Below are 144,179 nucleotides of genomic sequence, written 5' to 3'. Positions count from 1 at the left end.
TCACCTTTGTTTAAGTTTGTCGGCCTGTCAAAACCAGCAAGTCCGAACATTCAGAACTCCGCAAGTTGACGCTCAGTGTAAGGATGGAGGTATATTGTTTAAGTTCGATTCCTGAGGCCTTATCAGTGGAACCACTCTGCAACATGGGAGACAAATCTGGTGTTAAAAAACAAGCCAGCCACCCCCCAAACAACCACAAACCTCAACTAGATATGACTGATTAGTGTTTTCAGGGCATATGAACCTCCCTGGAGGTCCGGGAGGACCACAGTCTTTCCCTTTTGGCTGCAAGGGTGCACCCTGGATGCTTGCTCTCCCTTCGGTTGCTTGCATGGGCTCTAACAGGAACCTGCCGCTCTGCTAAATTTCACTCCAGAAATGTACTGAAGGAAAATTTCAGGGACCGTTTAATACAGTTGCTTACGGAGAAACAGCTTAAAATCTGTGTGCCTCAAGGTTGTTCTCACCACAGAACAATTAATCCTTCAAAAAGAATTTTAAAAAATTCTTTATCTAGGACTCGGTGTGCTAGTGTTAATCAGTTAACTGAGAACTAAGGAGATGCAATACATTATAAAAACACTTATATTGTTCCTTAGAGTATTTTATATTGCTTACTTCCCTAGAAGGGAGAGATGATCCCGGGATGGGAGAATTGAAAGGGACCTTAGTCAGGTATCTGTAGTATTGGTTTTCTGGGGCTACCATAGCAAACTGCCGGATATTAGGTGGCCTCAACGACAGAAATGTATTTCCTCGTAGTTCTGGAAGCTAGAAGTTTAAGATCAGGTATTGGCAGAGTTGGCTTTTCCTGAGGCCTTTCTCTTTGGCTCGTAGATGGCACCTTCTTGTGTCTCATCTAGTCTTTTCTCTGCCTGTCTGGGTGCTAATCTCTTCTTATAAGGACACCCGTCAGCTTGGATTAAGTCCTACCTTAATGACCTCATTTTAACCTAATCATCTCTATAAAGTCCCTGTTTCCAAATATGGTCACATTCCAAGATATTGGGGGTTAGGGTTTCAACATATGAATGTTGGAGGGACACAACCCAGCCCTTAGTAACATGATGTTCTCTTCATCTTGAAGAAGAGGAAACCGAGACCCAGAGAAATAACTTGTCCAAGGTCACACAGCTAATTATTGGCATACCTGATATCAGGATTGGAGCTCAGATTTTTGTATTGCCTGCCTGGCCAATATTTAAACAAAAACAAATACAAGTTAGTAGAGAAGACTGTGAAATCCCAGCATTTGGCAAATAGTGGACAATCAATAAATACCTGTTGCATGACTGACAGCCTCTCTTTAATTAGAAATAGGGACTTGTTACAGATTTGGTGACTTTTAAAATATGTCTGAAGATGATAAATGGATAGAGAAGTAGATAGACATTGGATAGAGAGACAAAGGATTGGTCAAGAACTTTGTATTTAGGAATCATACTTGAAGTAGAGTCCCACCTCCGCTACTAACTAAAGGGTTCTGTTGTCTCCATTTTAAACCTCTCGACACACACAGTGATAGAGGAAGGTTGCACTGGGGGTTACAGGGAGCTGCACGGAAAGCAGAGTCCAGAATTCATATTCCCATTAGTGAGTGATTAGGTAAAAATGCTCCTGCAGATGAGCTCTTCCTTCAATCACTAGGCTCTCCCAGGAACACAGATGCAGCTTATTTCAGGTCTCCCTCTAGCAGGGGTAGGGGCTCAAGGAAGGCAGATGCTAAGATCTTGGCACTTGACGCAGACATTAGAACTTGGTAGTCACTCACTCAAGAATGAAAGGAACCAATGAATAAAAGAATATAGGCATTAGGCACTGAATCATGGCATCCATCTAAGACTAAAGACTAAAACAATTCCTCATAGAAACCCCTGGCTTATATTCAGGGATTTGCCCACAGACACAGAAAATACTCAGAAGACAAGATACATATGCTGTTCACTGCTGACCTGGGAAAAGGACCTCATGAATTATTTCATGAACCGGTTTGTGCCTCACAATTGTCTCCCACCCTTAAAATGCCTTTTCTATGAGTTATTCATTAGTTATTTCATACAGTAATGTACACGTTTATGGGATAGCCTACGTATGTGTGGATCCATTCATTTCATTTCTCTTAAATTTATTCTCTTCTACGTAGGGATAGGATGATTCCCTGCCTGAATTGTAGCACATTATAGGGAGGCACATCACAAACTTATTTGGAAAATTCTATAAGCCCCTCTAGAGGGCGTGGGCTGAGCACCAATCACCTTCCCCTTTTGGCTCAGCCGGTCTTTCTGACCTTTGGCAATTGCTCTCCCTCTCTCTGAATCTCTTATTTGGATTCTGCTCACTAGAGGAATAGTGAGAAATAATAGAAATAATAACCTGTCTCTTTGCCAGTGTTCAGAAAGGATTAAACATTGGAGATTCCTGGGCAGGAGTCTGAAATAAAAAGATAAATTATGGAAATAAATCAGAGTGGTAATTTTGGTCATTATTATGACATTCTCCACTAAAAATTAAGGCATCTTCACTTCTCTTGGTATCTTCTGATTCATCTCCCTCCCCATTTTTCGGGACAATCTTTCCCTTCCTTTCCTTGCCATTGAATAATCCTTGTAGTTAGTGACTTAGATTTTATAGATAAAATGGCAATTCAAGCAATTAAAAAGAGGTGTAATTGGACAACTGAAGAACAAGAAATTTCTACTAAGAAATACATCAACACGTTATGAACAAGCCCAGACTGAGGTCTTTGTCCTGTTCCGACCATGTGCAGAACAATGCCAGTCACTCCCTTTCCCTCCTAGAGGCACCTTTTGCAGAAAGCGTAAGCCCAGGAGACTCCAAGAGGAGCAGTCAAGTTTGCCTAGGCTTCCGAATGGTGCTCCAACAAAGGGAGGGGGGTGAGTACTGCAGGTAACCATCATGCGGCACACACAGCCATTTTGAAAACAACCTGAGAGAAAATTAAAATCCTATGATTTATATTTTTTAATGGCAGAAAACAGTGTTCTGACTCAAGTCACTCAAATCCTTACGGGCTATTTTCAAGCTCAGCTAACACTGTACAACTCTTTGTATGTGACATGGCATCTCCCCTTCCTGCTCCCTTGAGTCTGGGTGAGTGGAAGTTGGCAGGGAAAGGGAATGTTGAATATTGTACACAGGGAGTTGGGTAAGAATGTTGAGAGCTAAGGAGTAGCCTCGTTCACCCTCCCTCTTCTCTTAAAATTGTCTGGAGCACGTTTGCTCATACTCCCTAAATTTAAAAAATCCCAGGACCCAAGTGAAACAAATCACTCTCCCTCCTAGTGGATTTGCTGACTCTCACAAAGGTAGAGACAGCCAGGGTGGAGGGCAGGTGTTATAAATAATTTGTATTTTTCACCTATAGTTGTTTCTCCCTATGAACTCCTTAGTACCCTTTGGTGTTACGCTGAATAATCTACTGTCTTGAACTGTATTCCCATTGTTTTTTTGGCATGGTTCTTGCCTCTCCTACAGATTCCAAGCTCTTTAATATCAGGACCAAGGCATATAATTCTCTTCTACTCCTACAGCATCAAACCTAGCACTCAGGAAATATGATTTCATTGGTTGATGGAAGAGAGGAACAAATGATTTGATAGACAAGTGAAGACAGAGAAATAACTTAGGAAGATTTCTAACATTTGAAAACATTGGTGTCTTCTTATGTTTTCACATGATGTGGGTGTGGAACTGTTCACAAAATCTCAGGATATTCACAGGAACTGCCCAAATAGTGTTTCTGCAGGAGAGGTCTGATCAATCATGGTACTCTCATGTAGACAATGACATGAACATGCTTGTATGACTGTGTCTCCCCAAACTGCCAAGTCTTCAGATGAGTGGGCTTTACTCATCAGAAATTAAGAGCAACTGATGTCCAACGTTAACTGACTGACAGGGCGGTATGACGGGCATGTTTCATATGCCTCATGTTATCTTCATGATGATTCAGTATGCAAGGTACTGGAATCGTTAGGTCAAGGATAAGAATGTTGGGCTCTAGAGAGCTTATATAACTTGTGGAGAAGCAATGAACTTTACCCGTTTAACTCAGGCCTTAACCAGCCACAAGTGCTCTTCCTTGAGCCAAGTTTTGTTGTTTTTGTTATAGTTGTTGCTTTTTTCCTGAAGCAAGATGTAGAAATGCATTTAAAACAAGAAAAAGAAGAAATACATGTGGCATCCCTGGGAAAAATATTTAGAAGGATTTAATAGGAAGTAGACATTTTTAAAATGTCTTTTATTGATAAAGATGTATTTGTTTTTGTGGTACAAGTGTAAAAATAATTTGAGGGACAGATTGAATAAGAAAAGAAATTATTGTATTGTGGGGCACCTGGGTGGCTCAGATGGTTAAGCATCTGCCTTCGGCTCGGGTCATGATCCCAGGGTCCTGGGATTGAGCCCCACATCTGGCTCCTGGCTTGGTGGGGATTCTGCTTCTCCCTCTCCCTCTGCCTCTCCCCTGCTCATGCTCTCTCTCTCTATCTCTGTGTTTCAAATAAGTAAATAAAATCTTAAAAAAAAAGAAATTATTGTATTGAATAATTGAATAATAAAGCCCTCTATTTCTTTTAAAAAAAATAGATTTCTTAAAAACAAATAAGATCCAGAAAGGAATTTCTGAAGGGATGGTTTTGTTTTGCTTCTTCAGACTTGAATTATGTTAGGAGATTCCATGCTGTTCATGTTTTATATTCAACAATGTGTGCACATACTAAAGTTAAAACTATGACAAGGGCAGTTATTTCTGAGAATATGAATAATAAAATCCTACTTACACTGGAAAAGCCATCTTTGTAGGGAAATTTACTTTGTGATAATTTTCCTTATTTTTAGACACTTAGCGTACTATTAAATATGCTTTTTCTATTCCCAAACTTCTGTTTTCAGTTTGTCTAAGTCTGGAAAGTTATTAGAATTTATTTGTGTATTCTTTTTACCTGTGTTTTAGGGAAAGACAGATTTCTCTACTGTTACTGTCTTGGTAGACCAAATTAATACATAGCCTGTGTTTTAATGGGGATATGTATGAATTTGTTGGTGATTATATATATAATCATATCCCCAGTAGAAACTGTTTAGAATAGGATTTTGGAGTTGGCTTACTCTACTTTTAACAATTATTAGTAGGGGTCAACAGAATGGAGTGGTGGAAAAACCATGAGCTTACGAAGCCAAACTACCTGGGATCTAATCCTTGCCTGTGTCCTTAGGTAAATTATGAAACCCTGAGCTGTGATTTTTTTCACAGCATGATAAATAATTCCTTGAATTTAAATGAGATAATATATGCAAAGTATAGTTCTTTGATGAGCACTTAATACTTTTAGTTTCCTTTCTCTTTCCTATTCAAAGACAGAATTCTGGTGAGCTACAAGGGCATTTGGGAACAAGGTTCAAGACAGATTGCTATTATTGAATAAATTCATTGGTTATTCTGACTAATCTGAACCCACAGATAGCCCTGTGAAATCCTGCCAGGGGTCCTTTGGAGGATGGCCTTAGTGTAGCATTGACAGCTCAGGGAGCTGGAAATAAGCCAATGGTCATAAATTGCAAAGCCTTGTACAATCCAAACATGATGGAAACTATATGCCATTTTGGGGGTGATTTGAAAAGCACATGGTTTGGAATTATTTTGATGGATTAAGTATTTTTCCTGAATCATCTAGTTTAGAAGATTAAAACTTGATTATAAAAAACCAAAATGTTTTTAGATGCAGAAAGAGTTGAGTATAAATCAAATACTCCAGGTTCATGAGAAAATAATCAAGCGAGCAAGTGATGTGGTGTTCTTTTAGGTTGATATTAGAACTAAGAAACATTACAATAGTTTATTGTTCATAGAATAATATATTCTTGCAGAATTGTTTTGGAATGCAGGCACTACCCAGAGTTGATTGGTGCTTGGCAACACACCAAAATAATACCCATGATGAAGGAAAGTTATGAGAGTGTAAACTTTTTCCCCTAGTACCTTATGTCTTTTAATTCAAATCCAGATAGAGGTGGTTTCATTGCTCTTCTATGGTTGAAAGACATTCCAGGATAGAAGCTCTCTGTCAGAAAAAGTTACATGATCATCTAGAGCAAAGGAGTTTAACTTTTTGGGTCACGAACCCCTTTAAAGAAATTTGGTGGACACACTTAAAGTCTACGTGATAATATTGAGCCTAAAGAATGGCTAGAAAGTGACATTCTAGGTTCTTAGCAGTTATAGCCAATCTCAGTGGGCCTTCCAATGTGAGGGGCGAAATCCTAACCCTTGCCCAGATGCAATTCTTTATCTTATTCTAACAGCTATTTCTTTTTTTTTTTTTTTTTAATATTTTATTTATTTATTTGACAGAGAGACACAGCGAGAGAGGGAACACAACCAAGGGCAGAGGGAGAGGGAGAAGCAGGCTTCCCGTTGAACAGGGAGCCCGATGTGGCACTCCATCCCAGGACCCTGGGATCATGACCTGAGCCAAAGGCAGACACTTAATGACTGAGCCACCCAGGCACCCTCTAACAGCTATTTCTTAATTTACTCTTATTTTCCATAATTCTTGCTCAGATGCAGTCTCAGCAGGGATGCTTTTCCCTCTTGTTAAAAATAAAAAAATTCTTTGAGAATGAACCATCTTGATATCCTCCCCACTGTACCCCCACACTTCTTTCTTTCCCTCCTCCTCTCCTCCTCAAATTCAACCACCTGCACTCCAAACTCCAAGTCCCTTCTTGTTTCTTCCAAGACTTTGCTGAAAGATCTTTCCTTCTAATCTCTCCTTTTATAGTGGCTACTTCTACTCCTTAAATAAGCACTGTCAACTCTGCCTGAGGTTATGTTAAGAAAACTGGAAACAGGGCGCCTGGGTGGCTCAGTTAGTTAAGCGACTGCCTTCGGCTCAGGTCATGATCCTGAAGTCCCGGGATCGAGTCCCGCATCGGGCTCCCTGCTCGGCGGGGAGTCTGCTTCTCCCTCTGACCTTCCCCCCTTCTCATGTGCTCTCTCTCTCTCTCACTCTCTCAAATAAATGAATAAATAAAATCTTTAAAAAAAAAAAAGAAAACTGGAAACAGGGGAGGCCCTGTATGTATACATTCTGGAAGGTGCCAGAGGAGAAGGGCAAGACCTCTGCCTGAGCAGCTAAAATGACAACAGCCAAGAGGAAAGATGGTGCTGTGGTTGGGTGTCTCTGAGAGAAATTTTCTGGCCACCTCTTAGAACAAGAGCTTGCTTCGAGGGTGCAGGCTAGCCCTGGAGATGGAGTGTGCTAATGACCTACGGAAGGTGTTGATACAGTAAGACTCAGAACAAAGCCCTGGAAATGGGGGAGAATGAAAACAGAAGAATATGAATAATACCAAAGCCCTGTATGCCAGCCCAGGAATAAAATTAAATATTTCTGGTTGTGGATAAGGTGAGTAGTGGTCATCAGAAATTCTCCGTGTTTCGAGGTAGTCCATCCATGGCCTATTTAAGATCTACTATATGACATTTTTGGCCCACCAGACTTATTAATGTGTCTTTGTGGCAAGAATGTTAATTCAGTATTTCAGACGCTCCCAGGAGTGCTGGGAGAGAGGTTAGATGTGGAGGAGGAAGGCTTGGAAGATGGAAAAGTAGAGTACCTAGCTTAAGTCTACAAATAAGATCTTTTGCAGTTAATAACCAGGGGAAGTGACTAACAAATGCATGGACTGAGGGACGTCTGTCAAGTAATAGGCTAAAACTGGCTAAAATGTCTGTCAAGTAACTGGCTAAAATCTAAAGCTCTGATTTACTTGTCTAAGGATTCTACAAAAAATTATATACTCCGAGGGCCTCAAAGAAAGTCTCTTTATGTTTTTATGATCATGTTTTGATTAATTATCACAATCTGCCACTTGGGTGGGTAAGAATGAAAGTTTACTGTTCATCATTTGTGTGTGAGATTATAGTTGATTGGAGCAGTAAAGTGGTTTAATCAAGGCGGGGAAGAGTAGAAGTGAATGTCACTTACCTATCTAGAGTTCTGCTCACCAGAGGCCAACCTCCCTGCACCAGCCAAATCATGTCAAGTCATGATTGGACAGGGACTCTGGAGAACAGAGACTCTAGGGGACCTACTGCTTTCCCCTCCCGGGGGGCCAGGGAGAAACCAGCGGCACCACATAGCCTCGCTGGCTATGGAAGACCAACCTCTTTCCCTTTGCCTTGTAAGGGGTACTTGGTGTTCTCTCTCTTTATAAGCCTCAATTAGGTTTTGGTTAGGGAGGGCTTATTAGTACAGTTTTATTGATGCTTTAACACATTTTTCTTAGCTGGAAGCTAGTTTAGGAGCCAGTTTGAGAAGTTTGTAAATGAGAACTGCAGGGAGTGGTCTTTCTCGAACAAATTCCAACCAATTGGCTTCCTAGTATTACAAGAGTTTTTGTCATTTTCCTGGTAGACTTTTCTTCCTTGATTAATCTGATCCTTGTTATCTTGCAGATGAATAAATTGGAAAAGAGCACATACGGGAAATAATTATTTGCACAGCCTCTTGAAAGTTTTCAAGGCCTGAGTCATGTTCTAAGTGCATGAGGACTGCCCAGATCCACTGTCAGAGGGCCAGCACCTCGAGGACTGGGAGTGTGCCTGATGTGAGGGGGGCCCCATCCCCAGGATGGCAGAGTCTGTAGGAGTGGGGCACTTCACCCACCCTCCCGAGCCTGGACATCCAGGACTTCACATTTCCTAAAGAAACTATTTATTTTAGAGCAGTTTTAGATTTACAGAAAAATTGTCAAGATAGTACAGAGAGTTCCCATGTAGTCCATGCCCAATTATCCCTTGGATTCACATCTTCCATGGATGTGGTATGTTTGTTACAATGAACGAACCAATACTGATACATCATTACTAGTATTAACCAAAGCCCACAGCTAATTTATATTTTCTTAGTTTTTCCCTAATTGCCCTTTTCTGTTCCAAGATCCTCTCCAGGAAACCACATTGCCCTGAATCATTTAGCCACCATGCTTCCTTAGGCTCCTCTTGGCTTTGGCAAATTCTTGGACTTGGTTGTGATGACCTTGACAGTTTGAGGAACACTGGTGAGATGTCTTGTAGAATATTCTTTGGTTAGGATATCTGATGTGTTTCTCATGATTCCACTGTGTTTATAGGGTTGGGAGAGGAAGAGCACAGAGGTAAAGTACCATCTTTATCACATCACATCAAAAGTACCCACAGTCAGTATCACAATTAATGTTGATCTTGACCACCTGGGTGAGGTCATGTTTGTCAGGTTTCTTTATTGTAAAATTATCTTCTCCCCACCTTTCTGTGCTGCACGCATTGGAAGGAAGTCCCTTTGTGCAGCCCGCACTTGAGTGAGGAATGATGCTCCATCTCCTTGAGGGCAGAGTATCTACATAAATTACATGGAATTGTATATTTGATTTATTGAATCATGAAATGAAGCATGAAATATTTTATTTGTCTCTTCTTTCCCAATTATTTATTCAATCATTTATTTATGTTAATATAAATTCATGGATACTGACTTTATACTTCAAATAATCAAACGCTACTTTATTTTCTGGCTCAAATTTTTCTGGCTTTGACCATTAAGGAATCTTTCAGTTGGTTCCTAGGTCCCTTTGATACAGTCCCAAGTTATGGGTTTAAAAAAATTTTTTTGAGCATTTCCTTGCTTTCTGCCACTACAACATCCTCCGGGCTCTTATTGCATATTTCCAGCCCTAGAATCAACCATTTCTCTAAGGAGCCCTGGTTCCTTTTATTGAAGAATAGAATAGAAACCATGATTTGGGTGCTAGGTATGCTGGTTGCTTTTGGCATGTCATTGACATTCTAGGCTTTGTCAGCTAGAGGAGCAAGGACGTATGTGAGTGTATACTGACCCATGTATGCAGACATATCTATAGATAGTTCTATAGGTATTAGGTAACCCTCTGTTCCTATATGTAAACATACATTTATGCCATTGTCTCTGACTCTAGAGACCCATAAGACAGTGAGTCATCTGGTTTGTTCTGGAATGTTTTCACTTTGTCCTACCTTTAACCAGAGACTGGGGGGCAGCAGACAGGTAGTGGAAGGAGTGTTTGTTTGACAAATACACCTGGCGCCCTCACCAGCTTGGTGCTGGCCCTGAGCCCCAACAGTGGCCAAAAGAGGCACAGTCTTGATGTTTTAGTGCCTTCCTTCTGTTTGGGAAAACAGACATGAAACACCGTACTCAGTCTTTCAATTATTCAATCGCAGTTATGTTAGGTGCCAGCACAAATGGGATTACAAGTGATCCAATGAGTGAATACACTACTTACTCTGGGGTGGTGGGGGTGGGATGAGACTTTGCAGTTGGTTGAGACCTAAAGGGGTCTGGTGTTCACTTCAAATCACTCTAGCTGCCCTTCCTAGAGCACTTCTCTGTGTCAGGCCCTGTGCCGGGCACTTGGCTTGTGCTGTGCTAATTCTTCCACCAACACACAGTGGTATCTACTAGGCTGTTCTTACCCTCGTTTTCCAGATGAGGCTTCTGAGATGGAAAAAGGCTACGTTAACTTGCCCTTGGGTAGAGTGGTTGAATGCATCAGGACTTGCACCTGAGGTCAGTCTGGATGCACAGCCTGTGCTTGTTGCCCCCTGGGACCCTGCCTATCTCCCTGTTTGACTAGCCTCATGAAGTGAAAAGCAGGCAGGGACAAGTGATCCGATGAGTGAATGTGTCCCCGTGATCACCAAGTCACCCGTTCCAAGCACTTCACCAGCCGCCACTGAACAATATTTAGTTACAATTATTAAAAAAAAAGGCCAATCAAAGATTTTCTTTTTTGAGCCCAACAGGTACATGATGGTCCTTGCCTGAGCCTTTCAGGGAGGGATTTGAACAGAGCGGTCTCGCCTGTCTCAGCCACTGGCAGATATTATGCCACACTGAGTGTTCATCAAATATATATGATAAAGCTTCCATGTTGGTTCATTTAGTCTCCTTAAGACCTCTGAGTCCTTCTCTCCAACCATCTGCGCCACTCTTTTTTCTTCTGAGTCATTATCTGTTGTTTGTTTTTTTATTTTTTAAAGATTTTTATTATTTAGTGGTCAGAGAGAGAGAGCGCACAAGCGGGGGGCGGGGGGGGGGCGTGGCAGGCAGAGGGAGAACCAGGCTCCCCGCTGAGCAGGGAGCCCCATGCGGGGCTGGATCCCAGGACCCTGGGATCATGACCTGAGCTGAGGGCAGATGCTTAACGACTGAGCCAACAGGCATCCCAGTCATTATCTTTTGCTTACACTGTTGCAATGCAATCTTCATTGGCTGTTCCGCTCACCTCTTTTCAGTCTATTTTCTGTTGCTTCTTCTGCGAAAACCCTTCAGTGAATCTCCCTTGCTGACCAGATAGAATCCACTCATGGCCTACTCATGGCCTGCTGAGACCTGCTCTTCCTCCTTCCTCAGCTTCATCTCCCATCACCCTCTCTCCCCCATTCATTACTAGCCATTCTCAGAAGGTCCCCCTTGATTTTTCACCTCCAACCTTTTGCCTGTTGTCCCTCTGTGCTTGCTATTATTCCTGGCTGATCCTCCACCCACTCTTCAGCGTGAGATGTGGGTGTTTCCTGCTCTGTGCAGGTACTCCCTGGTGGCCCATCCCCTCCTCTGTGGACTGTTGAATGGGAAACATACCTCTGTTGTCGTACACATCACACCCCATTGCAGCAGGCAGCAAACTTTTTTGCAAAAAGTCAGATAATAATGAATATTTTTGGATTTGTAGGCCCCAGGGTATTAGATGTAACAACTCAGATCTGCTGTTGTCATTTGAAAGCAAGATAGAAGCAAATGGATGTGTCTCTGCTCCTATACAATGTTACATACAAAAGGAAGCAGCAGGTCAGATGTAGCCCACAGACTGTGGTTTGCTGACCCCAGCTGACCTATCAGCTGTTCATTTGTCTCTCTTCCTCAATAGCCTGTCAGTTCCCCAAAATGAGAGAACTGGTCTTGTTTGCGTTTCTATTCTCAGCATCTAATCTAGGCTTGACACATAGGAAGTGCTTAATAAATGCTGCCCAGAGTGAATATGTGGATGAATAAATGAGTTAAAATCAAGTTAGGAACTAAGCCTTCAATGGAGTCAATAGGAACCTTGACTGAATGACTCATGGTGAAAGTAGAAACATATCAAATCTGTACAGAGGAGAATAAACCTTTTTGTACATGTCAGGGAACTCAGAGACAGCATCTCTGGTATGATCTGGATCAGTGTGGTTAGAAAGCTTTGCCCCTGCCATTGACAAGCAGCCAAGGATTAAAAGGAGCCTGGTGGGTGGGACCAGTTCTCCATAATATAAGTCTCTGTAAATAGTGTTCAAGTTCAGTAGGAAGGCTATTAGATGTGGATTTTGTTTCATACCTACCACTTTCCATGGAGGAATTCTTAGTCACTGATGGGTTTTGCTCCAGCGAGCCCACAGAGTCTGGGTGTACAACCATCAGCTTTTATGCAATTTAGGTTTGGAAACTTCTAAAGCCCAGCATTTACTGACTGGACAAGGGTTGTTCAGGCTTTATCCCTTCAGCCCAATGCAGGGGTGCTCAGTTCCTTGTGGTGAGAGAATGATAAGCTCTCTCAGTAAGGTCTGAGTTGGGGGAGGCTATCTGGAAACTTTACTTACTCTGGGCATCTCCTTCCCTGACAAAGCCAGAGAGCAGAGAGATGAGTGCACTACCAGGGGAAAAACGTCACCACTTGTTGGGTCTTTAAGATAACATTTTTTAGAAGAAATTTCAATGTTATAATATCTTATTAAACCAAGACAATTAGAGGGACACCTGAGTGGCTCAACTGATTAAACATCTGCCTTTGGCTCATGTCATGATCCCAGGGTCCTGGGATTGAGTCCCGCATCGGGCTCACTGCTCAGCGGGGAGCCTGCTTCTCCCTCTGCCTGGTGCTCCCCCTGCTTGTACTCTCTCTCTGACAAATAAATACATAAAATCTTTAAAAATAATAATAATAAATAAACCAAGGCAATTAGAGGGTATGTTGAGTAGCATTTTGGTATTGAATTTTGATTTGGAAGGAGAGAGGAGAACCATGGGCACACAGTACATTTAGAAATATTTTCCCTTATGTTAAATGGAACAGAGGAACACAGGATGAACACTTAGATTGGAAAAGGGAACAAATGACCTGTACTTAACTGAATTGGATTGATTTTCCTTTGTACTGAATACTTTCCTGCATTTTATTCCATTTTAGTTTGGTTTGAAATAGTAGGTCCAAATTCTCCCATAGGATCTCATACAATGAAGAAAGGAAAAATAAAGAGACTTTTTTTTGTAAGAATCCTAAAAACATAATATGATAAACCTAGCCCATAGATATATTTCTATTATTTTTGGTCCAAACATATAGATCTACAAAATTCCATAAAGCTGAGCATTAAAAAAATTTAAAAAGACATCCAACATTCAGTTGTACTCAATAGATATCTGGTGAGTGTCTCTTCCATGACTCTAGGTGTCATGCTATAGACCAGAGACACAATGCTAACTGAACTTTTCCCCACCTCCCAGGAGCCCAGGATCTGGTTGAGAAGTGCTCCAGTTATCCATTGTTGAGACTGAGTGGCATAAAACAACAACCATTTTATTTTCCTCACAGATTCTGTGGCTCAGAAATTCAGATAGGGCACAGTGGACTTGACTGATCTCTGTTCCACAGTGTCTGGGAACACAGCTGGAAAGGCTCCAGTGGCTGGAAGAGGCAACAGTGGCTGAAGCTGGGATCACCTGGAGGGTGCCTCACTCCCAGGTCGGCTACCTGGGGATAACTCAAAGTCTGGGCTCTGCTGGGGCTGTGGGTTTGAACATCTGCATATGGCTTCTCCATGTGGCTTCAGTTTCTTCTAGCATGGCAGCTACACCTGAGAGTGGGCATCCAAAGAACTTTCCAAGAGAGCAGGGTAGAAGCTGAATGAGCTCTTTTGAACTATCCTCAAAAGTCATGCAGCATCACTTCTTCTGCATTCTGTGTCTACAAGTGAGTCACTATGGCCACTCCAATTTCAGGGGGAGAGGAATTGGACTCCACCTCTTGAAGGTAGAAGAACAAGGACATAGCAGAAGAGCATGGGAGATGTTGTTGCAATTATCTTTGGAAAATCTAGTCTGCCATTGGGAACTATATTAAATGTTTTGGTCATCTATTACTGGGAAATAACTTACCCCATAACTTACTGCACTGAAATAAGAGTTGTCAATCATCAGCTGGGTGGTTCTGTGTCACATGGTATGGAATGGGTTCACTCATATGGTGCATTTAACTAGGAACTTGGAATGCCAAAGATGGCTTCACTCCTGTCTGGTGCCTCAGTTGGGGTGGCTGGAATGGCTTGGGACCCCTTGGTTCTCATCCACATAGCCTCATCAAATAGTAGTCTGTCTGGTCCATACTTCTTTAATACGGTGTCTGGTTTCTTTTAAGGCCTAGGGCCAGAACTAGCACAGGGTTACTTCCAGGTTGGATTTTGTTTAAGTCACAAGGCCAGCCAGGATTCAAGGGGTGGGAAATATGCCAGAAGCATGGCACGTGCATGCGGAGAGTGGGGATATTATTGGTGACCATTTCGGAGACAACCTACCATATCAGAAGTATCATGAAAGTGCTCTGAGATCACAGATGAAGGATCAGACATTTTTGCTGGGTTGCCTCTGAGGGTTTCAGCATCAGGCTGTGGGGAGGAGGTGGGTTCACAGCGGGAGCATGGTTGGTGGTGGGGTATCCAATGAAGAGGTGACATTTGAATTCTGAGTGCTCTTAGTGGGCAAGATGTGGAAGCGTTGTAGGCTGGGGAAATGACACGAGCAAAGGACAGGGAGACTGGAAGGTGCACGGGGAATGGAGGGAGGTGCTGTGTAGCTACAGCATCATTATATATATTTGGGGTGAAGATGTGATGGAGTTGGGGTAAAAAGGAATGCCAGGGGATCAGCTTACACTCAAGCATGTTGTGAAGGGGTTTCTGGGTGCCACTGTGTTTGGACCTCATTATATTGGGAATATGAACTGAGAGTTTTTAAAAGATGGAATCATAAGAGATGAGCTGGAGGGAGGGGAGACTGGGTATAGGGAAAGCGGTCAGGATGATATTGTGACAGCTCAGATGAGATCCAAGAAGAATTGCACCATGATGGAATGGAGAGGAACCTCTCTGGGGCAAGATAAAGAGAAAAGACAAAACTATTTGTACAGAGAAACAGGATCACAGGACCAGTATTATATATACTCTGAGGGCCACTGGGAGACTGACCTGCCAAAACCCTTTTCTATCTGTTACCATTCTGGAATTTTGCTGTAAACTGACATATTTGTTTTAAGGCTTGCCTGTTCCTTTAGTCCCAAAGCAGACCCTAGTGTGCATGACTTTATCACAACTATTTCCTTGGAACAAAAAAAACCCCAAAGTAGTGTACAATCAGCATGGAGTTTTTGGAACTGTTGCCTTGGAAGCATTAAGATAAGGTATGTTGGAGCTAATTGGGTACTAGAGAAATTTCATTTCTATATTGGCTCGAACTTCTTACCACTGTGGAGGGGTTTACAGTAGAATAGACTATCCATTCATTTATTCAGTTAATATTTATCAAGTGCCTACTACATGCAGAGCAGTATTCTCAGGGGTTGGATATAGCAGTGAATGCAATAAAGTCCTTACTTTCAGGGATGTTCTTTATATTCTAGTAATTGGGATTTGTCAAACTTGGAGAAACCTTTAAGATTGGCTATGGAGTTTTATCATGCTGACCTGGCATCAGGGTTATCTGTTCATAAGAAGGATAGGTGTGCATTTTATAGCATCTCAGACCATGGACTTGACTGTACTTGCCACTCATCACCACTTATCATTAACTTGGGTAATCACTTATCATTAACAAGGAAGTCGTTCCAAGGGATTGAGCACAGAAGTGACAATAGGTGGCCTCCCAGAGAAGGAGGATGGCATGCTCAATAGTTGGGACCCAGAGTTTTGTTTTCTTGTGCCTATTCAAGCTCTGACATTTGAAGAATATGTTCACTCCTGTTGTACACTTGTTTCCATCCCGTTTGGTTTCTTTTTAACACCATTAGCTGTCATGCCCTTTGCCGCTGAAATGGATCTCCAATAGCTACTGGACAGGAGGCATTTTGGCTGCAAGGGAATGTGTTTCCAATTGCTGCCTTTTCTAATAGCATCAGCAGGTGTAAAGAAGAAGCCTAGGAGCTAAGTGCCACAGAGAATTAGATAAGTGCTCATTCTGGGGTTGTGTTTAGATAGGCATTTTGAGGATTCCAGGTCCTGACATTAATGTAACTTGGGAGGGTTGTGTTATAAGGTAAATGTCTCTCTGGATAAGCCATCAGCCATGAATTCTCTGTTATTTATCAGAATTCTATTAGGGGGGCACTTGCATACAGTTTTGGCACAGTGATATTTTCTGCAAAATATGGTCAGAAGGCCCAGGATTATCTTGAAGAACTTTTAACTCACTCATCAAAGAAAGTCCACCTTCTTTTTAGAGTATTCAGCATTAAGTGTATTTTATTATAGTCTAAATTACTAATGCACATATGGCAAGTGATAACTCTCTTTTAACCAAAGCACCTCCCTGTGCAACCAGACAAGATAACTAATAATTTATGATAAATTCTTTTAAACCCCAATTCTTCAACATCCTTTCTTAGCTTACTTACATTTTTTTTCTTGGACCATGTTTTCATTCAATTATATACGCAACACTTCCAATGACTTAAACAGTAAAAAATTGTCCACAGTTTATCTAAAACTTGAAACAGCTGTGTCTCTACATTTTTATTAATATATATTAACGCTTTCAAAGCAACTTGGCTGCGAGAATGAGTGTGTGCTTGTGTGTGTGTGTGTGTGTATCTCATGCACATACGCGCCCACATGATTCTTCTTGGAGGCATTTGTTGGCAGATAGGAAAATAATCTGAGTAGCAGATATATGATCTCATTTTTTTTCCTGGGTAGTTTGCAATTTGGATTTAGGCTCAAAGGATTAAGTATTTTAGCCTGTGATGATTTCACAGATGCCAATTGCCTAGAACTTCTAATCTGCACCCTTAAACTATTTAGTAATTTCTAACTATAGAATTTATAGAAGATATTGTGAACCCATTTTACTAGGTTGGAAAGGAGTATGCTGCCTGTATTTTTGGAACATTACCAGAACCTTTGAAGCGGTTAACACTTGCTTTAAATAGTTTGTTCCTCAACAGGAATGTTTTGGAAACAGTAGTAGCTAGAGTTTACTTTTTTTTTGGCATTTACTCTAAGTTCATTTTGTCAGCAGTATTTGATGAAAAGACACCAAGGATAGCACTAAATGGTAACTATTTAAAAAATGAGAAAGTGAGGATTATTATCTTTTAGCTGGGACTATCAAGGCTTTATCTAACCACTGAGAACTTGATCATCCAAATAAAAATGGGGCAGTAATAGCAGAGATCAGAGGTTGGTAAACCCTCATATCTGCTGTGTCATGTTGCCTTTTCCCGTTCATCCATCCTAAAAATATTGGTTTAACATCTATAATGTGCCAGGCACTATTTTTAGGGAAATATTAGCTAAAAGAGATAAAGATCCCCGTTTTCATGAATTTTACTTTCTAGTTGAGAGAGATGGGCAATAGAAAATAAACAGAATGATTAATTAAATTGAATAGCACTCACCGCTTTCTAATTTTCCATACAGAGACAGAAAAAGGAAGGCAGGAGAAGGGGGATTTGAATCTGGTGGGCACATCTGCAATTTTAGGTAACCATATTAGGTCTTCCTGAGAAGTTAGCATTTAATTGAACTAGTGAGACAAGTAGTCATGCATAAATCTAGGGAAGGAATGTTCTAGGCAAGGGAGTCACCAGTGCAAATGCCCTAGAGCAGGAATGTTCCTGAGTTGGAGGAATAGGCAGGAGGCCAGTGTGGCTGGAGACTGTAGGCAATGAGGTCACAGCAGTAACTGGGGAGTCAATCCTGTGGGACATTGAAGACTTTCATAAGTTTTTCAGCTCTTTCTCTGGGAGAAGAGGGGAGTCATTGGGGATTTTTGAGTGAATGAGTGGTATCATCTGCCTTATATTTTAAAGGAACTCCTCCGGTTGAGAATAGACTATAGTGGAATGTATTAATTTCCTAGGTTTTCTTTAACAAAGCACCACAAAGCGGGTAGCTTAAAACAACAAAAATTTGCCCTTTCATAGTTCTGGAAGCCAGAAGTCCAAAATCAAGGTGTTGGCAGGGTCACACTCCCTCTGAAGTCCCTCGGGAAAATCCTTGCCTGCCATTCTTCAGCTTCCAGTGGCTGCTGACAATCCTTGGTGTCCCTTGGCTTGTAGTGCATCACTATAATCTCTGTCTCGTTGTCACATGGCCTTCTCTCCTGTGCCCTTCTTTGTTCTGTGCTTTTTCCCGATAAGGACACCAGGAGTTGGATTTAAGGCCCACCCTAATCCAGTAGGCCCTCATCTCCATTTACAAATTAATTGCATCTGCAAAGACCATAATTCCAACTAAGGTCACATTCACGGGTACTGGCTATTAGAACTTGAACATCTAGTCTCGGGAGACACAATTCAAAGCATTAAATGGGGTAAGAGTAGAAGCAGGAAGACCAGATGGGAGACAGGAGCACAGATAATGGTGGCTAGGACCAGAGTGGGAACAGTGGAGTGGCGAAAAGTGATCCGATTGCAAATGTGTTTTGAAGGCAGAGCTAATGATTCCCTAACAAACTGGCTATGGGGTATGAAAGAAAAAAGAATCAAGAATGATGTTGTGGGGGCACGTGGCTGGCTCAGTTGGTGGAACATGCAACTCTTGATCTTGGGGTTGTGAGTTCAAGCCCTGCATTGGGTGGGGAGCCTACTTAATAAAAAAATTTAAAAAGAATTATGCTGTGATCTAAATGTTTGTGTCTCCCCAAAATTCATATGTTAAATCCTAACCCCAATGTAATGGTATAGAAGGCGGGGGTTCTTTGGGAGGTGATTAGGTCATGAGGGTGGAGCCCTTGGGAATGGGATTAGTGCCCTTATAAAAGAGGGTCCAAGGAGATCCCTAGCTCTTTCCACCGGGTGAGGATGCAACAAGAAGTTGCTGGCTGTGAACCAGAAGGAGGGCCCTCACCCATCTATGCTGGTACCATGATCTTGGACATCCAGTCTCCAGAACTGTGAGCAATGCATTCTTGTTGTTTATGAGATACGCAGTCTGTAGTATTCTATTAGAGCAGCCCAACTGGGCTAAGACACATGACTCCAAGACTTTTGGCCTGAGCAACCGGGAGGAAGAAATTGCAACCAGTTGAAGTGGAAAGGCTGGGGGAGGACTTGGTTTTGGTGAAAAGATCAGGAGTTGTTTTGAATATAAATCTGAGATGTCTTTTAGATGTCCAAGCAGAGCTGTTCTTGTGCAGTGGGGACCATAATGAGTCCATGTTACCTCTTGTAATCCATTGACCACTGAAAATTCAGTTTGAGGACCAACTCCATAAGCAAGCCAAAGTGTGCATTGTAGATAGGCCAGAGCCAAGCCTTTGTTTTATCTACTGTTTCCCTTTTTCTCCAGCAGAACCTTTACACCTGCTCTCAAAAGGCCCAAATGATTGGGTCTCCTCTCCCTGACCAGTGTCTCATGGAGCAGAATTGGAACAATACTAAGTTCCTAAATCAGTTTCAGATAATTACAGAGGGATTCTTGGGCTGGAGTCATCAAGGACTGACAGTAAATGCAAAATGTATTTCTGCTCTCATCTGATCACCGCGGAGATTCCAATTCACCACTTCTCTCCTAAACTTTGTGCTCAGATATTCTCTTTCTTCTCAGTTTTCCTCATATAAACAAAAGCCTCAGGCCAGTGAGTGCTGGGTTAGCCAGCGAGGCATGGTGGTTGTAGGGCTACCCTAGGGCGATGGAGTAGCTGAATTCTGATGGGAAACTGTACTTCTTCTGGCCAGTACAGTCCCCTTTAGTAACTTAAATTCACTAAACTAATTGTAAAAAATAAAAATAAAAAATAGAAAGAGAGAGAGAAAAGGGGGTGCTTAAACATGTAGGGTAACATTTGGGTTGAAAAATCATACTTAAACTTTTCATTATTTTCTTTAAGAAATCTTTTTCTGGCACTACATAAATTTCTTTTGCCAACTTCCCTTACTTTTAGTCCGGGACAACACTGTACTTTAATTTGTAACTTTCTGGATCCAATAAGTCTTAGTCTGAGTTTTTGACACCAGTAATCTTTGGCTCAGTATATTCTCTTGTCATTATGAAGTGGCTACTATTACCAACGTCCACCCGTAATACTGTCAAACCAGATCTTAAGCACGAGGAAGACTCACAGGGTTGTAAATTTTCAGGTGTTCTTCATCTTTAGCCAAAGATTTTAATTTTAGAATTATTTTAGCATAAGACACTGATATAAAAATTATAGATATTAATTAATTTATTCAGGAAACATTTACTAAGCAAATGTTATACAAGGTGGTAGGGATACATGGACAATATAGACAAAAAAAAAAAAAAATCCCTGTTCTTGCAGAGCCTTCATTTTAGAGGGGGGAGCCAGAAAATTAACAAAATATGTAAGTGAAATATGTAGTCTATCAGATGGTGTTGGGAGCTATAGAAAAAAATAAGGTAGTAAAGAGGTATAGGGAATGTTGGGGGAAGAGGGAACATTGCAGTTTTAAATAGAGAGATCAGAAAAATATTAAAAAGAAGATTCTTGAAATAAAGACTTTAAGGAGGTGTGAGAACCATGTAAATAAGGGGAACATGCATTTCAAGCAGCAGAACAATAAGTGCAAAAGCCCTGAGGCAGAAGTCCTGGCATGTTCAAAGAAGAGAAGAGGCCTGGTGGCTTACAGTGAAGAATAAAGGAAAGAGTAGTAGGAGGTGAGCTCAGAGAGATAATGGGGACCTTCTAGGCTGTTATGATAACTTTGGTTTTTGCTCACGGCAGATGGAAAGCATAAAAGAGTTTTGACCCAAAAAGTGACGCAATCTAACATACATCAGGTAACATCACTGAATGCTGTGTTGTGAATAGCCTTACGGGAGCAAGAGATGAAGCAGGCAACCAATGAAGAGGCTTTTGCAAGAATCTAAATGAGAGGTAGCAGAGGGTGGGGACCAGTGGGCAGATTCTGGATATGTTTTGAAAGCAGAGTCAGCAAGATTTGTTGACAGGTTAGATGTAGGGTTTGAGAGAAGGGAGTTAAGGGGACCCTAAAGTTTGGGACTAAAAATCAGGATTTCAATTTCAGACAGAAAAAGTTTCAAATACCTATTAGTTACCCACATGGAGAAGCTGACTAGGGAGTTTGGAATTCAGAGGAGAGGCTGGGGCTGGTGGCATATTTGGGAGTTGTTTGGGAGTGCAGATGACATTCAAAGTGATGAAACTGGATGAAATGGTGGGAGGTCAGTATGATCAGAGAAGAGAACAGGATGATGAAGAGACACATTCTGGGGTTTCCAATATTAGGAGATGAACTGTTTTTACTCACAACACTCTGACACCAAATATGTGGGGATTTCTCACACCAACAACCAATTCTTCCACTCTCCAGACGCCAACTGGGTGTCCTACAATATAATTAAATTCTGCCACTACTTACTGAGAGTTGTTGTCTGACTCCACATGTTTAAGGGCTCAGCTCCACAACACTGCCCTCACTTCAGAGGCCTGTCACAAGGCGGGGATCCCACACTTATGTCTGACTTGGCTACAAATTGGGGGTCCCCACAACTCCTCGCACCTCAGGTTCAAGAAGTTGCTTGAAAGGCTCACAGAAATCAGGAAAACAGTTTACTTATGTTGACCAGTGTATTATCAAGAATACAACTCAGGAACAGCCAAATGAAAGAAATCCATGGGGCAAGATGTGGAGGAAGGGGTGTGGAACTTCCATGCTCTTTCCAGGAGAGCCACCTTCTCAGGACCTTGATAAGTTCACCAATGAAGCTCTCCAAACCCCATCATTTAGGGGTTTTTATGGAGGTTTCCTTACTTATGTAGGCATGATTGATGAAATCTTGGCAGTTCATGATTAACTCTGTCTCCAGCTCTTCTCCCCTCCTGGATGTTGAAGGATGGGATTAAAATTCTAACCCTGTAATCATGGGTTGGCCTTTCTGAAAACCAGCCATTACCCTGATGCTACCTAGGGGTTCCCAGATACCAGGCATCTGATCATACAGAAGATGCTCTTATCACTCTGGAGACCACAAGGATTATAGGAGCTGTGTGCCAGGAACCAGCGACAAAGACCAAATATCTATTTCCTATTGTCCCACCGGAGGTCATGGAAATAGAAAACAGGAAAAGGAGAGCAAAATGGAGCTGCCAGTACAGTAGGAGTATAATTTTGAGGTGAGACTCTTGATATAAAGTGTTCCTGTTCCACTGTGTCCATTCATTAGTGCTTATAGTTGATCCTTTAACAACATGGGCTTAGGGGCGCCAACTCCCCCCATGCAGAGGAAAACCTGTGTAATAACTTACTATTGACCAGAAGCCTCACTGATAACATAAACAATCGATTAACACATATTTTGTATATTATATGTATTATATACCGTAGTCTCACAATAAAGTAAGCCAGAGAGGAAAAGGTATTATTTTTAAAATCATGAAGGGGGCACCTGTCAGTTAAGCGTCCAACTCTTGCTTTTGGCTCAGGTTGTGATCGCAGGGTCATGAGATTGAGTCCCGTGTGGGGCTCTGCACTCAGCGTGGAGTCTGCTTGGGACTTTCTCTCCCTCTCCCTCTGCCCTTCCTCCCCCACCATGCTCTCTCTCTCTCTAAAATAAATAAATTTTTAAAAAATAATAAAAAAATCATGAGGAAAAGAAAATACATTTACAGTACTGTACTGTATTACTGACAAAATCTGCATATAAGTGGACCTGTGCAGTTCAAAGCCACGTTGTTCAAGGGCCAATTATATACTGATCTGATTTACTTTTTAGATGACTGGGGATATTATCTCAACTAGAGCCAAGAGAAAGAGACAATGGATATCATGAACCTGAGGTTATCGATCAGATGCACCCTTTCTCAAGTGGGAGTATGAGATAAAGGACCACACACTGGATTGGGAATTGGGATCCCTTGCATTCCAGCCTAGCTGGGTCCCAGCTGTGTGGCCCTGGATGGGTCAGTACAGTGAACCTCAATTTCTCCATCTGTCTGAAGAGGCAGGAGAACCAAGTGACCTCTGCAGTTCCTTCTGTTCTCATATTCTATGAAGCTCCCTCAGGTTTGTGAGAAGTTTTCACCTCACTGAAATGCTGAGACCACGTGATAAAGTCACTGACCACAACCTGACAGCCTAAAGCCTGGAGCCAAGGAAAAAACCCATTGATCTTGGACGAAAAGTCAGAGTGAGTGTGAACTGTGGGAGAGATGATCTGGTGGGCTGCAGAGAGGCAGGTAATGGAAGGGCATGGTTCTCTATCTTTGTATGGGAATATCATTTGCATTTTTAATGTAATTTCCAGATCATTGACCCCAAAGTGGAGATCTACACAGAGCATGGCAGGTTGCAGTGCTACACTTGAATTCTCCTTGTTTTCCCTGGAGCCAGATCAACACCTGGCTGCTCCCACCCACGCCTCCCCAAGTCAAGCAGCAGACACCGATGTCTGGACAGGCATGTTTCCAAGGGTCTGGCTAGTTCCCTGCTGGGTCCCCAGTGTTTAGTGCAATGCCAGGACCATCATAGCCACTCAGTACACACTTGAATGAATGAATGTTGAATGAATTCCTCAGTCTCACAGACTTGCAGGGAAAGGTTCATCAACTCAACGTGACAGGTGAAGGATCCTCTCATTATTTCTGCACCTGTTGGACTGGGAATCCATGCCCTTAGTAAATTTGCTTAGCAGCTTTTGGGAAAGTCCCATGGAGTGATGGAAGGAGTGTGGAGCTGGGAGTCTGGATCCCTGGATTCTAGTGCTGGCTCAGCCATCCCAGGATGTGTGACTTAGAGCTGAGATGAGGTCCATAGCCTCTGGAGACCTGGGTTTCCTCTGAGGAAAAATTAGAGAATAGTACTAATTAATATTTCATGGAATCCTTAGATTCTCTATTTCTTCCCTATCCTTTGTGGAGGAACTGAGCCTCATTGGAATTCAAATGTAAGTATCCTTCTGATAATAAATATTCTATTTGGTCCAGTTCTTATCATCTTAGCAAAATTAAAATAAGTCATTTTGGGTTTGAAAATTTTTAAATATGTATAGTGAGTCAAAAATTCTACGTATAATTTATCTTGATAAGTGCTGACTTTTTTCTATGTTACATATGAAATCTAACACTTCAGATGATTACTGCTCCATGAAGCATTCTCTCATCCTCCCATCCATCAGAGACCTCGCCCCAGAGTTCCAGTAGCCACTTGTGCCTTTCCAATGGCACAGGTGATTTACCTCACAGCTCTCTGCATCCTAGTCTTACTTACATTACAGATTCTTAGGTTATCAGGGAGCTGGATCATTGGGTAATCTCTGAAGGTGTCTCCAGGACAGTCCCAATATTCGTTGAATTTAATTTTGTGAGCTAATTACTCACAGTATGCATTTACATTGTAAATTTTCAAAACAAGATGGGAGAGGTACATAAGGCAAAAATTTAAAAGTCTTAACAGAAAAGCCAATTATAATTTAATTCTTACCTAGTTGGGGTTTTTTTTTTAATTGAGACTATTTATTTATTTATTTATTTAATTTTATTATGTTATGTTAGTCACCATACAATACATCATTTGTTTTTGATGTGGTGGTCCACGATACATTGTTTTCGTATAACACCCAGTGCTCCATGCAATACGTGCCCTCCTTAATACCCATCACCGGGCTAACCCATCCCCCCCCAAAACCCTGTTTGTTTCTCAGAGTCCATAAGTCTCTCATGGTTCATCCCTCCCTCCGATTTCCCCCCCTTCATTTTTCCCTTCCTTCTCCTAATGTCCTCCATACTATTCCTTATGTTCCACAAATAAGTGAAACCATATGATAATTGACTTTCTCTGCTTGACTTATTTCACTTAGCATAATCTCCTCCAGTCCCATCCATGTTGATGTAAAAGTTGGGTATTCATCCTTTCTGATGGCTGAGTAATATTCCATTGTATATATGGACCACATCTTCTTTATCCATTCGTCTATTGAAAGGCATCTCGGCTCTTTCCACAGTTTGGCTATTGTGGACATTGCTTCTATGAACATTGGGGTGCATATGGCCCTTCTTTTCACTACATCTGTGTCTTTGGGGTAAATACCCTGTAGTGCAATTGTTGGGTCATAGGTAAAATTGAGACTATTTAAATGGAGCAATCAATTAAATGTGACCAGCTTTTTAGTCATTTGCAATGAAGGAAATATTTCTAATGAAGAGAAACAAAGAAAATGAATAGATATTTAATTCCAAGGATAAGTGGATGAGCAGAATTACTTATAGTGAAGAAAACTGCAAGCAATTTAGCTATCTAATAGGTTAAATAAATTATGGTATTTCCATAAAATGTGATAGTGTGACCATTAATAATGTTGTGAAAGTATTTTTATTCCTATAGAAAGATGTTTGGTATTTTATCCAATAAAGGTGTAAACAAAGAATGTGTGTAGTGGCTTACAGATCTGTAAAAAGCATGTGTCCAAACAAATTAACACACACACATATTTCAAATGTCAACAATAGGAATTATAGTAATTTTCTTTTTCTTTTTTTTCTCATTTGTATTCTTCATTTTCTGTAATTAACAATGTGTTTTGCATGTAGATTATGTGCACCAAAGCTATGACAAAGAGATAATCCTGTCCTATTAAAAATGTATAAATGAGACTCATAAGTACTGTCTATATTATTCTTATTTTTTTCTCCCAATATTTAATTTTTCTCTTAGGTTCTACAACCTGACACTTGAGTGTACTGTTCTGTGTAGACACAGAAATGAAGTTCAGTGATGCAGACCTTAGATCTGAAGGCTGATCCTGGGTCAGACATTATCTGCCTCAATGACCATTGGCAAATTCTTTGGTTTCTTGTGTCTGTCACCACGTTTAAAAACATCACAAATACTGACTTATTCCGAGTAGGTGAACTTTGATAAACAGGCTTTGGAAAACCTGGGGTAAAGGATTTAAGAGTGCAGCTTCCCACCAGGGACCCAACCACAGCGTACTGTGCAGAGTAATACAAACTATCAGCCTTTCTTACTAACCAGCCACACTGAAGTGCTGCAGGTGACATAAATGTACCTGTTGCCCAAGTTGGATGTAAAAAGACCATCTGCCAGGTTGAAAATTAATGCACTCGCACCATCTCAGCTGGGTTGTGATACTAATGAACTTTCCTAGAATGAAAAGGAGGAAGATGGATTGTGACCATGGCACAGATGTGAGTGGAGATGGCCACATTCTCATTACCAGGGAGAGACTTTGGGCAAAGGACAGTTGAAGGGCAGGCCTTGTGCGGAGGGGCACATCTCCCACCACTTTTTGATAGAATGCTCTCTGCTCTCATCTCCTCGGCTGTGAGTTTTTTTTCCCACCACGTGAGAAGGTGGCAGAGAGCCACAATTCCAGACAGCTGTCATCCTAGAAAAGTCTCTCTTCCTCAATGTGACACACAACAAGCCACTCAGCCCTGTTGATGAGATTTCCATGAATTTGTTTTCTTCCATTTCCACTCTCTTCTTATTTGCCATTATAAATAACCTTTAAGTCCTCTTCTAGGCAGTTCCAGTTCTCCCTTCTGACACAGTTCTCTGCACCTCCCTGTAGCTCCCCAACAGCACAATGCTGTGTTCTTGTCCTCTTGCTAGGGCCATTCATGTACCCACCTCTATGTATGTGCCACTCTGCACTTACCTCGCACCATGCTCTGTGATTTGTGCCAACTTGCTTGTGTTCCCTGCTAGACTGCGAGCTCCTCGAGGCAAGAACAGATTCCTTCACCTCTTAGTCCTCATTCACACTGCGTAGCCCATGGGCACCCTTGCCCCACCATGAATGCCAACAGCCATTTTGCAGAGCAGATATGAGCTCCCAGGTAAGACACTATGAAAGGATGAGCATAAATTACATGGTCCCTATCTGGAAAATGAAAACAGATCATAACAATTTTTAGTTTCTCTTTTTATGGAAAGCCCCACTCTATAGAATTGAAGAGTTTTGTAAAATGCAAAGAAATTTGATCCTAGAGAACACACTAAGATGCAAAGAGAATCAATAGCTCAACAGCTATATAATATCCTAATCATCTGGGGATTTCAGGGGGAAAGAAGGGTTCCAGTGAGTTTATGTGTGCTTGTGTACTTAAAAGCCTATCCTGCACCTTCTTTTCTCTTTTCCTTAATCCAATAAAAATCTAGTAAACCCCTATGAAGTGACAGGTACACAGTCAATTGCTAAATCATAAGGAGGAACATAAGGTGAGGAGGGGGCGATGGGTGCTGGGAGATGGGGCTGGGAGTGGGCCAAGGACACGTTTACCCTTGTAGAGTGTATTCTCAATGGGGAAGCTGACTTGTGCTGGTAAAGTTGGTAAAATGGAAGTCACCATCATAATCTCTCAGTCAAAAACCTCCTCACTGAGGTACAAGCCAAGTCTATGACGTCCTGTGTGATCTGCCCCATTTCCTCTCTGACCTCTTTTCTCTCTCCTCATTTACCCACTTGAGGCCCGCTGGCTGCCTTGCTGGCTTTCCAACATGCTGAGGCATGCCCTGCCACTGGGCCTTCGGACTAGCTGCCCCCACTTCCTGGGATGCTTCTCTCAGATCTCCTTCTGGCTCACTGCCTCTCCTCCCTCCGGTCTTTGCTCAGATGCCACCTCCTCAGGAAGGGCTCCCCGGCCCTTCTCTTCCTCTGAACACTGCAGCTCCTCACCGGCCTTTTAATCTGCCCTCCCTGTTCTGTTTCTCTCCAGGACACCCATGATTAGCCAATAACTTAGTTTTTGCTTACTGTTTGCCTCCCACCAAAATAGATACTCCATTAGAACAGAGAGTTTGAACCTTTTGCTCACTGCCGCAGCCTCACCTCAACACCAGTGCTTGACACAAGGTAGACGTTCAATACATGTTTGTTGCCTGAATGGATATATATTTTATATGTGAAATCAAGGAGTATGGATGTTGTCCTGAAATCACTGGCAAGCCATCAAAGGGCTTTAGGCCAGGGGAGGAGCAAGAGGGATTTGCATGTTTGCAGATCACTCTGGAGGCTGTGTGGCTTCTCTTGATTAACGTGAGGGGCAAGCCAGGGGTTGGGAAAACAGGCTCTTGAAGGCATCTTGGATTTAAATAAGCGAAAGAGAGCCTGAAGAGTAGAAATGACTACTAGAGAAAGGGGTGGCTTTAAATGACATGCCAAAAATGGATTTGGCATTATTTGAAGGCTAATACATAGGATGAGGGAACAGAAGGAAAGGGTCAAAGATAATGAGGGAACAGAAGGAAAGGGTCAAAGATAACTCCCAGGGCCTCTAACCAAGAGGGGGGAAACTAGGAGCAGCAGGAGCAGAATGGAGGTGGTGTGAGACAGGGTGGTCATATATACTCTTTCAAGGGTCCTCTGGAAATACTGAGATGGTTGCCATCGCCCTCGGTGTTGTGTGGTGATGCTGCCAGGAGCAGTGTGATTGGCGTATACGAGGGCTGAAGTTTCCCAGTTGAAAGTTTCAATGAATCAAAGACCAAATTGAGTGTTTATTTATTCATGCTTTCAAAGAATCGTAATTTTTCATCGCTTCGGGTGCTGTGGTTTTGGAGGTAAATGAGATACGTTCTATGTCTAGTAGACCTTAGTCTAGAGACAGGTATGTAAACAACAAAAACAATAAACATGACCCACAAAATGTTAGTGCAGAGGCATCAATAAAGAGCCATTGGCGTAGGAAGGACCCTAATAGGTGTTCAGTGAATGCTGCCTGAGGGAGTAACTAACTGTGCAGGGATTGGGGAAGAAGTACGGGGCCTGAAAATAGGAAAATTGGGGATGAGGTGGGAGTGGGGAGGGAAATGAAGCAGAGAATGGGATTCCAGGCAGAGAAAAGGACGTGAGCAAAGACAAATAGTTTTATATGACCAACTATTAGACATATGGGTGGGGGCAAAGTGGCTGAAGATGTCAGGGCCAGTTTGGGAGAGACTTGACTGCCAATGCCAGGCACTTAAGATTTGTCCTGCAGCCATGTGTAATGGGCTGGTTTAGAGCAGAGGATTAATATGCTGCTATGACTGTTTGGAAGTCAATTTGGGTAATATTGCAGGGGAAGGTTGCAGGGAGAAGGAACCTGAGGGGAGCAGGTGCAGATGGGTGGTGATCATGGAGGTCTAGTTTGGAGACAATAGGTGCTTGGATAGGCATAATGCATATAGAAAGAGTATGGAAATGGGAAAGGGCCCATTGGTGGAATTGATCAGACTTACACATGAATTTTGGCTTCTTAGAAAGAAAGAGAAGCTCAGGATGAGTGTGAGTTTATTGCATAAGAGGCTGGGTGGACAGGAATATCTTCAACCAAGATGATGAACAGATTAAGAGAAGGGGAGCCAATGAGTCGGGTAAACTGATTTTTGGATCCCTGAAATTAGAACCAGAGTGTACCTATGAGTAATCTGGGTCTGGTTCCCCTTCCCTGGAAGGTCATTTAGGGAGTGAGGCTAGCATTTTGGGCTCCTGCAGGTCTAGGACTGGTGGCAAGAGGGCCTTTAATTCTTAGAAATGGATGTGAGACAAACGATGAGGGACATCAGTAATCAAGGATCATGGATCAAGATGAGGGTGGCCCCAAGTGGGTCGTCCAAACAACGGTGGCTCTGGGCTGTTAGCAGGAGGCAGAGATCAAAGCTGGGGATGAGAGAAGGAAGCAAGCCAGAGGGATAAAGTCCGGGTGGGGCCTCGCAGGACAGACACCATCCAGGGCTGATCTCCAGCTGCTCCTCCAGGCAAGATGGCTGGTCCTATGAAGTCCCAAATAAGCAGACAGTTTAAACAACTGCTTTCAGCAGAACCATGTCTTCTTTCACTGAAAGATTTATTTCTTTTACTAGGTCTACTTACCAATATTCCTTGAGGAATTCGTACTGTATTCTAGACAATCTCATGCCAAAGATAAACTTGTATCTCCTTTCTGAATATGGGGGGGTGTCAGAAACTGTCAGAAGATGAGGCTTATGTCAGATGCAGGGAATGACTTTCTTCATGTGGCAAATTTCTTTTACGTTTCATGATCAGGGTGATAGGAATAGGAGAGCCAGTGAATTTCCATTCTACTCCACTGACTCTTTCACCCATCTGCCCATTTATCTACTCATCAATGAGTATTTGAGAGCCAGGCATAAGCTTAACACTAGTGATGCAGCAGTGAGGAAGACCCAGGTAGTCCCTCCTTCAAGGAGCTTACAGAGAAGACGCGTGATGTCTGCGTGCCATGAAGGAGACGTGTAGGGGTCACAGGGTTTGAGATAGCTCAGACTCCAGGATGCCTTCCTAAAGGAAGCAACATTTGTAAGCCAAGGTGTGCAGGACAAGGAGAAGCTAGGCAGGCAAGGGGAGGTGGGGCAGGGAGAGACAGCAGAGGGGGGTTGCTTCAGTGGGTAAGGAAAAGGAAAGAAGAAAAGAGCAGGGACATGAGAGAAGAACTACAAAGAGTTTCCTCATGGAGGGAGTAGAGAGCGAGGAGGAGAGCAGTGTAAGGTAAGGCATGGACCATGTGGGCTCTTGTAAATTGTACAAAGGATTTTATTTTTATCCAAAGGGTCATTCATAGTGGCCACTGGCCCAAAAGAAAATAATAGGAACTGATGTCCTTTTCCATGTGGGTTGTGATTGTGGACTGTGTCCTCCCAGGCATGTGACATCTCATGGTGGGACGCCAGAGCAATGCTCTTTCTCTCTTACAGAGTCATCACAAACACAAGGGGAGGCATGTCAGCTGGGAGGATCGGAGACATCAATCTTTTTTGGTTAAACACTGACTCATTTTACAGTTCCTGTACATCTTGGTATAAATCTCATCAAGAACCACAGCTCTAAGTGTATCGTCAAAGACCACTTAAGCGAATAGGGAGCATCCTTCCCAAATAGTATGAACAAGAATCACACCAGACGTGTCTTATTCCAGCGTGCAGAGGTCTGGTGACAGCGGTGCTACAGTGTCTAGTGCAGTAGAGCACCCGTGCCATATGGGAAGTTTCCAGATGGTGAGGATTCCACGTATCTGGAAGCCTTTCCTCCCTTGGCCACCCTCAGTGGCCATGTATTCGTGGTTGGGCAGTTCAACAGCATGTCACTCACACATCAAGGGGCAAAGGTGAGGATGGGGGGGAGGATGGGTTTAAAAGGTGCTAATATTTAATGAAACCAAACTACAGAAATCTTTTGATACATCAAACATGTGGGCAAATGCAGGTTTTCTGGTAATATCATCACCCAGAACAACGTTATCATTGGGTTTTGTTTTGTTTTGTTTTTTTGTTTTCAGATTTTTGATGTTGAGGTGAGCCAAGAAGTATTATATATTCTTTTGGTTTTACACATCAGAGAAGCTTTATAATAGTCAAGGTAAAAATGAATTTGGAGTATCTTAAAATGAATTTGGTATATCTGTCCGGTGATATATAATTCTTTTGGGGCAGCTGTATCTTCATTTTGGTGCATTTTTTCCATTTAATTTTTTTGTTTTACTTCTATCACCAATACTTCTTGCTTTACTTTTTTAATTCCATAATTGAGTGTTTTCATATTCTCAGTGGATAGAAGCTAGCACTGCTAGCTCTACAAATTATAAAAAAGATGCTCCCTCTAGGTGGATAAAGTACAAAACAGTGTCCTTTCCAGGTGATAAATTACAAAAAGGACTCTTTCTCCAGGGCCAAGGCATAAGACTTGGCAGAACATGGGCTGGATTTCAGCCCTGCTTGCCCCACTTGCCCCAGTAGCAGGTGCCTTTGTACAGTGCACGAACTGCACAACCAGACATAGTGACCCTGCAGTTTATTCATTGTCTTTGTATTGAGTCTCCTCATAGTTCATTTAACTCAAAAAATAGTTATTAAACAAGGCACTATATTAACAACTTTGAGGGCTATAAAGATGGGTAGATTTCAGTCCCTGCCTTGAAGAAATTTACAGTCTAGTACTAACAGTAAGACACATATACAAACATCTGTACTAATTCTCTCTCTCTATATAGATAGATAGATAGATAGATAGATAGATAGATAGATAGATACCATGCCTCATCCTAAAGAATATATGTGAAACTACTCACAAGAAGAACCTCACAAGAACAATAAAATAATGTTAAATTGAAATTAGGAAATTTTAGATTTAAAAACAAATTATGATCACATATAAGAAGAGGGAGAAACCTGGATAGTGACCATAGTGGTCAACCTGGAGCTTCAAATTCTGAGTTTCCTGGCATCCAAAGTGAAAAGTGAAACATGGTCAAGTATGTAATTCACAATATCAATACTTAGGTCTACACTAAATTGATCAGGATAGGCTAGGCCAGATTGGTTCCAAATCGCAGAGGTTTACAGTACAACGAATTCTTATTTCTTATCCTATAAATAGGCTGCAGGTAGAGCAGATCTCCAGGACAGTGTACCATAGTGACTCAGGGGTCCAGGCCATCTCCACCTTGTGGATAACCATTTCTACCCAAGGCTTCTGTGTTGGTTGTGGGAGTGTGGAGAGAATGAGTAGAAAACGTTCATAAGTCATTGGCTCAGGGTAGTCACATAACCACAAATAACTACAAGGGGCCAAGAAATGTACTATTTGGTCAGGTTACCACCTCTAACACACACACTGGCTATGTAAACCTTTTTCTAAAACTGAATTTTCAAAGAACTTTTTTACATGGGACTTTATACAAGACAGAAAAACAGAGGAATAAGCACTGTGTTATGCAGATTCAAAGAGAGTTGCTTTGTTCAGTCATGTAGAGTGACCAGGGAAGATTTCATTGGAAGGTAGACATAAAGTGGGTTTAAAGGGTGGTGAAAACTCTGGAAGATATGGGGAAGTCCGGTAGGAAGGAGGTCTTGAGCTGCAGAGGGAATGGTAGCATATTCTCATTCTCTCCTGGGAACATCCAACGGTCTAGTTTACCTAGTACCTAGGTAGTTGTGGGGAAGTCAGATTGGAAGCACGGGCAGTGGCCATATTGCAGAGCGCCTTGGGATTTGTGTTTAGTTCAGCAAAGTGTTTGAAAGCAGAAAGTCCCTGCTGCTATCATTTTAAAGTCGTCTACTTACCGGAGCTGCTGAGAGGGCTTTCCAAAAATCTTTAATCATGTTTCTAGGGATTATAGAAACACAGAAATCATATAGTTCCTTTTTTCTCCAACCTTCAGACGCATACCTTAGCAGCAAGGGATGTATCCTTAAATATTTCCTCAGGAAAAATTAATGAAGTGAATTAAAACAGACCTTCTTTCAAGCCACTCCAAATGAACTCATTTCATAGCCTTTATCATGGCTTCCTTGCCATTTGGGAAATTTATTTAAGTTATTAAAAAAATTCCCTAAAATTCTCAGCTGAAAAATTGGCTTCTGTTTTTTCTACAAAACTAACTCACCTGATTTGTCAGAACAGCTTGAAAATGAAGTGCTAACTGGTGGGTTTTATTGAAAGGAAACCAAGTGGAACAACATATGTATTTTCTTAGGAAACTCAAAAAGCTCACAGTCATGTGGTGTTCCTTGGGGTGAATTCTTTGTTATGAATTACAACCTGCTTACTGATGAGTTGTTAATAAAAAGTAGGCCTGCCGGGCCATTATTTTTTTCCACACAGTACACACAGTTTAGTTTTCTTAGTTTCTTTCTTTCTTTTTTTTTTTTTTAAGTTTTCATTAATGCAGTGAGTGTGAATAAATCTGTTTCTAATTTGTAATTGTTTTCCCTTCATCTGAGCAATAATTTATTGCCAAATCTAACACTTGTCTATTATTAACATTCCCCCAACAGGAAAATGTTTTAATTTTTCTTTTTTTCCCTCCTCTTACTTTTCTTGCCTCCACTCCCCCCGCCCCCTACACACACACACACACACACACACACACACACACACCTCTTTTTTTTTTTTTTTTCCCTTAAACTGAGGGAATGTGAGACCAAACCATTGCAGTATGGCAGGGACCTTGTTTGTAGAGGTAACATCCAAATCTGAGCTCACAGCAGCCGGAGGTAACCAGGCTCTCGTGGGCCCGTCCACGTTGCATCTTAAGGCTTGCCAGCTGGAGTTGTTTGGAGCTGAGAAAATAGGCTCAGGGAAAACTGGGGAGGAAACTAGAAACAGATGGTAACCTGAGGTGGCAGGACAACTTTATTTAGCGTGGCAGTTTTAATTTATTTATTTATTTTACACACGCATCTGGTCGCACTGGGGAGCCTCTATGCATACTCATTACTATGCTGTTAATAGTGTATCTGATTTGCCAAGGAATATTAGCAATTAAGTTCACTATGTATTCAAGTAGATTCATATTTTAGTGGGCCTTTGTGAGGCATGTTCGTGGTTAGGGTTTTATGTGGAAAGGGCGTAGAAGCTGCTGTTTGAAGTTCTAGTGGTGTGGAAAATGTGTATCTACCAATTAAGGATGTTAAATGGCCCCACCACCAGAGAACATGCCAAGTTGTCAATAAATAGCCAGTGGGATGCTAATACATGGCTGTGGGTGCATTCTTGAGTTTAGAATATTCAGGGTTGCTCCTTCGGGGTTGTGTGGATGATGGGCCCATCGTTATTTTCATTGGAGGCATGAGCACGGATCTAGGGTTGGGTTTGGGGTGTTTAATGCATCAGTCCATGTCTCCTTTTTCCATCGGTATCTCCATCAATAGGAAAAAATTAGAAAAATCATTTTGTGATATTTGTGATATTAGATACCGTTTGAGATGGGAATTTTATTTTGCAAAAATAAACAAAAAACTCAGACTCTTTTTTCTTCTAATTTCTATCGGGTATGATTTTCATCCTTTTGAGTGTTGACTGGGCCTTACAGTTCTGGAAAATTGTGATTCCTGTGGTGGTTTCCATTGGGTTATCAGGGCTCTGTCTTTGGGACAGGTGGCTTCTTGCCAGATTTATAGCTACTTTTGCAGAATGGGGAAGCTTAGCTGATTTGAATGATCACCTGGAAATCAGACTAGTCTTATCATGACCCATCAGATTTCGTTTCCCCAGCCACTGGGGGCTCATTCCCAACGTGTGCAAAGAATACTCGCTCTTCTCCAAATGTGGTGGTTGTTCTGACACTTGAATTGAATCCACATGGAAGCTGGTACCAGGGGATATTGTATTAGTGAGGAAGCCTGCCAGTTAGGTAGTCCCTGCTCATCTAAAAGCCTCAGAACCTGTAAGAACCTGAAAATGTTAGGGAAGTAAACTTACTGAGGTGGGTCCTAGTAAGAAAAATGCATGTGCATGTGTATGTGTGGGTAAACTAGACTATGTTATGATGCTTCGAAAAGGATACCCACTCTCTACCCTGTGCCTCTCGGGAAATGAGGACACTACATTTTTACAGATGGCAGCAGGCCCTGCCGTTGCAAATCTGGATGTTGCCTGGAAGTAGTAAGTTTGACATGTGGGCATGTCACCCCTGTGGGAGTCTGTTTGCCTCTGCTGGTGCCCACAAGGTGGCTGTCATCACTAAGCCAGGCCTGCCCATGGCAGCATCCCAGATGAGTGCCAGCTGGCTACATCTTCGGCAGCGGAGTGTGGGAGGAGATAACACAGAGGAGAAACAGAGAGGAGCGGGGAACTTCAAACCAAAAAAGTTGATGCCAAAGTGTCATAGAATGTCCTGTTTTTCCATCCAGGACAGTAGACATCTACACAATCCCATACATTTTTTACTCAATCTGTAATTGTTTATTCGGGACCCACTATTTGGCCACTCTAGATACATTTTCTTTTCTCTAGACATTACAATTCTGAATAAACAAAAACTGTATCATGATGGGTTATGACCAGAATTCATTGCAGGGAGAATATATTGTATGGATGATGAGACTCTAACATGTCTAAAGACTGAAAAGCAAAGAAATTAGGCTCTGGAGTCACACCGACTGGCTGTGTGATGAGAAAGAGTTTTCTTACCCTCTCTGAGCTTCACAGTTTGCTCATTTAAATATATTCCTGACCTAGTTCTTGTGAGGATTATACAAGATAATGAATGGAAAGCACATAAAAATAGTAGGAATATAAGTGAACAGGTGAGAAAATCCGTTTCCTTCCTCCCTCGCTCTTCTGTGGAAAATGCTCATTAAGGATTCAAGATTAGCTCATATTTTCTTCTGCTAATGTGTAGCCACATGTTGATGGACTCTTCAAGACTCTTTGAGCCAGACTTAGTCAGAACTGGTCAAGGAAGGAAGTTTTCCTTAGCCACCAAAGCACGTGAAGTCTGTTGGGACACGAACCTGTGTCCTCCAAAGTCAACATGTCCTGATGTTGAGATTAAATGAATCCAGCCTTTCCAAAATCACAAGTCACATGAAGAAATTGAGCAGTAAATTATTGCAGGCACACGCAGATGACTTTTAAACCTCATATCCCTTTTAAGGACAGAGCAACATTATAGAATACAAAGGTCAAGCCAAGAAAGAGTGGAAGCAGCCAGGAAGCTTTTTGATTAGAGGTTCAAATCCAAATGGAGGAGGAGCTCTGCGATTTCCTTCCAGCGAAGGGGTGGACTGGTCTCATGTGTTATGCTTCCGTCTTGCTAAACATCTGTCTCCTTCAGTTCCTTCCCTGGAGGGTTGTTTAAATAGTCTCTGTTTTCTCACCATAGGCAACCTGGGCTGGAAAATCCTCTGCAGACACAATTTATATGTATAAAAAAAAAAAAAAATCAGTGCATATGTGCTTGTGCGTGCATGTTAAACCACACTTAATTCTTCCCCTTGGTCTTGATTTTTAGGACTCAAGCCCAGAAACAATAGGAGCCTAGCACCTTACCATATGATGTCTTTCGTCTTGTTGTTTAAAGCTTGTTCAAAAAAAATCCTAATCACTTGAGTTCAAAGCACTAATATGTCCCACACCTCCTGAGGGACCTTTTCCAGCCAGGCTTCTTGTTGATTCATCCACTCAAGTCTTCCTACATAGTCTACTAGTTTGGAAGCATGTATCAGTTGGCATCTGGCTTCCTTCTACCACCAGGGACTCCTCAAAGCCCACAGTTCTTATCACATCAGTGGTTTCCCTCCCTGCGCAGTATCATGTGTGGCTCTCTGTGTCTGTGTGTGCGCACGCATGCACGCAGGCTCATATGCGCATGTGTGTCAAAAATTCAAGTTTTTATTATCTCTCTCCTCATCTCCAGAGGGAGTTCAGTCTTCCTGTTCTGTGTTTTTCACAAGTCTGGATATTTTCAGCTTCCACCATCCAACTTTACACATTCCTTGGTCTGGATATCACTTATGGATCTGGGAATGTAATGATGCATCTGAGTACAGTTCTCAGATGAATAAAACTGATAAAACTCCCAGCATTTCCATCATGTCTTCACCAGAGAAAACTGCTGCTACTCTCGATGTGCCCGGCTTTCTTCCCCGCCTTGGTTCTGAGGGGCTTGAAGGATGGGATGTGGATGAGGTTTTGTAGAATCTCTCAATAGGGTTGGAAATATTTGTTCTTTTTTTTTAAGATTTTTTTTTATTTATTTATTTGAGAGAGAGAATGAGAGAGAGAGAGCACATGAGAGGGGGGAGGGTCAGAGGCAGAAGCAGGCTCCCTGCCGAGCAGGGAGCCCGACGTGGGACTCGATCCCGGGACTCCAGGATCATGACCTGAGCCGAAGGCAGTCGCTTAACCGACTGAGCCACCCAGGCGCCCCAAGGAAATATTTGTTCTTCATTGTGGGGCTACACAACTGGCTCAATCCCTGAAGCTGCTGTCTTACTTTGGGAAAGATTCTAAAAGCATCCAGGTTAAGAGTCCAGTTTCCCTATTTATCCTGGAGGCCCAACTTTACAGATCAATCACTGAAGCCCTCTTCTGCCTAGTAGAGACTTTTCTTCTTTATTTTGTATCTGGAATTTCTTTTTTTTTTTTTTTAAGATTTTATTTATTTATTCATGAGAGACAGAGAGAGAGAGAGAGGCAGAGGGAGAAGCAGGCTCCCAAGGAGCAGGGAGCCCGATGCGGGACTCGATCCCAGGACCCTGGGATCATGACCTGAGCCGAAGGCAGACACTTAACCGACTGAGCCACCCAGGCGCCCCTGTATCTGGAATTTCTAATGAAGGACCAACATTAGATGCCTAAGAAGAGAGTTTCCTGGCTCATTAGTGAGGAAATAGTTGAGGCAGAAGAGGGTAGGACAGTACAGGAGGCTGCATGATGGCTCTCCAAGGACTTCCATGTCCTCATCCTAGGAACCTGTGAACATGTTGCCTTAAAATGGCAAAAGGAACTTTCCAAATATGATTAAGTTAAGGATCTTGAATGGGAAGATTATCTTAGATTATCTGAGTGGACCCTAAATGTAAACACAAGGATGACAATGGAAACAGATTGGAACGATGTACCTAGAAGCCAAGGTTTGCCAACAACCTCTAGTAGCTGGAAGAGGTAAGGGAGATTCTCCCCTGGAATCTCCAGAAGGAATCAGCCCTGTTGACTCCCTGATTTTCCCGGAGGGCCATGATTCTCTAAGGGTAGGACATTTTTGTGTGTGTTGCTTCCCATAGGGGAACTCCAATTCATTCTGCAGGACTTTGTGAGATGTCCTTTTAGATGCCCCATAAAAATAATTAGCTTAATTGTCTTTCCTAGTGGACTTTAGCAGTGGCTGTGTCTTGTTTCCTTCTGGGTCTTTGGTACCTAGCTAATGACACAATTCTAGAAAACAAATTTCTCAGGAAAATTTGTCATATAAAGAAATAACCAACTAACTAAATGGGTGATCCCTCTTGTGGCAACAACTCTGCCTTATAAACTGTTCAGGTAGAGTGAGGCCTGTCTCTAGACTGGCCAGAGACTAAGCCCCATAGTGGGTAAACTGTCCCAGAAATTTCTGGGGTGGAGGTGTCCAGGGACTTTTAAATTTCCCCCTGGGCCAGCTTCCTTCTCAAGATCTGCCCTACCCATCACTATAAACTGGCTCAGTTGTGTGAGCCCTACCACAGGACAGTTGGCTTTTCCTCCTTTATCACAAAGGTGGCAGTGTGATGTACCTGAAACACCATCATGCCAACAGGGGACAGGACTGACCTGGCTGGTCCACATTGTGTTTAGTGAATCCAAAGGCTCAACACTGGTGAAGGTTGGAAGTCAGAAGAAAGCCCAAGTAAAGAACTGGATACATTATTTCCAGAGGTCTTTTCAGATCAGATTTTACTTTCCCCTTTTACCACCCTTCACTCCCAGAGATTATAAAGACATGACTTTCTACATGCCATGTTTTGTTTTTTTTTTTTTGGCTCTAAGTATAAGCCCCCCCCACCCCCTTCCCCTCACACACACACTGGACTTGTATTATCCTGTTATTTGAAAAAAAAAAAGATTGATACATAGCAGAACTTCATTTTCAGGGAATTGTCTTAGAGGAAAAGCTAGTTTGAATGAATAAAAACTGTTTTCAGCTGAATCGTGTCCCTCCAAAAGCTTATGTTGTAGTCCTAACTTCCAGTACCTCAGAATGTGACTGTACTTGGGTCTCTAAAGAGGTAAGGAAGGTTAAATAGGGTTGTTAGGGTGGGGCCTAATCCAATATGGCTGTTGTCCTTTTAAGAAGAGATTAACCCGGGTCACCTGGGTGGCTCAGTCGGTTAATCATCTGCCTTGGCTCAGGTCATGATCTCAGGGACCTGGGATCAAGGCCCTTGTTGAGCTCCCTGCTCAGTGGGGAGTCAGCTTCTCCCTCTTCCTCTGTCTCTCCCCTCCACTTGTGGTCTCTTTCACTCACTCTGCTCTCTCTCTCTCAAATAAATAAATTTTTTAAAAAATCTTTAAAAAAAAAGAATAAGAGATTAAGATACAGAGGTACAGAAGGAAGGCCATGTGAAGACACAGGGAAAAGACTTCCATGGGCAAGCCAAGGAGAGAGGCCTCAGAAGTAACCAGTCCTGCTGACACCTTGATCTTGGACTTCAGCCTCTGGAACTGTGAGGAAATTAGTATCTGTTTAAGCTCGTCTGTGGTACTTAGTCTGCAGCCCTCCCAAACTAATACAATATCCTTCAGGAGGGGGAGGGGTGGGACGAACTCTGAAAAGGATGCACATTTACTTATAACACATATATAGGCTTGGACAATTGTTAACAGTGTTTTTTCCTCTTGAAACTACATTTTGCAGATAAAATATAAACATGCTAAAATTTCTTGAACGCTCTTTTCTTATAAGTAGGTCAGCTATGTTCCCCACAAACTTTCTATCCCATTAATTCACTCAGCAGATTATTCATGTCTTTGCTGAGAATAGGAAAGTAAGTTTAGACACAGTGCAGGCAAATGATCATATATTATAAAGAAAAGAATGCAAATTAATTAATTTTTCCGACATCTCAGGGTTTAGTCTGAATAATAGTCTCCCACGTGAAGCATATCTAGAGGAATGGCGCTCTCTCTTTGCCTCAGACAATGTTCGTGTGAATTGCCCATGTGGGTCTCATGCTTGTTCGTCCCTGGCTGTGGGTGTCCAGCTGTGTCCAACAGTTAGGCATAGTCTATAGTCCAGTGGGATCACTTCCCAAGGCAATGAGTTTCCGTTCTGGAAACAGCCCAAGATTATCTGTGTCTTTGTTTTTCCTTCATGGGGAGAGATGGACCAAGTGTGGGTTTTGTAGAACCTCCATTCCCCTTTACTTTTACTTGTAAAAGGAATTGACATTGGTTCACAAGTTTCCTTTGCAAAATGCCCAGGGAAGCACTCCATCTGAACACAACTTCTGCCTGCCTCTCATGTGGCCTGAGCCCCTGACGCTTCTCCCGACACCCGAGTCACCACCAGGCAGCAGGGGAACCCCCATCCTGCAGACCCGCCGCTCCCACGGGGCACTTGGAGGATGCAGGCGCCCAGTGGGGACTCTCGGCCAAGGCGGTTAAATGCCAGCTGGTGGGTGTAAGGGCCTTCTCCCCTTTTGCTTGGTTTCATCACCTCAACCTCCTGCCCCCTGAGGTCCATATGCTGAGGAAGGGGTGTTGCAAAGATCTAGGTGGCAAAGGAAGGGAATGAGGATAGTTATTATGGAAAGAGGCAGAACCAAACTAAAAAGAGGATTCCTTTAAAGTAGAAAAGACTTGGGCTGGGAAAAAGGACCCTGAATTGGAATTGCTTTATGAGAAATTTTGATTGGTTCTGTGACTAGGATTCTTCTGAAAGGGATTTCTTAGGAGCTGCTCCCAGGGAAAACGTAGGGGGGGGGAGGATGGGAAAGCATGACTAGAGGTGAAGAGGCTAGCGAGGGCGCAGGTTTGAGCAAAGGCCCGTGGAGAGAAACTCTGTCCTTTCTTTATTTCTGTGTAACAAATTGCCCCAAACAATACACATTTATCTTCTTGCAAAGTTTAAGTGGGTCAGGATGTCAGGAGTGGCTTGGCTGGGCCTCACTGGTCAGGTTTATCTGGGGTGAAGAAATCACTTGCAAGGCAGCGCTCACTCACATGGCTGGTGTGTTGGTCGTGGCTATTGGTGGGAGGCCTCAGTTCCTCTCCAAGGGGGCTCTCCCAAGGCTGCCTAAGTGTCCTCGTGATGTGGGTGTCCCCCGGCTGCAGAGTCCAAGAGAGGGAGCCAGGCAGAAGCCAGTGATTTTGACTCAGCCTTGGATGTCACCTCGCCTAACTTCCCTCATCTTCTGTTCTTGGGAAGCAAGTCGCTGTCTGGCCTGCATTTAAGGGAAAGGGAATTAGGCTCCATCTTTTGAAGGGAGGAATGTCAGAGAATTTATGGACATATGTTAAAACCACTGCAGTAAAGCTGGCTCAGCCTTGCGGGGAAGCTCTCAAGATCACACAGTTTACCCCTCAGGGTAGTTTCTGCCCGCGGTGAGGAAGCAGGAGAACCGACACTCTCCCACTGGCCTATCCTTGATTAAGGGCTGCCTGAGATAGGAGGGGCATCACATCCTAGGCTCCTTGACTTGCTGGCAAAGTGGGCACCTGAGAGCAGACTTTTGATGAGTGGCACAGGCGCTGGCCACGGAGAGTGAACACAGACCCGAAGGTGAGTCATGGCCAACATGGCAGAGGGATCCGAGGGGGTGACCGGCAACGCACTGATAAGGACTGCTACCACCAGGAAGCACAGTTTCTGATTTAGCACAATAATCAGAATCTTACTGACAGGCTGCTTATTCTCTTGCTATGTTTGTTAGAGGAGTCATTCAGTAATGTGGCTCGTTGGCCTCGGTCCCGTGGTGTTTAGGGGGGATCCCATGTTTGCAGTTCTCCAAAATCCTTTAATGGGGTCATCGGGCTTCAGAGATTCTGCCTTACCTTCCCCTTCTTGTGTGGCTCCATCTCTAAGCAGAATTCCCCATTATCTCAGAGAGCCCGGGAGCAGATGTCAGAAAACTACATAATGAAATAAAGTGACAAACTAGAACGAGGCAGATGCTTGCCCAAAAGAGCAGGGGAAGGAAGGAGATGGCTGGACACCAAGGGTTATTAATAACACTCTGTACTTCGGTGGCGGCTTTCATCTGTGCCTTGAAGGGCTGCAGGGTCATTTAAGTAATCCAGGGTTATTTTCTTGGATAGAATCTTTAAATCCAATAGGTCTTTTGAAAGTTTGATGCTTTGAATATTTTCCTCTTTCTGGATTGTTCTCGAGGGAAAAATGATTTTGATTTATAAATCGTTCGGAGGTTTTTAAAAGTCAGTTATTTCTTAAAACAAAAGATAGTGCACTGCCTTTGGCAACAGTATACGGAGTTCACGTGGGTTTTTCTCCCCCTTCATCCCCCACCTCAAAGCTGTCTTCGTGAAATTGTTTAAGTGATGTAACATTTCTGTTCCGTGGGGAAAACCTATCGAAGGATCCTGCCTGGAAGTGTAACAAGCGCCGGTTGCAGGCGTCTTCTAGCCCCGGCCGTCAGTCCTCGAGCCCGCGATGCCCGGTGGGCCGTTGCAGAACCAGGGCCCTTCTGCCTTCCCTGCCCCGCACAGCCAGTGAGGGCGCGGGGCTGCCGCGGCGACCTGGCCCCGGCAACACGGAGAAGGGCCATCTCTTAAACTGAGATTTGGCCGAGTCAGCCAGCCAACTGGCCTTGGAGCTCCTTCGCCAGAGAAGCGAAGTCCAGAAGGAGACACGAAAGGCTGCGCCCGGACACGAACTGGGAGCAAGCCTCCCGGCCACGCGGCTGCCTGCCTCGATTAGAGTCTCCCGGCACCTCCTGTGAGCATTTGACGGTCAGTGCCGAAGCCTGGGATGCAATGGGGAAGAGACTCGGGCTGTATCTCATTAACTTGTCACATCTCTTCCCCCAAAGTGGACGAGGGTGTGTTTTGCCTACTGAGTGGTCACTGATTGTTTCATCACCGAGTCCTGAACTGAAAAGGGCTGCAGCGTAACAAAGCCCAGATCCAGGAGGAAAAAAAAAAAAAAAAAGATGGGGGAGGGGGGTGCCAGGGTTGAAACCGCAGCAAAGGACATGTTCCCGAGGGGTCAGGGATTCACCTGCTGTCCTCTGCGGAGCCTGCCGTGTTTCTGCAGCGCTCAGCCTGAGGAGTGTTGCTGGGCCTCGCAGGCCTACAGAGCGGACCAACAAGGGATGTGTTTGCAGCTGTCAGGAGGCTGGTTGCTGCTGCGCTCCACATACTCTGGACCGGACAGTCTTTTCTGGCTGATGTTTTCTTTTTCTTTTTTTAAATTGGGAAGCAGGAAGTTTTCCTTTCCGGGCCGTTCCCAAGCATTTGGAATTACCAACTCTTTCCACTAGGTGGCAGCACAGAGCGCGGCCACAGGCTCTCCCGCGAAGGGCTGGGGGTTAACAGCGCAGAATGGCCTCCCACCAACTTAGCAAGTGTCCCTTCTGTCTCTCCCTTTTCTTTGGGAAAAGGCCTTTTAGAGGCTTGTGCTTTTGCAGACTGTTTCAGCAGTGGGTCCAGCTTCCTCCCAAGTGGTCTATTTTACATAAGAAGTGAGATATTTTTTCTGCCCCAGATTTATTTTGGTGTAAAGCAAGAAATTATAATTCCCTTCGTGATCCTTCCACATTTCCGGAAATGAATGTGTTTCTCTTGAGGAAGAGATTCTGCTCACCCCTTAATAATTCCTTTCTTCTAGACGGTTTGTCCCCTACCCTTGGGTGAGTCCGGATCTGCTGGCCCCCACGAGAGGAGTTAAAGAGGAGAGCATGATAAGGTACTGGCCCTTGAGGGATTGCATGTCTCCTCAGAGAGCCCAGGGGACCAAAATAAATACAAAAGCCCACTTCGTTTACATTCTGTGAGGTTTGTTCTAGTTTTCTGTCTCACCGCCCTGGCATCCGGTTCTAACCTGCTTCTGGCGGGACAATCTGTACAACTTGACGTCACTAACGTCAGTTCTTCTGCGCACAAGGTAAAACAGCTGAGTGTGGTTGATTCACTAATTTAGTCCTCACAATTGTGCTTCTAAGCTCCCTTCATGCTTCTCAAAGTCATCCCCATTCCCAACCCCTTCCCCCCATCCCTATACTGCTAAGCAGACAGAACATTCTGGTCTCACCTGTGTTCATTGCCCCCATTTCAACTTCCAGTTCCTCTCTCGCTCTTGCAATCATTGCCAGGACCCCCTCCACCAAGGAGATGCATCGGTGCATTCTAGAGGGAGGGGACCAGCAGCCCTTGGTTCTCCTTTTACCCCATCTCTCTCCTTCCCCATCCTCACTCCAACCATCCAGAAACTCTCTTCCCATCAGGCTTCACTGACTCTTTCCTGAACCTTCCTGACCCTCCTCCTCCAGGTCCCTTTGTGCCATCCCTCCACTCACCTCTGAAAGGTCCTCCAGTCCTAGAACCTCACCCTTGGCCGTGTCCCCAGGACTCTCTCACTGGCCCTTCTAAGTTCTATCACGCTTTCCATTCAATCCATTGAGGTGTCCATATTCCCAGCCCTGTCCGAGTTGCCAAGCTCCAATTCTACTTTAATGGTTTTCTGGACATTCTACATCATTGTCCATGACCACCATTATCCAGATAGATCTCAGATCACACCTGTCCACTCTATGGATTGGAAAATAGTCAATATTTCCTTTCTTGTGCCAATTTTAATGCCATCTCTGTTAATGACCTGAAAAATGTGGTGGTGTCTGTGCCTTCTCCATCTCTCCTCCCCCTCAAACCCAAGTGCTTAGTGAGTCCATCAGCACCCCCCTCCTACAGTGTGACAGCCATGGTGTGTAAGAAAGAGCCTCTCACTTGGAATTGGAAGGGTGTGTTGGCACCTTTTGTCAGCAGTGAGACATTGAACGAGTAACTTCCGCAACGCTATCCCAGTGTCCTAGAACAATAAAATCACAACGTCGAGAGATGGTGGGCCTTAGGAGATCATCTCGTTCATCCTCCTTCAATTGTGAATTAAAAAAACCAAGTCCACAAGGTGAGTTATTTGAGGTCTCTGAGAGCTGAGACCCAACACTAGGTTGCTCTTTCTTCTGATCCACTGGGTCTTCAGGAAGTCCCCATTAAAATAGAAATATGGCTTTAGAAGGAACAACACATGAAGCCATCACTGTTACTAAACAAGACCATCTTCCACTAACCCTCCTGAAACAAAAGAAAGCCCACTTTTGAAGGGAGCAAAGGAAAAGAGCAGCGTCTAAAGGAAGGCAGTGTGACAGCCTGTGCCTGGGTTACTGGCATCCTTTCAGGCTTCTTTCTATAATCTGCCTCTAGCATTACCTGTCCAGAGCATTACCTCTCCCCCTCTCCCCCTAGGGTTGGGGAGATGTGACCCCACCCTCCCACCAGGGGCGAGCCCGACTGGCCTCATTGCATCTGCACAGCCAGTGTTCTGGGCCAGTTATTGTTGGCTGGATTGGGGGACAGTGTGGGGAACTCAAGCCTTTTGCTTGTTCTGTGGAGAACTTGTAGTGACCCATGGAGCACCAAGCATCCATCCTCCACTCCTGAGGGAAAATCTGCCAAAGACAAGTGTTGAGAAAGGAGGGCAGAGACATCACATCCTGATGACATCATTCGAGCCCCTGGATTAAGCTTTGCTTCAAACCAGCCCTACCCTTGAATGTTTTATGAGCCAATAAATATATTCTTTTTTAAAAAATGCAGTTTAAGTGAAGGTTTCTGGTACTGATAATCTAAAAATTCCTTGTTGATACACTCTGGGAAAGGTAAGATTACATATACATATATAATATATTTTAAAATCTATTATTTATTATATATTATATGTAATTTATTTTTAAATATATTATTAAATATATGTTATACATTATATATATTATATATAAAGTCTTACTACATATAAATGATTTTACTATACACACATATGCACACACAAAATGATGAAGAATAGGCCAAAAAGGGCGTAGTAAAACCCATCTTTTCCCACCTAATTCAGCAGCTAATCCATCTCCCTAGCTCTAGGCCTGGCCATCCTGCTCCTGGTCATATGTTCCCAGACTGCTGTCAGAGACAGAGTCCCCTGAGAAGGAACCTCACCTGTTCCTCCCATGACAAGGAGGAGAGAACCCAGTGTTCAGGTTGAGATGCCCAGAGGTTTTTAGGGGCTGTTGGAGAAAGCAGCTAAGGAAGAACGACAGTTAAATGTGGAAGGGAATGGGGAAAGAAGTGGGTGCTCCCCTGGGGAATCCAGGGTGCAGCTCGGGGGAATGAAGTCAGATAGGGGAAGAAGAGAAAAATGAGATGAGGAATGACATTGAGTGTCACAGTTCAGAATTTATGCTTGATCTGAGATCAGAATGTTAAGATGTCAAAAACTACCAAAGCACGCGGAAAGGTAGCAGGGAGTAGAGAGGTGTGAGGTATGTCCTATCAGGCAGGTTCATCGTTTGCTGCTTCTGGGGAGGTGTGCAGATTTTGCACAGGAGATATTATGTAATGATGAATCTGGAACACTTTGGGAATGCTAGAAAAGTCTCCATTATATTTACAATATGCTGAGACTTGCACCACATGTTTTGTGCAACCATATGAGCCTGCAAGAAGCAATTGCTGGGTGACGTCGAGCAGGGATTTAAAACATGTGAGGGGATGTTTTGTGTCTCAATATACTAATTTTATTACGTATAGGCTTCATCTCTCCCTTACCTCTGGGTTTGTTTTTTTTTGTTTGTTTTTTAATGTCTACGTCCTGTACATTTAATGGTGCTATGCATCCAACAGCCATTTGTTGCAACCCTGTGCTAGTCATTAAGGCTGTTTGCCAAATACTTGGGGCTTCCAGACCCATGGGAGAATTGCACTTTTCCTCTTCCTTTGAACTTAGGCATGGCCACGTGACCTATTTTGGCTAATGAAATGTGAGTGGCAATAATGGGGCGGAAGCATTAAAATCCTGTATGCAATTTGCATGCTTTTTTTTTTTTAACCCCTGGCATGGTGACAATCTACAGTTGGAAGGGCTTCTGCTCCATCACTTGGAGTCCCTGGGTGACTCTGATGAGCAAAGCAATTTCACTTCTCCATCCAACCCCAATGGACTCGTAACCTAAGCAAGAAATAAGCCGTTGTTGTTATAAGGCATTAAGATTTCTGCTTTGGTTGTTGGCGCAACAGAACCTAATCCATCCTGACTTATATAAAACCAAAAATATTCTAGCAACTGTCCTTAAAATTGGGATGAATCAGATGTGCCCCCTAGACTACAGATGCTCACCATTTTGAGACATGATGTGAAGAAAAATTATAGAAGGCAACACTTGAAATACTGTTACTTAAAAACTTTCAACTCTTTTATAATTTACACTTAATGTCTTTAACTCTGATATAATTATTTTTTGTTACTACTATTCTTTATGTATGTGTATAGATACACTCATAATTTTTAGGTGGTTATAATCATATTGGATAGACTTTGGGGATTTTACTCTTATTTAAAATTATTGATAAATAACTTCCATGGGTTTACATTAGTCATCACTGTTATCCTTGCTATGCAAGATGAAATTAATGTTGATTCTATCAGATTCTTTTGGCAGCAAGTTACAGAAAAACTCAACTCAAACTGGCTCAAGTTGTAAGAAAGTTTAGTATTTCACAGCTGTGGAGTATTTCACATGTGATGGAAGTTGCAGCTCCGGGTTGATTGATTTAGTAACTCAGTGTTGTCGTCAAGGTCTCAGATTTTTCCATTTCTCCAGTGTGTTCTCCATATTCATCTCCCCCTCAGGTACCTCTGAAGATGGCGGTAGCACTTCTGGGGACCACATCCAGCACGGTGCCCAGGGTTAGAGGATGAATTGTTTCTTCCTGTTTCTTTTTCTTTTTTTTTTTCCTGTTTCTTTTTCTTAGGAGGAGATACCTCCCCCCACACTCCTGAGAAAACTTTTCCTCTCATCCTAGTGGCCAAAATCGAGTCCTATGGCCATTTCATAAGCCAATCACTGGCCTGAGGGTAGACTGATTATGGTCAGTGTAGACCACAGTATCCCCTATGGACTAACCATAATTAGATAACCAATTGCTTATTGTTGAGTGTTCAGGCTGTTTCTTGTTTCCATAGTATCAGTGATGCTGCTGGAAGCGATCTGATTTCTGTCATTTCTGCTCTCCCCCTCCTTTAAAATTTTCCTAAAGATGGAATTTCTGGGTCAAAGGAAAGCAGTATTTTTACTGTCCTTCCTATGTCTTACTAAAATAGGCTTCAATCTGGTAAGGGTCGTACTGTGGTGCAGTTCCACCAGCCCCTGCGAATAAGGTGGTGTTTTTATCTCTAAAACATGCTGGCGAGGAGTAACTTATTCCGGGTTTGACTTACACATCCTTAATTATGAACGAGGCTGAACACTTTTCCATAGTTTATTTGCTCTTATTGGAATGGGTTCCCGCAGAAAGTAGCCCTCTCTGGCACAAGAATCGGAAACGTTGAAGTCTCAGTCCCCCAAGTAAACTTGGCATCGGGCTCCACCTCTGACACAGCGATGCTGGAACTAGGAACTGACTCAACAGAAAGTAAACGCAAATTATCCAGAGACTCAGACGATCCAGTTGGAACCCACGGGAGACCCTTAGCAGGGAAATGTCACCAGGGCTCTAGGCCAAATGAAAGGAATTGCAGCACTTGGAGCAGGATCCTTGGAGAGCACTTAAACACAAATTATTGTTATTACCACATGAAATTATTGAGTTAGAAGCATCAAAAAAATTTAAAATGATACTCGCATTTAAAAACCTTGAAGAATGGCCTTATCCTCAATAGATTATCTCTAAAGAAAATGAAACGAGACAGAGGGCTATTTATGCCTGGGTTTGGCACAGGGTTTAAGAGCAAACACATCTCCCTTCACTGAAGCAAAATAATCTTTGGAAGTCATGTTGTTTTGGATGGTACAGTTGTCTCTGTGTTCAGCCGGTTTCCTGTTTCCCAAATATCTTGATTCCACAGTATTGTAGGCTTAAGATATTTATGTTCTTATTTACTATTGGGTGCTGTAGGAGATTCTGAGGGGTCTCTGAACTGCTTGACATTGTTTGCAAAATGTTATGCGTACGTGCATTTTTTCACGAGATGGGCTCAGACCACAGAAAGTCCCACAGTCTCCCTGCCTGTGGTTTTCTTCCAGTTTCATCTTTGACTACAGCCCCCTGTCACCCTTCTCCCACTCTCCACTTTGCTTCCTGTCTCTTCTTTTTCACTCAATCTTCCTGAAAAACCAGGGTTTGGGCTTGGACAGCCCTAACTTAGGGTCTCATGTCTCTGCTAATTTGCATATTGTATGTGGCTCCTTTCTCTTCATAAAGGATGGTCAGGGAACAGGATTTTCTGGCTAATATGTTATGCTGAATGCATAACTTCTTAAAAATGTGCTAAAACATATTCAAGAATATTAGGTGTTATTTACTGATTTTTTTGGTTTAGAAGTCACTTGATCTTTTGTTGTCTCGTCTCAACATTGTAAACTTTCTATGTAACAGAAAACACAGGGTCCCTGCTGCTTTCTGGAGTTTTCTTTAGGCTCTTTGCATTTGTAAAGTGCAGCGATGTTATGGAAGGCCTCCGATGCCTCAAAGGGGGTAGACCTGTCTTGTCTGTCCCTTGCCACCTCAGCTGCATCATTCTGGCCTAAAAAATTAGATAATCACATGCATTTTCCTTTGCCCTAAGTGTACGCCACATACAGAGAGAAGTTCTGGTTGAGTTCAAAGACTACAGAATTTTGGATATTTGTTCCCACACCAGAATGCCAGGAGTAAATTTTTCTCTATTCCAGAAAATGACAAAGGATAAAATATAAAGTATAAAAGTAGGTCGTGTGTTTTAGAAACATCGATATAAGTGGAAAGGCAATCAGGAAAATAGCCCTCTGTCAAAAGATAGAGTGAGAAACACAGGGCTGTAAGATCGGAGAGGTGGACTGGATTCCAAGGAGCATCCGCAGAGGACAGTGCAAAGGGGACAGCTGCCTCCTTTATTTTTAAAGATATGATCATTCAGGGGACAGAGAGAAAGGCTCTGTGTAGTTTACAGAGAGGCAACAGATGATCCCTGACAAAGGACCCCATCTGGATGGAATATGGAGAGGCAACAAAGGGGTAGGGGCTTTACCTGTTGTGTAAATCCAAGACCCAGCGCTTGAGAACTTCTTGGCAAGAGTCTGTGCAGAGATGGACTGTAGATTCCGGAAAGCCAGTGGCCTCTCGTCTGCTGGACACTGCTGGGAGGCAAGGGGGGAGCCCACCCTAGTGATGTCTATGGAGTGATGGCTGAGATTTGAGCAGTTGTGATGATGGGTGACTCAATGCCCCGCTCTGCTCCTGCAGACACCAAGGAGGGGGAGCCACACTGGACGTGGGGCTTGGGAGGGGGTGGGGGACAGTGCACAGAGCTAGTCTCCTCAGCCTAGGGCACACTCAGTGACTTCACTGAGTTTAGGAGAGCAGCCAGTCAGGACTCTGTGTCCTGGGGACACACGCACTTTAATTCCACAATGTAAGGTGGATATTGGTTGGTAACAAAAATGCAAAAATATGCATTTGGGAAATTTTATTTCTGGAATCCACATTTCTACATAGGCAGAGTCCCTCTGAATTTAATTATTTTCTCTTCCTATTCACATTGTTTGCCCTGTTTCTATTTAATACACTTAATGGTCTTTTGCTGGTATTTGTTTTTCAATATTCTTCTCTCCTTTTCTCTGAGTTCCTTCCAACCATCATCTATTTCTCTCTTTTTTTCTTTGTCTCTCTTCTTCAATACCCTCTTTCGGCCTCCTTCTGATCAATTCAGTGAAGCCCGTTCTAATACTGTTTACAGCCATCACCCAATGTAGGGTCCCCTCCTTTTTTTTTTTTTTTTTTTTGGCAATTAAGAGAGCTAAACATTCTATTTAAAACATCCCTCTCCCTGGAGTTGCCAGGGTGGCCCTGGTGACCGTGGAGAGAGCTGAGCTCTGCTTGGAAAGATGGATGGGTTTTAGGGAGCTGAGAAGACATCTACAGTATGGAGTAGAGCTGAAGTGAAGGCATTTGCATATATGACTTTTCATAAATACCCTTGGAACGATTTTTCTGTTAACAACTTAGTTTTAAAATCTGAGAGGGGTTAAAATGAGAAAAGGGTAAACCTGCATTGAGATTTGGGTAGGTGGATGCATGGCCTGATCCTGAAGAGCTTAGGTACCTATGGGCCAATGCATAAAGAATGAGAATGTGAAGAAAAATTCTAGAAATCTCTCAGCGTGGTGAGTGCAGGAAACAATGGGAAATTTGCTTCCAAGCAAGCCTGGATCAAACTGTGTTTACAGCTGCGAATGTAAACAAGGGAACCAAGCACAGTGCTCACAGCAGGAGCAGAACATCGTGTTTTTGTTACAACGACAGAAAACTATGCATAAAAATTGGAAGATTATTTGGTATTTAAATACAAATGTGAACTTCGTTACAAACCTCTAAAGATGCACTGAAGTTTACAATTCCTCTCAACTCTGGCATCTTGGGGCAGGTATTTACTCTTCAACCACCCATGCCTAATTTTTGACCTCCAAGCTTTGTCTTGACTCAACAAAGGAAATAGATATTTAGGTCAAACCAGAAAGATATCACAACATTGCTTGAATGTTATGTGCCTAGAGGGAGAAGGCTGATCCTGACAGCAGGGATTATAAATGTTTTCAAGTAATTAAAACCTGACTTGCCTTACTTGATGTATGCCGTTTTCAAAATGTCTAATTGTTTGCACAATTTAAAATAAGGGGAAAAAACATGGCAACTTTACTGAGCCAAGAGGGAGTTGTTTGAAATGGTTCAAGTTATGTTTAGATTCATGGAGGGGTATTTGAAAGAGCTCTGAGGCTGCTATAAAGGATATTTTTTCAGATGATTAAATGCAAATATTGTTTAAAAATGCTTAAGAAAATGATTTTAGAATAAGCAGGAAATAAGAAAAGATGGAGTGGGTAACGCAGAGGTGAAGGAGGGGATTGTTTAGGAGGGATTTCTCCTCCTGCAGTGACCCAGGCTTGATCTCACAGGATCTGAAGAGTCTTTGTTCTTCTGGAACACACGGGCAGGAAGGAGGATGAGGATGCTGAGGCAGCACTCAGGCCCGAGTGGACGCCCAACCAAGAAGCACCTAGGGTGCGCCCTCATCACTGTCCTCTCCACGCTGGCTGGCAATGCCTACTATCCGCGGGATGCCTGAGGTTTCCGAGTTCGCTCGTGTATACAGAGCCCTGAGTGGGTACAAAGACCTGTCCAGACCCCCCGTGTGTCTCCTTTCTAGTATTTGATACTAAAACCAACATTGCAATGCCCACAGCAAAAGACCAGCTGGAAACCACAGTTGTGATACCCCTTTTCCTCCTAAACTCTGTCAGGTTGAATTTGGCTTCTGTTTGAATTATATTATGTATGAGGTAAGGGGAGACTTACTTCAGTCCTGGCCTTTTACAGCTCATGGCCGGGCTACTTTGCATGTTGGATACTGGTGGGTGAATTTGGAGACATCAAAGCCTCTTGTGGCCGAAAAAATCCAACCCTCAGAAGAAGTGACACCAAGTGTCCCAAAGACTTGAGGTTGAAATATCTGTTAGCAAACGTTAGGGCAACTGTTCTCTGCGGGGTTTCTGCTATGGTTGAGGTGGAATCTGGTGTGATGTCCATTTACATCTCAACATTTTTGCTTTTGATCTAACATGAGTTCAGAAAGGAGAAAACTAGCCCTGAGTTGGAGGAAGTTTCAGGAGCTTCAGGGAATTCTGTTTCCCATGGGTTTAAATCATCCACTTGCTGACAAGAATGTTTTATCAAGACAAGAATTCTCTTTCAGTTCTGAGTTTAGATCCAACTTAAAGAGATTCTGGATTGGAATTGTATTTAGCATTGGCAAGGGAGAAAAGGCGTAGGAAAGGACTTCTAAAGGCTTCTTGGACATCAAATGGCTATTTCACAACAACTTTGTGATGAGTTAAGTGTAAATGAATCAGAAACATACGGACCAAATTTCCTTTGAAATTCACATGGGCTTAAGAAATTAAGGCAAAAAAGTTCTTGGCAAAGAGTATTTTGGGATTTGCCAAATTCCAGCCATTTGAGAAAAATTTGGAGACACTCTTTATGGACCCTAGAATGCCTCTGGGCTCCATCTCTGTTCCATTCTCTTCTCCACCCATTCATCCAGGTGCTGTGCATCCTGGAAAGCTTCAGGTTGGGCCAAAGTCCCCTAGTGCTGTCCTGGTCTGCTGGGGAGGAACAGAGCCATGGTTTGGAGGTACCAGCAGAGAACTGAGCTTGATTTTGGAGTAAGAGGGGCCAGCTGTTTGGATCCTGTTCACATGGGTGCTGCCTTGCAGAGGGGGAGCTCATCATGGCTTTTCAAGAAACTGTGGGGTTGGGGAGGGATATTTCAACTCTTTTAGAAAGGATTTGGCTACTCAGTGGGGAGCACTTATTCTGGAGGCAGGTGGAAATGTTGGGCAAAAGAATTGACTCTTTCTCCGGACTTGGTCTCACTCCCTGCGCCAAAGAGGGAGCCTCTATAGGGGAGAGACTCTGTAGTGTTTTTATTTGTTTACTACACACAGACTTTCCTGTGGGAGATGTCTGCAATGGTTGTTGTACTGAATTGAGAATGAATTACAGAGGAAATGGTTTGCAAAATTACAAAGCAATTTTTTTTTGGTGAGAATCAGGAAATGTCATCAGAAGAAAGTGTCATTTCAGCAATGCTTTGGGATTTGGAAACCACTTACTTGTTGTAAAAAGGTTTTCACTGAAATGGAATTTGTTCAAATGGAATTTAACCTGAAAAGTGGGAAAAGGGTCTGGAGGGTGGCACTTTTTGTAAAGAAGGATGGCATGTAGGTGGGTGGCGATATGTGGTATCCAGCAGGGGAAGAGCAATTAAGAGGAAGCCAGTAAAGAGAGAAGGTAGAAGTCCATGATTTAGAAATGTTGGCATACCTAGCCATCCTGTTTCTTGAACCACAACACGGTCCCCTCTCTGTTTGCCAGCATCACATTTACTGGGCAAGAAGATTTGGCCCCTTCTTGGCATCAGAGGTTCAGCACTTTCTCACAGAGGTGGCAGCTGAAGTCAGATGAGCCAATTCTTTTTTCTAGGACATGAACATAATACCTGGCCCACAGTAGGTGCTCTGTAAAATTTTATCAAGTGAATTAAAGTTGATGTTTCTGGATGGCTGTTAGCTAATATTAAAGAAGGAAAAGGCAGAGAAGACTGAGAATGAATGATCCAAGAGGAAACAAGAGAAGCCAAGAGAGTGAGATATCCCTAAAACACTGAAGGAAGGCCATAATGTCTATTGAAGACGCGCAGAAGGACGGTAAAAGATTAGAAGCTTTCTGATTTAGCTGCCTGGGGGTGTTTTCTAACCTTTCTAAGGGAGATTTCAGGAGAGAGATTGAGAGGGAGAGGGAGCGCACAACCCAGGAGGAGAGAGTTTGTGGTGGGAAAGTAGAGACAGTGGATGCAGATGTTGCCATGACACGTTCCACTGTTCTGCCCCCCATTGCTTCCTTCCAGCCAACATTTGATGAACACCCACTGTGAGCCGGGGGACATGTGAAGCAAGTGGATACTGCCTTCAGGACACTTGTGGTCTTTGAAGAGAGAAAGGACAAGCTCAAAAATAATGAATGCAAGCTAATTAGGAGAAATGAGAAAAGGGATGCACAAACTGCTCAAGTTTGAGGAAAGAGAATGTTCCCTCCAGCTAGCCTGACAAGGAAGGTGATGTTTGAGCTCTCAGAGAGCTCTCTGCCTCTCATCTTCAACATGCCTCAGCTTCCTGGCCCAGGTGTGGGGTGGCCACTAGAATTCTGCTTGCCACAGAATTCATGTAGTTTCTCTTCCAGTCCCAAGGCAGATGCTACGCAGGGTCAAAGCCCTGGGCCGGGACCACGTGAGTGCCGGTCTGTGGGAAAGCGGCTCCTCAGAGAGGAGCAAGGACGTGTCAGAGTGGAGTGTCCCAGGGTATGAGTGCCTACCCTGCACGCCACCTTCAGTGATGTCATAACAACCCTCAGGGCCAACGTGCAATTAATTAATTTCCTAGACATCTGTATTTCGATGAATGTACGTGAGCTATTTTCATTTCCTCAGAGAAAGTCCTAAGAAGCAGTTTTCATTAGTTCAGGTATCTGCCTCTTGCAACTGTTTATTTTTGAAGACAAAGACAACCTGCTGTGTATTTTCTTGGCTGCTTTAAGCTCACCAGATTCCTAGGCTCCAGGACCCTTCCTTGCAGCCTCTCTCCAACACTAAGTGCTCCAAAGTGGCCTTGTCCCTCTATCCCAGCTTTCTCTGTCCCTTTCCTGGTTCTTATCCACTCAACTGTCCATCCTCCCTCCATCGCAGTGAAAGGAATGTGGGCACTGAGATTTCTCCTAGGAGTTGTGGGGAGCCACAAACAGGCATATGACAGTCTTTTCAGGGCTTCACAGGATTCTGCTTAGTCTAACTGAGCTTTACCTACTCCTTGGAACCTTGCTATTCACGACTGCTTGCTTTTTTCCATAAGTGGTCCTGTATAAAATAATAGAATTTCTGTAAAAAGAACTAAGCTGGGAAAGAAAAGACATTTTGGAAAAATTTGAAACGTAAGCAATATTTATTTTTTAGGAGTGTTTTACAGAGCAAAAGTCACTTTAGTAGTGACTCGAGAACTCTAAAATATGTAATGGATTCAACAACTTGTTTTGCTCATAAAATGATCATATTTGATATATTCAATGTAAAATATATCTATTCAGAAATATGATTTATTCAGAAATAACCGAGACTAACTAAATTGAATTTGCTTTTAAATGTTCTTCAATTTTTTACAAAAGCAATTTTGAGCTGATGAACTCTGAGGAATGTAGCAGCTCTACTTTTTGCCATCGTGTGAGCTGGCAAAAAAGAACTTGAGGACAATACCCCGAACATGCTAGAATGATTCTTGGGAAATGTAAAATTAACAGCAACAACAAAACCCAACAAAAACAAGCCTGTGTTTTCTTCCAGTTTTTCTCCTGGGACCTTCTCTTTCCCAGTACTTTCGTCTGGCATTTGTAGACGTTTACTGACTTGCCAAACTTCTCTCTGTGTCAGACCCTGACGGTCAGGTTGTCCTCTCAGCCGCCCTAGATCTCACCTCTGGCGTCTTATTTCTTCCCCGGCCCTCTGCTCCCTCAAGCTCTCTTTCCACATGGGTTATTGTGCCATGTTTGAGGAAAAAAGCTCAGGTGTGCAGTGTTTGGGTTATGCAGCTGCCCTGGATGGCTGTGGAGTCGCTCTGTGCATAGACAGACATCTCGGCGTAACTGAGGAAGCAGGGCGGCAGGCTGTCAGCAAGCAGGCCCTTTTGGGGTCAGTCCGTGGTCCTTCCTCAGTCAGGATTCCCACTAAGGAAGGGTTGTGGTTAAGGGGTGTTGATAGTTGGTATTTAGGAGTGTTTCTCTGTGACCAGATGGCAAGATCCCTGAGGGCAGATATATTTTATTCATCTCTGTCTCTGCAGTGTTTTAATTTTGTATCCGACACATAGTAGGTACACACTATTTTAAATTGTTCAAATGAATGAATGAAGAGTTTAAACATAAAGGGCCTTGAGTAATAGAGTCTTCAAATGTATATGTATATTATTTTGAAATTTAAAAATATTGCTGCAGGGTACTTAGCCCAACTCTATGGTTATAAGCTTAGTAAATTGTTGCCATCGTACCTAAAAAGAACTAATGATAGAAAGTATTTAGTGACTGTCCTAATTAAAAATAATCCACAAGGAGGACTTCGATTTTTTTGGAGGTTGACGTGGACATAAAACACGATCCTGAAGATGTGCTTACTTAGCAAAATTTAGTTCTGCCAAAAAAGTCTTTTTAATCAAGAAATTCCATGTGTGCAGCGCCTGGGTGGCTCAGTTGGTTTAGTGTCTACCCTCAGCTCAGGTCATGATCTCAGGGTCCTGGGATCGAGTCCCACATCAGGCTTCCCTGCTCAGCGGGGAGTCTGCTTCTCCCTCTCTTCCCCACTTGTGCTCTCTCTTGCTATCTCTGTCTGTCTCTCTCTCAGATAAATAAATTAAAAAATATATTTTTTTTTAAAAGAAAGAAAGAAATTCCATGAGTTGCATTTCTTTACAAAATATTATGTTTTGTTAATCCCAGTCCTCCAAGAAGATGCCAAGACAGGATTAAACTTGCAAGGATTTTATGAAGGGAAGTGGTCTGTATGAGAGAAAATAGGGAAGGCGCTGGAGGAGGCTGGGGAACCACGAAGCCAGTCTGCTCCCCAGTGAAGGCAGGAGGAAGAGCAGATGGGGCGGAGCTTCCTGAGCTGTTCTCCTGTCGCCATCGCGCGTCAGTCATTGGCGGGGCGCTTCCGGAGGGAGGGGTGGCATGTGGTCAGTGACAAAGGCTCCCTGTCCTGGGAGGTCTGCAAGCACATTCTCATGGGGTACTATCCCAGCCCCGGTGTGCTCATCTCCAGACTTCTTATATGAGCAAATGAAATGAACTTCTATCGTTCTGAAGTCACTCTTATTTTTGGTTTTCTCTCACTCAGATCTAAACCTAATTTTACTCATATAGGCAGCTCTTTCTGAAATGGAGCCTAGAGAGACTGAAAGTGACAGCCTCTTTATGACACAGATAATAAGTGGTCAAGTTAGGCTTTTCACCAGTTCTCTCAACTTTCAGGTTGAAAATCCTTAGTATTAAATTTGAAGTTTACATTAAACGTCACTGTGCCATGATTATTTTGGTGCTACTGAGCACTTCATGGGATGTTTTCTGTCTCAGCTTAAGCTTCTTTGTTTGCAAAATGGAGAGAAACACGTTTGCTAGCAACTTTAAAGAGTTTCTGAATTATTTCTTTGAGATAATAATTTATATATACATGTAAATTATAAAGTATATATAAACTGCAAGTTCTCACAACGAAGAGACATTTTATCATAATCAGTTTACTGACTTCAGCTTTGAACAATGGGAACAAAGAATGTATACTCCTTTATACGAGGTGGGACTGATCACAAGAAGCTTCAGGCGAAGTCCTAACCAGATTCAAGTGGTAGACTAGAGGATGAGGGAGAAGGAAAATAATTCATCACTTAAATAGATGACACTGGATATTTTCCACTAATTGTTTCCATGTCTTCTCGTCTCAACTGCATCATAAACTTCTTAGAAGCCAGAGCTATGCCTCATCATTCTGTGTGCCCTAGATTTACTGTGTTTGGTGAATATTTGTTGGTTGATTGGTTGGTTCTTGATATTACTGTGAATATTATTTTTTTGTAGTTAAAAAACTGTGAGATCCACAAACACTATAATTTTTTAAAAATCATGTTCTTCTAAATGTTTGACTCTACCTCTTATCTTTCCTGGCTTAAAAAGAGCAAAATATATACTGTTTGCTTCAATTTCCAAACTTTTGGTTCATTTCTTTAGGTTTTTGAGCCAAAACCCCCTCTCTGTAAGTCTTGTTTTAACTCATTGTCCTGATTCTAACTATAAAGCATAGGGGAAATTATAAAACCTTTCTTCTTTTTTTTTTTTCAGGTGTAGAATTTTTTTTTTAAATTTTATTTTATTATGTTATGTTAGTCACCATACATTACATCATTAGGTTTTGATGTAGTGTTCCATGATTCATTGTTTGCGTATAACACCCAATGATCCATTGAATACATGCCCTCCTTGATACCCATCACTGGGCTAACCCATGCCCTCACCCCACCTCCCCTCTAAAACCCTCAGTTTGTTTCTCAGAGTCCATAGTCTCTCATGGTTCATCTCCCCTTCCGATTTCCCCCCTTCATTTTTCCCTTCCTGCTATCTTCTTCTTTTTTTTTTTTTTTTAACATATAATGTATTATTTGTTTCAGAGGTACAGGTCTGTGATTCATCAGTCTTACACAATTCACAGTGCTCACCATATTACATACCCTCCCCAATGTCTATCACCCAGCCACCCCATCCCTCCCACCCCCCAACTCCAGCAACCCTCAGTTTGTTTCCTGAGATTAAGAATTCCTCATATCAGTGAGATCATATGATACTTGTCTTTCTCTGATTGACTTATTTCGTTTAGCATAATACCCTCTAGTTCCATCCGCGTCCTTGCAAATGGCAAGATTTCACTTTTTTGATTAAAACCCTTTTTTCTGAAATTAATTCAGAATAAATTATTTAGCTTGTTTGTACAATTCTTAGCTCAGAACCATGTTTATGTGAATTTATAACATTCCATCTGATGATAATGATTAGACATAGTGAAGTAATGGAAATTTTGTTATGGAATATTTGGTTGTATCACAATTCTAATTGAACAAATTAATGAGCAAGAAGTCAGAGGGTCATAATCTCCCTAAGGCTTGAACAAACGACCTTGTACTCTCAGACCACTCAGAGACTTCCTTCAGAAGACAGAGATTTAAACTCCCTTTTTTACACATTTATGTAAAATAAAGATAAGCCTGCCCTGCCTAGTGCAAATGAGATCGTATTGCATGAATGTGTTTGACTGTCATATTACGTTCCATTCCATAAGGTAATAGCAAAAGCATAAAATTGTTACAGAAACATAAAAGAGAATCACATGTGTGAGATACTTCATTGTAAAAGTCCCTTTAAATGTAATGGCCACAATAGTTGGCATCAAATATTTGAACAATAAATCCCAGGAACGGTGGGTAGACAGAAGATAGCTATGAAGCTTAGCTATTTAATAATGCTGAGAGACTTTTTATATTTCTGAAGACTCAGCTTTTTTGAATGTTTTAGAAGGAGGCATTTTAGGGATGACTGGCCCTATTTGGGGCAGCTCTAAATAGGTTCATAGCCACAAAGTGCACCTTCCTGCAAAATAATAATGGGACCCCACTGTGCAGGTTAGGACAGGTAGAGGCAGAATGGTGGTGTGGTAGCAGTCCCAAGTCGTGGGTTCAAGCCTTAGCTCAGCCACTAACTAGCAGTTGGACCTTGGCACAAGTGACTTAACCTCTCCGAACATCAGCTTCGTCCTCAGTAAAATAAAAGATTTGGCTTTGCCTTTCTAGATCCACATTCACTTTCCAACTCAAATATCCTAAATTCTACCGCCGTTTATGCAACACAGTGTTGAAATATAGGACCTGGGACTCCGGCATGAACAGTTGCTCATGGAGTTGAGATTTTGATGTATTTGCATCGAGGAAACACCACATGGGGGAAATATTAAGTGGGGGGAAAGTTGACATCACGTTTGGGCTGGGGGCTGACTTGTAAAACGGAGGAATGGTGGGTGCAGAGATTATATTCCTTAACTCTGCGAAAGTTTGGAGTCACAAAGTGCTGTGTACACATGATTCAGATGAAATCTGAAACAATTATTAGATATTTCCTAACTACCCAGGGGTTTGTAATTGTGTTTGACAAAACACATGGTTGACATCACATTTTTCAATCTTTATCCAGATGTTAGGTGTCATATGAGCCCAGCCAAAGGCGGCCCATACTTCACAAAGGCAATTGCAAGTGACGAAAAAAAAATCAGTTCCTTTAGTTGCCACAGAGAACATTAAAAAACCAAATTACTGACTCAGGCTTGACATTAGCATGGCTGAGTTCAGCCAAACTGAACTGCGTTTTATGGCCTAACTGGGTGATTAGTGGTTAAGATCCTTCCCTTTGCTATTTGTGCTATCAGTCTGCCCCAACTCCCTTAAAAAAAAAAAAAATCCACCCTCCTTCACATTCGGCAGACAGCCTCACTCTATGGTTTAGGACTCTTTTAGCAAGTAGAATTTATTGGTTAAATTAATTGAAAAGTCCAAGAAAAGACCTAGCTTCAAATGAAGCTCAGAACAGAGGCTTGATCTAGATCATCAGGACCAGGTTTTTCTGTCTCTCCCCTTGGCTCCGTTCCTTCTTGTTTATCCTTATTCTCAGAGAGGTCCTTCCCAGCATGGGAATGAGATAACTCCTCTTCCCTCTGTGTGAAGCCCTGTGGGAAAGTTTACCTGCCTCTTAACCAGAAGCCTCAACACGTATCCTATCACGTGCTATTAGCTGCAGTTCACACAGGGCTAGACCAATCCCCAGAGATGGTGGAATGTGATGTTCCAATTGGGTTAGGACTGGATCATGAGCTCCATCCCAGAGCTACAGGGTGGAGAAGGCAAAGAGTGGGTCTGCAAGAGAAGGCAGGGTTTGGTTACCAAAAGAGGGTGACATGGATGCTGGGTGGCCAAACCCAGATGTCTTCTGTGCTTGGAACCTACTTTATGGAGACAAATGGAACCTCTTGTAACTTCCCGGAGCATATTCCTTTTTCTTGCCATGGTCTTAGAAGAATAGAATATCTCTCCTCCTGCTCATGGCCAACCTATCCACCAGTCACCCTGTTTCCAGGATCTGACTTCATCAGTCGTGGTTACTATTTCATTTATCTTCACCTTCTCCCCTTGTGAAGGCTCTTACCTCAGTTTATAAACACACTCAGGTCTATCTTGGAATAAAGCATACATACACAATCACATTTACTCATGATTATGACCCACCTCCCTTTCACCTGCCATCTGAGGTATTGCCTTTCTTGCCATAAGGGTTTTCTTTTTACCCCCCAAATTGTGCCTTTGCCCTTGTCTCTGCTTTACTCAGGTATCACTTACTCTTGACGTGCCATCTCTATACCTCTGTGGCACTATTCTTTCTATATTAGTAAAGGTTTGCTCATGAAGACAGACTGTGTTGGGAGTATTTTGAGCAGGAAGAGATTTAATATAGGGCATTAGGGGCTTTCACTTCACGGAGCAGAGTTTAAGGAAGCTGCTGCTAGCTTAACAGAATTGTAGTAAAATACAGCCAAAACCTCGGCTGCCTGCAAAGTGAAGTGGATGATTTGAAGACATTGCTAGAAGTCTCTGGTAAATCTCCAACTCCACCACCTACTGATGTCAAGTACACGCCCTCGGGGAACCACATCTTCTCCTCTGCTTTCTAATTCACTTGTAAGTGCCTTCTATTTACAGAATCTAAATGAAACATTACTGTCCAGGGATTTGGAGAGATGAAGTTTCTAGGCTTTCAGCCCCTGCAGTACAGCTTAGAAGGGTGAGACCAGTCCTGAATATTAATAGACTGTAGCTGGCACATTATCATGCATAGGCACTTCGTTCTTTCCTCCCCCTTAAATCTCTCTTGCTGAGATTTCTGTCCTTGAGCTACTACTTGCTCACACTGTAAACTTCCCTTGAGTTATCTCATCTACTCTCATCATTCTAGGCACCTGCAGGCTGCTGATGCCTTAGTCTATAACTCCTCCACAGACTTCTCCATGACTTTCATGTTAGTACAACTCTCTGCTGGACCTTTTTTTTTTTTTTTTAAATATTTTATTTATTTGACAGAGAGAGACACAGCGAGAGAGGGAACACAAGCAGGGGGAGTGGGAGAGGGAGAAGCAGGCTCTCCATGGAGCAGGGAGCCCGATGTGGGACTTGATCCCAGGACCCTGGGATCACGACCTGAGCCAAAGGCAGACGCTTAACGACTGAGCCACCCAGGCGCCCCTCTGCTGGACCTTTTTATCTGATTCACCAACAGGGACCAAGAACTCTACTTGTTTGAGAATGAAATCTTTATTTTTGTTCCCAAACCTGCTCTTCCTCCAGATTCTCTGTCTCCTTTACCCACATATTCGATCAATTGCTAAATCTAATTTTTAAAGTCTTTCCTATCTTCCCCATCCTAACTCGACTGTCCTGGCTCCACAGCTCGTCAACTTTACCTGGGTGACCACAGCCTCCAACCTCACTTCCTGCTTCCAACCTCACCCACCTGGAATCTGTTCTCCAGAGACTCTGAAAGGATTGATCTAAAAATACAAATCTGGGGGCGCCTGGGTGGCTCAGTAGGTTAAGCAGCTGACTCTTGATTTTGGTTCAGGTCATGATCTCAGGGTCTTGAGACCGAGCCCTGTACCAGGCTCCATGCTCAGCGGGGAGCCTGCTTTAGATTCTCTCTCTCCTTCTCTGTCTGCCCATCCCCCCTCCACATGAACATGCATTCTCTCTCTCTGAAATAAATAAATAAATAAATCTTCAATAAAATAAAATAAAACAAAACACAAATCCGCAACAATTCTCTTTTTTTCAGGGCCCTTGACTAGCTAGTTTAAGGCTGGAAAAAGGGAGCAATGATTTCATCAGATAATTCTCAATAACTCATCAAAGAAAATAGACAGATGGGCTGCTAGTATTCATAAAAAATGAAGATGAGAATTGGAACAGGGAGAGAAAAAATTGTACTCCAAATGTTCTGATTCCAATTACCCAGAATGAATGTTCCAGCTTATCAGTTGAAGTTTCAGAAGAGGGAAAATCTGATGAAGAATCCAATCTTTTATGGTCTAGTTTTTAGTATGGAGTTTATTAGACAGTTTGGTTAAGTTTGCAGGCCTTATATTGATTTTTCATGTATTCTTTTTTTAAAATTTTTAAAAATCTTTATTCTTCTGTTTAAATTGCAAAGGATTATCTATAAATGCTCTCGCATTGTACATATTATTTACACATCTGATTTCTTTCTTTTTGTTTTTTTAATTTAATTTTATTATGTTGTGTTGATCACCATACATCATTAGTTTTCGATGTAGTGTTCCATGATTCATTGTTTGCATATAACACCCAGTGCTCCATGCAGAACGTGCCCTCTTTAATACCCATCACCAGGCTAACCTATCCCCCCACCCCCGTCCCCTCTAGAACCCTCAGTTTGTTTCTCAGAGTTCATAGTCTCTCATGGTTTGTCTCCCCCTCTGATTCCCCCCCTTCATTTCTCATGTATTCTTAGTTTATTTCTTATTTTCAGTGTGTGGACCTCAATGTGTGGTCTCTTAAGATACCAAATAGAATATGGTGCATGGGAAGAAGATGGTCAGGAGAAGATAGCAACTAAGGGGGAAATAACAGCTCTGCTAGATAAAACAAAAGCAAGAAAAAATCCCCTAGGAAGAAATAATATCCACCTGCCTTCTGTTACCCCAAAATGCATTTGGTTAACATGAAACATAATCCTCATTGATAGTGGTGTTCTAGATGCTTCCTTCACCTGGGTTAGTTTGAGTCTGTGAGGAGAAACGGTATAAGTAATACTGTCTAAATGTTACTTGGAGGTCAGGGGTACAGAGGGACAAAAATGCTGGTAAAACAACCTTCTCTCCTGAAAGTACATGTACTTCTATATGCATGTAACATCTGGATGCCAAAACTTGGCAGTGATCTTTTTAGCTATCAATCCTGCCTTGTTTCCTCGAGACGGGATTTGCTTCAGTGTTTGGAAGGTTGGTGCAGACCTAGGTCTGCTTTGTCTACTCAGTCTCCATATGTTTTTTCCACCTTAGCTTTCTATCATATCAAAATCACCCTCATCTCCCTCACCATTGATCATTTCATCACCAACATTTCCACCACTCCTCCTCCTCCTTCTTCTATCTTCCTCTTCTTCATGACCACCACCACTGTGCAGTGGGTTATGTTTGTGGGTCATTTAAATTCTAATTCCATACTGGCATTTGAGTCATGAAAACCGATGGAGAATGATATAGGAAATAAGACGTAACAAAAATTCTTATTTTAACATTTTAAGCAAAACTACTGATGAAGTTTTGTACCAATTTAGGAATTAAATCTCCCATTGACTGGTTAATATTTTACCTCTAGTAATGGAAGCATTGTATATAAGCAAAATTACAATGTATATCAACCTCATTAACGTGGTTAGCTTAAGCCTCATTAAATGGTAAATACAGTCTCTCCAACTTACAAAAGAAATAGGGAGGGAAAAGTTGGACCTTTAATGCTGTTAACAATGGTATTTATATTTACTTGTTTATAAGATCTTTCAAGCTCTCAACCCATCCATGCATAAAGTCACTATGGCATGAAGGTTAAGAGCACAGGCTCTGGAGTCAGATTGCTCAGCCTTTTCCAATTTTCAGATGAATGAATCTGACAATTTTTTTAAACCTCTCTGTGCCACCATTGTTTTTATCTCTAAAGTGAGAATAGTGGTAGTTCATGACTTGTGGGGCTATTGTGAGGATTACGTGAGTTGATGTGACTATAGTTTTCAGATACATTTCTGGCATTAAAGACTTACATGTAAGACATACTTTAAAAATGTATAATTGAAGACCAGCCTAAGAACTATTTTAAAATTACCTTACTCATAGTTTTAGGGCATTTCTTTGGAACTTCCTCTAGAGGACTTTTCCTGTCCAAAAGGGGAGTTCATACTTGTTCTAGAATGCTGATGCTAGGAGCTTCTTAGCAAGCAGCACTTTTTTAAAGAAATGCTTTATAAAAAAGTCTGTCAGTTTCAGAATCATTAAGTATTCCTCCTAGAAGTCAAAGACCACATTCAAAGCAAATTATATGCATGTTTCCTAAAAGTGTTAATGTGCTAATCTGTTTGTCCCCTGATCTAGGCAGAATGCCACAGTATTCCACATGAGCAAAATACCATAGTTCTTGAAGATTTCATATAAATATTACCCACTGTGTTTTACATTTCCAAGTGTTATACTTCCTCATTAAAGTCAACAAGCTGGAACTGGCATTGGGATCAGGAGAATGATTTCACTTCAAGTTAAAGCCCCAAGTCCTTCTAATAAGGAAAAGTTAGCTGATTAGGCTATTAATTCTTTCACTCCAGTAAACATTTTGATTCTGCATTATAAAAATGAAACCCTTACTTGCGAGGCATAAATTTGCTACTTTTCCCTTAGGAAACATCTCTAATTTTTCTGGGGTTCATGGATAGTGCTGTTAAATTAAGTAAAGGGAGAAGCCATCCTGGAGAAGCCAGAGAGAGTGTACTTTTGATATGATAAAAAGAGAATGAGACAGAAACAGTGCCAGAGAATGAGGTGAAAAGCTACTTTGGTTATACCCAAGAAGGATTGCGACATAGAGGGATCAATTTAACTGGACATGGAAGGGTGCACTTCCCCCCTTTCATGGCTCAGTGTCCTATTTTACTGTACTTTTTACAAGCTGATGAATTTCACTACTAAAAATGACGTTGGGGCGCCTGGGTGGCTCAGTTGGTTAAGCGACTGCCTTCAGCTCAGGTCATGATCCTGGAGTCCTGGGATCGAGTCCCACATCAGGCTCCCTACTTGGCGGGGAGTCTGCTTCTCCCTCTGACCCTCCCCCACCTCATGCTCTCTCTCTCTCATTCTCTCTCTCTCTCTCTCAAATAAATAAATAAATAAATAATCTTTAAAAATGACGTTGACCTTCTGACCTTAGCTGAAATCAGGAGATTTGCAAGCATTCAGATTTTGCACAATTTCTCCAATTCATGTTCTCAGTCTTAACCAAATGGTTGTAATGGCATGTGCTGAAGTGTTTCTTTCTTTTCCTTTTTTTCCCTCCCCCCTCTCTCTTTCTTTCTTTCTTTCTCTTCCCCCACACCTCCCCCCACTTTCTTTTTTGGTTTGGTTTTCATCCAAAACAACTCACCTCTTAAAAAATAATAACGATAATTTATGCACAATTGGGTTTACAAGGTATTCAGGGGAGCACGATGCTACATGTTATATGTGAGGGTTAACAATTGAGCCATAGGTTAGGGATTTAGACATGCCCATGTGCCCATTCTTGGCCAAGCAAATCACTTTTGCTTCAAATGTGCTGTAGTACTCTATAATCTGAAATTTGCCATAATTGACATTCTTGCGTTTCGCCTCAGGGCTTTTTCACAAGTGACTACATTTTCTTGCTCTCTATTCAGTAGGAAGGCTCCATATTCCTCTAGACTTCTTGTGGTTATGTGGTTTCACTATTTTGCCAATAGTGTCCTCTCCTCTATGAGAGAAAAAGTCACTAAGTTTCAGGAAAAGGAGCTAACTCTGTCATTTATGGTGTATCGCCACTCTAGTAGGTGCTTTAGATGAATTATCTTGGGATTGGGGTTTATTGTTCCTACCTCCCCTAATCATCCATGTTATATTTGATATAAAATAAATGTTGAGGGGTGACCTCGCGGCATGAATTAAAGTTATTTACAGGCTATTGAATAATTGGCGCCAAAGGCTCATATACTGGGGGTGCAGGGTTCCTTCCTGTGTTCCCTCCACCTTATCCGTACTACTCATGATGTTTATTTAATATGACTTTCAGTTATTGTGTTTTATTCTGACCATCAAATCGATATATATCTTTGAAGAAAATTTGGAAAATCCCACAAAGTAAAGAGAAGCAAATAAAATCACTTGTGATGTCAACATTCAGAGACAACACCCTTAAACATTTTGGAGGTTCTCCTTTCAGCCTTTCTTCTACACCTCCTCCATTTGTCACCGAATTGGAGGCTCTCCCTCAGGTATGGCTTTGTATCTTGTTTTTGGTGAGTTAGCATTACATGGTGAGATTTGATAATGACATCAAATATTCCTGCCTTCAGTTTATCAATCTGCAGTGGTTCTGAGTCTTTCACTCTGGACAAGAAGGCTGCGATCCAATTCTGTCCTTTTTAGTCCTTCAGCCTTTCCTCAGCAGGAGGCAGCTGGGATGGTAAAACCGAGAAATCAGCAGCACCAGACCATGGTGCACGTTGGTGCATGCACAACCTTTGTCCCAATGACCCTCAGTCAGAAAATGGAAGGATCCTGGTTTGCCCCAGTGATGAGGCCTCTGCTATACTCTTCCAGCTCCAGGTTGCCAAAGAACAAAATCTCAGAGAGCCACACTTTTGTTATACCCAAGTAGGATTGGACTTCTCCCGCCATCCCTGACTCAACTCCTGTGGATTCTCCCTGCATCACTTTGCTGCCCACCCCACACTCCTGCATGCTGTTTCCTCTTCAGGACACGTGCTTCCCTCCCTCCTCTTTTGTCCCCCCTTCTGTTTATTCTTCATGTCTCAAAATCCGTTCCTTAATGCCTTCCCCAGTTCTCCACAGAGTTAGTGGATCTTTCCCCTGTCTTTCATAGGAATCGGTCCATCTCTCTTTTTAGTAATTCTAGGAGTTATTTTATCCATTCATATTTCTATCTCGCTTCCCATGGCAGTGATGGTACTTCATCCATCTTTGTAATTTCAGCACCTCATACCATGTTTGACCCACAGAATGAATTCTGTAAGTGTCGAATGGGTTGTAACATGGATAAGTGAGTGAATGACTCTACAACTCTGAAGTTACAGGAGCAGAAGTATGTTATCTTTGGTCAACATGGTATCGTACAGTTAGGATTCCCACATTAAATGGAAATATCATTTTGGGGGTGTTTACAAATCCACAGTAAATATCTTAGTTGAGTTCAGTAATCCATTCAATACTTTCTACCTCTCCAGCCTCACTTTACATCTTCTCAGTGTTCATGTACCAACATTTTGCAGGTTTTTTCTCCTTGCTGTGTTCTACAGGGCATTTGCACCTCTATTTAGAAATCTTATCACTTTCTTCCTTACCATGTCCACTTCCTCAGGGAAGGCCTTTCTAGCCTCCTTTCCTAATAGTAATGAAAACAGTAGGAGTGGCAGTGATAATAGCTAGCATACTATATGACAGGCACTGTTAGGAGCATTTACACTGACCATCTCATATAATCCCCATAGCAATCCTCTGAAACAGGGACCAACATTAACTCCATTTAAAAATGAGGAAAGGAAGCCCAGAGAAATCAGGCAACTTATCCAAGCTAACATAGCTAAAGCATCCTGAGCTATTAGCCATGCATCTTCTTCACAGTTCTTATCACAGGTACAACTTGCCATCCATTGGCAGGAGTTGTCGATTAATGTGTTTGTTGTGATCCAGAAGATTGAAAGCTCAGTAAGATCCCACTAGCCTGAGCTCCTTATATAGTGCCAGAGGCAGTTTAGATAATGAATAAATATTTGCTGGACAAATGTATTGTTTTGTTTGATCCAATAGTTCAGGCTAGGATTGACTGAGGGAATGTTCCTGTTTCTCTGTAACTGTCAGAAGGGAATTCGAATAGCACATTAGCATACAATCTTTGAATTGGAGTTCTATTTCCCATTGTGCCATCTATAATGATGGAGACTGTGTGTGATGATGTAGGGACAGATGGTCCCACAAAGACATCCCTACTAACCACACACTCCCTCTGGCCACAAAGTATGTTATTTTAGTCCCAGCAGCCTAATACTGGGTTAGTGATGGAGCCCAATGCTGCATATAATCCTGAAACAATATGTTTTGTCATTTACAAAAATGTTTCTCAACATGTTTTGGCCCGGTGGCAACATTATGTCATTCTCCAGGAATGTTTCCTTTGTATCCAAAGGCAAATTTGGCCTAGAGAAATGTTATCAGCAGTTCACCAGAGGTTTAATTGTATGCTTTGAATGGCAGAAGAGGGGAAATCCTAAAAATTCAGGTTAAACCTATTAAGCTGAACATCCTGGTTTTGGTTGGCTGCCAAAATACACTGTGATAAGAGTTTCAAAAGCTAATAACAGAGGGGATTAAGTTGGTGTCCATTACAGATTTGTGGAAAGCTATTTCTTTATGGAAAGACTTAATATCCGAACTGAATAAAGTTTTCACCCTTTAATTTTTTGTTTCATTTAGCTGTAATTGTCATTTTGGCCCATGGACCCAACTTTCTTCATAGTGTCTTAACTATGCATCAAAAAATATGGTGAAAATTCGAAGTAGCAGACTCTTTTTAAGACCCTTCATTTCTATATGGGAAACAATATAATGGAGGAAAACAGGACACCAAATAAACTGTTTTTAAAGTTAGAAATTATTCATGGATTCCAGTTTTCTTTGAAAATGACATATTGCTTCTCAACTACTTATTGACAAATCTCTTTGGGGGCTGTGTCTCTATCTATCTACTGGATCTAAGTTCTCTGGCCAACGAAGTGGATGCTTTGCCCAATCGTGTAGGTGGTCTAGACCCAAACATTTCTCTGTAATATACAATTCATTTGGGTGAGTTTTGTTTCCTTTGGCACTTCACAATTTATCTTTAAAAACCTACAGTATAACACATTGCTCATCTAATTGTGGAAGTGTTAGAAATTTAGTGTTAGAAATTTAACCACATTCTCAGAACTTTGAATAATTTTCTAGGGAAGAGCTGCTGTGCACAAAATGAGTGAGCTAGCATATTCTAGGGGACATCAAGAGCTTGAAATCAGAAGATCTGGAGTCTATTCCTTATGTTGGCAAATGTTTTGGGCAATCTTGGGTTAATCACTTTTGTCTCCTTTTTCTAAAGTCTGGTGTATAATCCCTAAACTGCCTTCCTGCCAGTGCTGAGTTGAAGCAATTAATGTGAATTCTTTCTTTCTTTTTTTTTTTTTTTTGCCACCAAGGAGTTACTTTATTAGCTCCTCCCTCAGTACTGTCATTGCTGTCGTGGAAAGACTTTTCTCCCCTACCTTATATGCTGTATTTTAAAAAACTAATAATTATTTTTCCCATTTTAATGAATGAAAGACATATTTCACTATAATTCTAGTAAAAACACAAAGGACCTTGATGTTTTAATTAGCCAATAAAATATTTCTCAAGTAATGGTATGGTTTCTATTTAATCTGATTAAATATTTTGATAACTCTTACAGACCAACATTCAAATAATTAATAACTCATAAATACTCCTGTGATTTCAGGGCTTCCATATTAAGAATGGCCATGCTAGGTAGAGAGGAATGCAGAGTTTCTTTAAATTCTCAATTCTGAGGAGCGCCTGTGTGGTCAGTCAGTTGAGAGTCTGACTCTTGGTTTTAGCTCAGGTTGTGATCTGAGGGTCATGAGATTGAGCCCCAAGTTGGGCTCTGTACTGAGTGCAGAGCCTGCTTGAGATTCTCTCTCCCTCTCCTTCTGCGCCTCCCCCCTGCATGCACGCACGCTCTCTCTCTCTCTCTCAAACAAGTAAATAAATCTTTAAAGAAAAATCTCAATTCTGAAAATAAGTGAATTTTTAGTTACTTCGGTCCTAGAGGTGAGGGAAAATGTCACTAGGGTGAGGTATGGAGATAAAATGGTCAAGACAGGGGCGCCTGGGTGGCTCAGTTGTTAAGCGTCTGCCTTCGGCTCAGGTCATGATCCCAGGGTCCTGGGATCGAGCCCCGCATCGGGCTCCCTGCTCAGCGGGAAGCCTACTTCTCCCTCTCCCGCTCCCCCTGCTCGTGTTCCCTCTCTCACTGTGTCTCTCTCTGTCAAATAATAAAATCTTTAAAAAAAAAAATGGTCAAGACACTCTGGGGGAATAGTCAGTCACAGAGTAGATCATCAGCTTCCAGTGCTACTTGCTTTCATGTGACATCTGTGATCATGACAAGACCACCAGATCTGTCGGGGACCAACCACGAAGTTATGAGATCTTTCTGTAAGAAATATAGTGTCGGAAACTTTTTTCCAGCACTCTGATGTTGTAGGAAAAGTCTTTTAGAGTCATTCTGGCCTGTGATTAAATTCTGACTCCGTCAGTTTTCAGTTGTGTGAATTTGAATGAGTTATACAAGTTCTCTCTACCTCAGTTTCCCAGGTGTAAAATGGGAATAACTACTTCACAGAATTAAAGTCAGATACTAAATGTTGAAAGTCTGCCCTATCATAGACATGTAACAAACATTATGTCCTCACCCATTCTTACCAATAAGTTACATGGGACAGACCAGTTTATTGGTCAGAGATCCTTCTTTCTAGGCTCTACAGTAAAATCGTAACCTACAAAAGAGGTGACTAAGGCTTTGGCATCCCTCTTAGAGTAAATGACTAAGTCTCCAAATAGCTAAAACAAGTTTATCAATAATCAAGATGGTTTTCATCCCCCCCCCACCTTTTTTATAGTTTCTTACAGTACATATAATTCAATTAACACTTCGGCAAGCAATAGAAGGTTTTAGACCTCAGACGGGCCAGTGATGATCACCATCACTTGCACAATAGCAGTAAGCTACCATCCTTCCTCAACACTACGTTTGTCCCCCATCAAGGTGGAGAGAGAAGTTTGCCACGTGCTGGGCTCAGCTATGTTCAAGACCATCTTTAGAACAAGTCCCTACCAAGAGACACTGAAGAGCAGCATCTCCCATTCTCAAAGCTGAAGGATGGACAGTTTACTAATGCTGGTTAGATGCCAGACAAACAGAAACAAAAAATAAACACAAGGTTTCTTTTTTTTTTGCATTTTTTTAATTTTTATTTATTTATTTTATTATGTTATGTTAATCACCATACATTACAGCATTAGTTTTTGATGTAGTGTTCCATGATTCATTATTTGCGTATAACACCCAGTGCTCCATTCAGTACGTGCCCTCTCTAATACCCATCACCAGGCTAACTCATACCCCCAACCCCCTCCCCTCTAAAACCCTCAGTTTGTTTCTCAGAGTCCATCGTCTCTCATGGTTTGTCTTCCCCTCCGATTTCCCCCCCTTCATTTTTCCCTTCTTACTATCTTCTTTTTTTTTTTAACATATAATGTATTATTTGTTTCAGAGGTACAGGTCTGTGATTCAACAGTCTTACACAGTTCACAGCGCTCATCATAGCACATACCTTCCCCAATTTCTATCACCCAGTCACCCGATCCCTCCCACCCCCTACCACTCCAGCAACCCTCAGTTTGTTTCCTGAGATTAAGAATTCCTCATATTAGTGAGATCATATGATTCATGTCTTTCTCTGATTGACTTATTTCGCTCAGCATAATACCCTCCAGTTCCATCCACATCATTGCGAATGGCAAGATTTCATTCCTTTTGATGGCTGCATAATAGTCCATTGTGTATATATATATATATATATATATATATATATATATATATATATACCACCTCTTCTTTATCCATTCATCTGTTGATGGACATATTGCCTCTTTCCATAATTTAGCTATTGTGGACATTGCTGCTATAAACATCGGGGTGCACGTAGCTCTTCGGATCCCTACATTTGTATCTTTGGGCTAAATACCCAGTAGTGCAATTGCTGGGTCGTATGGTAGCTCTATTTTCAGCTTTTTGAGGAACCTCCATACTGTTTTCCAGAGTGGCTGCACCAGCTTGCATTCCCACCAACAGTGTAGGAGGGTTCCCCTTTCTCTACATCTCCGCCAACATCTGTCGTTTCCTGACTTGTTAATTTTAGCCATTCTGACTGGTGTGAAGGTGGTATGTCATTGAGGTTTTGATTTGGATTTCCCTGATGCCGAGCAATGTTGAGCACTTTTTCATGTGTCTGTTGGCCATTTGGATGTCTTCTTTGGAAAAATGTCTGTTCATGTCTTCTGCCCATTTCTTGATTGGATCATTTGTTCTTTGGGTGTTGAGTTTGATAAGTTCTTTATAGATTTTGGATACTAGCCCTTTATCTGATATGTCATTTGTAAATATCTTCTCCCATTCTGTCGGCTGTCTTTTGGTTTTATTGACTGTTTCTTTTGCTGTGCAAAAGCTTTTTATCTTGATGAGGTCCCAATAGTTCATTTTTGCCCTTGCTTCCCTTGCCTTTGGTGATGTTTCTAGGAAGAAGTTGTTGCGGCTGAGGTCAAAGAGGTTGCTGCCTGTGTTCTCCTCTAGGATTTTGATGGACTCCTGTCTCACATTGAGGTCTTTCAACCATTTGGAGTCTATTTTTGTGTGTGGTGTAAGGAAATGGTCCAGTTTCATTCTTCTGCATGTGGCTGTCCAATATTCCCAACACCATTTGTTGAAGAGACTGTCTTTTTTCCATCGGACATTCTTTCCTGCTTTGTCGAAGATGAGTTGACCATAGAGTTGAGGGTCCATTTCTGGGCTCTCTATTCTGTTCCATTGATCTATGTGACAGTTTTTATGCCAGTACCATACTGTCTTGATGATGACAGCTTTGTAATAGAGCTGGAAGTCCGGAATTGTGATGCCACCAGCTTTGCTTTTCTTTTTCAACATTCCTTTGGCTATTCGGGGTCTTTTCTGGTTCCATACAAATTTTAGGATTATTTGTTCCATTTCTTTGAAAAAAAGGTGATGGTATTTTGATAGGGATTGCATTAAATCCCTATCAAAAACCACAAGGTTTCTTAAGCAAACAAGCCTTGTCTGGTTAGCATGTGGCTCGATGCAGAAACAACTGTCCCCCCTGTCCCTTCTAAGAAGAGAACAGCTTCAGTGCCATCGGCTCTGCAGAAACCTCCCTGACTCAGAAAACGGAAGAATGTGGCCAGCAAGGAACACATTTTCAACAAGCTGAGCAAACATGGCTTTGACGTCAGGGAGGGAGTCTATACATGGGTAACAAAGGAGACGTGCACACATGGGGATTTTGTGGTACCTGGGCGGCTGCCCAGAGCACTAAATCCTGGAGTTGAGAATCCCTTTGAAGACCCTTCACAACCCTTGGGAATTTCAAAGAATATCATCATAACTCAACAAACCCTCCAAATGTCATTTTACCTTGTTCTTCTGCCTCCCCATTGTGCTGACTGTCCCTAGTGACAGAATGCAGCCCAGCCATTGCCTGAGGGAGGGGGTGGGTTGCAGCAGATGTGCACATCTGGATCACCTGCTGCTAACCCATCAGGCCCCAGCTACCCTGTGGCTTTGGCTTCCACAGGACATTTCTGGGGGTGGCCTCCTCTCTGAAGTAACTGAATCTTTTAGAATAAAGGTTTTAACTATCGATTAAAACATTAAACATTAAAACATTCCACGATGTTCAGGCTGACCAGTAAACTGTACTTTGGGGACTGGAATCTTCCTCGTTTCCACATATGTGAAAAGCAACTCTTGGACTCTAGTCCTAAAACACATTTTATTTATTTTTTTTAAAGATTTTATTTATTTATTTGACAGAGGGAGAGAGATAGCGAGAGCAGGAACACAAGCAGTGGGATTGGGAGAGGGAGAAGCAGGCTTCCCGCTGAGCAGGGAGCCCGATGCGGGTCTTGATCCCAGAACCCTGGGATCATGACCTGAGCCAAAGGCAGACGTTTAATGACTGAGCCACCCAGGAGCCCCTCCTAAAACATATTTTAAAGTGGAGAATCCATAGCAGGAGGTGTTCGGAGATCTAAGGGTGTGCTTCCACATTCTCCTGTTATAGAAGTAATTTCAGCAAAAGGCAGCTTTAATTCTCGTTCTACTTCTACCTTCCCTCTGTGGGTTTTCCACACAGTTCCTCTGAATACAGAGGGAAATCCAATATCTACATGGTGACTTTCCACCCTGTCCTGCCGTATTGGGTTCCCTTGTTTTTAATCATTCAGTGGTGAGTATACAATGACATTGCACATCTGTTTCTGGTCTGGGAAGATCAGTAAGGATGGGGGTGATTGAGAGCTACATTAGGTGAAGCAATTACAAAGAAATGTTAAAAAGTGGAAGTGTACCATTTCCCCATTTTTATCTAATACATCCAACATCTGGGAAAGGATGACGTGAAGCTCAGTTGATGGGGTAGAGTGGGGGCGGTGACTTTTGGTAGTGCATTAAAGTTGAGCAAACGGTACACTCTGCAATAACCTAGCTGTAAAGATGGCCTGCTGGGAGAGGTGTCTATGAGTGATGGCAAAACCCATTGGAATTCGATGGCTGAGTTCGTCCCATATGACTTTGAATATGTGATGGCTTCTTTATGTTTTGTCTTTTAAAACAATCTGGCATTTAATTACAATTTGGCATTCCCCTTTGATGATATTCCTTTATATGGGGTTCCAGCTATCTAAAAGGCTCTAGGTAATGTTTAAAAGCACCAGACTTATTTCCAACAAGTAGCTTAAGCACTAGCAGAAACTGGCATATTAATATTAAACCCAATGGAAATGCAATTTTTTGGTTTGAAGAATAAACATATGTTGGGAATTGCAAAAGTCAAAGTCCTCCAAGCAAGGTTAAGTTGCTCTTTAATACATTGAGTGTACATATTTAGAAGTCTGGGGATTTACAATCCACGAGAGGACTATAACTTTCTCTTTTTCTGATTTGGTGTGTGTAAATTTGTAGCACAAGTGTTTCATTTCTCTAGACATTTGCATTTAATTTGCTGCTGATTTTAATGTGAAAAAAGGAAAAAAAAAAAAGTAAAGGTAAGGAAATCATGCTCCAGGATGCATGCATTACATTTTGAGGACTAAGCTGACTTTTTCAGTTATGTGTTGTAACGAAGTTGTAATCTCAGGGAAGTGTGTGTGTAACACCCCACTCAGAGCATTTCATTTTGACCTTAAAGAATTTCCAAAGAGTCCAAATAGTCACAGAGCCCCATGCTGCCTTAAAACACAATACTCTATCTTGATCTGTATCTTCTTTCGTTATTTAGAAGTACAGTCTACCACTTTCAACCTTAGTTCTTATGATGCTTTTTCTAAATCCCTGCCGGCTTCCCTCATGATAGGAATGACCACATGCATAATTTTTCCTTTGGTCTCTCACTTGTCTCTTTTGTCCTGTTGTCCTTTTTTTTTTTTTTTTAACTTGCCACTTTGAGGAACTTAAAACCAAAAAGGGAGGGAAGGAGAGGCACCTGGGTGGCTCAGTCGGTTCAGTGGCTGACTTAATTTAGGCTCAGGTCATGATCTCAGGGTCGTGAGATGGAGCCCCAAATCCGGCTCTGAGCGTGGAGCCTGCCTAAGATTCTCTCTCTCTTCTCCCTCTGCCCCCACCCTGCTCACACACACACACTCTCTCTCTGTCTAAAAAAATAATAAATAAAATAAAAATTTTTAAAAAAGAGGGAAAGAAAGCAAATAATTAGAGGAAATTAGTGTAATGCTGAGGAGACATTTAGGTTTAGAGGCACTTACAGACTATCTTTGGGAAAACTTGGAAATTCTTATATATTAGAGATTTGACTCTATGAGGGGATTTTTCAGCTGGTAGAGCCAGTCCCCTGGAGATGGGTCTGGCAGGGACCCAAAGGCAGAACTCATAGAACTGGAAGCATTTTCTACTGCGTGCATCTAGCGCACGCAATGGAAGTCTGGGATGAACTCCGTCAGGCGGTATGAGTCCACCGGTTCTGGATGCTTCTGGATGCGGCTGCTCTGGGCTTCACCTGGCCCAGCAGGTGTCCCTCAGATATGCCACACACAGGACAGCCGATTCTAGGCAAGGGTAAAAATAGAGAGAAAAAGGACACATTTCTGTTGTTGCTGTTTACAGAACCCAATTCTTTGGTCTTCAGAGGTCTTGGCCTCATCGAGCTGTAGGTTGTTGTTTTTCATTTAGTTCCCCGAAAGAATGTGGAGGGGGGAAATATTATAAACACCCTCTCCTTCGGCATTGTTTGATTTTTTTAAAAAAAAATTAATAAAAACAGCTCCTAGCAGCTGGTTGAAACAATTATGCTCTTCACAAAAGCCTTTGCAGATGACACCGAATGTTAAGAAAATAATTCTTTCAATTAGTGTGTGGCCAGTGCACCTGTGAGCTGGAATCATCCAAGGAACCATATCCGCGAATGTCAGTAAGAACAATTCAGGAATTCATCCTCTCTGCCTTTTTCCACTTCCACGTTCACACAGATGTTAATCCTGGGGCACAGATGTTGAAAGGGCCGCCTACCTCGAATCCCAGGAGCATGAGAATCATGAGTTCAGATCAGGAAAATGATTAATTTCTAACGGCTATCACTATCCTTTCTCCTTGTTCTTAGGGCTGCCTCTTTTTTATCTCTTTCCCAAGCTAGAACACATAATTCATTGGTCCTTGTGTACAGTTGGCTTTCAGGTACAACAGCAATTTACTAAGCTCTTATTCCCCCAAAATATTCATCGAACACCCCATGTGCACAGCATTGTGCTTGGTGTGAGGAATATAAACGCGAGTAAGACCCACCTTCTGCCTTGGAAATTCTTATCATTTTGCTGCAATCAGTTTTTCTTTTCTGCTTTAGTGATATTTTCTATCGTACCACCATCCTGTGTTTTGGGGGGTTCCATTTTTGTCTGTGGGAGTGAACAGGGGTTCTGCCTTTGTATCAATTATTGAATTGCTAGGTAACAAACCACCCCCAAAATAATGGCTGAAAACAAGTACCCCTTGTTAATGCTCACAAGTATATGGGTCAGCTGGAGTGTTCTGCTGATCTGGCCAGCTCAGATGACTGGGGCAGGGCTTATACTCTCATCTGTTGTCAGCTGGTGGCTCAATGGGGACTGACCCAGTCTGGGGGGGGCGGGTTCTTACTTCCATGTCCAGTGATTGGTTGGCTCTTAGTGGGAGCGATGGGGGTGACTGGGCCACATCGTCTCTCATCATCCGGAAGGCTAGCCCATGCTCATTTGAAGAGCGACGACCGGTTTCCAAGGAAGCCAGCAACAACATGCAAGACTGTCTAGGGCTTCGGCTGACAGCTAGCACACGGTCTCTTTTGCTGTGTTCTATTGGCCAAAGCAAGTCATAAGGCCATTTCAGATTTAAGTGGTGGGGAAACAGACTCCACCCTGTAAATCGGAGAAGTTGGAAAGTCACATAATAAAGAGTATGGATGCAGGGCAGAGTGAAGAAATGGAGCTATTTTTGCAATCACATCCTTTTTAATCTTTACCATGGTGTGGAAAGCAACCTGTCATATCCTTATGCCTTATTGAATTTTATGAACCTTGCCCATAAATCAGTTTGTATCTGAGAATAACCTGGATCTACCTTAATATGTATGGATCACAATTTCTAAGGTGATACTGTGGATTAGGAAAAATCTGTGTTTATAAAAGGGGGTGGGGGACGTGTTGCTGAAAAATCTCTCAAATCTTTTAATATGTTTTTGTGACTGCAAATGGTTTCTGCATTTCCTAATCTTATTTGATCTCTTCTTCAAGGAGACACGTGTGTTCCAAGGAACAGTCTGTAGAAAATGGTGTTCCAAGCTGTGTTTCCAGTCTTGGGCATTCACCTCTGAAGTGCAAGCTGTGGCAAGAATCAGCCTTCTAGACCAAGGGATATAATGACAAAAGAAGGACAAAGGTAAGGGAGGGCATTTACACTCTTGGAATTGCTTAGCCTCCCCTGTGAGGGAGTCAGTGCTTCCATGTGGTATCATGGCGTCCTTCAAGCCAGAACGCCTTGTGGGAAATCTGACCCTCTTCTCCCGCATGGCTTGCTCAATGCCTCACTACTAGTCAGGGTCACAGTTCAGATCATACAGCTCAAGTTAATGCTGTAGCGGATGCTCGATACAAGTAAGAGGTGTTTGGGTTTTGAAAAATTCCTTTCTTAGTAAAAATGTGGGACTCGTGATTGTAACAATTAAGCTTAGGCGAGATGCTGTTCCCAACTGACCTTGTGATGTTAATTCTGGCTTCAGTCCCCTTAGCAAATTAAGACACTTAGATTAACAAAATAATTATCACTATAAGAGAAATGTGTGAATCACTTACCGTGTACTGTGTTAAGTTACCAGGTACTTCCAGGTACTAAATCATTTGGTAAAGACCGTGCTCCTACCATAAGTCAGCGGTTTTTCCAGGAACGGGTCTTCAGAGAAGTCCTCTGTGCCCTATGGAGCTGCTGTTTTAAGAGAGGCGGGAGGTGTGTCCGATCAGATGGAAAGGACTAAGAAAATGGAAGACACTTCTGAATGCAACCACAGCTTTTTTATTTGTTGTCATGGCCCCAAAGTTACCTGTCACATCCCCTATGTCATACTGAGTCTCAATTAGTGAATTAAATCAGGGAATAGGACAGTGACCCGAGGGGCTACTTTTATATGAGGAGGTTAGAAAAGCCACGAGGAAGTGGTCCTTAAACAAGTTAGCAGTATACACAGAACCGAGAATATTCTGGAAGGCAAAATAAGATACCAACTGCGGGGGATTTTGAGAAACTGAAAGAAAGCAGTGAATGTGAGTGAGGCAGAGCAGACAAGGTGTCAAGGGGTGACCTGAAGAGGCTGGTGTGAAGACCTGGAGCCAGAGCACGGAAGGCTCTGGAAGCCAGGGGATGGCATTCGGATTGTATCCCAACTGCCTGGGGAGCTGTCAGAGGTTTTTAAGCATGAGAGTGGTCAATCTTACGTGTGGGCATTAAATGTATTCCTCTGTCTGTTGTAGAACGTAGATCACGGGCGGCCAGAAGGGGAGTCAGGAGATCAGATCCCGGGCTACTGTCGTGGTTTAGGTGAGAGACGGTGGTGGCTGAAGCACAGATGCAGAGGGGTGAATGTCGCTGAGAGTTGCTTTGGAAGTAAAGTCGCAAGGACCTGGTGAGGATGCATTAAACTTGAGGAGTGCAGGAAAGAGAGGAGGTGAGGATTATTCTTAAATTTGGAGTTTTGAGCCATTGGGTAGAGGTGGTTTTATTTACTCATGGAGGTTGAGACATTGGCAAAAAAAAAAAAAAAAAAAAAAAAAAAGTCTGCTTTCGCCATAGGAAGGGTGTGTAAAGATTGAATGTTCTAAAGTGGCCACCACACTCTTGTACAATGTGATCTTGCTGTGTGCCCTTCAGGAAGAGCAATGTAATTCCCTTTCTATGAATCTGGGTTGACCTCAGAGGCTCCCTTACAACCAGAAGGTGGTGGAATTGATGCAGGGACTTCCTAGGGTGGGCCAGAGGAAGATTTGCAGAGGAACGCAGACCTCTAAAAATAAGGTCCAGCTCTCCTGGCTTAGAGCAATAGGGACCCGACTGGGGGCCATGGCTCCCCTTACCCTCCCAGGGATCAACAGGGACTGATCATCAGAGCAGCTTCCCCCCAAGGGAACCCTGGGGCTGGTTAGCTCCGCTCAAGCCTCTTTCCTTTGCTGTCTATCCTCCCTCCCTTTTCTGCACGACGCACATCTCTGTCAAAGCCGGGCAGGCCCCCGTCCTCTGCCACACGCACACCCCACTCCCACACAACCTCTCAGTTCCCCTAGTCAGCCCTGCCTCTGTCACACTTCTACCACCAGCTCTTGGGTCCTTTATTATAAAGGCCTTTTCCGAGTATGCATTCTACACCCTTTGCACCTTAATTGGGACTTGATTTTCCCTCTTGACATCATTTGCCTCCATCTCAAGCACAGGGCCTGCCTTCTTGGATATCCAGAACTTTGGGGGAGAAGGAGGGGCCAGAAGGAATCCTGCTTCATCTGCTGCCCCCTTGCGCTGACCCACATCCCTTCTTCCACTCCGTCTGCACCACACGGCTGAGCCACGTCCCTCCCATCCGGGGCAGGGCAGCTCAGGACGGGCAGGACACCTCCATATTCTTTTGGGGTTTCTCTCAAACTTTCTTCCATGCCCCATATCTTTTCCTCTTCCTAGGCATTTCACTTAAAATTATTTTACCTAACATTATTTTTTGAGGTGGAAACATGGCAGTGAAAAAGAGTGCATCAGTCTCGCCCTCATGAGGTTTGTAATCAACTTCAGTGTCTACAGTCACATTGCTTACTTCCCCAGACAGCTTGCCCAAGGCCATTTAATAGGAGGTGAAGTATTGGATTATAAAAACTGTTTCTTCCACTGAGTTTTTGCCATCATTCCGACACACGTGATTGGAACATGTATATACATACATAGACTATGTACCCCCTCCTCTGGGCTTCCATAGCCCTTTGATCATTTTCCATTTCTCATGCTGTTGTTACTATGTCAGTATTCCGTGTCTGCGTCTACTCCTAAAGCATACCCTGAATATCTTGAGGGCCAGAACCATGTCTGACTTACCTTCTTTCCCTTCCCCACCTTTGCTCGGTCCTAAGAATGGCTCAGTGCCTCCAAAATGACGGTAGCCTTTGCTGATCAATGTCATAATTTATTTTAAGGATTATTAATTACAAAATTATGCATTGACAAATGAAAGGCACAGTTGACTGTTAATGTCATGCTGTTACTTTGATAATAAGAAGTCCTCTTATTAACTGTTTTGGGACTAGAGTTCTTTCCTTTTTGCTTGTGTACAAAAGCAGATAATCATGGGCTTAGTGGCAGGGGTAGTTTCTAATACTCTTAGAAAGTTAGAATCAGCTCCAAATAATGCTTGTTGGTAATGGCTAATATTTGAGAGTGTGTGTGAGGGGAGGAATGATGGATATAAAGACTTTGGGCAAATTTATGTTTTAAAAACATGGCATATTTACTGACTTTATGACATTTTTGTCCCATTGTTTACTTTTATATACCATATTGTTGTTAGTTTTTGCTCCCATTGAAGAAGGAAACCCTCAAGTTTTACTGACAAACCTTATGGCCAGGCAAGGACTTCAGTGGGAAGCCCCTCTCTGAGCTCCTTCATGCAGTCAGGGACAAAATCCACCGTTTCCGGCTGGGCACACAGCGCACAGCTGTGACCGAGAGGGCACTGGCAGGTGTGTTCTCCCTTTGCAGGAAGCATATTTTACACACGTCTTGGCCATATTAGAGAGGAACAGAGGCATGTGGGGGCGTGTTTGGCTGCCTGACACGCTCGCCATGGAGGATCTTCCTTACATCTTACCTGAGCATCAGAGCTGGGCCTTACTCCCAGTTCTCCCAATGGCTTTGCTCTGGAGCTGACCTGGAGGCCTCAGGTCGGTGTGCTGAGAGAATCATTTGGTGTGTCAGTGTTTGCAAGTGTTCACATGTGTTTCTGGGTGTTGAATATGAGTGCTCTGTACCCTTGCCAGAGCATCCGGCAAAACACAGCCATCTCCATGGAAAACTGCATCTCGTCTTTGAAGTTTCCTTCATGGTTCACAAAATCTATGTGGGAGTTCATGGATTCTTCACATCGGAAGTTTGGGCAGTGGTCCTAGGGTCTTCTCATTAGGAATCCCACACTGGAAATGCCATTATTAACTGAAGACAGATTATACCACCCGAACACCGCATGTGTCTCTCATTTAGCTTCTTGCACTAGCATCGAGGTTGGGATAACCAGCCCAGCTCTGTCTTGGAGTTGCCCTAGAGAGCACCAGACCTTGCCCTCGTGGGCAAAAGAGGCTCGTCCTTTGCTTTTGGAACATAGCACGAAGTGAGTGATAAGCAGATTTCAACAGGAGGAAAAACCACCTCGCTCAATCTAAATCACAGAGCTCCAATCAAGGACCTTGATGACAAGTGAAATTAAATAAAACATGAGCGATGAAACACTGTAATATGTTTACGGTGAGCTAGTCCAGACAGCTGATAATTAACTGTTGCCCAAAGAGCAACTTGGCAGTCGATGGCTGTGACCAGGACACAGAGCAGTAGTTAATTGAAAGTACGAGTAAAGATCTTTGTATCTTTCGAAGAAGCATGTGTTCTTCAACAGGGAGGATGGTACAGGAAAATCATGGGCTCTTCCAGTGCATGGGCTGCCTCTGGGGCTGGATTCTGACCCCTTGTCGGTTTTCGGCTCGCACATTCCAATCTGCCGTGGTCATGCTGTTTATGCTGTGCAGTCCCGGAGCAAATGTCTCTGTGTGTTTTTTCCTGGACTACCACCCACAGAACCTACAAAATCTGAAAACAAATAAATGCAGATGCGCACAATTTAAATAAGTTAAAAAACATGTTTTTATTATCTGCCTAGATTCTTACACTTAAAATAGTATTGGCTTGAATCCTTTCCATCCCCCTGATTTTGCTGAATTTGAAACAACCCTGCAGAGAGGAAAGATAGTATTTAGAAAAGGAAACCAATTCTTCAAGTGAGCTGAAAGAAAATTCACACATAATAAGAAACCAAGAAACTAAAAGGAGGCCTGGAAGATGCCTGGACTGCTTGCGATCTTGGCTCCCTTCTCCGTGAAACGAAGCTTGGATCAGATGACCCTGTGCTCCCCCACCTCTCCTGCTTCATGGACTATTATTGGAATAGTATTCAAAGAATGTGCAGGAAGCTAAGGCCAAACACGTGTGATTTCAAATGTGATTTGGAAATAGAATGATCATACAATAGAACCCCTAATCCAGATTTCTCCCATGGTTCCTGGGCTGTGTACATCGAGGTGATGGAGCCAAACCTCAGAGGGCCTGAATCTGGTTGATCAGACTTTTCAGTTGACGCCACCCTATTAAGTATTAGGCTGAGTTGGATTATATTACTTTTGTCCTCATTCCATTCCCCACCCCCACCCCCACTTCATAAGCACCCATTCTTATGTGGGTCCTTGTAATCTAAATCCCATTTATTTCTATAAAATGTGTATCCTTGGAAAACGTAGTATTACTATGTTTTTAAATTTTTACATAATGAATATTTGCTACAAATCTGTTTTACTTCTTTCACTTGTGTTTTTGAGATCTGTGCATGCTGATACACGTATCAAGGATATGCATATGCATACGTACTCCTCAAAGCTACTCTTGTTTCATTTAAAAAGAGTTCTTCAGACCACAGACCAAAAATCAGCCCTGTGGGGTGGTGGCAGTGGATGCCAGGAGAAAAAGGAAAAAAGGTATCTCAGTCTGGGTCAATGGCATTGAAAATGGGCATTTTCCCAGATTGCCACCCTTATATTTTCTTGTCTCATCTCTTGTGACATTTGTTTTCTTCCCAGTCCCTGGTGGTTGTCTTTAGGCAGTTGGCTTCTGGGATTTGCAGATTTTGCAACGTGGTACTACTTTTTTTTTTTTATCTGCAGGTTATTTCTCCAGGGGAAAGACAATCATTTCATGCAAATGTGAAGAAAAGCAGTATGTTGCTCATTGTTGTTGTTTTCTATAGTGCAAAATAAAAAGAGAAAAGGAAAAAAATATATCTCATCGCTTCTGACCCCTGCATAGTATTCTGTTCATTGCATACGAGCTCCATTTTATTTATTCATTTCTTTATTGATGGAGCTTTAGGTTGCCTTGATTTTCATCCATAACCCTGCAAAGAATATCTTTACACAAGTCTCCATGGGCATCTGCATGACAGTTATCACAGGATAAGTTACTCAGGAATAGAATTGCTAAGTCTCAGGGTATCTGCATATTCAAGCGCACTTATTGCTATGAGCCTTCACCATGGAATGAGTTCACACATCCACCAGCAGCCACGATGGTTCCTAATCTCACACACCTTTATATTATTTGGCTTTCTACTTCTTGACAATTTGCTGGGGGAAAATTGTATCTTATTGCTGTTTGAATTTGCATCCTCTGATTACTCTTGAGGTTGAGTATCTGTTATATACTTGACAGAGACAATGCTGTATTCACCACACAATTCCCTTTTTCTAGGCACAGGGGGAGGATACACTTTACAGCCCCCATTACAATCAGGTTGTGTTCACATGAATGAGTCCTGGCCATTTGAATGTGGGTGGGAGTGTGATTAATACTAACATTTGCTATTTTCTGGGAGATTCTCAAACTGGTTATTTCAATTATCCTCACTTTGCAGTTTCCTCTCCCCCCTCTACACAATTGTGGGGCAGGGGGGCAGTGGGGATCCATTCTCGTTCTGCAAACATTTGTGAACATCACATCCTGACCCAGAGGTTGAGAGATCCAACAATATAACAATATAATAACATGGTGTTCTTGCCTTACAAAGTTTCAACCAAAACTTGACGCATGAGTTGGATGGGAAAATGTATTGTTTGCGAAGGTTTCTTCCAGCTTAGGAAATCTTTATGGAACTGTATGAAGATTCGGGGAGGAACAAAAGTAGTGAATTTCTACTTTCAAGGAAGGCTATACTATGCTATCTGAAGTTGTCACTGTTGTGTAATCAGATTAGTGGTTTTCAGCCTTCCATAGAAGCCAACAGGGAGAAAATATTATATTTATAATGTTCTATCTTAGCCATGCACTCTTTAGAAAAATTATCTTTTTTTTTTTTTAAAGATTTTATTTATTTATTTGAGAGAGAGAGAATGAGAGACAGAGAGCGTGAGAGGGAGGAGGGTCAGAGGGAGAAGCAGACTCCCTGCTGAGCAGGGAGCCCGATGCGGGACTTGATCCCGGGACTCCAGGATCATGACCTGAGCCGAAGGCAGTCGCCCAACCAACTGAGCCACCCAGGCGCCCCAGAAAAATTATCTTTATTCTACTAAGAATCAAGATGTTAGGAGTAAGGCAGTGTCATCACTAGTGACCAGTTATTCGGCATTTTACCCCAGTGGGTATGCAGCCCAAAAGGTTTCTGAGTAAGTTTCACTATGTGAAGAAATAAAATTTTATCTATTTCTGACAGGAGGGAATAACAGTCTTACCCTTAAAATAACACAGCCCATTTTATTTATTTTCTTGGATACACTTCATTATCCAACATCAGGCACATTTCTTTGCCCTAGGGGTTTATGATACAACACATGGCCCTTGATTGCCTTGTTGTGCACAGCTGCCAATTATTATTTTGTTCCTGTATGAGGAATTCACATTGTCTTCAGTCTAAAGCTGGGCAACAACAGAATTACTAGACTGAACACGTAGTATGTTTTTAAAAGATTTAAAAATATATACTTGCAAAATTTTAGTTATTTCCAGAAGAACTTCCCCCCCACCCTGCCTCACACCCACATTAAATTGAGAGTAAAACAAAGGGGGGGTGGCGGTAGCCCCTTAAACTTGATTTTTTTCAATTCCTCAAATGTTTACACTATTAGATTAATACAGTTGTTTAGATAACAGCATCCACAGCTGGGTGCAACACGCCAGTGGGTTAAACAAACAACCCAGTAGGGTACAGGAAGAAAATGTTAGGACTTCAACTCATCTACTTTTTTATCTAAAAATTAAGAAAGAATGTAGTATTTAGTGCATGTGTTGACATTGACTCCTTGCTCAGTCCGCCATGCTGCTGTGAGCAGGGTTTCCTGAGGAAATGGGGTGTCCACTTTTATTATAAAGTTGAAACCGAACCAGTTCTCACAAAATGGTCAAATGGCTTGAAAAGATTCTTAAGAAGGAGCAATAAAATGAAGACAGCACTAATAATGCGAGCACTGACAGATCTGACACAGGTCCCACACCGAATGCCAAGCACCAGTCCTTCATCAGTGCCTTTGGGAAGGAAAACGAAGAACTAATTAGCTAGTTGGATCGGACAGGAAGGTGACAAAATAAAATTGTCAAGAAGACTCTTTGAAGAGTGGATTTATAGGCATTCATATTAATGATGACCCCTACCGGGAGTACATATTGTGCCTTGAGATATTAGCTTATAGACCTTCAGACCCTTACAAAGGAGCAAAGGACCCTCAGACCCTTCCAGATCCTACTAGCTGACTTGGCTCTTGACCAGGCTCAAGCCCTGCATTCCTTTGCCTTCCTCATAGCTGCTCATTGTCACACCTGCTGGCCGGACACTAATACTGTACTGCATGAAACCTAGATGCCACCTGACTATAGTCAACACCATTTCTATGCAAGGCGACTGACTGGGTGTGGAGTGTCAATGAATCACTGTTGCACTCCCTCAACGAGAAAAACAACTCAAAGTTCGTGATGGACAATAACATCATTTTTTTTAAGATTTATTTACTTATTTGAGATAGAGTGAAAGAGAGAGAGAGAGAGAGCGTGCATGAGCCGGATGAAGGGCAGAGAAAGAAGCAGATTCCCTGCTGAGTGGGGAGCCGGATGTGGGGCTCGATCCCGGGACTCTAGGATCATGACCTGAGCTGAAGGCAGACGCTTAACCGACTGAACCACCCAGGTGCCCTGACAATAACATCATCTTAAGTGTGAAGGTCTGGCACCAAGAGTTGACATTGAGAGTTCATTATGGATGTAGAAAGGCACAGAAACAGAAAAGTAGGATATGTAATAAAAATCCATATCTAAAATGGGTCTGAAAATATTTTTCAACCATATATAAATGTTAAGTGATAAGAAAATATCGTGTCAGTTTAATTGGTGCCATTTTTTTTCTCCTTAATGGGACATAAAATAATGATGCAACTTAGTTGTAATGAAATCTAGCCATAATCCTACATGTCTGTTCACTCATCTTTGAAGCAAGTAGGAGACAAAAATCTATACCAATTTTCATAGAAATTGGCTTGAAGTCCTTAGAAACTTGGTGGAAAAAAAAAACAAAAAAACTCAACATCTCATTACGGTTTCTTTCCAGTTAAAGTACCAGATTTATATATCCTATTAAAATACTCTCTCTCTCACCAGGTAGCTCTTTAGCTTTCCCCTCCTTCAGAACCCCCATCATGGTGTGTCAGAAAGTCTTGTGGATATAGGAGGTATAATAAGAAAAGTATGTGTTAGGAGAAATTAGAGCTGACAACTGACATGCCACCCACTTCCCACTAAATGATAGTGGTTATTTGCCAAAACCCCGGGGGTTAAGTCCCTAACATAACCTTTTATATCAGCTTTAATAAACATGGCATACAAATCACAAACAGACCTCAAACAAATGATTGTAATGCCCTTGAGAGTTGCAAACATTGATTCATCCAAAGTTTAAGAAAGGTTTGGTGATAGTGATACATTATAATATGCTCACCTTCAGACCAAAATTCCCTTCTTCCTGGATTAAAATCATTCCACTTTTAAGTGGGTAAGAATAAGTAAGAACATCAGATTTAGTGGAGTGATTAACGGTATAATAAAAAGCTGGGTACCAGTTAGGTTGAGGCATTAAAATGTTACTTTTTTCCCACTATCCCCAGAGTAAGAAATTCTAGACTGAGGCCAAAGCTGGACAGTTTCATGGATGTGTCGCACTTGGAGCTTATACAGTAAAGTAGTATCACCAACACTCTCTTACATATACCCTAGGGACTATACCTGCACACTCTCGTTTCACGTTCATGTTTTCTTTTCTACCCCAAGAGTGAAAAAAAGCACCAATTTTGAGATTGTGTCTGATTTTTTCATCCCGTGTTCCTATAGCCTTTTCCTTCCATGAGTCTTTAATAAAATGGCTGAACACGTTTACTTTCTTTGTTCAAACTTGTCTCACTTTTACCTTGAACAACTGTCTTCATAAGCAAGATCTCTTTATAGCCAGTCCCAGAAAGGAGTTCTGTGTGTAAAAGATAAACTTTGTTCTCTAAATTTTTTAGGCTGTTATTGTTAGTGCTCACTTGGCTAATCACATGTTGATACCTTTGCGTAGCACAATGTCTTTTCTCCTTGGCTAAAACTAGGAGCAAACACAGCAAGAAGCTTTTCACCATATATGACAGAACAATTCACACAGATACTAATTTAGTTTTTCTTCTCCTTACGTCTCCCTTCCCTCCAGCCCCTTGCCCAAATCAAGTTTTGTTTTGGAGAGCAAATTTGCTCACAGTCATTGGCTCTCCTTGTCTTTTGTAAACACCTGAACTCACAGAGGAATTATGCTGAATATCTCTAGAAGGGAAGGGAAGAGAAGGGAAGGATGTGCTCAAGGAGAGGAAGAATGGCAAGAGAAAGACATTTCCTGGCTTGGGAAAGGTAGAGGGGTGTACAGGTACTTCAGCTAGTGGGAAGATTTGATCCCGAGAACTCTTGGGGAAATGGCAGAACCTCAGAGGGAAACCCAGGTCGCATGTAGGGAAGCTAGATCTCATACATGGAGGAACAGTCTTGGCAAACGTTGCTGTGCCCACATGTGTCCATCAGCAAACTGCACTTGAGGCCTGGAGAGTTGAATATATCCATGATGACAATGGACTGAGGACTAGACACTCTTCCTTATATGCGAAGTATCACTTGAGACTACAAATTTTCATGAGACTCTTAGAGAAGCCCCAACAATGACCAAGACAGCTTCCCACCAGCTTGCTCAAATGGATTAATTAAAAAAAAAACAAACAACAACTAAAGAACTATGCTACTTCTTAGTCACATTTGAGTTGGTATAATAATACTGTACCTGCTAAATAAAAATTTTTGTAGTCAGATAAATTCCTAGTGGTGGACTTTGAATCATGGGAATATTACTCATGCAGTACACCTATTGAGAAGGTGCTTATTTTTAAAGGGCTCAGGATTCATTTCCTAATCTCTTAGTCAAGTGGAAAACTGCATGACATATCCAACAAGTAGCCTGATTGGTAGTCCCCAGAGAGGAATTTTTGTCATTCATTCAGGTGGTGAAATTTTGGGTGCATTGTTAAGTTTGCAGTTGGTGTAATTTTGGAAAGTAGCATCTGGTAAAAGAGAACACCAAAATATATTATGACTATGATTAAACTGGAAAAGGAGTGCCAAGTCCTCACAAATTACCTAGATGTGAAAGAGAATCAACATAGAAGAGAAAGGGAGAGATTGAAAGCAAGAATCTGTGTGCGTTAAAAATAGGTGACATGCCAAGTCCTCGTAATTACCTAGATGTGAGAGAATCAACATAGAAGAGAAAGGGAGAGAGAGATTCAAAGCAAGAATCTGTGTGCGTTAAAAATAGGCGACATTTAATTGCAGTGTGGTCAGGGTAGAAAACAATCTGTTACTACCACAAGTTCACAAAGAATAACTGTTCTTGTCAAAGCAGGTTTAATACTATGAACAATTTATCAGAGGATGGCCTGTCCATGCCTTCCTGTATTTACTCACTCAGAGAGAACCCAGACAGCTCTTGGAGTCACACTGCCAAGGGTTTGAATCTTGGCTCAGACATTTATTACCTATGTGAACTTTGGCTGATTTCTTAACCTCTCTGTCCCTCGATTTCCTTATTTGTGAATGGGGATGAAAATAATACTTTTGTTGTTACAAGATTTAATGGAGTTGATAGTTATAAAGCACACAGAAGAGCTTCCAGTCAAGAGAGCTCTATAGAAGTATGTGTTAAATTCAATAGCCAAACTGTGGAAAGAGCCAAGATGTCCATTGACAGATGAATGGATAAAGAAGATGTGGTATGTATATATATATATATATATATATATATATATATATATATATATATATAAAATGGAATATTATGCAGCCATCAAAAGGAATGAGATCTTGCCATTTGCAATGATGTGGATGGAACTGGAGGGTATTATGCTGAGCGAAAGAAGTCAAACAGAGAAAGACATGTATCATATGACCTCACTGATATGAGGAATTCTTTTTTTTTTTAATAAAGATTTTTATTTATTTATTTGACAGAGAGAGAGATAGCGAGAGCAGGAACACAAGCAGGGGGAGAGGGAGAGGGAGAAGCAGGCTTCCCGCCGAGCAGGGAGCCCGATGAGGGACTCGATCCCAGCACCCTGGGATCATGACCCGAGCTGAAGGCAGACGCTTAACGACTGAGCCACCCAGGTGCCCGATATGAGGAATTCTTAATCTCAGGAAACAAACTGAGGGTTGCTGGAGTGGGGGGTGGGGTGGGAGGGGTGGGGTGACTGGGTGATAGACACTGGGGAGGGTATGTGCTCTGGCAAGTGCTGTGAATTGTGCAAGACTGTTGAATCTCAGATCTGTACCTCTGAAACAAATAATGCAATGTATGTTAAGAAAAAAAAAAGAAGAAGAAGAAGATAGCAGGAGGGGAAGAATGAAGGGGGGGAAATCGGAGGGGGAGACGAACCATGAGAGATGATGGACTCTGAAAAACAAACTGAGGGTTCTAGAGGGGAGGGGGGTGGGAGGATGGGTTAGCCTGGTGATGGGTATTGAGGAGGGCACGTTCTGCATGGAGCACTGGGTGTTATGCACAAATAATGAATCATGGAACACTACATCTAAAACTAATGATGTAATGTATGGGGATTAACATAACAAAAAAATTTTTAAAAAGAAGTATGTGTTAAATTAAACACATTCACTCAACATTCACTTATTTCTACTAGATTTAAACCACACTTTGGACACCTTAAGGATGCCAAAACATATAAGACATGGTTCTTGTCTTCAGGGAGCTTATGGCTTCACAGAGGAAAAACTGGAACTGTCTACAAGTCTGAAATTACAACTGTAAAAGGTCTTGGAAAGTAGGTCAGCAGAGACAAAAAGATGACTGATGGATAGGGTTGTGCCATAGATCTTCCACAGTGACTATGTAAAAGGATTTCTGGTTTTGTCTGGAATGTAGGAAAATAGATGCTTTTCTTCATAACCAGCTCTTCTCCGTTGGAATAGAAGTTGGAAATAAAACCAAGTGGACCAAGATTATTTCATGAGGGTTTTAAGTTGATGAGGAAGTATTTACTGGCAGAGATAACTGTCACATGTAAGGATATGTGACATCCCATGGGAGGTCTTGAGTGTAAAAAGGCTGCCTCTCTCGCAGGTGCCTGGGTGGCTCAGATGGTTAAGCGTCTGCTTTCGGCTCAGGTCATGATCCCAGGGTCCCGGGATCGAGTCCCACATCGGGCTCCCGGCTCAGTGGGGAGCCTGCTTCTCCCTCTGACCCTCACCCCTCTCATGCTGTTTCTCTCTCGCTCACTCTCTAAAAAATAAATAAAATCTTTAAAATAAATAAATAAATAAAAAGGCTGCCTCTCAAAGTCTTGCTCCATCAGCAATGTAGCAATAGAAAATGCATGATACATCCATTTTCATGTAATGTCTGTGAATTTAGTATTACTAGTTCATTTAGGGGTCTCAAATAATCTTGTCAACTACAAAAATTGGAGCAGAATACAAGTTTTGGTATTATTATTTTTTATTATTATGTTCAATCAGCCATCATTAGTTTTTGGTGTAGTGTTCAATGAGTCATTAGTTGTGTATAACACCCAGTGCTCATCCCCACACGTGTTCTCCTTAATATCTGTCACCCAGTTACCCCATCCCCCCACCCCTCTCAAGTTTTGCTATTATTAACTTCAGGTGCATTTTCTTGACTATCAGTATTTTAATGTCATTTTTACACAAAATTTTGTGCCCAGAAGAGAATTATTAGTCTCCTTTGAAAAATTGGAATTTCTTGGCTGTCGAGAGGGTAGGATTTGGAGGTGGGCGTTATGGTCCTGGCATACTAAATTACTGGAAGCTAAGTCCGCGGGTGGGAAGTTGTGATGAACTGGGGTTGGACAAACATTTAAGTATTGTATGCTTGGGAAACATCACCTCTATTTTCTCTCTGGATGGACTGAGTGTGAACTGAGCAACAGCAGAAAGTTGCTAGGATAAGACCCTTATGGTGGGTTCATACTGTTAGATTTCATGCAGGGCAGCAAGGAGGGAAGAAGTCCGAGAGAGAAGCAGTGAAAGGAGAACGTCGACCAGAACACAACAGAAAAACCCCACCACTGCAAATGATCTCCACGGGAGTGAAGATACAGATAAAGAAATAAGTACACTGAAATCTAACAACAGCCACACAAATTACAACCAAGGACGTTTTAGAAACAAACAAAAAGATAAATAAGAAAAAATTTTAAAGGACAAAAATATGTGTAAAATGTGTTTTTAATGAAAATGAGAATTGCAGAAATTCCTCCCTTTTCTGAAATATCAATAATCATTGAGAGATGACAGCAGGGCAGAGTAAAAATGCAGGAATGTCTGGATCCTGCTTGGCACTGGACTCAATTCTCTAATGCAGAAATAGAGTGCCAATACTCTTTTCATGAGGCATCTGAACTCAGTGGATTCCTTCTCCCAGGGAAGCCCAGTGGATGAACTCCAGTGGCCCCATAGCAAATTAGTCTGCTTGCACGCCCTTTTGAGACACTGGCATTTTATGACCGGGGCCACCCAGAACTAGGTAAATCCTTATGGTTTGTCTCCCCACTGCTTTTGTACCAGCAAAGCAAGGCCAGCTAACACTGGCAAATTGGGATTTATCTCTACCTGCGGGACATGGGCATTCCAGCCTCTGTGGCCTCACCCAACTGTGCCCCTCAATGTCAGACAGGAAGCCCCTGAAATTCACATTCTGAAATCTCCAGAAAATCCAGAACAGTAAGGGTTGGATTTTTTAAAGAATTATTAGTCTCCTTTGAAAAATTGGAATTTCTTGGCTGTCAAGAAGGTTGGATTTGGAGGTGGGCGTTATGGTCCTGGCATACTGAATTACTGGAAGCTAAGTCTGCGAGTGGGAAGTTGTGATGAACTGGGGTTGGACAAACTATCTCTGGGAGATTTCTTGGATCTCGTTTTGTAAGGCCCAGTGCATATCTCCACATCTTTTTGGAGCTTCTTATGGGCTGAATGTGTCCCTCCCAGGTGCATATGTTAAAGTCCTAACCCTAAGGTGATTATATTTGGAGACAGGGATTTTAGGAGGTAATTAAGGTTAAATGAAGTCAGAAGGGTGGGTCCTAATTAGATAGGATTGCAGAGGATTAAGAAGAAGAGAGCTTTCTCTGTGTTGTATGTATGAAGATACAGAGGGAGGGGAGCTGTCTGTAAGCCCGGAGGAGAGCTCTCACCAGAACCTGACCATGGACATCCTAATCTTAATTTCCAGCCTCCAGAACTGTGAGAAAATTAATTTCTGTTGTTTAAACTACCCAACCTATGGCATTTTGTTATGGTAACCTGGACAGACAAGACAGAGCCAGACCCACCTAGGTCCTAATTCTAGCCCTGAAGCATGCTAGCTGTGTGACCCTAGGCAAGTTGGTTCCCCTCTGTGAGTCTCAGATTTTTCATCTGCAAAGTAAGAGTAATAGTAATCCTTTATAGGACTGTTGTAAAGATTAAATAAGCTGATGCACTTACAGTGACTGTTACACAGTAAGTGATCAACAGTCAACAATTAGTGTCACTTATTATCTGAAAATGTTTCAAAAGGCTTTTTCCTCCTCCACAGAAATATGAAACTATAAATTAGTGGATTTTTTAAAACTTTAATAGAATCCTACTTTGGTAAATAAAATTAAATCCTTAAATTTTAATAGAATTCTGTTTTGACAAATATCAAAAGCCCAGAAAAAGGAAAAAGCCCTAATGTGTGTTAGAGAGACTGTTTACTGACTTGCTGACCTAGAATAGACTGCTCTATATAGAGATTGACATATATGAACCTCACAAACCAAAAACCTACAATAGACACACACACACACACAACAAACAAACAAACAAAAAACAAAGAGAAAGGAACCCAAACGTAACACTAAAAAACCCCTACTGGATAAGCATTTAATGAGCCCTCCTAGATACTTCAGGAGATAGAAAAGGATTATGGTAACCTTGTAGCTTCTGATTTATACCCATGAAACTTCTAAAGTTGTACATAGTGATACAAATTTAAATGCCAACAGGAGGGATGCCTGGGTGGCTCAGTTAAGTGTCTGCCTTTGGCTCAGGTCATGATCCTGGGGTTCTGGGATCAAGTCCCGCATCGGGCTTGGCTCAGCGGGGAGCCTGCTTCTCCCTCTGCCTGCCGCTCCTACTGCTTGTGCTCTCTCTCTCTGACAAATAAATAAATAAATAAAATCTTAAAAATAAATAAATAAATGCCAACAGGAAAGGTACTGACACAAATGGATGAAAAGGTCCAGAGGAGGGGGAGCTCACAGAAGGCTGGAGTTTGGGCAATGCCTGTGGACAAGGATAAGGCAGGTTCTGGAGGTCTAGAGAGTGAGCAGGAGGACTAGCACAGAGACAGAGCCCTGGCCAGTAAGCACAGCCTGCTTGGGCCTAGTGGAGGCTGTCTAGCATGGTGTGCCTGAGGTGTTTCCAAAAAAAATGGCACTTGGTTCAAGATGAACTGGAGAAGGTAAAATGATGGAAGAGAAAGTATGTGCTATTGACTAGTAACTGTACTAGGCACATCCTCGTCCTCCCCATCTGCACGTGGGGTAAGTAATTGACATTCAGATGACCCTAGGAGGAATGGGAGGCAGGCGGTCATTCCAGCACCAAGGAGCAAATGGTGGTACTGTGTAAAGGGATGGTTGTGTGGCAGAACAAACAGGGCTTGCGGCTTGGTAGGATGTCAAAGGTGACTCACTCATTTCCAGTCTGGGTTACTGGGAAAGGTGGTACCACTGAGAAAAAATAGAGAAATGAACAAAGAACTGGTTTGGGGAGGGCAGTTGATAAATTCAGTTTTAGTCTCATAGGATCTGCATTTTTGGAGAAACCAAGAAATGTTTTGAGCTAATAAGTAATTGATGTATTGGTTTCAAAAAGCAATTCCTCACATTCCCTTTCAATCTTTCTTTCTGTGTCTTGACTTTTCCCCCCTTATTTTTTTCCCCTAATTTTTCATGACCTTGATTTCATGATTTATAAAGCTACAAAAACAAGTGGACCTATTTTTATTTCTTTCTTAACATACTCCTCTCCCCATGTTTAAGTTATTAACAGCAGCAGAAGCTGTTGTGGTTTTCTAAGACACAAAACCATTCCTCAGGAAAAATGTTAAAACTTCATTGTTAAATAAATATGGATAGCTTTCTCTCCTGCCACTCTTCTCCAAAATGTCCCTATTATAAATAGACTCGAGTTATTTTTTAAGCATGTAAATATCATGTTTGTCAAGAATGTCATTCTCCAATTTTTTAAATGATCAATGTCACTGTTTCTCTTCTTTTCTTTTTTCTTTCCTTTCCTTTTCTTTTCTTTCCCACCCTCCCTCTCTCTCTTCCTTCCTTCCTTCCTTCCTCCCTTTACTTTCTTTCTTTCGAAAGGCGACCATGAAACTGTCCTTTGCAGATGGCATAATGGTCCATATAGAAAATGCTTAAGAATCTAAATATTCTACTAGAGTAAGTGAGTTTATCAAAGGCACAGGATAACAGGTCAATATACAGAATCATATTTCTTTGTATTAACAATAAATAATTAGAAATTGAAATTTTAAAAATACCAATTAACAACAGCATCAGAAATATTAAATATGTAGGGAACTACTTAACAAAATATGTGTAAGACTGGTACCATACTTGTCGATCAGAAGATTCACTATTGTTAAATTATCAATTCTCCCAAAATTGATCTACAGATTCAACACACTTCCAATGAAAATCCCAACATAAGCTTTGTAGAAATTCATGTTATTAGTAAAATTTATGTGGAAAGCAAAAAACCTAAGGCTATCCAAAATAATTCTCAAAAAGAAAAAAATTAATGGCATACTATGTGATTTTTATTCCGAACAGAAAAAGTCTGAATAATGAGATTAGCAGAATGATGAATCAGCATTTAAAGAAACAGACCTTTCTACTTAACAAACATTTATCATTACTGATTTTTTATGTCATTTTTTTCTTTTATTATTGCCGCTTGTATTAAAATCATTGCTAATCTGTACACGATGCTGTGCTGGGTTCTATAGTGTTAACTTAGATAGACACTCAGACTATGGTCAGAAATACCGAGTTATTTCAGAGATCACATGCAACTAATTATATATAGGTGAAAGGGTAAAATGGGGAGGAATTAAATGCATCGATCTGGAATTTGGCGTTAGAAGACAGTGGGGACCTAAGAAGTAAATTTGTGAAGAAAGAATACTGGTGAATTAAAGGTGGTACAGTATGCGCATGTTCATTCTGCTGGGAGAAAATCAGCCAGATTAGTTTCCCATTCTGTGATTTAAAAAATAGTGGCCACAGTTGTGCCCAAGGAGAGAAGGAATAGTCTCACATGGTCATTCTGTTGTCGAATTTCAGGTCAGTTCTGTTCTTTCTGAGTATGTGTCATTTCATTTACGATCTTTCCTCTCTATTTCTGTGGATTCCTCCCAGTTGTCCTTTTACTGTTCATGTGTTTTATTCCTGCTTCCCAGGCATGTGCAACAGGGCTCTTCCTCCATGCCATCTGACCCCACTGATTTATCAAGTGTTCACTACCCTCGTCGGCAACCCCTCCCTTCACAGAGTGAGTCAGCCTCTCTAACTCTGGCTTACTGTCTGACTTGATCTGGTCATTTCTGAAGATATTAGGTAATATTAGACCCATCTCCGGCCCCATGGAATTACATTTAATATCTCTCCCCTGTTTTCTGCCATGCCAAAAAATCAATGTATAATAAAGATGAATAAATCATTTTTCCAACTGTAATAAGATCATTATATTTTAATTATTGAGCCAGAAGAATCTTTCCTCAGAGCAGATGTTGAACCCAGGTCATCTGGGAGAACACCAGGCAAACTCACCAATATGGAATGACTGAGAAACAGTCTATGAGAAAAGACCCTTATACAGGATTTTAAGCAGAGATCTTGTAATTAAAATGTAATATTATTATTTGTGTCTTTACTTATTTATTCATTAGTATTTAAGGATAATAAGGATAAGAAGATGCTTTATAATTTTCAGACCGAAAGAATTAATGAGAATTATCTGAATTATTCCTGATCTAAGTTCTTTTTGTGCCATTATTGTCCCCAGTAATTGTTAAAGTCTGATTCTTAGATGATGCAATTAAACATGGGCTCATTTCCAACTCTGAATTACTCAGCCATTGAACTGGGTAAGACATGGTGATTACGGAATAAAGGAAACCTTTTTGCCTAATGGTATAGATAGGCTAAATCTTTATAAATACTTAAGGCTATGCACACCCAAAGTCATTTTTATTATTGTGCTCTGATTAATAAAAAAAAAGTGCCAATAATACACGTTAACCCAATTCATTCAAAGTCTATAGCCAGAAAAACTAATTTTTGAAGTGATACCTTGTTTAGATATTCAGATTTTTCTTATAAGTAATTTAGCAAGTAACTTTACTTTCATGCTACTGTAGTAATTTTATAGTTGTCTCAAATATAGTTGATAAACTAACTTTAGTGATGTTCAAAACATAATCTTAACTCGTGTTTATTATACCTAAAATATGTCCAGATGAAACTCAGAAACCAATCCCATTCCTCCCTGACTATTTGTACAATGGCTCTGGAATAAGTTTTAGAATGTTTTAGGAAAATTGAAACATTTCACACATACAGTACTGATTCAGGATACTTTTATATAGGAAACACATGTACATGACTTGCATTTATTAAATAGGCATTAGAAAAGAAACTTTCTGATTAACGTCCCCAGGGATGAAAATAAGCAAAGAATTTCTCTTTCTATGAGCACATTCTTTGGTGTCTCCCTCAATTTTCTACCCTTAAGTAATTACCAAGTAATTCTAAATCTGGGCCTGAGCACACTCCCCCCCCCCGCCCACGCACACACCCTTCACTGCTGTGTTTCGAGGGCATTGAGACAAAGGGGTCATGTTGAGACAGGATGGAAAAAGGAGAGATACACAGTAAAGAAAGTGCTAAAAGTGGTCTGACAGAAGCAGCATTCAAGAAGAAAAAATACAGATAGAAACAAGATGAAAAGGCATGCAGGGGGAGAAATTGAGGTTATGGAAAGACGTCTAAAAAGAATCAAGAGAAAATAGGAATGAGATAAGAAAATGTTGAGGAAAGAGAAGGATAGAGACACAAATGGATTCTATAAGTTCATGAGAGCGAGAGAGAAAGACAGAGAGAGAGGACCAGAGGGAATAATGACCAAGTGCAGAGGGAAATCAGAAGAATTAAAAGGCTGAAATTTCAAAACATTAGGAGATATTAGGAGATAGAGAAAAATGTGGAAGAAAAAAAGATATATGGCAAAAAGGGGGGCTTAGAAATACAAAATTCAGGAATATAAGTTTATTAAAAAATTAAACATCTTACATCTTGAAAGAAGAGTACAAGAGACTTTCTGGTGTTGTTTAAAAAAATTAAAAATAGGAACTAGCAAAACACTCGGCTTTTGAGTTGTAGCTGTGACATGAATAAGTTCTGTGGCTCCTGGCAGGACACAGCTTGGTGGCTTGGTTTCCTCGTTCATGAAGTGGAAGAGGCTATCGACCTTTTAAGATCCTTTCAACACCCAAATTCAAAGAAATTAAATAGAACAAAACAATGAACTAGAAAAAAATGTTTAAAAATAAAATCAGTATTTGGAATTTATCGAGTTTATTTTTTTCTTACGGAAATTTCGAGGGTGTTTGAAAAGCATTTCAAGAAGATGCTCACAGGTGCACTGGCCTACCACATGGCCGGTGTGGTCATACGTGCGGACACACCACACATCTTGCACATACGATTTAATTTTTCTGGCCCTGTTCTCTCCTTTTACTACGTATATTCCAGTCTCTGGAGAGCTGCTTTCCTCTTTGGCTGTAGGCAGAGGATCAAGATATGGGTCATTTCTAAGTTCAGAGTTGGGGGGTAGATGGTGTAACGTGTGGAAGTGCATGGGTTCTTAACTGGAGATGAAACAGTCGCAAATTGGGGGTAGGTAAAGGATTGATAAGAAGCCAGGAAGAACAAGGGAGCGAGCCAAGTTGAAGGAGTCATGGCTGCTCCTGAATGTATATTTGTAAGACTTCCAAGGACTTGACTAGCTCCCAAAATAATGAACCTCTTTTTCATTTTAAAAAAAGTTAGCTTTGTCTTTTTCCTTTATCACTATCAATGCCCATATAATCAATTGCCCTTGAAATACATTTTAAGCTGAACTTGGCAGGAAAAGTCAGCAGCATTATGTAAACCACTGTACCCCTGGCTAGTAACAACAGAAAGAGACGAAGCTCGCTTTGGACTTTTTTTAGAAGTGGAAGCTCAATGTCTTGTCGTGGGGGGAAGGCATTTTAGTTTCAAGCACCCAGAGGGAATCTGGGAGAAGAGAAAATTTTAACAAACACGTATGAAGGAGTCACTCTTAAAACCTTTACAGGGTTCCATGGGAGCTGGAAAAGATGCTTTACATCACCTTGCTGGGCTAAAACTTCCTCTTGATTCATTTACATTTTCTTTTAAGACACCTATTTTATTGTGGTCCATGAAAGGAAATTCTGACTCCTTTATGTTTTAAGTCCTCCTTCGGCATCCTGGTCCTGAGAGAGAGAACAGGGATGGCATGGGATCGTGTAGAAGGTCTCCTAGGCTGCCTCCCAAGTCGGCAGGGCCTTCATGCCTTCAAGAGTGCGTGTAGTGTGGCCTTTCTTCGTCTCTTCCCCCGAGTTTCTGACATGCCAGCAGAGCCTCCCTGGTTTCCTTCCACGGCCTGGTTAGGGACTTGAAAAATGGAGGCTTTGCCCAACAGGGGGCAAAACAGGGCCAGCACCCAGCTAGTTCAGAGGAGGTTTGTCAGTCGGCTTCATCCAGGGTGGACAGAAGCTTTTCTAGGAAATAAGAATCTAAGCCCAAACACATAATTCAAGCTGAGAAAACGTGTGTTGTGTGGACACCATATTGGGCCTCACCGGGGCTACTTTTAAGACCTGAGCATGTGTGATGTTGTAGGTCAATGATGTACCTCCACTCATCAACACTAGAGGTGTGCGAGCCATTCAATCATTTTGACTAAGATTTGACCTATAGAAAATGCACCCAAGTTAGCACTTATTTAAAATATGTGCTTATCTCAATGGAATAAAAACAGTATCATTTAGTGACTCTGAGGCATTTGCCAACTGTCTGGAAAAATTAAAGCCCGGTGGTTTGTAATTTAAATTAAAACCTGGACCCAAAACGAAGAGGACCTTCCAAGTGTATTTTGGAAATGAGGTGGGAGGAGGGGCAGGAGGAGGCTGCAGAGAATTACATTGGTTTTTAAAGAATCTTATTTTTTAGTTTAAAAAAAATCTTTTTATAAAGAATCCCAAGAGATCCTTTAATCATTCTTTTTCTCTCATTGCCTTTCAATTCATATATTCAACAGCTATCTGATTTGGCCTTGTCTCATGTCAGTACCTGACCCCATAGAAGAAAGTGTTGCTGACCTTGGGGATCTTGCAATCCTATAAGAAAACAGCTAAGTAAGGACCAAGATGTTTTTGGTGTGATTTCAGGATAACTTATTAATCTGTAAAACATGAGAATCATATTAGGGCCTACTTCATGGAGTGGTGGCATGAGGGTTATAATGAAATCATGCATGATGTAAAGAACTTAGCACCATGCCAGGCACATTATAAGTACTTTAAAAATATTACATGTGGCATTGTTAGTATTGCAATTATTATGCTATATGACAGGTTTTTTTCTTGGCTTCTTCAGCCTGAGACTAAAATAGTCATCACAACAAAAATGAGGGAAATATTTCTTTAGCTTGATCAGAAGAATTCTGGAACCTTCCTAGACCCAGTAAGTTCCCACTTTCCCATCGAGCTTCCTTGACTTACTCAAAGATGGACCCCACACCCCGCTTCACCCCATGGTCTCCAGCATATCTAACCACTCTCTCTGCAAGAACTTTTCAGTCCCCCCCCAACCCCCCGCCCCAAGAAGGTGAGTCAATCTGCTTGGAGTAGGAGCATCTAACCAACCCATGTCCCCCAACCTGGAAAGCTCTGTTTCTTCCAAAGTGAAGTGTGAAATGTGTTTGTAGGTGGAGGAGATCATTCTCATTCAGTGTACGCTATGTTTCATCATTTTAGTAATAATATTAAATGAACTTCTTGTCTAATCTATGCAGAATTCCTGGGGAAAATACTCTCTCAAATGAGCTTTGAATTTCCTCTGACTATTCCTGGCATCAAAGTCCTTAAAAGAAAGGAAGCCAGGGGGCTCATGAAGATACAAATGCAGAGGGTAATCTCAGGGCACTGTGAGGCCCACCTGGAGAACCTAACTCAGCCTTCATGTGTGTTTACCAAGGATCCCAGGTGCATCCTTCTCAAGGAAACTTGGGACTCATTGGAAGAGATCTGTTGAGACAGGGCATTAGACAGAGAATTTGTCCAGGGCTTTGAAGACAAGAGCTAGGATTTTAATTTGCTATGGTGGGCAATGGGGAAACACTTAATTATATCCAGAAGGTTCATGAAATCTACTCACTGTCATTCTTTCTACTGTCAACTCACATGGTGGGCAGAAGGAGGCTGTTTGAAAATATTTTATAGAAATGCAAATGCAAACAATGAAATACAATTGCCTGCATGTTAAATTTGCCAACTTTGGAAAGTTATAATACTCAATGCTGGCAAAGATAAGTTTCTAAGTTACGGTTACAATTTAAATTAGTGCAACACTTTTGGAAAGAAATTCATTAATACACAGAGCCATTTGAATCTTGTGCTCTTTGGCCCAGTAATCCCACTTCCAGCAATCTAATCCAAAATGTAAAATAAGCCATACAGTTGAAGATTCATCACAACACTGTTTATAATAGTAAAAGGTTATGCAATCTTTAATATGTTAAATATGTAGACATAGAAAAACACTTAATATCTAACACTAAGTGAAAAACACAGGGTCTAAACCTGTCACAACCATTTGAAAGTATCTTTAAGAAACTGAAAGGCCAGGAAAAAAATGTAAATATTGTAATCGCTGCATTTAGGGAGGAAGATTTGATTTTCTTTACTTTCTCTTTTCTCCAAACTTTAGGTTATAAGATTACATTACTTCCTGATTAAAAATAAAAGTATACAATCAGTTTGCTTTATAATTAGCTTATATCATAACTCATTTACTAACTGTAAATTCAATTTACATTCTAAAACGATTATAAACCAGTGCCATACTTTTCATGGTTTCCTGGAAATGGAAATAAAATTAGAGAAATGTGAAAACATTGGTAACTTAGTTATAAAGACAAATTAGTGGGCAGGAATTAGCTCTATTTTAGTTCTATGTGGATTTAAGCTTTCTCATAAAATAACTCAATATTAGTAGTTGAAATGAAGGTATTAATTGAGTATTTTTGGGTGGGTAGGGGAGTAATTCAGCTACATTCACAGACTTAACTTTCTTTCCTGGATCTGGAGCTTATTATATTACTGGTACTTTGGTGCTTTTTCTTTTCTTCTTTCCAAATTTTTTTTACTAACATTTTATTTGGAAAATTTTAAAATATACAGAAAGGTTGAAGAATTATACAATGAATCTCATACACCCACCACTGTAGTCTCAACTTAGTTTCTTATTTGTAACTTCTCACTGTCATTCAAACTGATACTTTATAAGAAGAAAAAGTTATATGTAGGTATATTTATTTCTTTTTTTCATCTAAAACATAGTTCATTTTTACCATGAATGGGTTGGGAATTGAATGCTAGTCACCGGCAGCTTCACTATGAGGACTAAAGATGTTCAGATATTTGTCGAGTGGGAGAAGGAGATCTAGATATGTCTGAGCCACCGTCTTGGAAGCAAGTTTTCCCTTGAACATTTTTCCAACAAGGTTGTTTTCTTCCCTTCCTTACCTTGAGGTGCTCATCTCTATTTATGGAGTCCAATACTGTCTTCAGCACAGTATTTGCATTATGGAATTCTGTGGCTAGCATTTTATTGGAGAGCTATTTGACCTTAAAGATATGACTTCTGTGCAATGAAATACTACATTTAAGATGTGTTTTCTTCTCATGGAGGATACATCTCTTCAATTATAACATAAACAGGAAGACAGGAAATCAGTGGCAATATTGGATTTTTGTCAATGTTTTTAAGAATACATATTGCTTTAATAAAAAAATGTTAAAAGACTTTATTTATTTATTTGAGAGAGAGAGAGGGAGATCACAAGCCGGGGGAGGAGGAAGGGTAGAGGAAGAAGCAGTCTCCCCACTGAGCAGGGAGCCAGATGTGGGACTCCATCCCAGGACCCTCGGATCATGACCTGAGCCGAAGGCAGACGCTTAATGGACTGAGCCACCCAGGCACCCTGTTTTTTAAAATTTTTTAAATGATATTTGTCAAAAATCCTGAAGAGCTGGTGAGGCCGCCTTTAATTCTGGAAAGAGCACAAACTTCAGCATCTAGCAGAACTGTGTTCGAGACCCATTCTGACACCTCCTGTGTGAGCCAGGGGAAGTTACCTTAGTTCTCCAGACCGTCTTTAAATTTAGTTAATAAGGGGTGTTGTTGTCATCATCGTTGTCATTGCCATCATCATCATCATCCTCATACAAGTCCTTGGCCTTTCTAGAGCCCTCTCCTCATCTACATAATGGAAGCAGTTACATCTAATTATCAAGAGTTGTGAGAATGAAATGCGGCATTATGTGTAAATGTTCTTTGTAAATTTGTGAAGATCCACATCAATTTAAGAAAATTATTTCTATTACTCTAAAGGTATAATTATTTCTGTTACTCTAATGGGCTCAATATTACTCTAATGATCAATAGCAAGTGATTCTATCAAGCTTCCTGATATCATCATTTCTAAATTCAAAAGTTACTTTGCAGTTATGCTGTTATAACCCTCTGCTGTTGAGCCCTGTTGGCTTAAAACATGATTTTCCTTTTGCTTCTGGTCCCTGTACTCTTCTTATTTTCCTTTTGCCTCCCCAGATGCTCATTCTCAGTCTCTCTGTGGCTTCCCTTCTGCTGGAGCTCCTCAATATGTTTGGGTTCCTTGGGATGTTGTCTTCTCATCTACTTCAACTCGCTCTGCTTAGATGAGCCTCCTGATGCCTTTGGCTTCCACAGTTTCCCTGATGTTCCTGACCCCTGTGTCTTACCTTTAGCCCAGACCCCTCTGAGCTTCAAAGCCAAACATCCAACCACACACTGACCCTCTCCACCTGGGCATCCTACAGATACTTCAAGCCCAATATGCACCATCAAATGTGCACATCATCTTCCTCCACAGTCCCATTCCATTTGGGCTTTGCAAAAGGCATTGTTTCATAAATTTGCCCAAGCCAGACACTTCAGAATTGTTCTTGAATTCTCCCTTTCTTTCCTCTCCTATGTCCAATGATATATTAAGATTTGTCAGTTCTTCGCCTGACAAATTTTATTTATATTTATATATACAAATAAATCTTATTTATATTCATTTATATAAATAAATCTTATTTATATTCCTTTATATAAATAAATCTTATTTATCTTGTATAAATAAATCTTATTTATATTCATTTATACTTATTTATATAAATGTAAATAAAACTTAGAGATGTAGGGAATTTTGTCCTATCAAAAGAAGATTGTTTCTCCTTTAAATGGAAATGTTAGTAGTATTAAAAGTAGAGAAGCAAGCACTCCTTTTTTTTTTTTAAGATTATTTATTTATTTATTTGAGAGAGAGAAGCATGAGTGGAGGGGAAGGGCAGAGGAAGAGGGAGAAGCAGACTCCCCGCTGAGCCGGGAGCCTGACTCGGGTCTCAATCCCAGGACTCTGAGACCCCAGGACTCTGAGATCAAACCTGCGCCAAAGGCAGACACCTAACTGACTCAGCCACCCAGGTGCCACAAGAAGCAAGCACTCCTTAAGAAAAGATCCTCTGATTACCAGGGAAGAGGAAAGGGGCAGTATTAGTCAAGGGCTACAAAGTTTCGCTTAAATAAGAAAAATAAGTCCTAGAGATCTACTGTACAGCATGGAGCCTATAGTTAACAGTATTATATTATATACTTAGAAATTTTCTGAAAGAGTAGATCTTAGGTTAACAGTTCTTATGACAAACAATAATAATTAATAATAGTAAATAAAGAGGGTAGGAGTAAACTTTTGGAGGTGATCGATATGTTTATGGCACAGACTGCGGCCATGGCTTCACGGGTATATCCTTTTCTCCAAATTCATCAGGTTGTATGCATTAAATATGTACAACTTTTTGTGTGTCAATCATACCTCAATAAAGTGGTATAAGAAGAAAAAAGAAAAGACCCTGATGGGTTGGCAAATTCTAAAGACTGTTAAAAATACAATTATCAAATACTGTCAACTTGCATCTCCAGGGATCAGAAAAGCTCCCCTTGCAGCCGGTTGTGACGTGTGAATTGAATGTGGTAGTGCCACATAAATAAAACGGCAGCGATCTAATCTGGAAAAAATAGGTGTGAATCAGAGGGGCTACAGAATCCGAATGGGAAATGCAGCAAATGGTTTTTACTGTCACTTTAGAATGACAGTGGATTAACACACACTTCTCTTATTCCACTTGGCCATCACCCACTAAATGAGAATAACACACTTGACATCAGAAGGGAAGTGCCAAAATATTAAGAACTCCTTTTATGACATTATCCCTAAGCTCATGGTCTCCATTATTCAGCCTTTTATTGTTCCTTGCAAAAAGATTTTATCCAGAGTACACTACCTATAAATGCAAAGGGCATGCGGCCTTCAGCTTGGAAAGTTCTGCACACAGTGGCCTAATTGACTTGGATCCTTGAGACTGTCCACATTAGTGACTAATTAACTTAAAAAAAAAAAAAAAAAGAAGGAAAGAACACTACGTTTGGCTTAAAAAAAAAAAAACAAAAAAAACAAAACACCAAGTCTACACTTTACGTTCAGTCTAAAATCAAGAACGCACTTTTAACCTTTCACCTTCTGACTCGGCTGTGTAAGGACCAGGTCAGTCTCCAGACAGGAACTCTTCCAAGTGGCTGGTATTTTTTATTGGTTTTCAGTATACGACGTTGAAGCACTTTATTGTCCAAAAGTAATTATATTTATTTAAGACTGTTACCAGAGGAGGGAAAATAAATATCCAGTGGGCCTTTATAAAGTTTTTATGTAACTTTCTGTAAAATATTAAAAAGCTGTACTTATCTCCACTTTTCATACTCTTTCTTGCTTACCCAGTCACATAAGAAATACTTGTCCTTTCTTTTTACGTGTGCTAAAAATCCGTATGGTGCTAAAACAACAACAACCCAACAGTTTTGCTTTAAATGACACTATTTTCATAGACTTAAAAAAAAAAATCTCTCTTTGATCACCAATCACTCTCTCTGGCTCTCCTCTGAGTATATCAGGCCTGGATTGAGCTAGATCAGACTTTATGATTTAGCTGCCTTAGTGGAAAACAAAAAATGCTTAATAAAAATAAGAAAATGTATTCTCTTTTCTTAGAGCCTATGTGTATTGATCATCTTACATAGTAATTGCTCTGAGCCTCATTTTTCTCATATTATTCCTATCCTATACAGTAGGAATAAGAATAGTGCCTATGTCCGCAGACGGTGGAGAAAACTAAATATGCGAACATATGAAGACTCAGAGCCCTGCTTGGCACATGGTAAGTACTCTGTATATAAGCTATCATTATTATTGTTATCTTCCCACAAGGAACCAGTGATCTTGAATTTGGCTATACATTAATACTGAGCTTATAGGTCCCTGTTGGTACCATGGTGCTTAGTGGCTTCATTAATGGCTATGCCCTTGGCCTGGAATGACCTTCTTTACTCTGTGTGTCTATCCAAAATTATTCATCTTGAAACACTCTGTTCAGCTTAAAGATCACCTCTTCTGGGAAGGCTTCCTTGATACCCTTCTCCCATCCCATGTGGAGATTCTGGATCTCTTCCCACCGGGCCATCTCTTTGAGTCTGCTTCTACTATTGTTCTTATGATACTGAATCATAATTTATTTGTTCACATTTCCGTCTGCCTTCTTGAAGTTAGGGACTATACCTTATTTGTTTCTGCATCCTTTTTGCTTGGCACCAGGACTGTCTGATTACTGAAAAAAGTAAGTTTTCAGTTCTCACTTGTGGAATTGAAGTATTGCTCAAGTCACATAATGTTTGTATGAAGGAAACAGAAGCAAATTACATGCCATATATTTTACAAAGAATTGGATTTCAGAATGCCTAAAATTACTAATCAAGACAAGGAAAGTCAGCAACATGCAAAATTCTCACTCATATTTAAAGTCAACTCATTTACTCAACAATGTTGTTGACCACCTTCTCTGTGCCTAGTCCTGCTTTCGGTCCTTGGAGTACAGAAGTGGGAAAAAAACAAAGGCAATCGCCACTGTCATGGAGCTTATGTTCTAGAAGGAGGGAACCAGACATTCAACAATAAATGTAAATTTAAAGTAAATTATATAATGAATGAGAAGATGATAAATGCTATGGAAGAAAAGAGAAGACAGAGAAAATTGTTAGGAGACCAGGGACACTGGTGTTAGGGCTCTGAGGCAAGAGGAGAAGGAGTTTGTTAGATTAAGTAAGGTGGTCAACATTGGCCTCATTGGGAGATCTGAAAAAGTGATGGAGGGAGCCAAATACATATCTGTGGGAAGAGAGTTCCAGGCAGAGGAAAACAGCCAGTGCAAAGGCCCTGTGCTTGGTATGTTCAAGGAGGCCTATGTGGCTGGGAGTGGAGGGGGAGGGCAGGGAGAGGGTAGGAGACAAGATCAGAGAGGTGACAGGGACCAAAGCAAAAGGTCAATGTCTTTTAACAATATTTATTAAGTGCCTATGATGTGTCAGGTACTGTTCTAGTCACTGGGGATAAGAGAGTGAATAAAATAGCCCCCAATCTCCTTCCTTGTGTCCAAAATTAGATAGATATAGATAGATAGATAGATAGATAGATAGATAGATAGATAGATAGATAGTGGTAAGGCTGTGGAGAAAAATAAAGCAGGGTTAGAGCAAAGGCCAAAAGCAGTGGAGTTGGGAAGATTGCTCTTGTATAAAGACAGCCAGAGAAGCCCTCTCTGATAAAGTGACATTTGGCAAACACTTGAAGAAAATAAGGGAACAATCATTAGGATAGCTGGGTGAAGAGTAGTCTAGGCAGAGGAAAAAGCTAGTGCAAAGGGCCTGAGGCAGAAGAATGTGTGAATGCATAATGCTTTATAGTTCATCGATCACTTTCATATCCTTTCTTTTATGTCATCCTCACCAGGTCCTTGGAAAATAGAAAAGACAAGTATTATTTTGTGTTTTTCCCCCCCTTTTACCAATGAATAATTGGAGGAAACAATAGTGAGTTGGTCAAGAAATGCTAAACCAGTAGTCCCTCCCCCTTACTTGCAGGGGGATAAGTTCCAAGACTTTCAGTACATACCAGAAACCATGGATTGTACAGAACCTTATGTACACTGTTTTTTCCTAAACATACATATCTATGATAAAGTTTAATTTATAAATTAGGCACAGTGAGAGATTAACAACAATACCTAAGAATAAAACAGAATAATTATAACAGTAATAAAAGTTATGTGAATGTGATTTTGCCCTCTCAAAATATCTTATTGTGCTGTCTTCACCTTGTTCTTGTGAGGAGGTGAGATGATAAAAGGCCTTCCAGATGAAATGAGATGAATGGCAGGTGATTGAGGTGGGTTTAGGCTAGACTGACCTTCTGCCCCTGCACCAACAGGAGGCTCATCTGCTCCCAAACTGAGGTTGGCCATGGGGTGGGTGAAACCCCAGGAAGGGAGATGGTGGATAGGATTGGGGGGGGGGACCACTGTAAATGGTGTGAACAAGAACTAGAAGCCAAGGCCTTCCTAAACTGATGCTTGTGCACACCCCCTTCGTGGCACCCTGATGAAGCCAGACCTGCAGCAGGCCCTCCGGCGGAGCCTGAGGAGTAAGGAAAGCTGCCTGTGACTGTGACTTACGTGTCCCCAGCGTGGGGTGTCAGATCGGCGACGTTTTAAAATTGCTTCTGCCGCTGCACCAGCAACGCTCACAGATGTAGCACCGGGGCATCCCTGCCTTCAAGGATACCCCATTTGAGACCCTCTTCCATGCGCCCATCTCCTGACCCAGGAGCAACCCTTCCCACACGGCCTGCGGGCCCCGGGCCCCTCCCTGCCGGGGAAATCTGACCTCTCCCCCACCGGAGTGTGGGCTCCCGCTCCGACCCCCCCCCCCCCCCCCCACAGGGGCAATCACGTCAGATCACAATATTCCAGCAGCAGGGCCGCTCCCAGGGCCTGGGGGATTGGGCCTTAAATAACACCATATGTCTGCCCCGACCGGACGGTCCTGCTGCAGCTTTGCCCAGCCCGGCACATTGCCTTTTCATAGCGGTTTTCCCTGCACGAAGGGAAGGTTATGCCTGCACAGCCCTCCTGCGGCTTTATCAGTCTCAGGTCCCCGGCTCCTGTCAGCAGCTGCTCAGACCAGAACACACACACGCGGCCACGAGAAAGAGCAGGAGCACGCGGCCCACGCCGCCCCGACCCGCCACGCAGCGAATCCCAGGTACCGCCGGATGAACCGTGGTTAGAGTTTCTCTCCCGTATATCCGAGCGGTGCATATGTGCGCACGCTTTCTTGTGTACCCACGCATACGTATGCACGCGCACACACAGCCACACAGACGGAAGGGGCGAAACCAATCTTAGTTATTTCAGTTTAATTATTTAGTATGGATCCTGTTCTCATGATTGGCATGGTGACTTACTGATTTATGTGGACTGTTTCGATGACCAAAAAAAAAAAAAAAAAAAAAAGTCTTAAAAGAGAATTCTTGGACAACTTGCATTTAACAGGGGAATAAGGATATCAAAAATAGCAGAAACTCCCCCAACGTGGACATTGGCAGCCTGGCTTCCCGCCCTGCTCTTGCTCTGGGGTTGTTTGACTCCTTCCATTGATTTATAAATCAGTTTCACAACAGTGATTCCTACGATTCCCCTGGTGAGACTTTGGCTGCTTCGTCTTCATGTCTTTTAAATTTGTTTATATATAAATAAAAGTTTTATATATAAAGTCTTCGATTTTGTAGGACGAGACCCACAACATGATAATCAGAACAGCCCATGTTCTCAGACCTCAGTTTCTAACAGTAGGCCAGAATACTTTTCTTTTCTTCCTGCTGGTTGCTTCTGTTTTTTACTGATATGCAGTGAATCTGACCCAACTAATTTTGTAGAGCACAGAGAAGAGCTGTAATGGTGGGAATTTTCAGTTAGATGAATATGGATGTCCAAGGTGATATATGAGCACACAGAGTCTTCAGTGGGCCCACACTCAACATGAGCTCCCCCCACCCCACCCCAATTTTCCTCCTCAAATGATCTCTTTCACCTCTTAGCAAATATCCAACCTAGATTTCTGGACACAGCCGTACAACTCAGTTGTAGGCAATGAAGACGACCCTCAGAGCAACAGTGTAACACCCAAAGAGTTAAAAATGTTCTGTTTATTATTTGTCCATAATTAAGGAAACATGCTGCACATGTAACCTTAGTTTTGTGCTTCCTTATTTAGTATTTAGGAAAGCATGTATTTTTAGACAGATAAGAAAAGTGATGATACTAAATCCTCCCCTAACCTATGGAAACTCCTCCTAAAATGTTAGGCTCCTTCCTCCTGTGTGTTAGTGATTTTTTCCTGGACGTTTAGGAAATAAAGGGATGTGTTAGCAGATGTTTATTACCAGTGCATTTACTACTCTGTTTTACCTCCAAGCCCTTGGTCATGGATGTTGACTGAAGCAAAGCCCCAAAGTGACTAGATATGATTTACATGTGTTAGGTGGAAGGTGGTTGAAGGAATGAGCAAGCGGACCACGGAACGCAGGGAACCGATTGTTTCCAAATGGCAATGTTTATCGGGCAACCGTCTATCAGTTGGCAAAGAGAGGCACTTGTTCAACGTTGGAGTTTTATTCTAGCCAAGAGGAAACGAAAGACTAAAAGATCAAGGATACAAATGAAAAACAAACATGGAAAGCTGCAAAGTTAAGAACACCGAGAGGAGGAAGCCACAAGGGAACCGGATTGTATTTCAGAGTTTAAAAAAAAAAAACACCAAAAACCTACAATCTGTCTTGTAAATTAATTCCACACTTAATTTTTGAAATTCCTTCCTATTTTTCCAGACTTAAGCCAATATAAGGGAGATGAAATATTATAGGGAAGTGGCAGCCAGGCATATAGTGGTAAACTAGTTCACTTTACCAATTTCCTTTCATATGTAGATTCAGCCCTGCCTTTCCCTTTGTCATTGCTTACAAAGTTCTAAGCTTCCTTCCTAAGGCATCATCTTTTATTAATCAGCTTATCCACAAAGAGTCCAAGAGACTGGAACTGGGTTCAGACAGATGTTGATAAATGTCTTAAGTTTCTTATAAACTAAATCAAGGCCAGCCATGTTTTATTAATCAGTTACCCTTCATACATATACTTCATCCTCTGTATATTGTATCACACTTTCTATGCCGTCCTGTTTACACTGTGTGTCTTGATTCAACTCAAGACGGTTCGCCTCTGCTTAGAAAGACAGGCAGGCCTGTAGAGGTTTTTACCTATACTTAATGGCTAAGATAAACAATCATTCACAGATGCACGCTTGCAAAAGAGCATTAGGTGTTAGCGAGGAAAATGACCATTATGTGTTTCTGAACTATGTTTACTTTATCTACCGACCAAGATAAGAATATAAAAATGGTCAACAACCGGCTAGTGGAAATATTTACGAGCTTACCTTTGAGTATCCTTATGCCTCCACTCAGAAAGCCAAGAATATATGAATGAGCATATTGCTATTAACAGAGCTTCCCGGAGTCTAGTTTTGTCCTATACTCTCTTTTAAGGAGTTCTTTGATAGCAAATTGCTATCAAAGGAGGTCGTCTTGGGGCGCCTGGGTGGCTCAGTCGTTAAGCGTCTGCCTTCGGCTCGGGTCATGATCCCAGGATCCTGGGATCGAGCCCCGCATCGGGCTCTCTGCTCAGTGGGGAGCCTGCTTCTCCCTCTCCTACTCTGCCTGCTTGTGTTCCCTCTCTCGCTGTGTCTCTCTCTGTCAAATAAATAAATAAAATCTTAAAAAAATAAAAGGAGGTCGTCTTCCTGACAGTAGTTATAGCGATTTTATTAGTTCAAGGCATATTACAAGGATAAGTAAATAATTAAGCAAGGAGAAGGAAATTCCTGCTATGGGATAAATTATGTACAGTAACAAATAAACTTCAAGTGTTAGCCTGGTGTTAATGACCAATTCTTCCACCCAAATCTGGGGGAAAGTTCTTAGCTAGAAGCAAATTTCCTGCCTGTCTTAATTGATACCTTTGCATTCTTGGATTGTCCCACTTTGGGTCTTGCCTATGTATTGTGCACATGTGTATCCCTCTCTGGTCCATTCTGCGTTCCATCTGGCAGCTGAATTGTTTCTGGCTACACAGAAAGTCTCGTGAGGCACCATTGCTGCACGTTCGGGGTTTAAAGAGTAGGGCTCCTACCACAAATACACAGGGTCCTAGTCTGCATCGTTTTGTCATTTTTATTTTGGTGCCCAGTTCCTAGCCCTGAGTACAGACAAGGGAGGCAGGACAGGCGTCATGAGCCCGGTCACCCTCTCTGCTGCGCTGTGTGAAATGATCTTTCCTCTGCACTGTGCTGGGAGGAGTGGTCTGTAGCTCTTTCTTTGATTTTTGGATGGAATCAGAACACATTCGGGACAAAGAAGTGCCTGAAAGAGTCTGTTCCGTTACTTCGATGCCTATTTCTCTTTGGCTATTTTCCTATTCCTCCTGTTTACTTGCTACAAAAATACACATTACAAAGAAACTCTCTGCCCCAGGTCAACACTGGATATGTCGGGCGACATATATCAGTATTTTGCTTAAGTGCATGATCAGGATTCGCAAATTTATGAGAAAGATGCCTTCAAAGTAAAAATATTGGATTCTCATAGTATAAAAATACCTCCTGAGTAAGGAAGCTGATATAAAGTATAAGGAAGCTGATACCAGACACTAAAAAATAAGCCCTTTCTCATTTCTTTGAAGGATAATATATCAATGGGTAGTGAGCATTTATAAAATGCTATAGAGAATACATGGCATTATGCTTGCTACTCGATTTTGGATATAAGCTTGGAGGTAGGAAAAAAATAATTTCATCAACTAATTTTTTAGAATTTTAGAAAGTAGGCATTTATGTGATATGTCTTTAAAATCAATGACAAAAAATTAAAAAAATAAAATCATAACCTGCTTTGTTATGCTATTAACCTGAGATAAAATATTTTTAGGAATGCTTTTAAGACTGATGACCTTTTTATAAGCATGAATTTTCTAGAATTAGGGTTAACTTACATAAATAAAATGTACGGAATTTGTTTGCCAAAGATTATCTAAACACTTATTTTCAATGGATTGAAGAAATTTGAAGATTATCCAAATGACAGACATTTTAAAAAATAATGTTACATATTACTATCTATATTATATCAGGATATAGGGCATCGCATCCGGACAATTATATCATGTTTCCTGAGGACAGGGGTTTCTTCTCCTTTCCTTCCTCTCTCCCCTCCTTCTCCTGCTCCTTCTCCATATGCTTCTTTGTGAACCCGTCTGGCTCTAGTTTGGTACTCAGAATGTCAGTTCCCTGTCTCTTCTCTGAGTAGGGTTTATAGCCGATAACTGGCAGACACAGAAGGAAGCTTGGCTTCTGTCGAGATCTCTCTCCTCATAACCGAATCATTAACATTTTGCTGCCAAGACTGTTGCCTCTTCCCCAGCAGCACCACCGTTTTATTCTAGACCCTCACTGGGTTTGTGCAATTTGTCCCTAACTCAGTCTCCACCACGCCAGCCCTCAAAATACATCCTCCACGTAGTCCCCAGAAGAGCTTCCTGAAACTCGGGTCTGACCATCTCAGCTTCCTGCTTGAACCACGTGATGGTCCCCATGATCTAAGGTGAAAGGCTAAACTCTTGGCCTTGGCCTACAAAGTCCGGCACCATCCCACCATTTCCACCTCTCCACTCTCGTTTTCCATCTTCCTCCCATTTACTGCAGCAACTCAGAACTTCTCATATATGCGAGCCAGATCTCCTAATGGAACTTGAGCCCTGCTTTGCCGTTGCTGTTTCTACCCTGAGAGCCTGTGACCCTGTCTCCACCTAGCTGATCACTATTCCCTCATTCTGGACTTCCAGAACCTCCCCGCTGCAGCCCTTATCTTGGGCCAGGTTAGTCTCCTGCAGCAACCTGGGCCTTCTCCTTCTCGTCCTTCCCCACAGATACCAGCTCCAGAGATGGTGTTAGCTCCTGGCTCTGTCTTCTGGTCCCCCTGTCCCTGATTTTCCTGTGATCACAGTGACTCTGTGTGGTTGATCTATTCAATAATTTAGCTTCAAAATTCACTGATCTCTCCCATCCATTTCAGCAACACATTACTAAGATGCTTCCTTGCATCTAATCATTATTGGGACCTCACCCCACTCTAAAATCTTAAACTTTATTGTATCAGTCTCCAAACAAAACCTTCAACTCCTTTGACCCATTCACTACCTTACTCTCATTGCTTCTGCTCTCTTACCTCACCACCTCTACTTACTTCAGTGGCAATTTTCCTAACAATCTACCCCCTCCCTGCACTTTGCATACTCCTCTGCCAAAGAATATTTTATACTCACTGAATCCACTCCCACACCTCATTCGTTCACCAGCCTGCAATTGAAATTAGGCCTCCATTGCCTGGCTCAATGGGAAGGGCATGAGAATCTTGATCTCGGGGTCATGAGATCAAGCCCCACATAGGCTGTAGATTACTAAAAATAAATAAATAAATAAATAAACTTTAAAATTAGGTCCCCATTGCTTCACTAAAACCAAGGAGCAAAAACCACCAATCCTTTCTTGATTAACAAATTCGGTGGGCTCTTGTCAGTCCTGATATTTCCTCACCTTTCCGTGGTATTTGCTTCCACTGACCCTTTTCTTGGTTTCTTTGTCATTATTCTCCCTGGTTTTGTCTTCCCAGTCTTCTTCACACATTTGTGTTCCCAGGAGACTCTCTTCAGCCCACTCTTCTCTCCATTGACTCGTCAATCCCATGGCTTGAACTATGGTCCATACCCTGATGACTCCAAAGTGTCTACCTTTTACTCAGCTTTCTCACCTATGCCCAGACCTGTATACCCCAGTGCCTCCTGCACTTTATTACAAGAAACTCAAGCCACACAAATCCAAAATTAAGCCTATTATCATTCTCCTAAAAAGTTATCTTCCTCCTGCATTTTTGTTGTTATTGTTGTTACTAATGAACTGAATTTCCCTTCACTCAATAACTTGAGCCAAAAATGTAAGAATCTCCCCAAACTCCTCCATTTTCTCATTTCCCACATTGAGTTGGGAATCAGATTCCTTCTTTTCTACATATTAACATCTCTTACTGTCCCTCCTCCATTCCACCCCCCGCCCCATGTGTATGTACCCCACCTGCTCTTGCAACAGTCTATCCAAGCTGCTCTCTGCCCCCCAGGCCCACATTCTTCCAACCCACTCTTCTTACTGCAGTAGGAGTGATCTTCCTAACCGAGATCTTTGTCTCGTTAGGCTCCGAGATCTCCACTCTTTACAGCTGTGGCTCCTGCATGTGGCTGCCCTTAGAGTCACCTAGGGGGATACTTTTAAAATACCATCCTTACAGATTCAGATTGAAGTGATTGGGGGTGAGGGTGGGATACTGGCATTTTTTCCAAAGTCCCAGGTGATTCTATTATAAAGTCAAAAATAAGAGCAAGTGTTCTACAGAATAAAACCGGGAGGCCTTCATTTAGACATGCAAAGCCCTACTTGCTGCTCCATGCTCATGTCTGCTCCCATCCGCTCTATGCACAGCCATATGGAATGATGCACTATCCCTCCCTCCTGCCCCTGCCGACATGGTTTCCTCTGTCCAGAAATACTTTGCATGACTTGTCTGCCTGAGAACACTTACTCATCAAGTTAAGACTCTAGTCATGTCCTGTTACGGGCTTAATTATGTCCCCCCAAATTTATATGTTGAAGCCCTAACCTGCAGTACCTCAGAATGTGACTGCATTTGGAGATAGGGCCCTTAAACAGGTGATTACGTTGGAATGAGGCCATTAGGGTGGGCCCTAGTCTAATTTTACTGGAGTCCTTATAAACAGGAAATTTGGGTACAAAGAGAGAGACGGCAGGGATGCACACACACAGAGGGAAGACCATGTGAGGACACAGTGAGAAAGGCGGTGATCTGCAAGCCAGGACAGAGTTCTCAGAAGACGCTTAGCCTGCTAACACCTGGATCTTGAATGGTTAGCCTCCAAAACCGTGAGACATACATTTCTGTTGTTTAAACTAGTGGTACTTTGTTATGGCAGCCCTAGCAAACTAATATATCACCTAGATGGAATCTTTTCTGATACCACTTCTTCCTGCCAGGTAGAGTGGGCCCTTCCTTTGTTTCTGCTTGTTTTATATACCCGTATAGATTGGCAGGTAGAGCTCTTTAGTGCTTCTATTTTGTTGCTTTTAGAGTGTCTAGACTTTAAGACTCTGGAAAAGAAGGGTCTCATCTTATTTGACTTTAGTAAGTGCTAAGCTTAATAAAATTCATAGAAGTGAAATGAATTGATGAGATGCCTCAAGGGGAGAAGTATTCTTCTACCCTCATTTCTTATTTGGTCTCTAGAAAAGTGTGAAGTTCCTTGGATGCACCACACCTGCTCATGCCAGGGAGACCCTCCAGGTGCTGTTTCCTCTGCCAGGAATGCTTTTCTTTCCCTTCTCTAGAAGGCCAACTCCCCATTTTTCTTTAGACTCATCCCAGGAGTTCGTCCCCTGGAAATCTTGAACTAACCATCACAGATTGGATGAAGAAAGCTCCTATGTGCTTCCATAGCAAGCCTTGTTGACACAATGAAAGCCTATTCCGTTCATTTAAATGTCTGTTTACTCACACCCAGTCCTAGACTGTGGATCATTGAGGGAACAGAATGTATCTTTTTTCTCTTGTCTTTGTGTTCTCAAAGCCCATCACAGTCTTGGCCTGGAATGGCACTCAATGAATAGTTCTTACTTGAAGAAATCATGACTTTCTCCCAGTTAAATGAGCATGGAATAAGATTAGACAGAATTAACTATTTGATGCTCCTGGAAATTAGAACCAGTCTCTTCCTTATAGTAGGTATCAGACAGGGTCGGCTCCACAGCTTGCAACAAAAATGTTCAAGTCTTCCCTGGGTCATCTGAGGTTCTATTTCACACTGGGACCCAAGCTGAAAGAGCCACCTAAATTTGGGACAGGGGCAGTCATTTTGGCAGAGGCAAAAGAAAACATGGTAAACCATATGCTGACTCTTAAAACTTCTATTCAGAAGTGACAACGGCACTTCCATTCAGATTTCATTGGTACGCATCACAAGGACACACCTGAGCTCAACAAGGAGGAATCTAAAGGCCTCCCAGAAAGAGCGGTACCAAATACAGAGAAATAGTAATAAGATATACTATACAATGATTGTTCATCCTTAACATGAGCTGATTTTATATTAGGCAATAGTTTTCAAGATACTGAACATCAGGCAAGCCGGGAGAATGATGCCTTTAATGTAGGTAACAAATTAGATGAGTCCCACAATTGCCCTAGCTTTCTGGCTTGAGAAAGTTTCCAGGCTGTGATGCATGGGGAGGGAACACAGCCAGAGCCTGGCAGACTCCCTGGGTTGAGGAAATGGAATTGAGTATATGGAGAGAAAAGGGGGTTACAGTTCATGGGGCAGAGTAATGGAGAAGAGAGAGAATTCCGGACATCTTCAGAGGATTGCCCTTGACAACTGAGCAAAGTACTGATCAACAGATGCTTGTGAGGAAACTTCCTTAGGCCAGGGAAAGAATTGCCCTGAAGAATTAAAGGGAACAGTGCCTAGAGCTCATCTAGGACCAGGCATAGTGTCTGCTTCCATGTGTCAGACTGGAAAAACTAACTTATAGTACATTGGGTAAAGAAGTCAGAAAGTTCTTGCCTCAGTAGGGCAGAATAGTTAGCTCTAGAATAAATACCATTGTGGCCCCACAACAAATCTTAAAAGCAAGACCTTAGAGAATCAAGCTGTTTGCAAGTGACTTAACTACCTCCTACAGCAAAGCTCAAGAGTACTTCTAGGATTCAAAAGTACCCAGTGGCCAACAAGGTAAAATTCACAATGTCTAACGTCCAGTCTAAATTTCCAGGCATGAATGGAAACAGAATATGACTATATTAGATAAGAGAAATCTCAAAACAATGACCTGGTTTCCACTTCAAAAAACTAAAAAAAGAAGAAGAAAATTAAATTCAAAGTAAAAAATGACATGATAAAAATCAGAAAGCAAAATAGAGAAAAGTGTCGAAACCAAAAGCTGGTTCTTTAAAAAGATCATTAAAATTAATAAGCCAATCTAGGTAGCTCTATCAGGGAAAGAAGAGAAAGCACAAGTTATCAATACCAGGAATGGAGGAGTTGTCAATACTACAGACTTTATAGGTATTAGAAGGATTATAATGAAATGTTATGAACACCTTTGTGCCAATGTATTTGACAACTTACATGATTTGTCATAGTCTCTGAAAAACAAAAATTACCAAAGTTTACTCAAGAAGAAATAGCCTGAAAAGCCGTGCATGTATTAAAGCAATTGACTTTATACTTAAAAACTTTTCCACAAAGAAAACTCCAAGCCCAGATCACTTTGCTACTGAATCCTGCCAAACATTTAATCAAGACTTAATATCAGTTCTAGGGGCGCCTGGGTGGCTCAGTCAGTTAAGCATCCGATTCTTGGTTTCAACTCAGGTCATGATCTCAGGGGCATAGGCTCGAGCCCTGCATCGGCTCCACACTTTGCCAGGAGTCTGCTTGGTGGGGAGTCTGCTTGAGATTTTCTCCCTCTACCTCCAGCCCACTAATGCCCTCTCTCTCTCCCTCTAATATAAATAAAATAAATCTTTTAAAAAAGAATTAATATCAATTTTATATAAACTCTTCCACAAAATTTAGAAGGAGGAGCTACTTCCCAATTTATTCTGTGAGACTAGCATTACCTTGATACCAAAAGCAAAGAAATCACAAAGAAAGAAAACTACAAACCAGTATTCCTCACGTACACAAATACCAACACTCTTAACAAAATTTTAGCATATTGAGTACATCAATATATAAAGAATACTTTCAGATCAAGTGCGATTTATCCCAGGAATGCAAAGTAGATTTAACATTCAAAATCAGTGTAATCCATTATATTAACAAACTAAAAAAAAAAAAAAAGCCACATGATCATGTCAAAGGACACAGGAAAAAACATTAAAGTCCAACATCCACTCTTACCAAGTGGACTTATATATTCAATACAGTCTCAATCAAAATTCCAGTGGGCTTTTTTTTAAATAAAAATGACAAGCTTATTCTAAAATTTATATAGAAATGCAAAGGACATGTAATAGCCCAAACAACTTGGAAACAGAAAAAAAAGTTGGAGTACCAACACTACCTATTTCAAGATTTATTATAAAGCTATTATTATGAGGACAGTGAGACACTGGTGTAAAGACAGATGAATAAACCAATGGATCCAAACAGAGAAATTTTTAAAAGGTGCAAAGGCGGGGCACCTGGGTGGCTCAGTTGGTTAAGCGACTGCCTTTGGCTCAGGTCATGATCCTGGAGTCCCGGGATCGAGTCCCGCATCGGGCTCCCTGCTCGGCGGGGAACCTGCTCCTCCCTCTGACCCTCCCCCATCTCGTGCTCTCTCTTTCTCTCTCTGTCTCATTCTCTCTCTCAAATAAATAAATAAAATATTTAAAAAAAAAAGGTGCAAAGACAATTTAGTCAATAAAAGGTAGTTTTTCAGCAGATGATACTCCAACAATTGGATATCCATGTTAAATTCATGTTAAAAAATGAGTTTCAAGCCGTATCTCACACTGTGTACAGGACACTTGTAGACCGAAATGCAATACCTAAAACTAAAAAAATTCTAGAGAAAAACATGGCAGAAAGTGCTTGTGACCTTGCATATAACACCAAAAAACACAATCCATATAAAATTAAAAAGATAAACAGAACTTCATTAAAGTTACAAAATTCTGCATTCAAAAATAGTATTAAGAGAATGAAAAAATAAATCACAAATTGGGAGAAATATTTGTAAATCATGTATTTGATATCGGACTTCTATCTAAAGTATATAAGGAATTCTCAAAACTCAATAAAATAAACAACCAACTTAAAGTTTTGAAAAATGGAAAACATTTGAACAGATTTTTCACCATTAAGGCTATATTGAAGGCAATAAAGAACATAAAAAGATAATCAATATCATTAATCATTAGGGACATGCAAGTTGAAATCACAATGAGATACTACTAACATTCTCATTAGAATTGCTAAAATTAAAAAGATTGACCATACCAAGTACAGTTGAAGATATGAAAAACTGGAACTCCTATATACTGCTGCTGGGAATATGAAATGGCACAATCATTTTAGAAAAGAGTTTGACAGCTTCATATGTATATATATATGACATTCTCTTTTTTCTTAACTGTAATCCTTTATATTTCAGACATTTTTCCTCCCCAAACTGCCAAGCAGATTTATTTATTTTTAATGAAAAGCCTATAGATCTAGATATATGAATATGTATGAATATATCTATATCTATCTAGCTATATATCTTAGAAACCAGCCATTCCACTCCAAGTATTTACCCAGGAGAAATGAAAATATTTATCCATACAAAGACCTGTAAGTAAACGTTCATAGTAGCTTTATTTATAATAGCCAAAGACTGATGCAACTCTAATATTCGTCAACAGGTGAATGTTTAACTGGTAGATCCATGCAGTAGAATATTATTTAGTAATAAATAATTAATGAACTATTGGGACGCCTGGGTGGCTCAGTCGGTTAAGCGGCTGCCTTCGGCTCAGGTCATGATCCTGGGGTCCTGGGATCCAGCACCGCCTTGGGCTCTCTGCTCAGCAGGGAGCCTGCTTTTCCCTCTCCCACTCCCTGCTGCTCTGCCTACTTGTGCTCTCTCTCTTTGTCAAATAAATAAATAAATAAATAAAATCTTAAAAAAAAAATTTAATGAACTATTGATAAACATAGTAACATGGATGGATTTCAAAATAATGCTGAGTGAAAGAATCCAGACCAAAAAAGATCCAGATAGTTCGATTCCATTTATTTAAAATTCTAGAAAATGTAACTAATCTACAGTGACAGAAATCGAATCAGTGGTTGCCTCGTGGAAGGGCAGGAGGGTGGCAAGGAGGAATTGTACTGGACCAGTAGAAAATTTCTGGGACTGATGGATATGTTGACTATCTTGAGTATGGTGGTGGTTTTATAAATAATATACATACGTCCAAAGTTATTAAATTGCACAGCTTACCGTATATTAATTATACCTCAGTAAAGCTTTTAGTCCACAAGAAATTAATGAATCAATTCTGGCTATCATAAATAACTATATATAACTTTAGACTATATAACTTTAGAATACTGAAATCCCCTTTAGCCTTTTATCCAGCTCCTCTTTACCTATCATGGAAAAACATTGCACATATAAGTGAGGAGACATGTATGAGAATATTAAAGTGCATTGTATGAAATTGCAAAAAATTGGGAATACATTTAATTCACAAATTCTAATTTAAGCCCCCTATGATTTTGTATTAGCAGAGGAATTATTATTTAGTGATTAATAACACTGGTCCCAGGGACGCCTGGGTGGCTCAGTCAGTTGTCTGCCTTCAGCTCAGGTCATGATCCCAGGGTCCTGGGATGGAGCCCTGCTTCGGACTTCCTGCTCAGTAGGGAGTCTGCTTCTCCCTCTCCCTCTGACCCTCCCTCTCTGCTTGTGCTCTGTCTCTCATTTTCTCTCTCTCTCAAAAAATAAAATCTTAAAAAAAAAAAAAAGAACACTGGTCCTGGGGGCCCCTGGGTGGCTCAGTCTGTTAAGCATCTGCTTCTGGATCTCAGCTCAGGTCTTGATCTCACAGTCGATTGTGAGTTCAAGTCCCACATTGGGCTCCACAATGGGCATGGAGCCTACTTAAAAATTTTTTTTTTAAAAAAGAACACTGGTCCTGAAATCAGACTGCCTGGTTCAAATCCAGGTACTAGACTATTAGCGACATTGTTGTTAGCCACTCAATCTCACCAAACCTCTGTTTCTTTATCCATAAAATGGAAGTTATAACAGCATCTGTCCTGTAGAATATTGTGAAGGGTAAATGAGATGTGGATGGAAAGAGTTCAGTAGAGCCCGATACATAGAAAGTGCCTAATAGTTACCATCTCCTTGATCTTCCCGAAAATAGAAATAGAGTCTCTTGCCGGTTACCTGGAAATCAGACTTCCAGCAGCCTCAATTTTAGGTGCCATCTACCTGTGAAACTGAAAGTAATTCAAAAAGCAGTGTGAGGGGGTTTTTGAGTATCAAGGAAAAGTGTTGTTACCCAGTCCACGCCTTTTATTCACTGAAGGAATGTAGCACCTCAGGTAAAACTTTAAAGTCCATTGGCAGAAAGAGTGACTAAAATATTTAATGTAGACACAAATGATATTATAGTACAGTAAGGTAGCAGATGTTGAGCATTAGAGCATTTAGGTGAAGAAATGTTCAAGAGCATCTTCTCGTGGACCCTTGTTTACAGATATGTATTAAAAACAACAATAAAAAAACGCCCAAAAAACAAAAAAACTAAGGACCAGTGTGGTAAAAAAACCTTCCAGATCACAGCTACTTTCTGTGAGCCAGCACTGGACCTCCGGTTGTCCTGACCCTGTCATTCAGAGGTATTTCCATACACAGTTGGCATCTCATATCGTAATTCTGTATTGGAATGTTAAGAAGGCAAGGATCAGAGTAATGCAATTCAAATAATTCTCCATTAAAAAGGTTGAAATTAAGAAATAAAAGAAATCTGTGTCTGCTGCCAGGCTTGCATTATCTGGGGAATGGACTTCTCTGGAACAGTTTGTTCCCTGAAGCTAATGAATAAATGAGGCATCATTGCTCAATAGTGTATTTACAAATGAATCTATAGAAGCATAAAATTTAGAACTGTTCTCGATTAGTTATTCTTTCATGTTTATTCACTCAAGTATTAAATCTTCTACAATCATGAATTTCCTTTGGGAGCAAATCTTCTGGTTTTGATAGTTCCTGCTATTGGAAAGTTTTTTGTTGATATTTGACCTATTTTTTTTTCCCCTTTCCTTACTTTTATCCCATTTATCCTACTCATCCTGTTTAGATCTGGCCACATCATTTTCCCCAAGTGCTTATGCTTTTCATATATGTTATGACTCATCCAAATCAGCATTGAGTCAGGCTATCCACATGCATTAATTTAGTATTTTTATGGATCTTATTCTCTTTACTAGAATAAATCTTGTAATGAGATACAATGTACCGTATTAGTAGAGAAAGGGGCTAACTGTCCTTGTGTCTTTGTTATTACGTGTAAAATGTGGAACTTAGGCTTAAAAAAAAGGGTTTTTTTCCGTTTGCACGTCTGTCAGTCAACGTTTAGCACACAAATTTCTGGGGTTTGTTGGTTTGTTTGTTTGTTTTATGAGATAGCAACTGTCAATAAGCTTTTTTTTTTTTCAGATACTATTTAACCAAATAAATAAGTTGATGTATTTGTCGGTATTCCTTTTTTTTTTTTTTTTAAAGATTTTATTTATTTCACAGAGAGATAGAGAGAGCACAAGTAGGCAGAGAGGCAGGCAGAGGGAGAGGGAGAAGCAGGCTCACCACAGAGCAGGGAGCCTGATGCAGGGCTCGATCCCAGGACCCTGGGATCATGACCTGAGCCAAGGCAGCCGCTTAAACGACTGAGCCAGCCAGGCGCCCCTATCGGTATTCCTATTTAATCTTTTGTTGTTCTTAATTTCCTCATTTGTTCATTGGAAATAATTCCTACTTTGTATGGTTATTGTGGGCCTAGAAAACAACACATGAGAGAGCCTAGCATAACACTCTGCGCAATGTAGGTGCTCTATCAGTAGCTTCCCCCCACTATCATTCCCATTTTTACTTCCCGCGGGTGCCTTTTTCTGTCTTAAATATTCTCTGTGTTACCTGGGCTCTGCCTTTATTCCCTCAGGCACACCGCTGACTGATGCTAGAGCTTTTTCATTAGCATCACCCCTTCAAGTCATTTCCTTTTGTTTACAGGCGGTCAGCCCTTGTTTTTCAACCAAGTACAGTTTCTCTGATCCTAACAGATTTAAATTCATTTTGTCAGTCAAATCTCAGGAGACCATATCATGTCCTTTACTAAAATGCCAATATAACATCTGCTGAATCTTACAGTTCAAGCCAAAAAGAAGCTATTAATTTGTGTAGCTTGATATGTTTTCTGTAAGCCCTGGTTATATGCAGCTAATAACTTGGTGTCTAATAGGTGTTTAATTTACCATCATATAATCCACTTGTTTTTCTAAAACATGGATGCAAGTTTATTTTAAAATAACATGACGTTTTTCTAATTATAAGTCGTGCCACCTCACGGTACAAACTTTGGGTGTATAAGATTGAGCAAAGTAGAGAGAAAAGAAGAAAAAAAATGCCTGCAGTCATCACAGAGATAAGTCTCTTGACATTTTGGTGTATTTTGTTCACCTATGTTTTATCCAAGTTGAATAAATGAAACTATGTGCATATTCCTTTTCTCATACAGCAATACAATAAATTATAATAAGTACTATTTTGTGTTTTCATTTTTCTTTAACTTTGCCCAATTCACTTTTTCCATATAAATGAACAGATATTCACCTCCTAAATGCAGCATAACTTTAAGTCACAATTCAGCACCAGTGTAAGCACATACTGCAGCTCCGGGGACTTCAAAAGAATCAGGGAATCATTCGAGATTTTAAACAAATATGATTTGGGGTTTTTTATTTTCTAAAATTTCTGCCTTTCATTAGGGCTGTCTCTGAAACACATCATGACATCGTAATGATTCTTAATTTCCCCAATGCCTCTCTCTCGTTGTAAATCACCAGAGAGCAATAATGAACAGAAAATTCAAAATTAGGTAACAGAAGGGACCATTTTGTTTTCACTGTCTCTCCACGAACTACCTTGCACGGATTTTCTTTACTTCTAATACAAAGACCCTCTTCATCTTGGAGCATCTACCCATCCATACTTTGGTTTGGCTTTAATCTCCACCTCACTTCCTTATCCCCATGCTCCCAATGCTTTGTTAATAAATTTTTATTCTGCTGAAATGATTGTTCATCATTGTTAGAAAGTGTTCCTAATATTTTCATACTTTCAGTAAATTCCATCTGGGTTGACTGAATACAGACGCTGCTTCTTTTTTATGACTCATCAAATTGGCCTATGTATAAATCTGAGACATTCTTGAGAGGCTGTACTTTAGCTCTGGAATGATCAGCAAGCTCGTAAAGAGATGGGTAGTTCTCATCTGTGGGGAGTGCCTACATTTTGCAAGATTTAGTCCGTCTATTTGCAGGGAAAAGGCTGAGGCAGATGTCCCTGCAAACACCCCATTGTTGGGTATCTGAGGACTTCACCACTGCACCCTCCCTGTCATGCAGCCTTGCCCCTACACTCATCCGTGTCCTCATTCCTGCTGGGAGGATCTTCCCAGGCTTTGAGATTCATGAGCACAGTGACTGCATTTTTTCTTTCTGTATCTCCAGTATCTGATCCAATGCCCTGGCACCTCATTGACACTTAAATTGAAATGAACGATCAGGTATGGTAAAACTTATTCTATACCAATCTCCTTCATTCCTTACAATCATTTCAAATGACTAACCTAATCATCATTACACAAAGGTCAATAATACAGTATTGTGATTAAGCTAGTGGGCTTAGGAGGTACTCTGCCTACATTAGATCCCCAGCTCCATGATTTACTTACTTTGTGAACTTGGACAGGTGACTGAACTGCCTCCAATTTTCATTTACAAAATGGGAATGATCCTAATACCTACAGGATAGGATTGTGATTAATTGCAGATTTTTCAAGACAGTGTTTTGCCCATACTACATGCTCAATGAATATTAATACCAATTATTAGTATGGAAGGTCTCTAATGTAGCACGAGGGAGCACTCATTTATTATAATATAGATCAATATAGTCTAAATGTGCTGGAAATGAAAAAAAAAGAACACAAGCAAGCATCTCAAGAGTATTTCTGGGCATATGAATTTTGATCTGTGAGAAAATGTTGAAGGAGTTCTTTTCTGGATAAGAAATCACAGAGAGATCACACAAATTAAATCTTAATGCCATCAGCATCTGTTTGATTAAATTATCTTCCTGCATTCTTCTTTCATTGTATCTCAAGTCTAAGTCCAGACTCCCCAACAAGAGTGTAGGCTCCTCGGGTACCTAGGCTGGGTTGTAAACTTTTGGGTGACATACAAGTGGTGGGGTTAATCAATAAAAAGTGAATTGACTTAAATGACTCTTATAACTACATTAGATTGTTTCCATACATCAGTCTCACATTAATTTGAAAAAAATAAAAGGCAGAGTGAAAGATTAACCTTATCATCAAGAAAGCCCCCGTGTTTTCTTTCATTCTCGAATGAATTCACTGGCCATCTTCCCCCACCAGAAATCACCAAGATCCCAGTATATAAAGACTTCTCTGCCCCTTTGGTTTCAGTTCCCCGTTTCTTGACCTAGAAGGTAAAGAACACAACAGCTACTGTTATATTTTTTAAACCGTCAAAAGCAGGAGGGGACTCTAGCTCTTTGAGAACAGAATGGATGGTCTACTCTACAAACACAGAAATTGGAGTTTAGGTGCCCCCAGGATGCTCTCCTGGGCTCTGTGATATCTGAACCCCGTGAGTAGCCTCCTTGAATGAATATGCTTGCCTCAATAAATAGCTGTGGAAGAAACAATTTTCCTAGTTTAAGGATGCCACTGCCTTCTGAAATGTTATTGTTCCTATAAAAGTAGACGCTAAGACAATATTTTTTAGACAAATGTTTGATTTGGTGGTTCTGGGTAAGATGTGTTGTCATTAAAATCTTAGTGAGCCAGAGGTTCTGTCTTTATTGAGAGTGCCAAGAGAAAAGGCAGCAGAGGAGGTGGGTTTGGATATAATAAATACAATTTTAACTGCAAGGTTTGAAGCAGATTTCTAAGGCGGCCAGGATAGCCTCTCCGCTGGAGAGTGTTAGTGGGCTCAGCCTCGGGCTAAGGGAAGATTAGATGGTTCCAAAAGGGTTTTCCTTGGATGCAGTGGAGATTATTGGTTGTTTGAGATAATAATTTGTCCCCCATCCTCATTTTTTCCTTCAGTTTGTCTACTATGGAATAACACTATCTTTTTTTTTATAGTTGGAATTTAGGAGGCACTGCATCTTGTGAGTTAAATAAACTCTTCTGTGGTCACTGTCCCTGCAACCTGGCCGAAAGGCAGCCTGAAGTCCTCTCTGATGTAGAACTCTCCTTTGCCAATTTGTAATTTATTTGGCCATTTTCTGCTCATCATGGATTCTCTCTGACTTGTGAATCCCTGTTCTCCTTAGCACTCATTCACTGAATGGATCCATTTTTCTCCTCAGAAATCAGATGACTATTTTTCTTTTATGAAAACTAGTCATCCAGATTGAAAGGGCCATTGGTTGTTAAGACCTGAAGGAGCTACCAAGGGAAGGAACGACCTTTGCTCCAGAGAAGCTCCTCAAGTCCCAGAGCCATACCCGGGGTGACTTACATGGAGCCCTGTCATAAGGCAGGGCTGGGGTGCAACAAGCCTTGCTAAGCAGCACCGTCCAAACTTCAGGTCCTCAGACATCACTCTGGAGATGAGGAGCCCCAGAGCCAGAAAAAGTCCGCGAGTACTAAGGCAGGACTTCATTTGTAATTCTACAAAACTTTGCCCTAGTAAGTCCAAGAAAATGGGCTGAGATTATCTCCGAACTGAATCAAATAAATTTACTCCATTGGATAATGGTGCTGAAACATCAGACTTTCCTTTTTTACTTTGTCCCTGCCTCCTCCCTCATGCTCCCCAACATGGGCTTGTGGCTTTTCAGTTAGTACACATTTCTTTAAATCTGAACCCTGATCTTTATAAGTTCTGCCTAAATATCACATGTGTGTTTGTTCTTCACTTTGCTAGCTCTAACGTTTACCTAGTGCGCTTTGTAAAGAAGCACGATAATTTTATCCATTCACTTTTGTTTCTCAATTTTCAGAAAGTATGAACTTCCTCCCTCCCCACTCCCTCTAAGTTTGGATTATGTTAACAGGTCATTCCAGAGTAAAGCACTCAGGCAGATGTTTTCTTCAGGGGCAGACTGTGGAGGAGGAAATCTCTTTTGATTCTTTTCTTAAGTTTCTCTCTCTTACCCTCATCTGCCGCCTTCATTCTCCCTTCTATTTCTTCTTATCACTTTTTCTTCATAGCAGGTGGGAAATGAGGACTCAGTAGTCGCCCTTAAATGTAACCCATATAAAGTCTAAACAAGATAACCCAGACCCTACAGAGGAGACACCAGCGAGCTGGCTGACACGTGAAGACATTGAATTCACGACATAAACACTGGATGAGCCCCCGAGTCCGCAGAAACTGGCCCTCTTGAGCTATGGGTGGTAAGTCTTGCTTCCTGGAAGATGATCACTGTAAAATGGATAAAAACACTCCTACTCACCCCTGAGTATCAGGGAGACTCAAATTATTTTTTGACCCTAATCCTATTACTTTAATCTTTTTTTAAAAAGCTACTCGTTATTATTAAGTCAGAAAACATTCCACTGCCATTCACGTTTTACCCCACTCTTTCTGAGAGGCCATGCAGCAATAATTAAGAACATATAGGTGTCAAATGGGGCAGGGAAAGAGTCAGGAATCCATTCGGCAGAACGGACGAAACCTGCATTTGATTTACATAAGGACCCTCTTTTTAGTCTTCATTTTGATTAAATATACCAGTTTCAGAAAGCACTCCCCACGAAACTGCTTTTATAGCTCTAAAAGAAAAGTACAAGAATTAAATGTACTCTATTGAGTACTTCTTTTTCCTCCTCTTCTTTCCCTCCCCCTCCTCTTCCTCTTTCTCCTTCTCCTTATTGTTGTTATTACTATTATATAACGTTCAGTTCTTAGGAAACAGGATTTGATTATCAGGGCATTTTTCCAAAGACCCTGAGTGAACAGTAAAGATTGCAGAACATCTTGTCTTTGTCTTTCACGTAAGCCACTCCATCGTCGCTGTTTGTTAAGACTATGCAGAAATCCTTCTCACTTTCTCGAAAAGTAACTCAATTATAGTATAAAGTTTGTAAGTATTAGAACATACTAGTACCTATTTCTTCTATTTTTGCTTCTATGTGTGAAAACTGTCTCTATAAACATTTAAGAGATTAACTTTGCCTCTCCCATTGGGCTTGAGTCCCCTGGAATTAAAGATGAGCTAATTTATTCTGATGGAATTGGACATAAAATTGGTAAGCCTTTTCCTTTTATCACTCACAGTTGTCTTTTTTTCTCTCTTAAATTTACGAGGTCTTTATATCTGCTCTGTTTTCTTTCCTTTTCCCTTATAGTTGCAACAGTGTTCGCTTTTTAGCAGTCCCTAAAGAACTCCTGTTGTCATCATTTAACATTTGATTGGCAATAATATTTTACAAAATGGTTTACAGCTGCCTTTTACTAGTTATTCTCATGCCTTCAATAACTCTTGGGTTTTTATTCGTAGTCCAGCACAGAGTTGTGCTATTCTTTGTAAGCACATAGACATTCCTCTTGACTCGGCCTTGTCCAGTAGGTTTAGAAATCTTTCACTGGAAATCATGCTCATTTTTAAGCTGCACAGGTTTTGAATACATTAATTGTAGGAGCCTTAAGATTTTCTTGCGGTTTTTTGTCCTTACATAGGAAATGCCATTTTAGATCAAAAGGAAACTATTTTGTCTCTTCAGACTCTCTGAAACGTACAAGAATATGGAGTAATTTGATGCACGCAATATTGAACCTGGAAAATCCTCAAATAGGAGATGAGATAAAAAGTACAGTAGCCCTAAGAAATACGACTTACTGGAATGCATATTTAAAACTTCAGGCCTATTCCTGTATGGGATTTTAAAATAGTATATTTTTAAAAAGATTCTTTGTGTCTCTACAGTTAAAACAGAAATTCTGATATGCATCACCACTCAGCTGAGGAATTTATATGAATGTTGATTTATCGATGTATGTTATTTTAAGAGTACATACATGCTTCTTCCCTTCCTGTTCCCAGATAGTCCCCAGAAGAGGGAAGCTTTGAAGCTCTTTTCCTAAATATCAAAACTCTCTCATGTTGTGTAAGATTGAGTCATTGACTGCAGCTTCAGAGAATCTTAACGTGGTCTTTACGAGAAGTCACAACTAACACCCATATACCTTTCTACCATTAGCACGTGAGGAGCTCCTCTGGAGAAACTTGGAGGGGGATCGGTGCTTCGCCTTTTGGAGTATCTTTATACTCTGACATCTAAGGAGACGACATGCTTCCTCTCATAGCTTCTTTAAAGCTCATACATAAGAAAAAACTGGAGCTAAAGTCAACAGATTTTTCTCCTTGGTAATATTTTTGACTTTTGGGTTATCTTGGACTTATTTCTCACTGCTTCCCTGTACTTTGCTTAGCAGTCAGTTAAATTCATTTCTCACGGGCAGTTGGTTATTCCCAAACTCTTTCATATCATATCAAGTCACACATAAAATGATTGTATTTGTACAGCATACCAGACTAAAACTGGAGAGGATTTTGGAGGGTTCTACATGGGGCTTGGTGAAAAAAACAACGATTATATTTTCTTTACTTTATATAGATATGTTAAGAAACACAAAACGCAAATGTCAGGGAGGATATTACATATTGAATTTGTACAAAACTTCTGAGGAAAGTCGTTTTAAATTTATAAGTGAGAAAATTTTCTTTAGTGTGCATAACATTTTATTATACAGTTTTATGACTTAATTGACTACACATATGTCCCAATCAAGATTTCTTTATTGATGAACTTGTCACAGTCTGGATAAAAATCATCTGTGAGAAAACTTGGTCACATGAGTAGGAGGTAGTAAATAGTAAAAATGTATCACTTTTTCTCCATTTGACAGATTCCTTCATATCCATCGAACAGAACTCAAATAATTCAAACTCTTTGAATTAAACATAAATAGTACATTCGTGTTTAATATCTAACAACTCTTCCCTTTCATTCACTGAAAAATATATTTAAGTTTCTGGTTATACAACAAAAATTTCCAAAGGATATATTTTTTTAAATCAAGTATTTCAAAATACTGAAGATTTTCCTCAACAATATACAGATGCTACTCGGTCTTAAGTTTTTTTTAAATATCCAAATTATTGCACTGATCACATATCACTAGCAAATTATCTTAACCTTAATTTTCTAAAGTTGAAAATTTTGCTTTGTCATTATATATTAATGTATTTTCCCATAATCTTTGCAAATTTCATTAAGTAAGCCATTTTGAAGCCAAAACCATACTTCAATAAACCTGCAAAGTGAAAAACATCCATTTTTTTTTCAATTTTTCTTTTAGTTTATAAACTCTTGACAAAACTCTTCTTTGGACAGCCAATGTAATTAAATATGGAACAGGAGAAAGGGGCCTTCTTATGGCATTTTTTGCAAAAATCTGAAAATAGATGGGATTGTGGAAGCTTGGATTTTTTTTTTAGATTGCCATTTTGATAATATGTGTAATTCAGATCTACAGATTGACATTTATATCTGAAAGCATCTTTTTGAATAAAACAGTATATCACTAAATCTCTACATAGTCAGAAGGAATTCTTTTTTTTTTTTTTTAAAGATTTTATTTATTTATTTGACAGAGAGATAGCGAGAGCAGGAACACAAGCAGGGGGAGTGGGAGAGCGAGAAGCAGGCTTCCTGCCGAGCAGGGAGCCCGATGTGGGACTCGATCCCAGGACCCAGGGATCATGACCTGAGCCGAAGGCAGACGCTTAACGACTGAGCCACCTAGGCGCCCAGTCAGAAGGAATTCTTGATGTAAAGTCTTCCTGCAGTGCTATCCCAATATATTACTTACTTCTAATGACTATTGCAATTCCAGAGTAAATATGGTCCTTCCAAGTATTTTTCTTCAGGGTTCCAACAGGCATCATTACTATTGGTATTATTCAGCAATGAGAACTTTCTTGATTTACATTCCTGTGGGTCAGTGTTGCCTCTAAGTCACTTGACACGTTGTCAGTGAGTCTACGAATATTATTATTCAAATATAGACCCCTCTGGGTTCCTTTATCCTATTGGCTCCACTCACACAGCACAGATATGTTTCATGCATTGCGGTAAAATGAACAATAATTCTGTGATTGCGTGAGAAAATTGGACTTTAGTTGTTAATTGTGCCACCTTGTAAGTGGGTTTTTGAGTTCAACTTGTTGCTACTCTTATAATTACTCTCTTTTAAAAAATCATGTGTCTAATTTTGCATCTTAAGAAGTTCAATTTGTTTTCTGTGTCAGGACAAATCTTTTATTGGTAAGATGTTAGTGTTTTGTTATATTGGCTCTATCGTTCCATTTGGTTATTTTTCTATGTAAATGAAATATTTAGTCTGAGAAAGAGAAAATTTATCAAAGTGTATGAATCTATATCTAAAATAATAATTTTCTTGTTGATTTAGTAACTTAAACTTTCACTTGGACGACTTGGTTTGTTTTATGTATTTGATGGTATGTTTGATTAGTTGTGTATTTTATATGAAAATGAATATAGCTGTAAAAAGTAAATCTATTTAAATATATAGTTCTTGACTGTAGGCCTTTGATTTCCCAAAATACATTTTTAGATTATCTAGATTTTTAGGAAATTTGTAAAATATCACATGAAAATTAAGAAGATTTCAAGTAGTAAAACAATAATTGCATTTAATTCAATAATTAAAATTCTAAAAATTAAAAAGTACAAATGTCACCTACTCTAATATAGGACAAAATACTTTTGAAAATTTGATTTTCTGAAGCTGTAAATTCTAGAGTCCCCTTAATAAGTTGATTTGATAGAATGACTTTTAAATTCTAGAGTCCCCTTAATAAGTTGATTTGATAGAATGACTTTTAAATTTTAAAAAAAATTTAAAAATTTTTTATTTCTAAAAACAGAAAATAATTCGTTGTGAAATCTATTTAAAAAATAAGTTCTCAGCCAATTGTTAACAGCAAAAACTAATGAAAAATTTAAAGAAAAAGACCTGAGAAAATTAACAAAATCACTTTATCCCTTCCTTGGCCTTCTGCTCAGTTACCCCTGAGCTATAGAGAATTTGTTGGTCCTATTTTTCATTAATAGAAAATTCCAAGAGCCATTATGGCATTAAATAGTTGAGAATTATTTCTTATGTATTTGAGGTTACTGATTTTCTCCTTATTTTTCTCTTGTGACCTCTCCTCTTTCTCTACTCTTCCCACCACTATCACCCAAAGTCAAGTATTCAAAGGCTCCCATGTTGTTTCTGAACCTCAAGAACACTTCTCGGGTCACTCCATCCTCTGTGTGTCTGTCAGTTTGGTGTTAAAGCTGATCACAGGGCAGGGGTGCCTGGGTGGCTCAGTTGGTTGGGTGTCTGCCTTCACCTCAGGTCATGATCCCAGAGTCCTGGGATCAAGCCCCACGTCGGCTCCCTGCTTGGCCTGCTCCCTCTGCCCTGCTCATGCTCAATCTCTCTTTCATAAATAAATAAATAAATAAATAAATAAATAAATAAATAAATAAATAAATAAATAAATATTTTTTTAAAAACAAAAAGCTGATCACAGGGCAACTCCAGAAGTTTCGGTGGCCTCTCTTTTGTCCACAGGGTTAGCTCCACACTTAGCCTGGACCCTCCATAGTGTAGGTCTAATTTACCTTTCTAGTCTGGGTTCTTGTTGTTCCTCCACATCTGCTCTTCACACAGGTAAGCTCAGTAGTTTTTGTTAGAATCGTTGTAGGAAAAGTGCCCCCAATAGCAAGTGATATGAGGAGAGAGTTCTAAAGGCAATAACATTGGGAGAACTTGGGCCAATTTCAATGTTTCTTACACATCCTTACCTAGCCAGCCTTCAGACATTTAGAATACTTTGTCCCCATAGCAATCTCTGAAGGGATATATTAACAGTTAAATTCAATAACTTCTTCCAAGGAGTCCTACCTGATCAAACAGCCAGGTATCGTACTTTTTCTTTGATTCTTAGAATGTTGTATTTTGGCATTTATTGAATTCTGCCTGTGCTATGCTTATTTTGGTTTCCTTGGTTTATCTTCAAATATATATATATATTTTGCTGTACCAAGGTAAAACCGTTAAAGAATTGCTTTTTGTATGTCACATAGCCCCTGAAATAATGCTTTTTTTCATAATAGGAGCCTTACTACATACTTACTGAATCAAATCAAATTTGTTTCTAAAACCTATTCAAATTTTTATATATTTTATTAAAAATAACCAAACACATTTTGGGCAGTTTATCTGCTAAGAAAATGGTATTTAAAGCAACTGGGACTTCTTAACAACCATAAGAAGGGAAATTTACTTCCTTTTTTGGAGAAAATATCTGGTATTCCATAAGTTTAATAACAATAATGATAAACATTTTGAGAAAAAGCAGAAACTCCTTTATTCTCAAGATAAAATGTGAATATATTTAATGACAATTAAAATTGTCTACTACAAAATTACTGCAAACTTCAGAAAGATCATAGTTTGCATACAAACTAGTTTTACATGTATCAGGTTTGAGAAAACATTTGTGAAGTTGTTGGTCATCAAAGGTAGATGCTGAATCACAGTTCAAATGCTCAAAAATTTTCCACAAAGAAGGTAGAAGAAATGCACTCTGGATTTTATCAGAAACTAATAACTGTTTTATTCCTGATATTTAATACTGACTTTGAGTACGTATCAGAACAATGGTTGCAAATACCATATTTGACTTGCACAACCATATCGGATAAGTTGCTTATTCTAAGAAAGCAGGAAAGTTGGAAATGAATTTACTACTGCCTAGTACTTAGTTCTATAGTATGAGCCCCCTCGAAAAATAAAATAAAATAAACACATCCTTACCTTTGGAGAAATTTTGTTTTCTTTCCTGTGCAGGAGGCAGTCAAAAGTACTAGCATGTAAGCTTTGTGAAGTGGCCTTCAGGAATATTTTTATGAAAAGATTTATTGACAAGTTTCAGGGTAAATCACAATGATATCATTGACTGAAAAAAAAAACCATATCTGAAGAAGAAAAATAAAAATAATTTTAAAAGATAGTTTTGTGAACAGATTTAGATTCATAGACTGCTAAAGGTCGAAAGATCATGTCTCTTTGATTTCTTTCAGAGAAGGAAATGAAGGCACAAAAAATTTCATTAAATCACCAGTTTAATGACAAGGCTCGTGGATGAGAAGACCGAAGAATGTAGGTGTCCTGACGCCTGGGATAGTGTTTTCCCCACATCTCTTACTTTAATTTTGCTAGTGGCATTCTAGTTGTATTTGTAATGCTTGGGAGCATGAGTATGCCACACTGTCTTTTACAAAACTAATAAAACCTCGGCCATGTGAACACCTCTCCATAGTTAGCTGCTCTTAAATCTTTAATGAGGAGGGGAAAGCAGATGTGGAGGAGGGGCAAAGATAAATGCCAGAGAACCATCTGAAAAAGAAGCTGTGTGAAGTTGGCAGAGAACTGTAGCTGCAAGTCAGGCTCCAGAGTAAAAGCCTTCTAATATCCAGTTCTTATATAAACAATTTGCTCCAAATTATCACCAGGAGGAGTTTCACTTGACTCATGAGGTTGGAAGAAGGGTCAGGTTGGTGACAAGTTTGGGATCAGGATTTGGAATCACTTGATGTGGAGTCTACTTTAGAAAAGAGAATTCTCTCAGCAAAAGTTCCCGTTTTATCACCACTGGGTTCTGTTTCCTTGAGTAAACACAACTCAGGTTATTCTCCCTCAGCTCCTTCATCAAAAACCTCTGAGACTATCCATGTTATTGTTTTTAATATATGGGAAACAAACAAAACCATTCTATTCATGGAAGAAATGTTCCTCTAACTTATAAATTCAACCTGAAGAAAACTCTTGCGGTTCCCAAGAATGCTTATAAAAGAGAAAAAAATCATTTTTCATGACTGAGAAAAGCTTTACTGTTGACTGGTTGATAAAGGACTTTGACCCAAAGGTCTGATTCAACCTAAAGAAAATCTGTCACACTGGAACAGTCTGGGAAAGCCTTTCCATTTCCAGAATAAGTATGGGTGAGAATATAAACTTCCACTCTTCCAGAAGAAATAATTTCTGCAAGTTAATCATATCCTTATGTTTCAAGTTAAATTGGGAGCCAAACTAGCAAGGCAATATGGCACAACCTTTTTTTCTCAGTGATCTATCTTGTTTCTCCTCAGAATTATTAAAAATTCAAATAGACTTCCCTCAGATATCTAACATATTTCTATGTGCCCCCCAAACTCATCCTATTTTCAATAGTCAAAGGCAATTATATTTGGTATAATATGGCATATTTGTTGAAAAATTACATCATCTGTTGCAAAGATAATAATAGAAAGCTTTTGATTATTTACTGCCTGTGATCATCTCCACTATTTCTTCTGTTAATTAAGGTAGTCAAGAATGAGTTATATTTAAAGCCGTGAAGCAAAGGTTGGTGAGATCTTGGAGTTTTTGTGTTGCCCTTAAATTTCTCATGAGGTAAGTCATACTGGAAGAACGTTAAGCAAATATCTTCTTGACTCCAGTTTTCCAAACCCAAGAACATTTTAGGAAAAGGTCTCTTAAATCTATCGATAAACATCTATAAAACCTTGTACAATCATACACATTTTAAATGTTTCTCTTTTTTTTTTTAAGATTTTATTTATTTGAGAGAGAGAGAGAGTGAGAGAGAGAGCACAAGCGGGGAGAGTGGCAGGCAGAGGGAGAAGCAGAACTTGATCCCAGGACCCTGGGATCATGACCTGAGCCAAAGGCAGACGCTTAATGGACTGAGCCACCCAGGTGCCCTAAATGTTTCATTTTTATATCTATTGATTGATTGCAATTTTAAAAATTTAACTGCTAGTTGTCACTTTGATGAAACCAGTGCAAATGGAGCATTTTAAAAAAGAAATTCCGCAAGATGACTTTAAAAGTATATTAACATTACCCTATATGATTATTAAATGCTCCCTCTTGCTGAAGCTGCAGTGAAAAGAAAATGACATGATCATAAATCCCTGTTGGAAATGCATATTTTTAGAAATTCCAGAAGAATTTCTAAGCAATGCACAGCAAGCCTAAGAAAACCATTTTCAATATGTACAAGTGGCTTGAGCCTCAAACTCTTCCTTGTAGCACTGTTTTGTGAATAGATTTCCTCAAATAATAAAAATAGTATCTTTTTAAAATTAAACATAGACTAAGATAAAGTAACCTGCATTCCCACCACCCAGAGAATTGCTATTATACTGGTTACATATTAATGTATCATTTTCCAGGGTTTTTTTTTCCTGTATACTCTTCCTAAAATATAAAATGTATTCCATATAATGTTTTGTAATCCACTCTGTACATTTGTGTATAGGACATATTTCAATATCACTAAATATTATTTCACAAGGTAGTTTTAAACTTTAATTACTTTGAACAGTCCTCTGTTATTGGATCTTTGTGTCATTTTTAAGTTTTTATTATCTCAAATAATGCTGTAATCATTTGTTATCTGTAAGCCTTTGAACACATCCCTAATTATTCCCTTAAGAAAACGTCCCAGAAATGGAATTTCTGGGTCAAAGACTGTTACATATTTTAAGGCTTCTAATACACATTGCCGAAGTGCCTTCCAAAATTGTTAGGTCAATATATCCTCTCATTGTATGTGAATGAATGTCCCCATTTCTCCCAGTCTTTAGCAATCTCAAGTGTTATAACTTTTAATTACTCTTTGGCAATTAAATTGGCGAAAATTGTATTCCTTTACGATTTTAATGTGCACTGCTTTAATTATCAATAAAGATAAAAAGGTTGTCACATTGTAACTGGCCCATCGTACCTCTTCTGTTGGTTGCCTCCTTGTGGTCTTTTGCTCATTCATTTTTCCATCAGTGTGTTTGCCTGAACGTCCTGATTCCTAATTGCTCTTAAGATCTTAACCTTTTGTCAGAGATGGGGCACATCTTTTTCCCAGTGCACGACTTGCCTTTAATTTTTTTTCCTAAACAAAATTAAAAAGTAAATTATAAAGTTAACGCCGGTCATCTGTTCAGAGGGAAAAGGCTTTTCAAGCTAAGGGAGAAAAGAAGAGCAAGCATCCGCAGCCGTGAGTGAGGCTCGTTCCCGCAGGGCTGACCTCGGCCTCTCCTGCCTTCTCTCCCCATCAAGATCCTGTCCTTCCAAACCCCAAATTGAGCCCACTTCCATGAAATACGTGTGTTCCTACACCCCTTGGCATGGATCGACTGACAGTCTTATACTGCTCTTGGGATAATTCCTGTAATTGTTCATGAATTCTCAACCAGACTGCAAGCAATTTAAGGACAGGAACCCTTTTTATGTTTCTTTTCTATTCTTCGTGGTTCTAGCACCATGCTCAGCAGGTAATAAGCCTTGAACAATTACTTGTTCATTGAGTACAGATGTGCTCCTTCTCGGCCTCCCATGGCCAGATCGCTCTGTTGTTCCTTTCTCACCTTATTGAGACTACATCTATATGTGAAAGTTACTGAGCCATTTTAAATAAAGTGATTTCTGTTCTGACAAATTACTTGTCAACCCTGTATTCAGAGAAAGTGACATCCTTAAGTGATGGGTAAATTCAGTCAAAAGAGTTGATTCGAGCCTTCGAGTTGACCTCGTGAGTTCTCAGTCAGTGAGAGCACTCTATAACCCGGAGACACTTGGCTTTTCTTGTGATGCCAGACACGGCTTGCCCAGGGAATTGTGAGGAGAAAGGGCAGGCGGTCTCTCCTAGAATACTCGAAGAAGCTATGCAAAGATATTTCCAAAAGTATTTCTAAAATATTTTTTAAAAGTACACATGATATTACAATTTTAACAGATGAAATCCATCTTCTGAATTTATTTACAATGCTATGTGACCTATCACCGTTTTATAATTTTAAAACAGCAATATGAATTCTTCACAAAACTCAGTCTTTTAAAAGTGAATATTGTAGGTGAACTAAAATCTTTTGAGAGATTCTGGTCCAGGTTTGCCAGTTGAAATCTACATACTACCTGGTAAAATTGGTATGTGTGTGTGTGGGGGGGGTGGTATTAAAACGTATACACATCAGTACACATGTCACAACATAAAACTCTCGGAGCAGTTGCCACTTAAGGAAAATAAACAGCTGCCACTTTTAAAATGTGATAGATCTGGCCTTAAAAGTAAATATTAATTTGGAAAGATGCTATTCACTGGACGAGGGCCTTTTTTCTGGTATGCCTTTGATGACCAATTAATGTATTTAAAGGGTAAGTATGAGGAGAAGACTAAACTTTGCTAATCCGGAATTTGAAGCTAACTTGGTGCACAAGTTAGAACATAAGCAGTAGTAGGCCTTTGAAGCTTAAAGTTTAATCCTTTTTAGATCATCAAGAACCTGAGTATGTTCGTGTCTGTTTCTCATAAATGCACATTATAAACACTATCTGTCATCATCCCATGAAGTGTGGTACAGTTGATAGTTTTAGTGAGCAAGAAATCACTTTGGGGTAAAAGTCATTCCTTCAGACTAGCTACAGGGTGTGCTAAATGGAAGTGCGGTGGAGACGTTCGCCCCATAGGGCTTGCGAATCACGCAAACACGGGACTGCACTCTTCGACGCCACCTATTACTAACTTATTATTTGGAGTTCCTTTAAAAAAAAAAAAAAGGTAGTTCCTACTACCACCCAGTAAAAAATGTACTCTGCAATCTTTTCTTGTTTTGCATATGATTGGTAGCATACCTTTTAACTGCTGTAAGTAATAAAAATATATATGTGCAAGTTGGCTATAAGAAATGCCAAAGTTTCACCTAATAAAATTTTGGTATGCCTCAGTTTTCAAAGTGAATTTGATTTATTTGAGCCACCAGCCGTCCGATGACAGCCCTGTGTTTTTTATATGAGTCATGTCCCAAGGGGTGTAGAATATGCCAATGGTGTACCTTGGATTGGATCCAGTGTCCGCAAACAGGTTTTCATTAGACTTTGATGCCAGTCGCATTTGGGAGCAGAGAGGCTGCTGAAAACCAGCTTTGCTTTGGGATCACTTCTTTCTTTTAGAAAAAACAACAAAGATCTTTTTTAGCAAAGCTTTGCGCCTCCACATTGTAGGTGTATGGTAATATTTTAGAGAGCGGTAATCTGTTATTGCAGGTGGTCAGGCTTCAAGCACTTCCGTATTTTGAGAATAGATCAGACGAAGTGCAACAACCTTTATTGAAAAATTGCCGAATTTGAAAATTAGAAACACATTTTCTGTGGCTAAGATTAAGTTAGCATGTATTACAGTCACTTGGACTTTTCTGTAGCACTAAGAGGAATATAATTACATAGATTATTCCACATGTCATGAGATTGGAACCTTAATCACAGTTAGAAACCTTTATCATGCTGACGCAGACCCTTACAGTTTGCTCTCTTTAGTAATTAAAGGACTTCTCTGGTTTTTTGTTAAGAATGTGGAGGGGACAAGTCAATGAGAAATAAAACAAATCCACCTTTTATTTTTATGCATAAAAGCAAGTTTTATTCCTGTTTTTTTTAAAAATTGTATTTATTCATGCTCTCAGAGAAAGTTGTGGAGTCCAAAATTATCCTTTAAAAAATCTACTTTTAGACACACATATGATCCATGAGAGTGCATTTATGTGTGTGTGTATGTGTGTGTATACATATATATATGTGTGTGTGTGTATATGTATGTAAAGCATTTATATGGAACTTAATTTAAAAATGAGATTTGGAGTCTAATTGCTTAAATCAAAGAGAAAAGTAGATCTTTATCATTTACCTGGTAGTAGGAAAGTCTAAGGCTTTTATCCAGTGAAAATTTGTTACCGCCCGAAATAACTGGATCAAAAGAAGAATGAAGGGACAAATAAAGGAAAAAAAAAAAAAAAAAACCAAGAGAATCCTGGGAGACCTCTGTCAACAGAAATATTGCCAAAGATAGAGAGCATAAACATGGCATTAGCTGTTGTCCAAGCATTTTTTTGCCCTTTTTTGTTGTTATCCAGGGATTTAATGACGTTATCTTGTAACTTGACAAATCTCTCCCGTGTCATTTTAAATATGGAAGAAGTATTTTATTGCTTGCTCTTCCTGTGATACAGACTAAGGTGTTGCATCTTTTTGAAAGAAAAATGCGTTTGGAACTTCCTTGTTTTGATCAAAGTCAAAACTATCATGAACTACTTCAATCAACCCAACAAGTACAGGATTGATCAGAATGTGTCTATTTTATCAAATATAATAGAAATTCAACAACACAGAGTAAACTATTATATAATTAATGGCCAGTGATATGGTATAGGCCTATTGATCTTCATCATTTTTGCTTGGGTAACCCCTAAATTCTTTTAACATGCCTCCCATATTCTTATGTTATTTTCTAAAAATTTTTATTATTATTTTACACGGATACATAGGATGCAATCTCCAATGCATTGCAAATATCAACATTTTCACTCTTTTAGACATATTCAATAAAATCTAAATACCATAACTATTGGATACCATCATCATCTATTTTAAAAATATGCAAACAAATTACAAATGGGCTCAAGAGTTCTTCTGGGATGATGGAAATGGTCTGAAGTAGAATTGTGGCGATACTGCACAATTGCATACACTTACAAAAATCTGCAATTGTACAATTACAGTGGGGTGAATTTTATGGCATATAAGTTATATATCAAAAAAGCTGTTCAAGGGTGCCTGGTTGGCTCAGTCAGTTAAGCGTCCGACTTGATTTTGCTCAGGTCATGATACTGGGGTCATGAGATTGAGCCCTGCATGGGGCTCTGTGCTCAGTAGGGAGTCTGCTTGAGATTCCCTCGCCCTCTGCCCCCCCCCCCAGTTCACACATGCACATGCATGCACACACACGTGCCCTCTCTCGCTCTCAAATAAATAAATAAAATACTTTTAAATGCATTCTTTTAAAAGATTTTATTTATTTCTTTGAAAGAGAGAGCAAGAGAGCGCACAAGCAGGAGGAGTTGCAGAGGGGGAGGGAGAAGCAGACTCCCCACCGAGCAGGGAGCCCAACGTGGGGCTCAATCCCAGGACCTTGGAATCACGACCTGAGCTGAAGGCAGATGCTTAATCAACTGAGCCACCCAGGTGCCCCTAAATAAAATCTTAAAAAAAAAAAAAAGCTGTCAAAGAAAACAGACAA

General features: G+C 41.0%; 1 long non-coding RNA gene across 1 annotated transcript; it reads left to right on the top strand.

The window, feature by feature from the left end:
* The first annotated feature begins 79,457 nt into the window (after positions 1–79,457).
* On the top strand, positions 79,458–139,747 carry LOC129045520 (uncharacterized). The gene is made up of 4 exons (XR_008505346.2): positions 79,458–79,599; positions 108,177–108,265; positions 132,169–132,335; positions 137,131–139,747. It is a non-coding gene; the product is annotated as an uncharacterized LOC129045520 (long non-coding RNA).
* The last annotated feature ends 4,432 nt before the right edge of the window (positions 139,748–144,179 follow it).

Source organism: Mirounga angustirostris, unplaced genomic scaffold (assembly GCF_029215605.1).
Source record: "Mirounga angustirostris isolate CCGP_5_RB_7025 unplaced genomic scaffold, mMirAng1.0.hap1 SCAF_8, whole genome shotgun sequence".
NCBI classification, from domain to species: domain Eukaryota; kingdom Metazoa; phylum Chordata; class Mammalia; order Carnivora; family Phocidae; genus Mirounga; species Mirounga angustirostris.
Note: the sequence above shows the minus strand (reverse complement) of the source record. Positions and strands in the feature narration are given on the sequence as shown.